The sequence below is a fragment of the Sturnus vulgaris genome, chromosome 1 (genome assembly GCF_052056855.1).
Source record: "Sturnus vulgaris isolate bStuVul1 chromosome 1, bStuVul1.hap1, whole genome shotgun sequence".
NCBI classification, from domain to species: domain Eukaryota; kingdom Metazoa; phylum Chordata; class Aves; order Passeriformes; family Sturnidae; genus Sturnus; species Sturnus vulgaris.
In genome coordinates, this window is record NC_142243.1 from 143,990,403 (window position 1) to 144,131,660 (window position 141,258).

General features: G+C 40.1%; 1 long non-coding RNA gene across 3 annotated transcripts; it reads right to left on the bottom strand.

Moving 5' to 3' along the window:
- Positions 1–5,480: 5,480 nt before the first annotated feature.
- Positions 5,481–71,633, bottom strand: LOC148225569 (uncharacterized). Of its 3 annotated transcripts, none has more exons than XR_015808443.1 (5): positions 71,460–71,633; positions 67,034–67,198; positions 15,661–15,780; positions 15,441–15,559; positions 5,481–9,164 (listed from the first exon to the last, which is right to left on the bottom strand). It is a non-coding gene; the product is annotated as an uncharacterized LOC148225569 (long non-coding RNA). The 3 variants fall into 3 exon arrangements; XR_015808441.1 differs by lacking the exon at positions 5,481–9,164 and adding an exon at positions 14,099–14,355; XR_015808442.1 differs by lacking the exon at positions 5,481–9,164 and adding an exon at positions 14,099–14,355 and having other exon boundaries at positions 15,441–15,562.
- Positions 71,634–141,258: the final 69,625 nt, after the last annotated feature.

Here is a 141,258-nt window from a genome sequence, read left to right on the forward strand (position 1 = left end):
AGGACTTGGGGTTTTTTGACATTTGAGCCTCCCTTCTTCTTTCTCTTGGCATTGCTTCAGTCACAGTCCCTTGTAAATTAGTTCAGTGCTGGATTTACCAAGCTTTTAAGCTGTGCGGGAAACATTCCCTCTAGACTTCTTATTCTTCAGCTACACTCCTTCCCATTATTTTATATCTCTTCTTCCATCAAAACCTCCATGAAAACATTTTTTGTAAAGGGTCTTTGTTTTGTCTGCTAAATCCCATCATATAAATTTAACTCTACAATGCAACTAATTCAAAACTAACAGACATCTTGTGAAAGTACAGAGAAAGAAAAAAATCCAATACTGACTGCACTGAGCATTGCCGAGCCAAGAAGCATATGTTTCTTCTCCAATCAATAATATTTTATGTCTAAACTTTTTTCAAAGGAATTAGAGCAATAAAACCCATGAACTTAAACTCATAAGCAGTCTCCTTTCCTGACTGTATTTTAAGAAAAAGTAGGATGTGTTTCTGTTGTTGTTAAAAAATTCTGATTTAAAAAAATAATAGAAAGGAAAATGTGCACTGAACATCTGGCTTTCAGTGAGGTCTTGCTCTCTCCTATTTTTTCCAGCTGTGTTGGCTCTTTACTTTGATGGGTCCTCACTCAAGCAACCCTGAAGATCATTTTCCTACTGATTGGATGTCCCTTGGCTGTCTTCCCATTTTGAGAAGAGAAAGTAGGAGCGGATACCACACATGAACTTGGCTTAGATGGGACTAAACCGTCCCCTCCACTTTCAGGCACAGCTGGAATGAAGAACTTGAAAGTATAAATAAAACCCACAAAAAGCAAACAAGAAGACCCAGTCAGGCAGCTAAGTCTACTTATTCTGGAGAAGCAGAGCTGTCTGAGTACCCTCACCTATTCTTCAGAGCTCTGCACTCTCAGGGCCAGCCAGGAGGAAATGGAACCAGGTTAAAGATTCATATTCATAAATAAGCAGACTGAGAGAAACGCAGTCTGCTGAGCAAGGGGCTGGAAAGGAAGGTGGCTCTGTTTGGTTTTTTTTAAACTGTTGAGTGCTATCTTACTTCTCTGGTTTATGCTTATACAAATGACATCATGCTGTCCCCAAAATTTCTACTCAGTCCACAGAGTACTTCTTTTTAGTCCCTCACCTATGGCTGACAACACTTTCTGAAGTCTCAGGAAAATTTCTCTTAAAAGGATAGGATTGAATTTAAAATGTCAGTTACCCATGGTGGAAATAGCTGTTATGATAAGTGTTCCCATAACTTTGTCTGGGATTTCCTAGGCAAAAATATACATTCTACAGCACCTGTAGTGATGTGATGTGACACATCTGGGAAGGGCTGTATAAAAAAGGTATTGCTGACCTGGGGCTGTGTAGTCAGACTTCAATAGGGTCTTTTGGGTTTATGTTACATGCTCAAGTTATCAGTCTTCTACATGTGCAGTGGGGTAGAAAAAAGACACAGATCCTTTCATTACAAATATGATTTTACTTAAATTACAGGTGGAAAATGGCACATATTTGGAAAATGTAAACATATGGCGATTGTATTTAGTCTCCTTTAATCTGACTTCTGCAACATAGATAAAAAAAAAAATCAGTTTCCTACATTAGAATTTTGATTTGACCTACAGTGTGTTTTCTAAGAATAGCAGCTTGTCTTGATATGAACAGATGGATGATGCACAACCAGTTTATAAGCTGTTCCAATGATTATTCTTGTTAGAAATATTCCTATACTTCTAAAATTGCATCTGTTGCATTAAATCTCATGGTAGTTGTCTTTTGCTCCTGCTAGCTAAGCTTATGCTGGACACCAAGTGACAGAAAATGATTTCTGACTGTTTTAGAGGATGACAGCAATGTTCTTATCCTGTGCACAGCCCTGGGAAGAGTATGTGCAATACAATATACTCCTGAATTTAGGGCTTCTTGTAGGGATGGCACTAAAGTCTGCCCTTGGCAAAACAGCCTGGATAACAGTGGCTGTCAAGGCAGAAGGGCCTGTAGATGGGACAGGAATGGGACATCCACACCTGTCCAAGCTGATGTGGTGGGTTGACCCTGGCTGGATGCCCAGTGCCCATTGAAGCTGCTCTATCTCCCCTCTCCTCCACTGCACAGGGAAGAGGAAATAGAACAAAGGGTTCATGACACAACGGCAAGGACAGATCACTCAGCAATTACCATCATAGGCAAAACAGACTCGATTTGGGGAATTTAACTGAATTTTTGCCAAGCAATTCAGAGTAGGGTATTGAGAAAATAAAATCAAATCTTAAAAACACCTTCTCCCCACCCTTCCCTTCTTCCCAGGCTCCATTTTGCTCATTATTTTCTCTATCTTCTCTCCAGTGGTGCAGGGGGACAGGCAATGGGGGCAATGGTCAATTTATCACATGTTGTTTCTGCAGCTCCTTGCTCCTCAGTGGAAGGACTTGTCACTTCTTTCCTTGTTCCAGTCTGGAGTCTCCCCCATGGGAAACAGCTCTCCACAAACATCTCCAATGTAAATCCTTCCCATGGGCAGCAGCTCTCCACAAAATGCCCCAGTGTGGGTGACCCCCACAGCAAAGCTGCTCCAGCCTGGGCTCCTCTCTCCACAGCTCCTGCCAGGAGCCTGATCCAGCTCAGATTTCCAGTGCATCAGAGCCTCCTTTGGGCACCCACAGGCAGCGTGGGTTCTCCATGGGATGCAGGTGGATCTCTGCTCCCCTGTGATCCTCCACGGGCTGCAGGGGCACAGCTGCCTCACCATGTTCTGCACCAGGGGCTGCAGGGGAATCTCTGCTACAGCACCTGGAGCACCTCCTGCCTCTCCTTCCTCACTGACCTGGGTGTCTGCAAAATTGCTCCTTTCACATATTCTCCATTCTTTGGCTGCAATTCTGCAGGGATTTTTCCCCTTCTTAAATATCTTACCCCAGAGTTGCTACCACTGCTGCTGATGGACTTGGCCTTGGCCAGTGGCAGATCCTTCTTGGAGCCAGTTGCCAAGTGCTCCATGGGACATGTCAGAAGCTTCTAGCAGCTCCTCATGTAAAGTCTCCTCTGTAGCCTCCTCTTACCAAAACCTTAACTTGCAAACCCAATAGCGCTCAAGAGGAAGCTGATTGTCTGGTGTACAAAATATTAACCAGGAAAATACAGAGGGTTTTTTTGGGTTTTGAGTTTCGTTTTTTTTTTTTTGTTTTTTTTTTTTTTTTTTTTTTTTTTGTTTTTTTTGTTTTTTTTTTTTTGTTTGTTTGTTTGTTTGTTGTTTTTTTTTTTAACAAAGGAGAAGTCAGTACAAAGAGATATAAGGATTTTTTTTTTTTTTTTGTTCACACCTCCTGCTCCTGCATGGCCAGAGGGGTGTGCAGAGCTGGGTGTGTGTCTGTGCCATCAATTACTGCTCCTTACACGAGTGGTTAGCAGAGTGCAGGCTGTTAACAGCCAGGGTTAACCTTGCAGTGCTGCGATTTCTCTCTTGAGTATTCATCCATATTTCTCTCAAATGATTGTTGCTTTCTGCCATTAATATATCAATAGTTTATTTTGATCTTGAGCTGATTTTAAAAGCCATCCTCCAAGTAACAAGTAACAGGACCAGAGGAAATTACCTCAAGTTGCACTGGGGGAAGTTTAGGTTGGATATTAGGAAAGAATTCTTTGCTGAATGGGTGGTCAGGCATTAGAATAGGCTGCCCAGGGAAGTGATGGAGTCACCAGCCCTTAAAGCATTTAAAAGATATACAGATGTGGCACTTAGGGACATGGTTTAGTGGAGCAGTGCTAGGTTTATGGTTGGATTTGGTGATCTTAGAGGACTTTTCCAGTATAAATGATTCTATGGTTATGTGATCTTATGAATTAATAATCAAGATTGAAAAGAGCTGACCTACTTGAACAAAAGGTGGACATCACACAGGTGACAGACATCAGATGTCTCTAAATAAATTTGAAGACTCTGAAGTGGTCAGTGAGATAATGCAATGATAATAAACTTGTCATTCCCCTCTAATATCTGCTATTTGAGTTGAATACATCATGTAGGAAGGAAAGCATTCACCCAGCACTGTTGCCTTATTTTTCTGCAATCTTATATCCTAATAATTTGATTGAATGAAGGTGAAGAAAGAAACAGAATAAAGAAAAAATATAAGGTAAGCAGGACTGTGATTAAGCAAGGACTCTTTCCCTTCTGTGAGAGCCTGTATGAATAAAGTGCATACTCAGTGTGAGCAATACTTTGCTGCTGCTGTCCGCTCAACCCCACCTCCCTTCCCCTGCCAGGCTGTGAATGAATCCTGTGACACAGCTAGAGGGATGTGGACTGTGTTTTTAAGCCTCACAAGTGTTTCCTGGGCTGGATGACAGGCTGGAGTCCCACAGGGGTAGCAGAAGCCAGGGCAGGCTCCTTGGCAGGCAGGGACTCTGAACATTTCTTGCCTTTTTACTGTAGGAAAGGGCAAGATTAGAAAGGACAAATTTGAAACAGAAGTAAAGATATTTCAAAACCCATGTCTAAAGCAGGCCAGTGAATGCTGTTTTCTAGCAGATAGCCTTTGGAGGGCTGGTAAACACTTGTGGTCTGCCTAGGGAGGGTCTATTCAGAAATATGCCATCAGAGAGTCTGTGATGGCTTTTACATACAGCAATGTAGCTGAGAAATGAACTCTAGCATGTCAATGTCCAATTAAAATAATGAATTTAAAAACCCAAATCAGCTGAAAACAGAGTTCAGCCTGGTTATGGACCAAGAACAAAGCAGAATTATTTCAAACCTGATGAAACAAAAATGAGGGGTAATGCTATTTCTTTATTCCACATGAATCAGCTGTATATTTTATTTTCATGTTGTGTGATGCAAATTAGTGATGGCAAAACTTCATCATATTTGTCATTTACTGTGTCATAATCATCACCAAGTTTGGATGCAATTCCACCTCCCATTTTCTTGGCTTTGCACTGGATAACACTTTTCTGGTTTTGCAATTTTGGCTTTAGATGAGCTGGAAAAATTGAAAATGTGGTCAAGGAAATCTGATTTCTTACTTGTTTCTTACATGAAGAAACTGCTTTAAGTCAACATTTCTTCTTCCAAGAGAGCAATTTTTCTTGGCAATTATCCTAACATTATTCTAATTACCTATTTGTCTTAAAAATCTCCCAGTCTATTAAAGATGACTGTTACAAAGTCAATTCTAAAATTCACAATTTAAACTATAGAAGGCAACTCAGTAACTCAACAAGCTTAGCTGTACCACTACCTCCTTTCCATCCTCCCCATAGATCCAAATGAAGTTGTTATGAACTTTGCCTGAAACTAGCATAGATGTTTTTCTACCTCACCTGGCTTCATGAGTTTATAGTATCTCTGGAAGAGGATCTGCCCTCTCAAAGTACGAGTTGCACATCAAAGGATTTGGATAGCAGCCTGGGAAAGTGAAAAAACTTTCATATGGATATGCTGGTATTACGTGGGTGCAAATGTTGAAAGAAGTCACAGGCTCCTTTTGAGGACATCTCCCCTTTGCAGTTAAAAGGTGATGAAATGAAAGAACAAGGTGGCAGGTCCCTGCTTTACAGGGACTGCAAGGTTTATGCACCACCTCATCCTGCTCTTTTGGTTTTGGTTTCCTGTCCATAGGTGACACTGTGCATCAAACTGTGTCCTGTTCTCCTTAACAGATGGTCAGGTCCCACAGAGGGATTTGGGCTTGTGACCAATAATGACAATTCAGAGCAGCAGCAGCAGCAGCAGTGTGTGTGGTGTATTGTTAGATGCAGTGTAATATGGAGGAGTTGTTTATTATAAACTGGGGTCCCTGGTGCCTTTTTTCAGTGCTTGTCCAGGAGGGAAGGTTAAAGATCTCACGTGTCCCCTGTCTTCCCTGTGTGTCCACAGTGCAAGAAAAGATTCATCTAATCAGTGCTTCCTTTCTCAAGAGAGGAGCCTTGTTGGCCAGTGTTCTCTATTGTTCTATGAAATGACCAGTTTGGTTGAAGTATTTTTTGTAAAGTACACAGTGTAAGTTAGTTAGAAAATACAACTCTTGATTTTTCCCTTCTGAAAATCCAAGTGAAAATTACCAGAATCAGCTTTGTGTGATGTGTGTTGAATTGCACTGTTTCTTCACTTGGCTTCCAGACTTTTGGGTGAGACTTGGGTGAGGGAATACGCCTTGAGGAGTCAAACCTGGCCAAAGGGTGGGTGGCAGTTTATTTACTCATATTCACCAGCCAGTGTCCTGGGGCCAGTGGAAAAGCTTTGGACAATGCTCTGGGGTTGTGTATGCATGGACTGGATATGACCTCAAATATTTTGTGCTACCAGCTGGTTAGTGAGCTGTACACACAATATTGCAGTTTGGATGTTTCCTTGCAGAGGGTGCTCCTCTCTCTCTCTAGCTCTGCTGGAACAAAAACTCGGTGAGAACATGGGAAAGTATGATGTACAATGAAAGGAAGGAAAAGAGAAGCAAGTGAAAAGGAAAGTCACTAATTGATATTTTGGCATGTAACGAAGATTTTTATATATTTCACATCTGTACAAAACAATAACCTCATTAATCCCTCTGAACTGTGTCCTCTATTGTTCTCATCCGTAACTAAAACCTTCGCCTTTAGGAATTAGTCCAAAAGATCACAAGATTATTGCTCCATTATGAACTACAGATTGTATGTGTAGATTTATATGTTAAAATTGCCAAATTAATTGATGTGTTATTATTTTTTAAATCTCAAATCGGGTGTTTAGTCTGTGACTTGGGATAACATCATGAGGTCTCTAAACACAAAGGGGAGTGCTTTGGAATGCAAAGTGCCTGAATACTGACGTCAGACCATCATGTTTCAGGTTGCAAATCAATATATCTTTTTGAAGGGACTTGCATTTGAAAAAGATGTGTTATAAAATTTAATTTGCTTTAAATAAGTAACTGTAACTGAAATAAAATGGCAATTTCATGACCGAATTTTCACCAAGTCCATGATGTTGGAACTGAAATGGTATATTTCAGTAAAGATAAACTTTTTAATGTCTACGTAACATTAGAGAGATTAAAGTACTGAAAGCAAACAATGACATTATTATTTCTTATCGTGTCTTTTTAGGGTACTTGAGAGAAAGATCTCAATCATTTTGTTCTTCTCCTTGTAAACATAGTGACTGCTTAGATAACAGTCCTAGTTCTGACATTCCTTAGCAACATAGTGTGAAAACACAAACATGCTGCTTTTTCACCTCAACTGTGCTGCAAGTGCATATGGAGGATAAGTTCTCAGATAATCATGGACATGAAAAAAGGGACGTGTAAAAGTCCACAACTGGCCACGAGGCACATACAGCTGGAATCTGCCCTCTCTGCATCAGAATTGCAAATTTTGACAGAGGTTGGGCAGCATGGGAGCTGCTCACCCAAAAGGGTGGGCTCACTGTGGGGCGTGTAATAAGGAAATAGAAAGGTGGGCAAAATTCAGTTTTAGTTTTATGAATCGCTCCATTTGATTTTTCACAAGAGGGAATCCTGATGGTGATGAAAAGTTGTTTGGTTGTAAGTTGAAGGGGAATGTCTGCCCTGTGAATGTAAGAAGCTAAAATTGAGGGATTAGAGACATGGTACTCAATGTACTTGATTCATTTATGGAGCAGAAGTCAAGGAATGAAAAGTCTGCTGGGCTTCAGATGGAAATCTTTACATTTTCTAATGATGGCTTACTTTCTTCTAATTCTTTTAAGGGAAAAATGACATCCACTCAAGGCAATATGCAACAGGTTTTTTCCTCTAGAAAAGAAGAAATTACATAATTCACACCAAGTAGGCATGCTCAAAATTCTTTTTAGAATACAAGTCTTAAATAATACACAGATGTTTAAAATGCATTAATTTAGACATAGCTTTAATTGCAAAAACAGGGTAGATACTTGGCATGCATTGAGATCTATATTGTTTCAACTATACTGCTGGCACCATTTATACCTGTGGCATATTGGCAAAAACTCCAATCATTAGTCTACTTTTCTAAATCATATTTATTTCTTTTAGCTTCTGACATATAAAGAGTCTATAGCTACAAGAATAAAACTACCAAGATGCATTTCATTGTTTCATTTGTCTTGATTTGACACTTTGTAATAGGGTATTATTTTGACTTTTAATAAGTGAGCTTTTGTTCTTTTTGAAAAATGTTTTCCTCCTATCTCGTGTCAGCATTGATTAGTCTTTGCTGTGTTCAAGAATACTTTTTCTTATTTCCTCCTTCAGGTCTAAATGATGAACATGCAAAATTATGATCTTAAGTAGTGTCTAATGCATGAGGCTGGGAACCAAGACAATATTTCTCTCTCTCTTATTGACTAATTCGCGACTTTGGACTAGGATTATTCTTCATGTAAGGCTGAAAGGCATAATCAGTTTTGCAAAGTAACTCATGATCCTTTGATGAAAGGCACTATATACAATAACTGTGAAGTGTTTTGAACTGAAGGAACATGAGCTGGCAAGTTCAGTAGAGCAGGACAAAACTGTGGAGCACCAAAATGCATCAATGAAGTTATGACAGCCTGACAGGATTTTAAGCTCGTTTTGTTTTAAATCTGAACTTTGCTGTGGGGACATCTCCATGAAGTACCAGTTGTTGTCTTCACTCTCAAGAGGCAAGTCCCCTTATGACTGCCATATGCTGTGGTCCCTTTCCTGGGGCAGGGGCAGCCACCTCTGGGCTCTCTGCCTTGAGAGAACATGAATTCATATTCAGTATTTCATACCCAAGGGCCAATTTCTGTCCACTGAAATGAGTGAAAAATGGATAATGGAGAACATAATTGTGGAAAGTCCTTTTCACTGCTAAGATCAATGGTCTCTGGTCTTTGGCTTCTCTGCCCCAAGAAAATGCTATCATTGTCATAATTGCTGATTTTTCTCTTCAATCAGAACTGTAAACTGCAAAAGATCTACTGCTAAATAAGTATATAAGTATTTATCTTATTTTGTAGTCTCAACCATATTCACACAGTTTCCAGCTCTGTCTCAGTCCTGCGTGCTGACCTTTACCAGCACATCAGTCTGGTGTCACTGTGAATTTCTGCACATGGATACTGGTAGGGAACAGGGAACAGGTAATGGTTGTGCTGCCACATTTTGAGTCGTCCTCTGGATCACTTCCTGAAAGACCTTGAACAGAGAATATGGCCAGTTTTAACAAAGGTTATTGTCCTTTTTTCCCCCCCTTTTTGTGTTCAAGAGATTAAGACTTTATTGTAGGGTTTATAGAAGGAAGTGGATGTATTAAACCCTTGATAAGTTAAAGAGTGTCAGGTAATACCAACTGGATTTCTCAGGAAGACACAGACTGGATTTTCTAGAAGCTATACTTGTCCAAAGTTTTAATTTTACAGTTCTGTTAATGCAAATCTTGCACTACTTTCAGCAGTACAGAATTAATCTCACTTTGTTTTAGTTACCCACAAAGTACCTTTCCACATCTGGCTTGTCTCTGATGGGATCTGTGCCATCCATATCGGAATGACACTCTGTGTCTCTTAGGAAACATTTCTTCTGACCTATTGCAGTGTCTGCTTTAGAATTATAGACTCAAATAAGAGTTTGGATTGAAAAGAACCTTTAAAGTTCATCTAGTCCAAAGCTCTGCAATGAGCAGGGAAATCTTCAACACGATTAGATTGCTCAGATCCCTGTCCTGCCTGACCATGAATGTTTCCAGGGATGGGACATCTACTACCTCTCTGGGAAACCTATTGCAGTGTTTCACCATTCTCACAGTAAAAAACTTCATCCTTATATCTAGCCTTAATTTTAAGTTTAAAACCACTGTCCTTTACTCAGGATTGGATATTATTGGCATTAAATAAAATCAATCCGGCAGAGTAATGCAAATGTAACCATCAATTTTTGATCAAACAAGTCCCACTGTTAATGTTTAACAATTGTTCTTTTACTTGATAGCAATTGTTCATATTGTAGGGAAAGCTGCATAGCATGGAAATGTACTCATCTATCCAGATTCTATAAATGCACACTTTATAGGCATTTCCTGTACACACAAAAGATTGTAAATGTCAGAGAACATGAATACGTTGGAGGACTAATAAGAAAATTAATTGCTGGATACAAATATGCAGATAAAGGACATGATATACATCTAAGCCAAGATCTGCAGAAGTTATTTTATCTGCTTATGTTGCTTGGTAGTGTTTCATTGTTTCCTATAGCATTTTCCTGGAGAAACTGGCTGCTCACAGCTTGGATGAATGCACTGTTTTCTGGGTAAAAACCTGTCTGGATGGCCCAGCCCAGAGAATGGTAGTGAATGGAATTAAATCCAGTTGGCAACTGGTCACAAGTGGTGTTCCCCTGGGTTCAGTATTTGGGACAGTCTTAAATAACATCTTTATCAACAATCTGCATGAGGAGATGAAGGGCACCCTCAGTGCATTTACAGCCAGCACCAAGCTGATCAGCTGGAGGGCAGAAGGGCTCCATGGAGGAATCTGGACAGTCTGGATTAATGGGCTGAGGTCAATTTCATGGGGTTAATTCCAGGTCCTGCAATTGGGTCACAATAACCCCATGGAATCATAGAATGGTTTGGGTTGAAAGGGACCTTAAAGATAATCTATTTCCAATGCTCCTGCCATGGGCAGGGGCACCTTCTGCTATATCAGGTTGTTCAGAGCCTCACCCAACCTGGCCTTGAATACTTCCAGGGATGAGGCATTCATAACCTCCCTGGGGAGCTTGTTCCACTGCTTCATCACCCTTGGAATAAAGAATTTCTTTCTAATACTTAATCTAGACCTGCTCTCTTTCAGTTTAAGACCATTGCCCCTTGTACTGTTGCTATTTGCCTATATAGCATGCAAATGTACTCAACTAGGCAGCATCTACAAATGCACAGTTTCCCAGTGGCTGGAAAGCTCCCTGGCAGAAAAGGACCTGAACACAAGCTGGCTCTGTGCCCAGCTGGCCAAGAAGGTCAATGGCATCCTGGCCTGTACCAGCAATAATGTGTTCAGCAGGACCAGGGCAGGGATTGTCCCCCTGTACTCAGCACTGGTGAGGCCACACCTCAAATCCTGTGTCCAGTTCTGGGCCCCTCACTACAAGGACACTGAGGGGCTGGAGCACATCCAGAGAAGGGCAACAGAGCTGGGGAAGGGTCTGGAGCACAAGTCTGATGAGGAGCAGCAGAGGGAGCTGGGGGTGTTTAGCCTGGAGAAAAGGAGGCTCAGAGGGACCCTCTTACTCTCTTTAACTCCCTGAAAGGAGGCTGGAGCCAGGTGGAATTTGGTCTCTTCTGGTAACAAGTGATGGGGCAAGAAGAAATGGCCTCCAGCTGTGCCAGGGATGGTTCAGTTTCAGTTTTAGGAAAAAGGCTTCTCTGTTGGGGTGGTCAGGCACTGGAGCAGGCCACCCTAGGAAGTGGTGAGCACCATTCCTTCAAATGTTCAAAAGACATGGAGGTGTGGTGCTCAGGGACATGGTTTAGTGGTGGATTTGGCAATGATGGGCTAAGGATTGGACTGGATGATCTTACAGGTATTTTCCAATATAAATGATTTGGTGTACCCAGCATCCTAGCCATGGTGACTGAGTTCACCATTCTTAGTGTAAAACTGTAAAAGCCCTCCCTTTAAAAAGTGATGAACAGTTATTTTTGCAGGGCTACTCCTTGCTTTAATTTTAATACAGATATATTTTTTCTTTTAGCCAAGAATAAGAAAAGCTGGAGGTAACAAAGCTCATAGCCAAAGTTTCTTGATCATGTGTTTTTTTAACCCACTATTTAACTATGAACTTATTTACAAATCAGATATTTATTTCACACTTGTCTCAATTTTAACTATTGTAGACAAGGACAGTGTCTATTTGATAAATTTTTAGTTGGTTTTGGTCTTCTTTTCCCTAAAAATACCTCCAAACTCCTGCGGTTGAACATTACCTATGTAGATATGATTTCAACTTCATGCATGCTAATTGGAAAATGGAAAACAGACTACTTGGAATGTAAAAAATAGTTTTGATCCTTATAAACAAGAAACTGATTTTTCTGTATTCTAGGGAGATTGTATTTTTTCACTTCATTTAGTAGGGCCTCTGAAAGGGAGGAATAGCTTATGCTGATGAATTATCTGCAATGGGTTAAGCAATAAATGTGAAAAACCCAAATTCTAGAAGATGTGCCAAGAAAACCAACCACAGAGAGTAGTTACATTTACGGGTCTAGTTATCAGTCCACATTTTTGAGGTCTCTATGCTTGGTGTCATTGTCACCTCAAATGGGTCTATATCAGACTGTTTTATGTTCTTCTAATATCCTTTTCTCACGTTGCATGGCCCATGAAGTCAGCTTTGGACCCACCTTTATGCTTTCTTTAGACTGCTCTATATCATTTTCTGAAGATGTTTCAGATAATGTGTTACAAATGCCAGCACTTCCATTTTCTGGCCAAGGTGCATGGTTTGGATACTGCCCCACCTGGGTCAAAAAGAGCCACAATGTTTCAGCAAGGGCTACAATCTTCTTCATCTAGTAGTCACAAAACAGAAGCTGGAAGACATTTTTCAGGCTTGTGGCTTACCTGAAAACTTGTTTCTGTAGCCTGACCAAAGTTCCAGGATCTCCATAAACCCACTCACAATAGCCAGGAGCTAGACACTTAAGTGCAGGCAATGAATTATTGTCTACATGGGGAAATTGGCAAATGCAGGGTGCAATGAGCATCATAATGTGCATAATAAATTAATTAATTAAGCCACCCCCTACATTCTCCATGTCTTCTCCTAGGCAACTAAGCTCTTCTCCCAGGGAACTAGCAACAGGTCAAGAGGAAACGGCCTCAAAGCTGTGGCAGGGGATGTTCAGGCTGGACATCAGGAAGAATTTCTTCTCTGAGAGGGTTATGAAACACTCAAACAGCTGCCCAGGGAGGAGTCACCATCCCTGGAAGTGTTCTAGAAGTGACTGGGCATGGCACTTAGGTTTAGTTGGCATGGTGATGTTCAAAGGTTGGACTTGATGACCTTGGAGGTCTTTCTCAAATACAGTGATTCTATGATTCTACGATTAATACATTAGAAGGAAAGTTATGTGCTGTGATTTGTCCCTCCCTTGCCAAAGACTGGAGCTTTGCTTTTTCCCACAACAATGGAAAATTACAGAACAGGTATTTCATCACATACATGCTGCTTTTCCACCTTTATTATCTGATTTTATCCTTCACTTTTCACAAATGGGAAAGAGAAATGAGACTGCCTCAAGAGAAAAGTCTCCAAATAAATCATTGCTTCAGAAACTACAGGAAAAACACTTCTTTCTGGTCACTGATGTGTATCTGTAATTATGGAATGTTGGTTTTGCTTATTTAGTGATCCCACATATTTATAAGATCTCTGAAACAACTTCCATCTAAATTTCAACAACCTCTAAGCATTTTAAATGTTACCTGCAAATATTTTAACAAATCATTCAATAACTGCTCAAACCAGTGACTATATCATGTACACACATTCCTGTGTTTAACTCCATGTTTATGCAAAGAATGATCAAAACAGTTCTTGAAATTCTTATTATCAGCTTCAGTTCTTCATCTGTCATCCCTAACTTATGCTTTAAAAAAGGTTTATAATAAATTTATGATATTTTAATAATTTCTGTCTAATAATTCAATTTTGTAAATAATTCTTTTGACTCTCAGTTTCACAAAAACCTAGGGAAAAGCAGAATTTATTTTTCCTTCTGGATTTGGAATTGGAAATTCTTGCGGAAATAGACTTTAAGCATAAATGTTTGAAAGCCTAAAAAATATGAAATGAATAAAGCAATATTAACCCAACTAAATTATTGTAAATAAAAGATTGTACAGAATTTTTATTTCCCAATCAAAATCAATGTTATATCTAATTTGAGATTTGCGACTATAAATGATAATTTGAAGAATATGTTCTAAGATTCATAAACTGAGCTGATAACCTTCATTTTCAGCAAATAAGTTTAAAAAAAAATAATGTTTTCCTTTTCTTAAAATTTATCCTCCCAAATCTGTATGCTGCAATTCACATTGGGCTTATCTTCAGATTGGGCCCTTTCAGAGTAAGATCTGGGAAAGACTTTAAATACCATGAAGGACATTCATGTGCAGCAGATTTATTTCCTTTTGTATCTTTGTTCCACTGATCAGAGAAACCAATTTAGAAGGGAAAAAGGAGGCAGATACATAACATATGTGGTTTGTGTCAACATAAAATATTCAACAAGGACAGATAGGTCTGAGCTCAAATGTTCAAGTGTGACTCCAGAACGGCTGCATGGTTTGGAGAGTGTTCAGATCCCTTACAGTCTTTCCTGTAAGGAAATGGAAATTTCATGTGAGCTTAATGTTTTGATGACTGTATTTTCTCTCTGTTTGAATGAAAGTCCATGGCTTCTACACAACAGGGTGGTTAAAAGAGATCTCAGATATGTCATGGATTGAAGAGATTGCAGACTGTGGGTGGGTGCAGGCGTTTTCTCAAATGCTTCCCTGACTTTAACACAGTTCTGGGGGAAAGCTGAGATTATGTCCTGGGGCAATAACAGACTTTTTTGCTGCTTTGGCTTGCCAGCTGGTTAAGATGAGACCTGCCTTTCCATATTGAATGCTACACATTTGTTGGGTTTAGTGACAAGTAAAGAGAGCATTGTGCAAGTTCAGCTGCCTCAGCATGTTTGGAAAGGTTTTTTACAGATACTCTTAGCTGTTCAATACCAATACTTCTGTAAAACAAACTAGACTTAACATGTTCTGCTGTATTATTATTATGTCAGTTGCCTACTTTCTGTGGAAAGAAGCTACTTTCTCTGCAATTCTCAAAACTATGATGGTTTTAAGGCATCTGGTTTTGGTTTTTTTGTGTTAATATGGCTCATAAATAAGATTTTCCTGCTTCTATGACTGAGAACCTAGGAGAGGACAAAACACTGAACTGATCCACTGAAGGAAGAATAAAAAGTTTAATGTCTAACGTAGTTCACTAGCTGAACTTGTGGAAAAAGAGGACTGAATAGTGGAAGGGATGATCAAAGTTGGAAAAAAACTGGAGGAGAGAAGTTGTGTCTTGCTTGAAAAATAAAATATGTAGTGGTGACTATTATTGGAGTGATCAAAACCATCACCAAGCAGAGAAAATGGTTTCCCTGAACGGCAGGACGGATCCCACAGCACAGCTGGGGGAAGGCATTTCTTTTCTGAGTGCTTTCAAACATGGAAATATCTTGGGCCTTGTGAGGTCTCCATAAGTTACAGCTACAACCAGCAGGAGCAATAGCCAGTGCCTACAGAGCAGCTTACTAGTATTTAAAGTTAGGCAGTGTCCATTCCTCAAGTCCAGCACGAATTTTGGACAAATTCATGCAGAAGGTTTACTGTGAATCATGAAATTAAGACTTACCTTTACTTTGTCTTGGTTCAAAATCCATCTCCAAGCCTTTTTCTGGCTTTATCTACACGGCACAGTGCAAATTATAACTCTGAAACACCTGAGCTCAAATTGATCTACCTTGGCTATGTCTGCTGGAGGAAATTGTAAAAAAGAAAAAAAAACAACCAAGGTTTTAGTACTTGTATTTGGTATCTCTGAAGGTCCCCTGCACTGCACTTTCTCCACACACCTTGGACTGCCAAGATTTTCTCTTCAGTGACCTGAGGAGCTCCCCATTGCTTTCATTTTGTCATCTCCATCATCTCCACTTCTTTACAGTGGTGTTCCAAGATCTCCTAAGCACCTAAAACTGGTAGGAATAAATCACAGTGGTTAAGGGGGATGAAAACACACTTTAATTACTCTAAACTACGAAGTTATACTAGGCAACTTGGAAGGAGGAGGGAAAAGGTCTATAGTAAGAAATTATTATCTAGTTATTTTAAGGTGATGAAGAGAGTCTACATTATATTAAATCAGAGAAATATCCCTTTCATATGGTCTAACAAAATATGCCATTTTCTTTCCCCATGGCATCAGCTACAGGTTACAACACCACTGCTTGGAAACTGGAATAGCATAGGTATAAAAGGAAAAGTTTCTCTCCAAAAATTTTCAGGGTGTGACCTTCATAATGTGTGGGCAGTCCTCTCTGTGGGTAATTATTTCTGTAAAACCCCAAATCACTGGGTTTTCTACTCATGCAGGAAACTGATGAGGGTTTACAGCATGGTATAAAATTGAAAAAAAATTAGAATTTTAACACAAACAAGTGCAACAGAAGCAGAACAATATGGAAGACTTCCCTCCTGAAAACTCCTACCAGGTGAGACACTTCATTCTCAAAAATATCTATCCAGGTAAACCTCACAGATCAACTAAGAGTGAAAAAAATTTCACATAATTGTTCTGCTGTGGTGCAGTTTATTGCCTTTTTGAGAGCAGGGACAAGGTGAACTCCCTTGACTCTTTTTTCTCTGAACATAAAATCTGGTATTAGCAAGCACAGACTATAAGTGTGTTTCTGTTCATACCACAAAGATTTGAGGGTGATTCATGGTTAATATTAGATGACTGTTTTTCCAAGTGGTTAAATTGACAGTAACCAGGCTAACTATGAGTCTGTTAAAGCGGCTGTTACTGTGGCTGTGGCAGGCAGGTTTTTTATTAAAAGATTTTTAAAACCTATTCTTATTTTGCAAAGTACTGTAGAAGAGGGACTGAAAACCAATAATTTCCTTAGTTTTTCATTGAAATTATCATTCAAATGCAGAGGATGAATAACCCCCTACCTTCAGGCTAAAGAGTCTGGATTTTTGTCTGCCTGCGTGTTCTTTAAATCTGAAAGTAATTCATCTCCTTGAATTTCTATTTGATTTGATTAGTTATAGGGTTGAGGGTTGTGGTTTGCTGCTTGAGTTTGTTTTTTCTGTTTGGTTTTGGTTTTTGTTTTTGATTTTTGTTGATTCTGTTTTAGTAAACTGCTGTACAATTTTTTTAAGTGTGCTTGAGACAATCGTGGGACCAAATTCAGAATCTGTGAGTGCTTTGCTCTGGGTCTGACCCTTGGCTGGGCAGCAGCACCATTCTCTCTGTTAGGCACTGAAATAGGTTCATGTTGTACATAACTGTCTGGGGATATTTCTTCTCAAACTCACTAGGACACTCAAATGCAGAGACCAATGTCCCCAGTGCATTGGCATCATTGACTAGAACTTCAATTTTGATATTAAAGATTTCCTATGAATTCTTAATATTTAAGATGTCGGTAATTTCTCTAGTACTTAAATTCTTAATAATGTTATATTCTTTATATTGAGGATCTCAGAATTCATTGTAAGTGTCCTGGCTGAAGGGAGAAGAAGCCATTCTGGAGGCAGAAGGGTCTGTGTTGGTGAAGGTTGTTTGTAACAGCACTTCCTGAAAACCTGCCTGGTTCCTGCCCATCTTGTTTAGGCATGAGCTTCTTAAGGTATAAATGCTGATGGAAATCTTACTTGTTTTGGCTGGAAATACCATCACCTGGTATCATAAATGTAATGAATAATTTTATAATTTGAAAATATCATGTTGAATCTGTAACTTCATGTAACAGAGAGTTAAGAGATGTTGATACAGCATGGTTTAGACTCACCTCATAATGATAATTTCTAGGGAAAGGGTCAAGAATTAAAGCATATGGTTCCTGGTCCATGTCACACACTCTGTATTCTTGGAAATATTCAGGTTATTGCCCTAAAATTATATACATTTTAAAAGGGAGTATCAGCTTGGTGAATCTTTCAGAAAGTAGCTGCTTGTTCTGCAGTTTCCCACACAGGGAATGAAGATTGCCTTTTTCCACCTCTCTGGATGTAAAACTACTTTAGGAGGTGCTCACATACCATTGTGGTAGAAATTGTGGGATTACAAAAACGGTAATTTCAGAAGACATCCTGGTCTATCAGTCACATATGTGCACGGATTCACCCAGATTATTTTGGTTTCTGATGTGCCTGCAAACACTGTCGTGGTAAACCCTGAATTTCTTTTGCTACTCTGTCTTAAGTTATGGAGAAAAAATATTTTAAATATAAATTGCTTCATGTAGTTTATGCTACTCATTTCATCTTACATTCTGCTTTAAAAAATCCAGAGGAAAACGTTGGTTCAACATCAGTGACAAACCCTACTCTATCAGGAGGACTTTACAGCCCCTGCAGTATGCTCTGTCCTTCTGTGGATAATATAACATGATCAGGCATTAGAATAGGTTGCCCAGGGAAGTGGTTGAAGTACCATCCCTGGGGGTGTTTAAAAGGTGGATCTGGTGCTGGTTCAGGGGTTAGAGAGGTAGTGCTGAGTGAATGGTTGGGTTGGATGGACTTGTAGGTCTCTTCCAACTTTGATGAATTTATGGTTCCATGATGATTAATTTTTACAGGGCAATTGAACATGAATCTTAATTAATGTAAAAAGTTTTACCTGCATTCATTTGTTATTTCCTTTGGTTTTGCTTTTTTAATTTTTTTTAATAACATACTGTGGCCTATAAGGAAATTAAATGTCTATTTAAGCTGATCAAGAATTCAGATCTTAGTCTGGCAAAGACGAAAAATTGCTATATTGAATGTAGAAGTAAAAAAGAGGAAAGCAACCCTTTAAAATGTCTTTGAAAAGTTAGTTTTAGTATTACAGGGCTATGTAGAAGTGGATAAGAAGCATGAGCTGCCTGGGGCTGGTGGCCTGGGTCCTGCCTCCTGTGTTCTGGTAAGGTCTGGTCTTCTGATACAGAGCAGAGAAGCAGCATTTTCTTATTTTGGCAGGAAACACATCAGCAGTGCTTGGATTATTAACATGTGTTACAATCACAGAAATTTTATATCAGCTTGAAACAGAGATAAGCCAGACACTGACACTGCCAGAAACCAGCTCTGTGTTGAAGAGCTTTTATTTCTTCTGTAACCTCACAGTTTATCCACATCAACTCCTGGATTTCCACGAACAACACCCCCAGCATCTTTGTATGGTCCATTGCCATTAACCTTGCTCAGAGTGCAATTGGAAAAAATACAGAGCAGTAATGAAATTATTTGATCTTGTTTGATCAGTAAATACTATTATTTGTTATTCCAATGATACCATCTATATACTGTGAAAAAATGTAGTTGATTTTTTTTACAAGGTTATAATTTTGGATTACCCTAGAAATTATTCAGAGCTCAAAATTTGCTGCAGTTTCTTGTTTATTCATTATTTCTTCTTAATATATGGGAAACAAATATTTTATCAAATAATTAAGCCATGAAATAGAAAATGGATTTTCGTCATGACACATTTTCATAGCTTACCTTAGATAAAATCTTTTTATTCTGATTTGGAAAACATATTTTAGTGAATAAGGTCATTGTTTCATGCTGTGACACTTACCAAGTAATCAGTAGTGGTAATTGTAAATGAAGAAACATTACCTTGTGGTAAAGCTGCTCTACAGCCCAACAATAATTTAGTTTGGGGAGAAAAGTGTTTTCCAGGCTTGGAGTTTAAATAACTCCATCTGAAGCCACTGGAAATATTTTCAATTAATTAAAAGATGGTTTTACTGAGCCACTTAATTTAAGCCCTAAAGCAGAAGGTTTGTTAAGCCTTGTAATAATCATTATGGTTACCAAAACTGCAGGAACTGGTACCAGTACATAAATGCTTTATCTTTGCTTAGATCTCAACAAATAATCTCTCACACAAAAAACATGTCAGAACATTTGTAGATTTTCATTAGCCTGGGGAAAAAAAAAGGTAACCTAGTCAAGGAAGCTCATGTGTGGATGTTCTCTTGGTTCTTCTAAAGCAATTATAAAACCTTAACAAATGGACACATGCCTAGTACTTGCCATGCTCCCAGGGCTTACACATGTAACCCAATTACTTTCTGAAAAGGACTATTTAAAATAATGAAACTCATCAGGAGGACCCTTATGATACTTATAAGTGACTGGGTAAAGAGAACCACTTTTTTAATATTAACTATTTTATGAAAATCCAACCAATCCAGATGGAAATTTTCTTACTGTATTTATGCATATGTAACACTGAATCCTCCTCTGAATCTCTGATAACAGAAATTGTGTCAGCACTTCTCTGATAACAGGCTTTGCATGGAAACTGCATTTGGAAAGAATAAATTGCACAGCATGACTGTTTAGTCAAAGCAAGTAAATGTGTCCAAGAGTAATTCAATTCCTAATGAAAATCTTTCCAGGTACAAAGGCCTGGCTTGGCTCCCCCTTTGGCTGCAGCTCCCAGAGCACAGAGGTGTCTCCAATTCAATTGCTGGCACAGGAATTACTAATGATGGTTGGAGACTTTTGTATTTGGAAGATGAATAGGATCTCAAAAGCTGAGTCTCAGTTCTGACGAGCACCAGGACTTTACAGACAGTGCTTTTAATGCACACCCTTGTAAAGGATTTGAAGTGCTTTGCCTGCTCACTGCACTACATTGCAGATGAGAGTATTCCCACTTTTCCTGGCCAAATCAAGGCCAAGCACTGCCTTGGTTTCAGAAATGCATACTTACTGCTTTTTCTGCTTCTCTGTAGTCTTCACTTGAGAGGGGCTAAAACTGCATGATGGCTGGTTTGGAGGAACCTGATTTTTGGGTGCTTTTCCCTCTGTCTCCCCAAGCCTGGGGATGGCTCTCAGAGAGGGCTCAGAGAGTGAAGTGGTGCAGAGCAGCACAGACCTGATGCTCTCAGGTCAGCCAAAGGCAGCAGCTAACACAGAACCAGCTGGGAAGGGAATTTCTAAACAGTTTGGCTTTTTGCACCTAAAAAATCTACCTGCTTTAGACCCCCCAGTCTTACTTCAGACCTTCTCCTAAATTTCTTTTACGTTTAGAAGCAAAATGCAATGGCTCAGTAAAACCCATGCTGCTGGCTCAGGTATCAATTTTCAATTTCTTTAAACATTAGGTTACATCGTGTCTGCCCCAAAAGAAATCTGATTTGTACTCTGGTATTTTTCAGTCTGCCATGGGCATTAGAAGTAAAAGGCAGCCTAAACCTCAGAATGTAACCTGGAACCTTTTGGAAAATGAAATTTGGATTTATTCCACTGGAATTAGGACAAAACCAGATATTGAGATCAGTTAGACTGCAAAATCAGCCAGAGTCAGGGTGTGTTGAAAACAGTAGTTTGGGTTCCGACAAGTTTCTTACCATGAATTATTCATGGGACTGAACTATTAAGAAGATTCTGATTCTTTTCTGTAAGACATGTAACTTTAGGGATGATATTACAGAGACTTTCAGTGCTTACAATTTCTCACTGTCCCTCAGACAAGTTTTTTTCTTTTCTTTTAAAGCTTAAGTTCATTAAGTTTTTGAGAATCTGGTGGCTTTTAGTGCTGTATAAATGAAAGCTAAAGCATTTGTTAATGGTCTTTTACACAAAGGTAAATACATGGGTCATGAAGCAAAAAATGGATAAATTCTAATTTTAATTGTATCCTAAAATTGTTTGAACTCTTTGGTCTGGGCTAAAATCAAACTAGAATTCTAGGGTGGGATCTGGCCTTAATCTATAGGTTTTGCATATATCCCCCCTCTGGAGACTGGCAGGCCATTCCTCCTCTGCTGGCTATAGGGGCACACAGGCACTAACTGCAGACTTAACTTTCAAACATCTGAGAGAAGAAGATTTCTGGTTAATTTACAGCAATAGACCTTGGAACCTCTCAGGCAGTGTCTTTATGACTTCCCAATTATGTTTTGTTCGCAAACAAAGAAAAGTATACAGAAATATACATGGAAGAAAACATATTCTGTCTTAAGGCACGTTTCCTGTAACAGGCAATTTGCAGATTAATGTGTCAATGGCAAAAACCTTAACTGGGGATTTGTATTCCTGGCCTCACAGGTAGGAAGCCTCATGTGACTGGTAACCAGGCATTGAAAACTTCATGCTGAAGGAAGGGAAGGTGAACAAAATTGTTTTGTTTTCGTTTAGGTTTTCGTTTGGTTGAGTTTGATTTTTATTGGCTTTTTCTAAAAAAGAAAAATGAAAAAAAAAAAGAAGAACTGGACATGCATTAAAGACTTCCATAATGTCTTATATTGACTCTGAATGCTTACAAAATATTGTCCTATGTTTGAGAGACCTGTGCTGAGGGTGGTGCCTGATCTTCATGCATGGAAGCTCTATTTCCAGTCTTTTTCTAACTGAAGAGCCTGCTTTGTGAAAAGCAGTTCATCGGTGGTTAACTTTCTTATTTTCTTTGAAAAAGAGCAGATCTGCCAAATTAAACTGAGACCTGCTGAGATAATCACGTTGAACTGGAAGGGGACTGTACTCTTAAAACTCCTCCTGGAGCTCAAGGAACTGCTCTGGAGTGAGGTGGTGGCTGGCAATCAAAGTAGGGGAACCCTTAGGGGTCCAGGAGGGCCATTAATTTTAGAGCAATTGTGTGATGCTTAGATGGCCTGTAACTCACTCCTGCAGCACAAAACACCCGTGCACAGTGTTCCCTCATTACCTGCTGTGCTCTGGGCTGATCACAGGAGCACAACATCACATCATATTGTGACTATCCACAATCAACGAGCACATCCAATCATTAATTTTGAGACTGCTCATCCACCCTGTTTTATCATCAAGCATTGGTTCTGCATTGCCTCCTGGGGGAAGTTTTCATTTCTTTCTCTTTTAGACCTCCAGCTCTAGTACCTGCATTTAAGGATCATTTCATCAGAGGAAAATGTTTCTTTATAAGGTTTCTTTATAAGCTATTAGGAATTGGCTTTATTTGAAGCTGTGAGAGGAATATGGGAAGTGCAGCTGTGGATGCTGTCTGCAATTGATTCCCTCGTGGTGTTGAAGGGGTGATAAGAACAGATACAGTGGTCCAAAAACAATGAGCAATAAACTGGGAGGTGCCTTCTGAACTGGAGAGTAAACAGCTGCTTATTTGATTCTCTCCACTTGTATTTTTGTATCTTTTTCCTGTGCAGAAGAAAAACAAGCTATCAGTGTAGGTCTCTCAAAACTATGAGAAGGATCTGGAATAGACCTTTCCACAAGTTCCAGGTGAATTTTCTTCTGCATGGAATGATGTGGGGACCAAATGGCCTCCTCTTCTCCTCCTGTAGTTGTGAAGGGTCAAGGAACAATTGTTAGGTGAAATATGCTCCCTCAGTTGGCAGAAATAGGGCATGAGATGTGATAAAAGGAAACATCTAACCAAACTCAAAACCAACCAGAATGTGCGTGCATTTGTGTTCGGTTCTTCAGATGTTCCTCTGGAAAAATCATGCAAGACTCCTGCAAAACCAACAGGATTGACAGATTAAATCCAAGTTCTCTCCAGTCCTGAGGTTTCATGAATGCCCAAGGGGGAGGGGATGTGTCCCGGGCTCCTCTCTGGCACATCAGGCACAGTTCTCCATCCTGGGGGCACTGAAGGACAGTGCCTGTCCCCCCTGCACCCCCTCCCCTCCCCAGGGCTTTTCTCCTGTGCTGCCCCAGGGCATCCCCAGGCCAGCTGCAGCACAGAAGCCACCAGTGCACTCCACTTTCCTCTCCACAATGTGCAAATTCTCTTGGAGGTTTGTGCTTGGCAGGATGTCACTCTCCACCACAGTTTCAGCACTTGGTTCTGCTGCTGTTTCCTTACAGCACAAGGGAGCACATTTGGGTCTTTCTGTCCCTTCCCTTTTGATCATACTGGTCAGTAGTTTGTACTTGTTGAGATTTTCAACTTTTGTCACTAAATGCAGTGGTATAATGATATAATTGTGTGCCAGATCTCTTTTGTTTTAACTCAAGTTTATATTCATTTAACCACAGCTTCTCTCAATTTCTTTTCAGCAAAATCCCTTTGTTTAGACTTGGGCCCAAACTATTTTTTTCTGGAAAGCATTGAAAGAAATGGTCCTGGGTTCCTCCTTTTGACAAAGGATAATTGGAAAATATAAGATTTCTTACTTTACTGAAAGGTATCCAACTTTTTGTAAGAACTCCTTTTGATTTTGATGAACATTGAAGAATTTTTTGTTAACTTCATTCATATCCAGTCATTGCTATTGTTTGTATTAGACACCCACTTGCAGAGCTCCTAAAGTAGTCATTGTGAGGAATAGCATTTTTAAAATATAAATTAACTTTAATATTTTAGTTACAAGAGAATGTTTAAAATATATTGGAGTTTTCAAATTTGTTTTCAACCTTTTTCCTCTCCCAGTTTTTCCTTTCTGGGAGAAAGAAAGGTCCTTTTAATTTTTTCAATTTTCTTAATTTTGCTATACTAGAAGAAAACTTAAGGAGGGTTAGGAATTTTTACTTAATACAGAAAGATTTTTCCTGACAAATCAAATTCTAATTTGACTTCAGCACCTGTAGAAACCTTGACCAAATTCCCATATAAAGTGTTTGGATCAGATTTTAAAGTTTTCCTTGAGAATATATCTTTAATACATCAATACTCAGGTTTCAAGAAACATAACATCACTTTGCCTACCTTGCTTCAAACCAGAAAGTTTGAAAATATTGGAAACATGGAAAATATTATTTCCAAAATGACACAGAACTAGAAAAACTTCTCGTTCCTTACTCAGAGAATTTATTTTTTTGTCTTTAGTGGACAACAAATTTTGTTCCTGTTACCATTAATTTATACCTATATGAGGAAGAAACATGAATATTTCAAAACAGATAAGCAGAATAAAAGGGAGATTTGTACAATAGCTAAAGAGATAGCTGAAATCATATAAAACAAATCTGGTTTTTATCTCCTGTAAATCTCTCATTCCTGCCATACATAATTGGCTGTGATCATCCCTTACCACCCTGTGTCCTTTTTGGATTGTGAGGTTGTAGAATTGGAGCCTCTCTTTAAAATTTTGCAGGCTGACATGGATATCAGTAATTGTGTATAAATATGGCCATATGATTATGGCTGCCTCTACATTCACAGGTGTAATGGGTGGTAGTCTCTGGCTTCTGTGTCTATCATGACTTCAGAAACAGCATCCAACAAACACTAACAGCTGAGGAAAACACTTCTCATTCACCTGTCAGGACTGAGCCTTGCCAGCTGGAAAAATCCAGTTCCACCCAGCAGAGATATTTGTACACCAAGAACAGCTATGAAAATATACAATAAAAAAGCATCCTTATAAACTGTAATGCATATGTATGTATAATAGCAAGTCCTTTGAGTAAAAATGCAAAATGGGCAATTTCAGGTCATGAAGGAGAAAGTCAGTGGTGCTAAATACATGAAACTGGACTGCAAGGCCTGGGAACGTGACCTAATAAAGGAATAATAAACCAGACAGACAGATAAGAAGTGCTTTTTTCTCAGAGCTCTGCAACTCACACAACTTAATCTTTGTAAGGGAGGGAAGAGTTGCAAATGCTGCCTAATACTTTTCTGAAGCTCATGTCCTCTGCAAAAAAACCTAGTAACCATGCTGAAATGATTAGAGTGATTGTACCATGAAATGGCTTGGATTTGCTCATCTGGCTTCAAGTTCAGAGGAATGACCAACAAGCTGACTTATGTTCTTAACAGTGTAGACCCAGAAGGGTTCAAGCAGATGTTGCAGGCTTACTCCAGGCAAATACATGAAGTTTTGTGGTTTGTCTTAAGTGTTTGCTAATATCTACCACATTGCAAAGTCAAATGTCCTTTCTCAACAGAGCTGACTATTCATAATACAATACAGATGATTTAATCTGTGGTTAGGACTTTCCATTTCTACTAGAGCTGTGTAAAGTCTGAACTGCTCAAACATACATTATACTGACATACAAACAAAAACAAAACAAAAAAAAAACAAACCAAAAAACCCCCAAAAAAACTGAAAAAAAAAGAAAGGTCAAAAATCCCTGTCAGTCCCAAACTCTAAACCCATGCCAGTTCACATATCTGCAGTTGGGTTGTGTAGTGGTGCTATGACCCTGTGCATGTCCATCTCCTGCTGTGACATTGCTCCATGAAATGGGAGATTTTTTATGGAAGTTTTTGACACAATTAGAAGTAAGTATATTTTCAGAACTAGAAGGACCAGGATCTCAAATGATTCTGTTGTTTGCATTAAAGGTTCATCCAGTCTCCTCTCTTATTTAAGACTCATATGAAAAATAAATGCTAATTTTTAATATTGAAAATATTATTTGCAATTAATTATCAGGTAAGTTGTTTTAATATGATCATTCTTTCAAAGTTGATTTAAATTCTATTTGCAGTCCTGACCACATTGTAATCCTGAAGAGATTTTTGTTGTTTTGTTTTATTTTGGTTTGTTCCCAAACAAAAAGGGTTGATTCAAAAAACGTGATGTTCCTGAAGAACACAAAGGAATCTCTTTTGATATTAGTGACTGGTTTTGGACAAAAGCATTGGGTGATAAAAGATTTAGAAAATCCTAAACCATTTGTTTTGACATCTTTAAACAAAGACATTTATTTGGTTTTGCTTGAAAAACTGGTTTTGATAATAAATGAAGACAGAAGACAGAGATTTGAGTTGCACAACAATACATTTTGTGTTTGAAGAAATACCTCTACTGACAAAAAATGTATTCTGAGTTTCTGTTGGTTTAGCAAAATAAACAATGGGTTTTGGTTGACTAAAGATTATTTTCTTTTTATTCTTTCAGTTTGGGCAGTGCATCAAAAAAAATCATTAATTTCCTACATAGCACTGCTCCTGAGTAATTCCCAGAACGAGGCAGAACAAAACAAAGTTTATATCTTGGTTGAAACACTGGCCACTTTGAAATCAATGGCAGAATTCCCAATTTCATTGGGGTCAGGCTTTTACCTTCATCTTTAACTAACAGCTCAGTTTTCCTTCATTATAGATTGCAGAAGTGATGGAGATTTCTTTTGGTTCAAGTCACTGCTGTCCCAAGAGAAACATGCAATATACACTTCTCATTTCTGTCCTACAAGAGCACTGGAAAGAACACATTTCACCAATTTTTATAACCTATATGGGCATTTTCCAAAGTATCTTAATGTCCTTGTCTATAGTAAACCCTGTTTAAGATGTTAATAATTTTTGACAAGCACTTCCCTTGTGTCTGGATTTTGAAAGGAAAACCTAGAGCATAAAATGGCCTTGTTCTAGTCATGCAGTGGATTGAAACCAGCAGAAGCTGATAGCAAACAATTTTTCTCAAATGTAATTTTGGTTTGCTTTCCCATGGATTTTTTTGCCTTCTGCTGCAAGCTGGCAGCACTATTTAAAAAGACAGGAAAACAATCAAACTCAGAAATCTCCTTTAAATACTAATTTATTTTTGTAAGCTGTACTTTCTCTCTGAGATTCAAAAGCATGGGGAAAAAGTTGTCTTTAAAAAAACCTTCAGAGAACTTTCTTTAGAGCATGGAACAAAACAGAGGGTCTCCAAAGTGGAGTCTGCAGCCTGCAAGGTCAGAGCAGCTATTCCCTGTTCCAGGGCAGCTCAGCATCCTGCACCTCTAGTTCCTTCTGTTTATGGAGTCAGTAGCGAGTCATAGGAAAAATTTACTTTTTGCCCCTGGATGAGAATGAAGCAGCATTAATTGGATCATGATTTTATTTTTGTGCAGCTCTACGTCTGCGGCCTATCTGAAAGTTTTTGAAAACTTAGCTATTTTCATGACAGAGTTGGGGATGTAATGACTTTTCTAGGTCTAGCAAGTCACCATATACATCAAGCCACAGTAGCTGAGCATGTGCTCTTTGTTATTGAAATTGACTGTGCACTGAGGCCTTGGGTGCCTTAAAGTGTTAGTGTTGTTTGTCTTCCTATCTTGGAAAATAGAGCTTTGTGAGAAGGCAAAAGAGAATGTGGTGAAGGGGATGCAGTGGGACTCATTTCATCCCGACATAAACACCTGCAGATGTCATGGCACGGCATCCCACCCTCGTCTGCAGTGACATTGGTGATGACATTGTCACTGGTGGTCGTGAAGGCTGAGACTCCTTGCACTCATCATTCCCTCTGAACTTGGGGAAGGTTTTTTCACCTTCATTTTGTCTGCTGGCATTCTCAAAGTTAAAATTTAAATTCGGTGTAGATATTTATTTCATTTTCAACATGTTACCTACATAACTGTGATTTTCACCAATTTTCTGCAACAGTTGTAGGTATGTTATTCAGGCCTGTACTGAACTTGGTTTTCATTATGGTAATATGTGTTTATGTTTTTAAGTAAAATCTCTTGCTGCTTGTGATTGAGATTCCCTAGGGAGGCAAAATTGATAACAGCTTTACTTTAATCCAAATTAGGAACATAAGTTTCTAACACGGTGTTAAAAAAAAAACAAGGAAGTAAATAAAAAAAATGTGAAGAGGAAGCGAAATTCTAGCTTCACATTGAGTGACAAAGATCCTGAATTTATGAAAACACAAGGATCATATTCAGGCATCAATCTATAAATGCTAAGGCATAAGACATCCCATAATTAGAGATAAAACAGTTACAGAACTAAGCAGAACATTTCTTTAATGTGGCAAATTAAAATAAGAATTTTAGCTTTGTGAGGAGTCATTTGCAAACATATATGTACATCCTCTTCCACATGTTTCCTCCTCACTTCCTGCTGGACCAGCCTATCCCTTCTTCCCATTTTCTGCTGTAACAGCAGCCAGGCTTTTCCTGTCACTTGCTCTGGCAGCTGCAGTCCCACCCTCCTTCCAGCAGCGAGAGCACAGTGATTACACACATCTACTGCAAATGATCATTTTCCCTTCTGCCTCCCAGCTACAAATTCCCATCATGGTATACCCCTCTTTAAATCTCTTCTTTATTGAGTTTCATCAGCATAAGGCCATTGTTAATACATCTGTTTGAAATAAAAAATAATTTCCCTGTGTCTGCCACCCTCTCTCCACTAGAGTCTCACCCGATCCCAGGTTCCAGCCATGATTAAGCAGCACACATGTGTTTCAAATAAAAGCGATCTTCTCTTCACACACCCTCTCCCTCTCACAGCTGTAGATTTCCCTACTGCATTATCCTCATTTGTAACTTTTCTGCCTTGTTTTCAGCCACACTCTCCCATCAGTGTTTTCCTGTTATTTAGATTTTCTTTTGCATGTGTTTAGCACCTTCCTTTCAAAGAAGAGGCTCAAAAATTTATATCACTGTTGCAGTCTTCATTTTAGACTAGGAAACTCAGGTCTGCAGAGTTGAAGAAATTTGCTGTTTGCTCCAGAGTGGGTACAGAAGGCTTGGAATGGCATCTTGGATTCTCTACTGATGTAAATTAGGGCTGGAAGTCCAGATATTTGGGCATATGACCTTGTGCCGGATTGCTCTCTCTCCCTTTTACACTTCTCAGAGACAGGAGTCTTTGGGAAGCATTACTTACCCCGTGCTTTATATATAAGATTTATTGTGGGTTATGGAAGCAGTGGTTTCAGACCTACAGGCACATCCTTTCATCTGTTATTCAATGACCAGAGATAGTCTTAAATTTGGGGAGGATCAGGGCATGGGCCCATCCTTGCTCCCATCTGCACAGCAGATGGCTTGTGCATGTCCCTAGTTTAACCCAGCAGGGCTCTGGGTTATTACCCTGGCTGCTCGTGCCTCCAACTGCAATTATTCACACCCAAAATATGTCTCAGTCTATGATGCAAAAGCTCTCAACACTGAAATACTTTCCCCTTCCTTTTCCTATGCTGCTATGCACATAACCAGAACACGATGGTGCAGGCAGTCCTTACACTTGCTGTATTTATATATTGTTTCCCAAAACTGGCATTGTCAGCCTCAGCTACGAGTTTATTCTCCAAAGCATTGCCAACACAAAAGAATTAGCAAGCAGTTGTGCTTGTCTGGCTTCTTGCCTTGAGCCAAGATTTTCATCTTTCCTCTGCGACTGTAGTATCTAGATATGTGAATAGATTTTGTAGATGAATGCTGGAATTCCAGTTTAATCTCCTGCTTTGGGAAGGTGATGTTTTTGGAAGGAATCACACCCTTTGTTGTTGGTCTCACTAAATACTCAGAAATGCTGGGGAAAACTTGCAAAACTTGCCTCTAAAGGAAAATTTGTATACATACCAGGTAACATTCCACCAAAGGTAAAAGTTTCTGATTATCTTTGTCAGCTGTTAAACGTCAGTACCTAAATAACAGCAAAAACAGTGAAGGAAACCATTCAGACCATTGTGCAATTTTGTTTCTAAAACATTGTTTTGAATTAAAATGTCTACAAGGATTGACAAGTGGCTCATGTCTTAAATAATTTCTCTATTGTGAAAGAAATCTATTTAATTTTAGAACAACTTTCCACAAAAGTAAAAGGACTGTGGAGAGGACAGTTATCTTGAAGTGGATAACTAGAACCACAGTATCAGAAACAATTTTTCTGACTATATTGGTAGAAATGCCTGTGGTTTTCCTGATTTTGCTTTTATTTTATGACCTTCATGGCTGACAAACTCACTAGAATTGAAATATTTAAATATTAAAGAGTTGAGTCTTGAGATAATTCATCGGATATAATTTAAAAAAATCTCAGAGGAGCTCAGAAAACCTGTCCAAAAAAATAGTATTTCTGAAAAATATTGTCTTAGCCCTTTGCAAAAATAACAATGATGAAGTCATAGAAAAAAACCTGAGGGAATGCTTGAATGAAAATATGTTATTTTCTCGTTAAGACTCCAAAGCAAAAGGGCACCAAAAGAGTTACATTCAATGTTGAAGGCTGTGTGTGTTTTCATAGAAAGCTTCTACATCTATTTAATTTCTGTAAACATGATAGGCCACATAGTGAAAGACTATAGAGGGAAATGTTGGATACAGCAAAATCCCTTACTTGGAGAAGTTAAAATTAGATAATTAGGTCAACTTTCATATAAAGCAGCAATCTCCTGTCTGTAACATCCTGGCCATTTGTTCCCTGTGAGACCACCTTGACATTGCATGTTCACCAAAGGAGTAGAAAAGTCAGAGCAAGGCTGTAGGGGGAGTCAGGTGAGCTGCACCTCAGCCCAGTCCTCTCCAGCCCACTGGACAGAAAGCCTGAGCCAGAGCCAGTCTACCCCAGTGGACTGGGGTCGATTGCTGCCCTAGAGAAACTGGAACAGATGATGTGTTTGTGGCCTTGCCTTGTAAAACAGCAGCAATAAATAAAACCCCAAACAAACTAATCAAGTAACAAGCAATAGAGCAACAGTAGGTTCCATCCCTCTTTAAAAGAAAAAAAAGAAAAAGGGAGAAGGTGCTGTTGGGAAAGTGGAATTTTGCTTCCACACATTATCATTGTCATCACCATCATCATCATCATCATCATCATCATCATCATCATCATTATTTTTTAAAAAAAAGGAGTATCTTAAATGTGGGACCTAACTTAAACATTCTTCTGCTGGATTTGTCTCCAGTCAAACTGGATACTGATAAACTGAATTTGCCTGAAGCAACAGACTTTGATTTACCTCTCTCATTTTTCACACTCTCCTGTTCAATTGACCTAAAATGCTAAAGATGTCTCTGAGGGAACTTTATGTTGTAAGAGAGACCAAGCTAAAACCTGAGATTTTTATTTTATTGTTGTTCTTCTATTAAAAGTTGTTAGACAAAAACAAATTATAGGTGATTTCTACACTGAGGAGTTTACAACAGAAAATCCACTTCTGGATAATTTGTAATTTTCTGAGTGTCGGCCAAGGTGGACAATTAGTCTTAGGCATAAAATAAGAAAGAAGACAAAGTTAATAATAACTTCCCTTTGTTGCTGTAAATTAGGGAAAACTGTAGTTTTCCTGTTCAGCCTTGCTTTCTGCAGATTCTTGAAGTGCTTTGTGGACACAGTGGAGTTAAAAGGAAAATGTGGCTTGAAATGCTATCCTTCAATGTAAAATGTGTATTCCTCTGAATGTGCATTTCCTCAGCTCTGCTTATGAAATCAGTACTCATGAGTGAACTCCTCAGAGCTCTCTTTATAATACTATAGAAAATAAAATTGTGGTTTAGGTCATTTATTGTTCAAAGAATTAATTGTTAAGTGAGTTGTAGATACAAGGCCAAATACTTCTCTGACTTGTCCGTCTGCAAGGACAGAAAGTTTCTTGAGTTGGATCAAAAGAGAAGAAAGCAAAGCAAGACTTATAGAAGTTAAAATTTGTCTCCACCCATCTTCTCTTTTTCACTGCTGGAAGTGATACATCAGCTGGGATAATACAAGTGTGCACTCTGACTTCCAAACCCCAGTGGAATTTTCAGGGCTGGTGGTAGAAGTGCTTTATCTCAAATAACCACTCCTATCACTCCCTTGCTGGTTCTGCAGTAGAGTTGTGAGAAGCCACTGTGTGCAGGCAAGCACGTGTGTGCATCATGTAGGGGATGTGCTGCAGGCTCTGCATGATCAGCAAGCATTTGGCAGCTGTCAACCTTAACATCTTCCTCTTCCCAAATCCAATGAGAGCCTTTTCTTTTGTCCTGCCGTCATAACTGTCAATGTATTATAGAGCTATCTGTGCCTTCAAGCTTCAAGGCGTGCCTATTTTCATACTGAGCCCTATATTCCTATCCAGTTAGTCCACATACATGCAACTTTTTTTTTTTTGTTTTCAGGGCTGGATTATTCCATTCCTCCAGTAAAGCAGAAATATTTTACATATTTTTTCTCACAGTTGTTCATATGTGTCCTACAAAATGTGTGCTCTCTGGATCTGCTGATAACTAACAAGGGCTAAAGTGCTGCTGAAGATTTTCTGCCCCTAGAATTACCCTACCAACCTATTTTCTTTGAACTAGTACTGCTGCCATGTTTTCTTAAAATTGGTCAGTCATTCAAAAATTAGCTGTAGGGACAGACGCACATAGAGTGTGACCTAACAAAACTTGTTCCCCTGGAAGCTGGACTAAAATGACATCTCAGTATGCTGCACACTCATCCTTCTTTTTGTATGGGATCAGCTATCCTACACTCTGAGCCTGGACCAATCAAGATAAGTGCACACAGCCATTAGCAACACAATCATGTGGAGGGAACATTTTATGCAATACAACATGAAATTTCCCAGTACTGTTTGGTCTTCTTGCTGTTTGTCTGTGCAATTGATCCATTCTGCCAGGTTCAAGTCTCTGTGGTCAAAAGCTAGGCAATTCTCACTCAAGCTTGTTACAAGATGTCTCCAGGCCATTTCACACTCAGAAGATTTAACGAGTCTTGGAAATCACATCATCTTTTTCAATCTGTTTAAATGTTAGGCTTCTAATCAAAGGTATCCATTGTTCATTCTATAGTCAGTAAATAAATATTTCGAGGAGAGTCATTCATCCTAAGAGAAAGAAGTGTTAAGAGCAGGAAGTGGTACATTTTCAGACCAGTCAAACTCATCCATGTCTTTCCAGTGGCTGGAGAAAAATAGATAGGCAGATGTGTGTTGAGATGAAATCTGGACCCATTGTCTTCACTGGGAATTGCTCACAGCCTCTGGAGGTGAAGAGCTGTCCTCAGGTAGCAAAGTCCACATGTTGAACTTGTGGTTGTGTAATGCAGATACATGGCCAGTAGGGACCATGTTATGGCCATGAAAAATTCCATTCTGTTTGTGAGACAAATGGGGGTTTAAAAGAGGTATGTTTTTTGAGTATGTTTTTTCACGTGGTCTAGTCATTTTTCTCCTAGTAGGAAAATTAGGGGGCTTATTAGGGGATATTGCCCTGTTGCTGCTTTGCTGCTTCTCCCCAAACCACTGCCAGAGGTAGGGCAATAACATCATCTTAAAAGCAGGAATTAGTGTGTAAAAGCTGATCTTGCCTTAAGTCTCCATATGTTGCTAAGCACCAACAAGTGACAAACTGCACAGAAAACACAGACTCCACGTTCACTGAAAAGGATTGCTGAAATATTTGACAAGCTTCAGTCAAACCAAGCTGTTTTCTTCATCTTAAAGCCAACTTGCCAAACAATCTTTTGACACTTAGTGGTATTTTATGTTGGATTCTTCAGTGTAAGGAAGTGTTAAAAAAGGTCAGTGTTAAGTTACATCAGTCCTCTCTGCTATATTGCTGTAACAGCACCCCGTTTTGAAGTTCTCAGTTTTTCAGCTGCTCATCGCAGCAATTCTTCTGTCATAGCTGTGCAGTGTCTTAAAGATATGCCAGATATTAGATATGTTTGCTACAAAGCAGCACCAGCATAGTGTCTTTTGAATGTATTTACCATGCACATTTTAATCCCTCAGCTCTGGACCAATGGTTCATTTGTTCCAATACTTTCAAATTACTCTAGTGGTTTAGATTATTTTCTTATTTTTCTGAAGAGTCTGTTTCTTTTCCCTCAAGCTTCAACTGGATCTGTTATATACAGTTTTGTGATCTGATATCTGTTGTATTCTGAAACACTGTGAAACTGAAACACTCCCAGAAGCACAAATTAAAGGCCACAGCTCCTGTCAGTATAATGAATTATTACTCTGTTTGGTTTATCAAAATTTGGGTTCATGTCTCTCCCACCTTTTGTTGTGAAATTTGCAAGCTTCCCAGACCTCTTCTAACCCTCTCTGTTCCCCCCACACTCTGTCATTTCCCTTCCCTTCACTATCTACCTTCTTTTGTTCTATGTGGTACCCTGATTTCCTTCTCTGCCACAACCCCAGAGGTCTCCTGGTGCCACTTGCCTGCTTTTTCCAGAGGACATAATCCATAACATTTTATAGGGAACAGCTGTTCCTCAAGAGTAAACTAGCTGTCGATCTAGACAGCTAGAATAAACACAGAATAAAACAATTGTCTAGAATAAACCACTGGTTTTTACCTTTGCAAATCACTTATCAACCACCACAAAAGAGAGTCTGGGCTTTCTAGCACATCACTTCATTGCTTCTCTCACAGGACATTTTTACTTCTATCTATTCATTGCATAAGTGAAAATAAACACCTTTCACTGCCCACCTCTAAGGTTGTAATTTTCTCTCTCTCATACTTCTGTGCTTTTTCTCCAAAATGAGGTGAAAATAATTACCAGCAACGCTGTTGAAGTCTAAGTTTCTAAAATTACTTAATATGGCTTCTGCTTCCAAAAAATCCCGATACTATGTTTGATTAGCTTGAATTTAAAAATTGGAGACAGCTTGGTCTCAATCTCACCTCTTGCAAATCAGGCAGTCAACCCTTCTGCAAACCCAAACCAGCAAACTCCCTAAATCTTGAATGTAGTTGCACAGATAGGAGAAGGTGGTCACGTTGCATACAACAGAGTGATGTGAAGGTCTTGCTGTCATTGCAATTTGCCTGTACCCAGGCGTTCTCTCTTTCCTTTATTCAGTCTTACTTTGGGAAGGGTAATGGTGGCTCTGGTTAGTGATTGTACTTTTCAACCAATTTGTGCAGCATCTGTCATCACTTGGCCCACAGCTGCAACTGAATGGCAGCTCCCTTATGTGGCTCAATAGAAATTGCATTAGAAATGCAAAAATACAAGTCCTTTTTACCTATTTTCTATATAGTAAGTTCTCACCAGATAGTTATTTTTGGTTCTTTTTTTGGCATGAATTCAGGAGGAGTAGGACGAAGAGGTGGGTGATGCTGACACAAAGCCCATAACTGCTTAGCAACAGGAAAAAGAAGGACCTTTTGTCAGTGACCCTGGTTGTTACAGCTACTTTTGGCTTCCTAGAGCTGAATGGAGATGTCTGTTTTTTAAATAAGAAAAGTTGTGTTGACTTTCATTGATATAATAGGAAGTGTCCTCCACAGTGTCTCAGAGATCTCTTTGTTGTAGAAACAGGAACATTGCTTTTATCCAACCTTGGCCCAGCTGCTGCCTCATGGTAAAAACACCTTATCTCTGCTCTGTCAGACTTCCCAATAAATGCAAAGTGAATTTCCACTCCAGGCAGGATTTCCTATTAAGCTGTTGACAAGATCAGCCCACTGTAATTTCTGGGGGAGCTGAAGGGCTTCTCTGAGCTGTCTGTGGCCTGGATGCCAGCTAAATTCAGCACAGCTTGAGGCTTCACATGGTGGTTCTTCATTGAGCTTCTACTCCTGTGTTGTCTCCTTCTGTGTTCTTGGATTCTTACCACAGATTTTGCTCATATTCACTCAGAGCCTGTCTCCTTCCCCTCCTCCTCTAGTGCAGAAGACTAACAGGAGGAAAAACTGGACCGTGTAGATAAAAGTTTATCTAGTGCATGATAGAGTAGCCACACTTCAATGTATTGATTAAATATCCTGTTGGTCCACACAGGACTTAGAGAGAAGCTGCAAATACAGAAGATAATCCTGACTTGCATTACCACTAATGTGAGCACTTTCCCCATCATCGTTCATCACTCTGCTGGTAATTAATAAATGGCCATAAAGTTCAGCTTTGTATGTTATTTCAAGGATATTTGTCATAGGAGTCTGTAACGTGAGGATCAGAATTAGAGCAAGGTCAATTTTAGGAGAATTTAATTCCAAGAGCTTCAAAGATGATTAAACACATTCTCCTACTTGTATGACTGATTTCTGACAGAGTTTCCACAAATATTTGAGGACCTATACAGTGGCATCTTGGGTTCAGCCATGACTTCTTCGAATTAAGGAATAATCTGAGCTCTGTTTTATCTTCCCTTCAACTCTTTTTGTTACATAGACCACCTCCTGAGAACCCAGAACTCTCCTAAACCCTCTGCTTAAGTTTTTTTCGTTGGACATTTGAGAAAGGGATGTGATCAACTCTCCATGAAAATCATGACTGTCCATTGAATCAAGTCCCTCACAACTTCTTCCAAAATTATTCCACCAAAAACTTAGTGTACTTATTCTGCTTCATGACAGAATAAACAGGGTGTGAACAGCGAGATTTTGGAGTAACTTCTGTTAACTCTACTGATATACTTCTGATATTTTGGTCTTCAGTTTTAAAAACATGGCCCTGAATTTGCAGGAATGACCACGAGCTTAAAGAAACAGGAGTTTTACAGAAGTGTGTGTATATATATTTGATACCCAAAGAGAAAAGAACCCCATACGGAATAAAACTGTAGTGAATTTACTGTAATTTCCCTCCAATTTCCTAACCAGCTGTGGACTTTAGTATCATCTTTGGGATTTTTCAAGAAACATCTTGCTTTTTAGCAGGTCATTTGTAAAGAAATACAGTCAGACAAATTTTTCATCTCTCTTCCATTCTACTGTTGTGTCAAAGTTTGAGAAATAAGCAAAAAGGAAGAAATAAAGAAGGAAAAACATGCCAGTGAGTTATTAATCTGTCTATTGTATGTTGCCAGTGAATGGGGAGTGTCATAAATTTTTTTTAAAATTTGATCACCAGCACTTTCTTTTTGCAGAAAGCAGAACTGGAAAGGAAACCCCTGTGAACCGTGTCAACATCCTAGGGCTCCTCCAGACTCTGGATGAGGATCTGAAGGGCTCTGCTGCACTTCTGCCAAGCTGCCGAAGAGCAAAGGTCACTCCACTCTCCCTTGGGACTCATCTGTTTCCATCATATATACAGACAAGGCAGAGGAGTCTTTCAGCCTCAGACAAATGGCAGGAGGCCTAAGGAACAAAAATGTCAAAAAAAGAAAAAACTTGAGGCCCTCTTCAGAAACGGGTGCTCTGGTCTGGAGGCACACAGACAGGCAGGCCACATTATCAAAGTGCATCTGGCTGCATGTCTGGCAGGGTGTTTATATGGGCCACAATGCTGGATGTGCTGTCTGGCTTATTTGTCTTGGTCTCTTTCTGCTTTATTCATTGAGGAAACACCTTTTCTCTGGGGAATTCTACCCTTAAATACTCCTGGCAGCCTGCTCTCACAGTGCCCTGGCCTGTGATTGCCAGCAGTGCCTAAACAGAGGTAGGTTTAGCCCAGTCATGGGCAGTGCAGTCTTGCGTGGATCAGAAATAGCTTGGCTAGATATTTCCTGACTAGAAAAGTGGCAGAAAATGATGAGGTTCTTCTTCCTTCTCCTGAACATGAGGACCAAAAGACTTTTTGGACTACCCTGGTGTGCCTGAGTACATCTGTCTTCTTCTCCCAACATAAATTTTCACAGGGTATATGTGACAATTTTGGGGTTATCCTGTCCCAAAACTAAGACATACTGACCATCTTCGAAATATAGAATCAGAGAATTGTTTAGGGTTCAAAATACTTTTAAAATCATTCATCCCAACTCCTAACCCAGCACTGCCAAGTCCACTACTAAACCATGTCCACTGGTGCCACATCTACATGTCTTTTAAACAGCTCTAGGGACATTGACTCTGCCACTGCCCTGGGCAGCCTGTCCCAGTGCCTGGCCATCATAGCAGTGAAGACATTATTCCCAGTATCTAATCTAAACCTCCCCTGGCACAACCATTTTCTCATCCTTGTTTCCTGTTAGAAGAGACCAACCCCACCTGGCTCCAGCCTCCTTTCAGGGAGCTGTAGGGAGTGAAAAGGTCTCCCCTGAGCCTCCTTTTCTCCAGGACAAACACCCGCAGCTCCCTCAGACACTCCTTGGAGGACTTGTGCTCCAGACCCTTCAGCAGTTTTTTTGCCCTTCTCTGGACTTGTCCCAGCCCCTCAATGTCCTTCTTGTAGTGAGGGGCCCAGAACTGGACACAGCATTCAAGGTGTGGCCTCACCAGTGCCGAGTACAGGGGGACAATCCTTGCCCTGCTCCCGAATTGCTTTCTTTTTTGAAATCGTATTATTTTTTCCATCAATCTAGCTTCGCGTTCAGGGTGCAGACTTGATGTTTAATGAAATTCAGAGTTTTCCCTCATCCCTGCCTAGAAGACCTAAATATTGATCTGTAATGCCCTCACCAGAATAATTTTCCTGGAAGCACATTCACAGCAAGTCAATAAGCTTGATATGAGGTACCAGCACATGCAGATATGACTGCAGAAGCAAAAATGGGATCATGATTTGGCAAAAATTTGTGTGGTCCTCAGGATGTCTACATTCATGTATGACCATATAAATCACAGAGCTATGAATACCATGTGCTTTTTTGTTCTCAATCCTTAGAAAAAGACCCTGGATCAACTAATAAAATTTATTTTTAGCTACAATAAACTTTATTCCCTTCTTTATCATGTCTTGCAGCAAAATTTCTTGCTGTTTGAGAGAAAAAAACTACCCCGGTTTATTCAAAGGAAGGTCAAAAGCTTTCTATGCAATTTGAATCTCTTCTTGTTTAAATATAGACAAAATAAATGAGTGCTGGCACTTCTAAGTTGTGTAAGACTTCTGGCTTATAAAGGGCTCTGGATCTATTCACAGCTATCAAATATACTTCTATTAGATCCCCCACTTGAAAAATAATAGTGAAAATACCCTTTTCCTTATACTTTTACACTGTATCCCTGCACTAAAATAAGTGCTGACAAGATAGTTTGAAATGCATCTGAAACCAGAGAACAACGCTCTTGAAAAGTACATTTATGTTTGCAGCAAAGAATATCTTCTAAAAAAAAAAATTTCTTAAACATGCTCCAAACCTAGATTGCCCTCTACCCACTTCAAACAATGAATTATTTATAATTTCTGTCTCTATAAGCTTTTTCTATTAGATACAAAGCTTGTTTCTTCCCACCAATGTACTTGATTTATTGAATGTTTCATAAATTGGATACTACGAGTTGTGAACTATAAAGATCCCCATATTAGCCTTGAAGAAGACAGCTGTGAAACCAGCTGCACTCTAGCTCTGACAGCACAGAATTAATGCTCCAAGAAACAAGAAAAATTATTTGATGACTACAGATGCATTGTTGTTGTGGTTTAACCTAGCAAGCAGCTAAACACCCCAGAGCTGTTTACTCTCTTCCTCCAACAGGATGGGATAGACAATCAGAAAAAAAGGCAAAATTTATGGGTAGAGATAAAGACTACTTAGTACAACAGAAAAGAAAGGGATGATAATAATAATAATAATCATGATAGAAGGATAGGCAAAACAAGTGATGCACAGTGCAGTTTGCTCTCCACTCTGATGGACTGATGCCCAGCCCATCCCTGAGAGTGTCACTGCCCCCCAGGCAGCTCCCCACAGTTCTATTGTTCAGCATGACACTGTATGCCATGGAGTATCCATGGAATATCAGGTGGGGTCAACTGTGTCCCCTCCCAGCTGCTTGTGCACCCTCAGACTCCCTGCTGTTGAGGTGGGTGAAGAGCAGAAAAGTCCTTGACACTGTCTAAGAACTGCTCAGTGATAATTAAACATCAGTGTGTTAACATTATTCTCACCCCAGATCCAAAATATAGCACTGTACCACTTACTAGGAACAAAAATAACTCTATCCCAGCCAAAATCAGGGCAGTCGTCTATCAATTTTGGTACCCAAACAAACTTTTAAAAGTGAGCAGAGGCTACAATATTGCTGTCCACCATGTGACTATGTCTAAGGCAAAAGAAAATTCTGGGTTGGGAAAGTTTATTTTCTGATTCTTATGCTAAATCCTTTTCATATTTTGAGAAAAGCTGTATTTCCATTCTCTTCTATAAAAGCACTCAACTCCTTTGCAATGACCATTAACATAAAGAGCATTTTTATTTAGGAGAAACCATGATTTCTTGATTATTTTGTATGCTAAAGGTTTTGAAAAGGCAGATCTGAGATACACCTGCAATTGGTTTTTCTCCTTTCCTACATCCATCTAATATCTGGTCTAAAAACATGGACTGAGGGAGTGGGAATATAGCCCATACTTGTTGCTCTTCTGCATGCCAGGAGCTCCTTTTCCCAACATAAAGGGGATTTGCAAAGATGGGACAAGTAAAAGGATGAGGGAGAACAGTCACAAAATGCAAGAGGAAATTTCAAATTGGATGTAATGAGAAAGTTTTTCAACAAGAGCCTGGTTCATCACTGGAGCAGATGCCCTGGGAATCTCATTCTTGGAGTTTGCTGATGCGTCCTGGATATCAGGTCCTGGACAATGTGACAAAGCCTGGAAGTCAGCTCTGCTTTGGAGAGGGTACTGGCCTAGATGATCTTCTGAGGTCTCTTCCAACTAAATTTTGCTAAGAATTTATAATAATGAAGTTGTAAAATTAGCTTAATTAATAATTTGAAAATGACTAATGCTAAAAAGTTCTGAAAATTGCAATTCCTATCTTGAGGGCAGTTTTTTCTTTGTTTCACAGTCCTTTCTCTAACATCTCTATTAAGTTTAACTTCTAAGTCATAGGGACCACATATTACCCCTTATGATGCTAGAATAAAATACTTGTTGGGATGTAGACAGATAATGGGAAAGCTGCCATGCTCTCTTGGTCTTGACTAACTGCAGTGTTTGTCCTTAGACAGGTAGAAATTCCCTGGAGTTCACCAAATATTCACGGCAAAGGCTGATGACAGAACTAACAGTCAGGAAACAGCTTTTCTTTAATTTGGCCCACTAGAATATCTTTGTTTAAGACAATTTAAGAGGTAGACACTATGGAATGAGTTGCCTCCTCTTATAGTTTTAACCAATTCCTTCCACCAAAAAGGAGAAATTAAATAGATGATGTAGATGTAAGTGAAAAAATAACTGTTTACTAACAAGCAAAACAGCCACATATGAAAAATAACAGTAAATAATCACTAGGTACAAAATTGCTAAATCTCACAGAAACCCCCTGGGAAAAAGAAAAACCCTCGAGAGGTGGGAATCCCATGAATTTCAAAAAGGCCAAGTGCAAGGTGCTGCACCTGGGTCAGGGCAAGCCCAAGTACAAATACAGGCTGGGCAGAGAACAGATTGAGAGCAGCCCTGAGGAGAAGGACTTGAGGGTGCTGGTGGATGAAGTTCAACATGACCTGGCAATGTGCTCCTGGAAGCCCAGAAAGCCAACTGTGTCCTGGGCTCCATCAAAAGCATTATGGCCAGCAGGCTGAGAGAGGGCATTTCCACCCCTCTGCTCCTCTCTTGTGAGACCCTGCTGGGGTACCACGTCCAGCTCTGGGGCTCCCAACATAAGGAATACAAGGATCTGTTGGAGTGAGTGCAGAGGAGGGCTACAAAGACGGTCAGAGGGTTGGAACAAGGCTCCAGGGAGATCATATAGCAGTGGTACCAAGTAACAAGGGCATGTGGTAAGAGGACAAAAGTTAATGACTTTAAACTGAAAGAGGATAAGTTTCGATTAGATAATATGAATAAATTCTTGACTCAGAGGGTGATGACACAGTGCAACAGCTTGTCAGAGAAATTGTGGATGTCCTGTCCCTGGAAGTGCTCGTGGCCAGGTGGGACAGAGATATGAGCAGCCTGGTCTAGTGGAAGATGTCTTTGCCTGTGGTAGGGGAGATTGGAACTGGATGACCTTTGAAGGCCCCTTCCAACCCAAACCATTCCATGATCCTGTGACTTGAAGGTGCAACACAAAACCCCTCGCTGTCCGGCGGTACTCGGAGCAAATTCCTTTGACCCCGTTGCTCAAAGCGCATCATCGTCAGTACCCGGTGCACTCAGTTCGGCACGGAGCGGGGCTGAGGGGTGCGGGGTGCGGGGTACAGAAGGGAGGGGTGTACGGGGATGGGGGGAGCAGAGAGAGCGGTGTGCGGGGATGGGGAGCAGAGGGATGCAGGACACGGGGGTGCGGTGTGCGGGGATGCAGGACACGGGGGTGCGGTGTGCGGAGATGCCGGACACAGGGGTGCGGTGTGTGGGGATGCAGGACACGGGGGTGCGGTGTGCGGGGATGCAGGACACGGGGGTGCGGTGTGCGGGGATGCAGGACACGGGGGTGCGGGCTCGGGGCCGCGCTCCGTGCGGAGCCACGGCGGGGCGCGGTTGCCCGCAGAACGGCGGCTCGTCCTTCCCCCGCCCGCCCCCTCCGAGAGGGACACATGTGATCCTTTTTTTTTTTTTCATTGCTATGGAAACAGCGCAAAGCAAAGGGTAAATACACGGACAATGGCTAAAGACAATTTTAATTTTCATCCCCGCTTAAATGTCACAGGTTTTTAACGCGCCGCCGCTGTAACCGGAGCCGGCATCTGCAGCCCGGCGGGCGAGCTGGTCCCCGAAGCCGGAGGAACAAGTCCTTCATTATTGCCAAGTGGGATCACAGCACGTAGGTCTGTTTAGACACTGCGAAGCATTGTAAGAAGGCTCTCTTCAGGGACAGCCATAAAAGCCTCCTTCTTCCTCCCGCTAGAAAAGAGCAGCTGTATTCTTCTTACGTGGACCCCGCCGAAGGTTGCCTGTCTCTACACTGCAAGAGCTCTGGGTCAGCGTGGAAAAGCAAACTTCATTTCCCAGTCTGAGCAGGGTTTCCCAGGGCAGGGCTGGCTTTGGGTGGGAGCTGCGCTCGCCCCTGTGCACGTGGCTCGTGCTCCGAGAGCTGTGGGGAAGGTCTCTGAGCTTCTGGACGGCTTGCCAAATATTTTGGCAGCTCTAAACTAACTTTACAGTATAATCCTGAGCAGTCTCATAGATTAGGGTATTCCAGTGTTAATGGCCACTCCCAACACCTTTGACATTAAATTAAAACCATAGCCGTTGCTTATTAAACAGGAGAGGCAGGCCGCTTTACAGGGCCAGCACTCCCTAATTTTGAATCTGGGGCTAAGCCTAGTTTTCCCTCTTCAAAGCCAGTGACAAAGTTCTCAATCAATGATACAAATAAACAGGATTGAAATGGTTATTTTATAGGTACATGAGTGCCTCATTAATTGCTGAGTGTTACAGATGTGAACAGGGTGCTCTAAACTGTTTACCAGCTGGTTCTTGGAAATGAGACTTCCTGGATGACTTTCCTGTTGAGATATGCTGCCCCTCCTTGTAATTCCCATGGTGGTTCCTGCTTCCCGGCAAGACCAAACTCCCCATTCACACACAGGATCATTGCTGGCATTGCCACCGGAGCTGCTAGAAGGGCTCTGGTCAGGCGCCTGGAAGATATTGATTGCTCTGTGCAATTTCCCAGCATGAGCCTGCTCATGACACACGCAGCATCCAGAAACGTGAGCCACGCTGTCTGTGACAGGGCAAGCCCCAGGAGCACGTGGATTGCTGCATCTGGAGCTGGGGTGACCTTTCCTGAAAGGACAGATTGGCTTCGAGTCAGGCTGGGAGTCAGCATTCTGCTGGATTTTTGTTAATTGTATTAATTGCAGCAGTCTCTGCTTGGCACTGCTTTACTTGGAAACCTGCGGGTGCTCGCAGACAGAAATCTTGGCATGTGAAGGCTGAATCTTTTGGTTGGATTTGAGAAGGGGGAGGAAGAGGACAGGAGGGACTGACCAGCTGGGCTCCTTTCAGTGCAGTCAGGAAATTCAGAGTTGCTTCTGCTGCATTCCAGTACCACAGTGCTGTGTTTCACAGGATTCTTGCTGCTAATTAAATATTTAACATACATGTGAAGTAAGACAAAAGGCGGGAGGGGAAAACCAATGATGCACATGTGACAATATATCAAAAAGCAATTTTGTATTGGCATGGAGAGGAATTAGAATGTTTAAGAAGTCTTTTATCTTCGAAACCTCGTGGTTCTGCATTCATTTGCAAGGGCACATTTTAGATATACAGTAAACCTGATGCTTTGTGTCAGCATCTCTCATACACTGCATTCATATGAACGTGAGGCACATTCTATTACTTATCATAATACATAACAGTCTGGCCAAGTGCTTTCTTCATTTATGGTTTCCTGGTATGAAAAGCATACACTTACTACCAGATGTTCACAGAAGGAAAAATCATATGGAAAATTACTGCAAAAATAGTCTCTGGATGAAACGACCTGATCAGTTCTCCAATGTTGTGTCGTGAGATGGCATTTTTTCCTATTCAGACTCATGAATTACAAGAAAAAATCAAAAGGATACTATGCTATCAAGACATAAAAAATCCTCACTGGGTTTGCAATTAATATTAATATCAATTGATTTAAACCTCAATATAGAACCAGAAATCTTTATTGTAGTCTATTGTATGGGCTTTTGTTTGTGTTGGATTTGTTTTCACAGAAAATTGTATAACAGTATTTACAAGGATTTTTGAAAATAAAACAAAAAAATTAGCACTGCTCTCCTTGTTCTATACAAGGTTGAATGCTTGGTAAAATACCAGATGAGCCCAGCTGTTTCAAAGCACTTTAATTCACTTTTGACCAAGATACTCACGTCTTCATTGCATATACTGAATGAATGCAAAAGTTGAATTTAACAGGGTCAGACTGATGTTCCCTTATCCCTCAGGGAATCTTTGTCTAATTGTGTATGGACTATGACAGCAGGCTCTTTAGGTATTTGTTTAGATCTCTCCTATGAAATGTCTTTCTCTCTCAAGCAAGTAAATCACTGATTTTAGGGCATAAAAATATGTGTCTGTAGATTAAACCCCGGTTTCCTGGTAAAACAAACCATGTATAAACCTCAGAAGGATTTTGGCAAGTAATTGAAATCTTTCAAATAAGCAACTGAATTGAACAAAATCCCTTGGTAACATAAACTGAGCTCTCTGGAGGTCAGTAGAACAGGGGCTTGCTGTAGGAGAGGGATTGAGCAGTGCTCCCAAGACCTCTGCATATTCATTCAGGCAAAGGCAAAAAGGTTTTCCTTGAAAGTGCTCCCCACTCTTCAGCTTCTTACTTTTATCAGGAGCTGTGGCAACATGGAAACTTAAAACTGCTGAAAACAGAGCACATGTGCCTGAATGGAAGAGAAAAAATATAAGAGGGCATATCCCTCCATTTGGCTTGGCTTAGGCTTCTGGGAGACATTTGACTATCATGGGCACATTCACTCTGCAGTATTTCTCTTAGCTCAGTCATTGTCATACCAGCATTGCATTGTGTAATTTGCAAAGTTGTGTTACAGTTCCTAATGGCTTTCATTTATTTCAAGATAATTTTCAACACTCTTAATTCTTCTAGGTTCTTCTAAAGCAGCCATTTGAATGATCACTCAAGACAGGCATATAGAGCTACTAGTTCACCTTAGTTCTACTCCATTCCATGTTTCTAGCTGTTTTCTTCTCATTGAAATAACTACATCCTAATGAATTACCATGCATTTTCAGTATGGAGCTGCTATGTTGATCTGGAGTTTGTCCCCTGCATCTTTAGGAATGCAGGGCTGCAAGGGTGCTGTTAATGGTACATGCCTTTTCCTTGGCTCTTCCCAAGCAATTAGGTTTGTAAAGAGCTTTCTATTTTTTATTTATTCTTTTTGTTTGCATCGGCATTTATTTTGGACTCTGTTGCCATGGCAAGTTAAAATGGATGATTTCTCCAGTAGCCTGTCAGTCTGTTTCCAAAAATTTGTCTCTGTCTCTACAAAGTAATTATTTTTGCTGGCATCCACGTCCCTTCACTAGTTTTCAGATGGACTTGATGTCTCTTTCTCTCAGCATGAGGGCTTTTGAATGCCTGCCATTGCAAGATTGTTGTTGTTGTTGTTGCTACTTTTGTCCTTCTTCTGGTGCAGCATCCTTACAAACCTTCAAAATCTCGCGCTCCCCAAATCCCAGCACTTGTGTTTCCTGCTTTTGCAAATCATGGCTCTATAAATGGCAGTTTCCAAGACGGTTTTTGTCACTTTTGATATTTTCTTGACTACAGGAATATATCAACTACCAATGAATGTCTATGACAAATGGAAATCAGCATTCTCTCAGAAATCGTTGCAGATAATGGCCCTTGGCATTGGTCCCTTCAACTGCCTGCTCCAAAAGGCTTTAGTCTGCATGCACCATAGCAAAGCATCCACCTTTTGAGGACCAAACTGGTATCAGTTGCCATCAGTTCTAGTTTTCAGTTATTAAAACCATGCTCCCAAAAATATATACCTTCATAGATAAAACATGTATGGATAAAAAGGCAGTATTTCCTCTCTCTTGCAGCAGCAACCCATCTTTTCCCACTTAGCAAAGCTCTCCCATATCATTTGCAAACTTTGCTGACTGCAGAAGGGTGACACCCCTCATTTTGGGGTATTTGGAAGGGCGTTTTATGCACAGCCCTCTTAGATTCATTCTTCTGCTCATTGAAATCTTAAAGCTCTCAGTGTCTGTAATTTCAAAGTACCAGCAGGCTCAGCCATGTATGATGACACACAGACTGAATATTAATCAGCATTTTGGTCAGGCTGAAGTGATTTATGGGTGCTTTGCCATGTGCATCTGCCACACTGCACTGGAGGCAGTTTGCTTTTAAGCCCATTGATAAAATGGCTCATGACAATGACAATGGTCTCTTAAGAGCTACATCTATATAAAAAACTCAAGAAATGCCAGTGAAAACTCCCAGGCACTGGAGGCTGACAGTCTCTACAACTAAATTCAACATTTAATTCACCAAGAGGAATACAGTGGCTCTGACAGCCCACCCCTGGTAGTCCTGCCACCTCTGACTTAACCTCCACCGTTCCTCCCTGGCCCCTTTGTCAGCCGTGGCTGCTCCTCATCAGTGCCCAGCTGTCAGCTCAGCACAGCTCCCTGCAGCTACCCCAGCTTTTGTTAATCAGACAAGCAAAAATTTAACACCCATCCTGCTGAAAGTAGCCCGCTGATTTCAGAGGGAGCAGGATGTTGCCAAAGCAGTTTGATTATTCACTTCAAGTAATATTTTTATTTTTTAACAAAGGTGTTTACTTTTCAAACAAAGACCATTGGCTAAGCCATGGCAACGAGAGTGTCTGTGTAGCCAGCAAACACTTATTATGTGGGTGGGTGGTTTGGATGGTCTTGAATACATAATTAAATTTGTTTTTCCTTTCAGCTCCCTGTGGTGTGTTATTTTTTTATATTTAAAAGTTATCCCATCTTGAAGACAACTGTTTTCCATTATTAAAAGGACAGTTTAAATGCACTTAGTAAAACCAAGTCTCTTTCCTTTTATGTCTCAATCTTTTCCAGCTAAAGAAGTCCTTTGGTGCCTATGATTAGCTTCTGCAGTCAAAATGTTCCTCTAATCATTTTCTAAAGGTCTAGAAGCCTTGTACATTTAATGCAATAAAGTCCTCATTTTCTGATCCTTAAAATATTCAGCATCAGCTTGTATGTTTTATACTAGATCAGCAAAGTTGAGGCTATGGAGTTTCCCCTGCTGTACAGGAAAGAAGCTCCTGCATACTCCTGGTACAGGTAAAAGGGAACAGCACATGAATGACCAATACTGCAACAAGCTGAACTTCTGCAGTCCCAGTGGGATGCACCGATGACTTTGAACCATGGTTTGTCAGCATGAGTGGACCCCATCAGTTTTGGCAGTGACAGCCCAGTGGGCTTTGTGGGAATACAAAGTCTGTCAAATTGAGTAGGTGACTCAAAAGAGATGGGTGGAAATTCTCCAAGAAAAAGTGTGATAGGAACAATTTGAAGTGAGGATCAAACCCACAAATGTGGGGCTGGAGTAATTGGCAGTGAAAGCAGTACAGCAAAATGAATTTGGAGATTATGATAGAGCTAAAATAAAATAAGAATATAAAATGTCATTTGCTTGTGAACCAGCATAATTCTTTTCTAACTATTTCTTTCTGTTTGTTGCCTAGTTGTTGTTAGAATCACAGGATGTTTTGAGCTGGAAGAGACCTTCAAAGGTCATCTAGTGTACCCCCATCCTGCCATGGCCAGGGACACCTTGCACTAGACCAGGTTGCTCAGAGCCCCATGCAGCCTGGTCTAGAACACTTCCAATGACAGGGCATCCACAACTGCCCTGAACAATCTCTTCCAGTGCCTCACCAACCTCACAGCAAAGAAATTCTTCGTGTCCAGCCTAAACCTACCACCTTTCAGTTTTAAACGATTACCCTTTGTCCTGTCACGACAGGCCTTGGTAAATGCTTGTCCCTGACTTTCATAGAAGCCCCCTTTATACATTGAAAGTTTGCAATAAGGTCTCCCCAGAGGCCTCTCTTCTCCAGGCTGAGCAATCCACGTCCCTCAGCATTTCTTCATCAAGGAGGTGTTTTGGGAGTGTTAGGAGTGTCACAGTAAGGTTCAGATAATGTAGCTGAGCTGGTGGAGGTCAAGCCTTGTGCCTCAGTGATAAGAGATGAAAAGCACATATATGGAAAGTCTGAAGGGACTGGGTACCTAAAAAAAGAAGATTGAGGAGAACATGGCATGTTTCTTTTACGTTAATATTGCTACAGGGAGGACAGGAAACCATGGTGTTCCTTGTTCAGTAGGAGAGAGAATAAGTCTGTTCATAACCAAAGGCTTTATATTGGAGAAGAAAAACCCTTTACCTGTATAAGGTCTTTGAAACACTGGCTGGCAAGTTATGTGTGAAAAACCTCTCACTGAATGTTTTCCAGAACAGGCAGATGACCCTCTACTGTGAAGGGTTTAGTGTGCCTGATCCTGCCTCAGCGAAGGCTATTGGGCTACAGTTTTTTGTGTGTGTTTCCTCTTAGCTACAAAGTTCTGTAATGTACACTCTCCTTGGAAAATCTGGGAGAAATTAGAGTTGAGTCCAAACAATCAGGCTGGGACTGATACTCATGTCTAGAAACAACCCAAATATGAAGGCGGAAATTCAACTAAGTAGCTACTATTAAAAAAGGACTATAAATAAATTGCCTAGAGTTTGAGACAGTCCCATTACTGTGGGAAACCATGAAAGAAAGAAAGGTTATTTTTAACTTTCCTGTTGGCTTTTCTATGGCAGTTGATCTGGTGATTTATTGAAACACATTTGGAATGATTTCACTAATATACACGGCAGGATGAAAAATGCCATCTTTAATGAGTTTTATGTGATTCATAACAAACTGCAGACAGTAAAAGCCTGATGACATTTTTAAATTCTACAGGACAAGAAAAAATTCAATTTTAAAAGCAGGAAACTAAATTCTGAGAAGTGTTCCCTCTTTAATTTGCCATTAAACCCAGGGAGAAGTGATAATTATAGAAGGTTCCCTAGTTAAATGCTAGTCTATTGAGTCAATACTACAAGGAACTGAAAGTCAGTTGGGATAAAACAAAACCATGCAACTATCTGGAATCTGTTGTTCACTCTTTTGGTCTTTGCCAAGCATGCTTTTGCTTAAAATTACTTCTCACATAACCAAATAATATTATAACAGAAAGGAATAAAGTGAGCAAATGTAATGTTCTTTTTCTGGAATGTCATATTATGCCTTTAGAGGCATTTAATTTGAAGTCTAAGAGCTAGATACATTTATTTTAAAAACAGAATTAATTTTTCCTTTGCACTCAGAGTCTTTCCCCATTTTGGTCCAATCTATAAGTCTACACAACTAACTCTGCTAATTGCCTAGCCATTTGCTCATCTCCATTAAAATGGCTCAATACTCAGATAAAAATAGATAACAAATGGGCAGCCCTTTTAAGGTTTGGAGGTTTTCCTCTTTACATGCTTAAGAGTGGGCTTTTGAACTTTTCCAAGTAAGAAGAAAAGAAGATTGAATCTCTAGTGACTAGCTTACTATGGCTTTAATTCAAATCTGAATCTCCCATTAAGGTCATCTCTGTAGTGGTTTGAAGTTTTCCTTTTCGTTAACCTCTGCATTGAACTGAATATTCCTCAGATTCCCTAATTAGTTACAGTTGGAGCTTTAGAGACTTTCAAGACTTTCCTCTTTGAGCAAGGAAGAAAAAGGTTCAAACAATGGTCAGGAAGCCCTAAAACCTCTTATCTCTCAGCAGTTCGATTAGACAAGAAGAGTTCTGTCTTGATGGATTGAAAGTGCTCTGTACCAGATAAGAACAGGAAAGATAAGAACATTAGGATTTTTTTTTTTTACAGAAGAAAGGACTGCTTTCCTTTTAAGCACTATCTTTTCTTCATTCATTTACACATTGCAGGAAAAAACAGAATGTGTTTGCAATTAATATTTATGCTTACACACTCATTGTGCCTCAATTCTTTAACAGACACAACAGAACGATATAAGAATAAATAATGGTCGAATCTTACTAAGTGCCCTTTTATATGTTGTGCAGCCTTAGTGATGCTGGAAAAGACGGTAGAAAAGGTGATGGTATAGAAATAAGAAAAAAATTGCATTTCTTCGATGTATTCACATTTAGATAGCAATAGAAGTAAATATAGGTGTGAGAAAGATACTGACTGCCCTGGAAGGTGGTTGTGTAAATGTTTTATTTCTTTTTCTGCATTCAGTGGGTTAGTTGTTGCTTTTCTGACAGTTGCTTTCCATTAATGACTTTTATTCTGAAAGGTCTTAGAAGGAAATTGTTTACAGATATTTTCCTTTGCTCTGACAGAAATATGAAGCCATTTTCAATCAGCTTCCTCCTGTTCTGCATTTGTGGCCCAGCCTTTTCCCCATTTAAGTCAATCAGGACCTAGCCATCCACTTAAACTGGAGCAGATGAAGTTCTCTACCTAGCACTGGCTAAAGAGCCAGGGATATGAATGTTTTCTATAAGCAAATGGATATTTTAATAGCTCAGCCTTTTTTCTAGTTGGTTTAGCTATGTCTTCCAGTGCCAGAGAAAGAGACCTTACAGTCCTCCTCTTGAGGAGCCTCAGGACTTCATTTGTTCTCAGGAGAGTTCTTTGGACTCTTTGCATTAAACAGTTCCACTCACAGTTTTCCTAAGACCTCACAGTCATAATCGAATGTAAATAATTTAAAAGGCAAAAACAACCTGATACAGCACAGAAGGATTTTAGCTGTATGGGGTGTATTTTTTTCTGGTCATTGTTTAAGAGCTATTCTCTAGAGACCTCTTGTAGCTTTTATGGGAATCTATTTATCATTACATGATGTTAATTCAAATGCTTTCATTGAACTAACATACTTCTTGCCTCTACATTTATAATTGCACAGATTTATGATGCTGTGAAGTTCAGAAGCTTGGGCAATCTGGTGCAGATTATGTTTGGGCCAAAGCAGCAGATTGCAGCCATCCTTTCTAGTACCTTTCCTATAACTTCACATGGACTAACTGAAACAGCTGAGGTGGTCTGGGATCCATAACATCAAACTATTTACACATGAACAAAGTTAACTTGAGAACTCAGGAAGATTTAGAGGAAATGGAATAAACTGTAAGTTTCATTCTATAATCGCGTCTTAATTACATTTCACTTATCAGCTATTGCTGGCTTTTGATGAATCCTATGGAGGAGCTGGCTTGCATACATGCCTTTCTTGCTTGCAGAAAAGTAAAGAAATCATCAGAACTTTTCAGGTAAATCTGGCTCTACCTGGAGAGTCAGCAGTCAGTGGCAAGACTCCTGCAGGCTTCAGCAGAGTGAAGTCTTTGCTCTGCAATGCTGGCAGTTACAACAACAAAACAGAAAAAAATATTTGGGCTATTGAGACATGGGGAGGAAGGAGCTGGAGAAGATTTCTGTAGGGTGGTGGAAGATAAGTGACAGCAATGAAGATGAGGAGGCAAAAGAGCTAAAGAAAAGGAGGAGGTAGATCATGGAGCAGAGGCAATAGGACAGCTGTGAAAAGAGGTAGGGGTGTGGAAAATTGAGAGTGGGAGAAATAAGTGGAGTTGCTTTTCAGATCAAATAAAGGAATATATTTTAAATAGGTTCCTTCAAGGAAATGACTGTGGTGTGATGGGTGAACTGAGAGGGTTAAAAGCCTTCAGACAGACAACAGGCATAAAAGACCTTCCATTGCTCTTAGGTCCAAATCAGCCCTGCCAGAACAGTTCATCCCACCTCTGTCTTGTTCCCAAGTAACTTCTTCCTTCATAACTCTCACAGATGGACTGGGGTTGTACTATGAGGTAATTGAAAAGTACAATCCATAGGACAGTGTCTGAGGGCCTCTTTCCTTAGGACCCCACAGCCTATGACACATGGTCCATCGTGTCCTGTACCAAAATGTTGGCTTCTCATACAAAGAGGTGAGAGAAGAGTGGGACTGAAGGCCCAAATGTCTGTAAGAAAGAACACCTGCATGCAGCATATGAATTAGATGATCTCTGACCATATGAGAGAAGATGTGCTTCTTTGCATGCTGCTATGAAGCTTCCTGAAGCAGCAACAAATACCATAGCACTGCACTGGTCTTTGAAGTCATATATTTAGATTGTGACTGTCCCATTGAGTGACACATATTTGGGACCATCCTTGGGCATTGAGGCCAGCTGGTGTGCAATGATTTGCACATGTATTTTTACAAAAGACAGGCAAAGAGATTCTCCTGACTCCCAAAGCAAAGACAAATCTGCACCCAGACTTGGTCAGCAGTGTTCCCAGACATGTGCTAGCTCCTCTGACTTTCTCATCATGGAAAAATTAATTAGTCAGGTCAAAACCTTGCCAGAAACTAGTCTACTGGCTGAACAGCACAGATGGGTGAATGACTAGGACTGAGAACACTGTTTAGTGTATTTAACTCAGCATTATAGAAACATTAATGCTGTTTTCCTATGAGTTACTCATACTGATTACTCTGAGAAGGATCATTCACAGGTTATTTAAGTATTTATAACTCCAGCAGCAATAAGAGTCTGGGCATCTTTTTGCACCTCAGGATGTAGTGATCCTACACCACAGTGTGAAAAATAAGCATATTTCCAAAGGACATGGAGGGAATTTGAAGAGTCAAGTTCTCCACACCTGGACCACTTTGCAGGAGCCAAGGCTGTAGAGCTCCCCACAGACACGCTCTTTACTGAAGCACCAAGAGACACATGCTCTTGGATCTGTGTGTGCTAGCCTAGACCTGCAAGGTCACCAAGATGCAGCAATCAGCTTAGAAGGTGGCTTCAGGAACACAGAGATTCCTCATCATTTCCATCTGGTGCCAGAGAAATCCCTGTTTTAGCATGTCCCCATTCTCACAGCTGGAGAATTTGCAATTGCCTTCATTTCTTGGCTGCTATCCAACACTGAGTCAGACGGGGGACTAAAAAATACCACTTCACATGCACTCCTGTTGCTGCCTTTCCATTCACAAATGTAAAAACATCCTTGATTTTTTTCTGACAAAAATGTAAACAAGGAGACTGGCTGGCCCAGGGGATCTGTAATAGGATATAGAGCCTTTCACCTCTGCCTTATGAACAGAACATCATACCCCTCTGATGCACATTTTGTGGCTTGTGAGAAGAGAGCTGGTGGTCTGAGCCTCAGTGTCATGTGTCTGCTTCAGGAAGCCACACGATTTGGGACTGATTAGCCTCTTTGTCAGCAGCCCCCACAGAGGGGCTGGTGATGAGCTGGTACCTCCCGTGCAGAGAAAAAAACACACTGATTGTACAAGGGAAACTGGTCTCAGTGATGCTGATCTTGCTTTTGTCCCCTGACTAGTAGCCAGTCTTCAGCCATCTGTAGGAAAACTAACCATGACCATGAATTTACTTACAAGGCTGTAATGAAAGCACTGTAAATCATACATATGATTTTTGGTGACTCAGATATGCAATGTTGTTTTGATGAGTAAAGAAGGAGTTTTAATGAAATGGGTGCCAAAATCTGACGTTGCATCACCTGGCTCTGAGCAGTCCTTCAGTGCTGCTGACTGTTTCTGCCCCCATGTGAGGGAATCCAACCTGCCTGGTGCTCACCTCTCTGCAACAGGCGGGATGTGTGCCTAGACTTTGCAAACAGCAGGGCCATCCCTTCCACATTGCCCAGAAAGAATATCTCCAGCCTCAGCATTTCAGGTGTAGGGCTCTGAGGCTTAATCCATCAGCTAAGGCTGTATCCATCATCTGTGAAGGGAAATTCCCAAACATAGCAATATTAATAGGTTTCATGGGAGCTCTCTGCTTACAGCTGTTAAGTACATGAATAATATCTGCAAATGCTTCTCTTTGTGTCATTCCATTAAAATACAGTCCTCACATTCCTGTTGATGCACCAGTGTCTGGGAATACTCCTGAGTTCTGCCCTGCCTTCAGAATGCTTCCAACTTGGGGGTAACTGAGCTGAATTTGGTTGGATTCTGGGATGTTGTACAAGTAAATATCTAAATTTAAACTGGATGTGTGACTGGCTATTTATAGCTGGGCTTATCCACACTGGGTTCTTAGTGCATCTTAACATAGGCAAATGCATTAAATTAGGGCCAGGTGAATTTCTGCAGGCAGTTTTCATTAATAATAGGAGTCTCCTTACCTCCAAACAATCAAGTAGAAAAGAACTGTAAGAGAAAGTAGTTGGACACAAATTTTCCATTAGCTTCCACTAGCTGTGGTGTAGGTCAGGCTATTGCAGCTCCTTTGCTGCTCAGCTTTGCTCTCCTGTCAGATGCTGCTGCCTTGAGGAGAGTCCTCAGCTACTTCAGCAGAGGATCTGATGGCTTAGCTCCAAACCACCTCCTGCAGAAGTTCAAACTGAGCTCTCAGGGTTGAACGAGCTCTGGGGGAGAGTGGAATAATATCTTGAGCTATATCATCTGTTCACTAAATGAATTTATCTAGACCCTGAATTCAGAAGAAACCCAAAGAAAAACATTGTGCTAAGGAGGCAGCAGAAATAAACTGACTATTCTAAGTCTAGGACTGCAGCTCTTCTGTGGATCCAATTCCAACATTCTCCCATTATTCCCCTCTCTTTTTCCCTGTTCACAGCACTAATTTGCCCTCATTTATCCAGAAGTCAGATTTACTGTTGTGTTAAATGCAAGAAAACAGCAAAGATGACACAGTATTGGGCACAGTAACATGCAGAAGTAGGTGAGACTTTTCATCAAGCCTGAAAAGAAGTGAGTAATAAAAATATCTGACTCAGGAGTATTCTGATTGAGGGTCTTCAGACACAGCACACAGCTGTTTTCTGATTTTACTAGTGGCAATGAGCACTGGGTTACATGATTACTGGGGTCCAAATGCACTGATAATGTAAAAGTCAGCTAACCACCCCCTCATATAATGATTGAACCAAATTCCTCTGAAACCTTGAAATAGTGCAGCTAAAGGATCTGTGAAAGCATCAACATTCTCTCTGTAGGATCCACAAGTACTGGTTTTCCCAGTCAAATGGAAGAAGACAACCCCAAACACTGTGAGAAAAGCACCCACTGGGCTGCCAGCTGCCTGACTGGGAACATGGGATGTCAAAACTCTCTAAAAATCTCTGTCCTCTAGAGATTTCTAGTTCTTTTCTTTTTTTTTTTTTTTTTTTTTTTTTTGTTTTTTTTAACATAAGTTATTCAAGTCAATACAATTCCTAACAATCTGCTTCGATTAATAACCCTAATTCACCCTTAATAACTCTAAATTCATTGCCCTCACATTTATTTAATCTAAGCTCTTTCTTGCTTATATTCTGCCCACACTGTAGATTTCAGGAACTTGCTTTAAGCAAATAAAAGAAATACTTGCTGATAATATAATTACAGTAAGAAAACATGGGGTTCTTGACAATTTTTGGGAAAGCAAAAAGGCCAGAGGGATTTGATCTGAGAAAGTTCTTAAGAAGCCAAGTCCTAGAATGTACACTTCAGTGGTCACTTTATGCATGGCAATGCTGAAGACTCACCTAGGACTTCCCTATTCAGTTTGAATGTGGAGTATTTAATCCCAAACACTCTGGGAAAGAACTTCCTCTCTTTGTAGGTCCCCAAGTTCTGTAGTTTTGTTTGCATCAGGGCACAGATCCCACTGAAAAGCATAGGGGACCTGACCTAGCCAGATGGTTTGGGTACTTTCTTATTGGCAAAGCCATGAATTTGAGTCCTTTCAATCTAAACTACTTAGTGGCCCATTGACACAACTGTGAAAAAGTAGATGTAATGCCAAGGTTGGAAATTTCCTTGTCACAACCCTTCAAACTTGGTGAGAGAACCACCTGAGCTGGTTCAGAGGCCAGCCTTGATTTCTAGAAAGGCTTGAGGATTCAATCCTGATTTTTGCATCGTGTTTTATACTCAATTCATATAGATGCTAGCTGAACCTCACTCTGCTGAAGGGCACTGAAGATGTGATCAAGGGAAATGGTTAAAGATGCTATGGTTCTCTGTCACTACTGCTCCTCCTCTAAGGCACTGCTTCATGAACAAAGCAAAGCTGGAAAAACAGTGTCTTCTCAGGCTTCAGCCATTTCAGTTAAAATAGTTTTATTTATTTGAACATACCTTTCTGTTGCAGGAATAGATTGTTAATTTTAGGAATGTGGCAGAGGATTTATTCTTAAATTGCAGTAGACAGATTTGTTAACCTGTTCCTTATCTCTTCCATGGTCTCTTCAAGTTTAGTCTCTGACAGCCTTATGCCTAAATTTAATATTGTAGTTTCTACTTTGCTACTGCTTACAGCAAGATCAGATAATCCCAAATGTACTCAATATTTCATCATCAAAATTTTCCACTAACACAGAAAACAAGATAAGCACCATCTCTAAATTACTTGAAATTCTACAAGAGGACATAAAAAATATTTATTCTCCTCCCCAAAAAACTCTGCAAATCTGTCTGATCTTAGCTTTGTTTAGCTCCAGTTAAAAGTTTTCCCTGTGTCTCTGTACTTGCCTCTTCAGTGGATGCTATCAATAACTCCAAGTCAAGACTGAAATCCGTTCACTGCAACCAACAAAGATCAGTGTCTGGCAAATCAGCACGAAATGTCTGAATTTGAGGCCCATAGCCATGAAGGCAGAGTATCCTGGAAAACCCAGAGAGATCGAACACACAAATCTATACCCTGCAATAAAGATTTTCTCTTGTACAGCTTGGTGTGTCACAATAGTCATGATCTCCTTCTGCTCTTACAGAGATGTGAAAGTTCACTTTATTTAAGCATTCGTAAGTTTTGAGGTGCTAATTGATAGCCTGCAGTGCTTTGAGCCCTCTGTGTTTTTGCCACCCATCTGTTTTGCCTCCTGTCTGTTAACACAGCTGGTGAAACTCATATGCAGGAGCCCACTTCATCCCAGGTTCTTTAAAATCCCAACCTCTGAATGTCCAATTAAACCAATCGAAAACAATTAGGGAATGTGCAGCTAAAGCAATCAACGCTGCAAGGCAGCCTTTGGGAAGGCAATGCTAACTGGTGTGTTTTTGTGCACACGCTGATTTATTAGGTTATACAGTGATGATAAGATAAAATTGCAATGAGCCTGGTGGGGAACCCAGAGGTCATGATCTCTACATTATCACTCGATTTATCTGATCTATATCATGAGGGCTTAATGGTAACTGTTGTGTTTTAAAACAATACCTTTTGTTCTCTGGTAATGTACTCCTTGTTGTCTTTGGACAGCAATCTAAACAGTCACAGCCACCTGATGATAAGTGTTGGCAAGGTGATAATCAGTTTGCCTGCCTTATAATCCCTACAGGAACAGATGGATTAAAACATTTTAAAGGGTGTTATAAATTACAGTAGAGTAATAATGACAGTTCAATTGTTTGTGATGAGGGATAAGGTTAGTAAGGAGAAACATTTTTTTACCCGATTAACTGGTACACTTGCAAACAACAGAGAAGTTTTCTGTCTCACATCTTTGTACTATATCTTGTCCCTTTCCCTTCTGTTGGAAGCAAAGAATCTTTTATTGTTCCCTCTAAAATCTCAAATAGGGACATGAAATGATCAGGAAAAAGACTGAAGTCCTTGCAGGACCCTGTGTGCATCCCGGAGCTGGGTGTGTGCTACTCTGCCCTGCGTGTGAGGTTTGGTGGAAAGTGTCTGGGGACGGGGACCCCGTGAGCCACAGAAGGGCAGAAGGAAATCAGCCATGGACAATCTGTGGTCAAGTGCTGGAAACAAAAGGAACTTTTTTCTGACGATGATGAATGTTTTGAGCCTCCTGGAGATCAGTGAATCCCTCCTAGGTTGTAAAATCTGTTGTAGGCATACGTTTGATTTTCTCCAGGGGATTTGTAATTCTGATTATTTCACATGGCCATTTCATAGAAATGAAACCTAAGGAAACTCTGTTTACAGATACAATTCTGTATATGAGTTTCCTGTGACTGCAGTTTGAACACTTGTACCTCACTGGATCGCACCAGCCCCAGCACATGCAGTCAGCATAATCAGGAGATGTAGAAAGTTACTTGACACATCCTAAAAGAATATGCTTCACTGTGGCTATGAAGGCTGACACCCTAAATCATCTCTTTCAGATTTTTACTGTACCTCACCTTTCCTCACACAGAGTCACATCACATCCTGAATCATATTTTTTGCCCTCACTCTATCTTTTCCATTTTTTCCAGATTACTCCTGGATACTGGGTCTCAGTAACATTTATTATTATCTTACTTCAGAAGGAGTTCTATGTCTGCCTATCCCCCCTCTTCTTTTTTTTTTTTTTGGATCAATGCATTGATGCAGGGAAGGTGTATAACAACTCCTATCAGTTGTATTGGAGAGAAGTGTTTGGTATGTAAATTCAGCACTATGAGCTGGAGACCTCTCACATTAAATTTTCTGAAGATCTCTGGTCTCCTAACAGCATAGTGGTGTCACTCATGGTTTAGGATGTTGCTTTGTAAGACCTGCATGTTTTCATAGTCTTGACAGAATATTAGTTGTACAATGGAGTTTGCATAACAAAGAAATCCTTCAATAGAAGGAAGAGCATAATTTTAGTGTTTCTGGACAGAAAAATGGCTTTTTAAGGTAAACTAGACCAAAGCACTGGAATCCTGTAGAAAAAGGAAATTTAGGTGACTCAGGAAGAAAGTAATTCCCTAGGCTGCCTTCCATTATTTCTTATAAATTCTCAGTTCAAATTCAGCCCTGGAGCAGAAGGATGGATTAAATGGCTTCCTGAGATGCCTTTACATTTATTTCCTGTTATGACTTTTCAGAGCTTACGAGAAATGAAAGTAGAATGAAAGGAACGCTCCCCATAGTTGTGGTTCTTCCAGACAGTCCCTGAAATGTGTTTTTCCATCAAACTGTTAGTATCCAGGTGAAGAGCTAGTAGAATTGGTACAGGTGATGATTTAATAATAAGAAAAACCTATTCAATAACAAATAATAATCACAGAGAAAGCCTGAATTGCAAAACCAATTAATTTTTTATCAGAACAATAAAAAATGTCATAGTTAATATAATTTGCTTATCTAGGTATTTTACTATATAATAATATGCAGCAACTTGCACTGTTCATGTGAAATATGAAAAACCATGTTGAGTGATGTTCCTGGTACAGACATAATGGCAGTGTACCTACTAAAGTAATTAACTAAAGAAATTATCCTTTTTCCAGAAACATCTGAACTGACAGGAAGCAATGAAACTAAACATTCAACTTGACAGCAGGAATGGTTTTCTAGCAGTGAGGATAATGAAGAATTGGAAGAGAATTCTTGGGGAAAAAAGAGGTGATCACCACCAGAGAGAATAAATATATGTGAGAAAGTGCATCTTTGAAGTTACATTTGCACAGAAGGGTGGGCTGGATGACTTCTTTGAGCCCAGTTGGAAGCATTTCCTGTGATGGCAGCTCAGCCTCCCACTCTTCTTTCCTCATCTCCAAACTATGATATCTGTGAAGCCTCTTCATCTGAAAAACCTAATTGTAAAAGTTGCAGGAAAATCTGGTTTGATGATGTCTGCTGTTGGATGTTAGGCCATAGAGGACGTGGTCTCAGACTCCCATGGAACCTCCAGTGAGCCTCCAGCAGATCCTCATGTGACATCCTTGTGATTTATTTTCACATGGTGTTCAGTGTTTGTGCTGACTCTGGCAGGCACAAGCAGGGGACCCAGCCACTGGTGATGATGATGATGATGATGATGATGATGATGATGATGATGCCTGCAGAGGAGCCTGTTCCTGCCAATGAGAAGTCACTTCTTCTGGGAGGAGCTTGCTATGACTCCTTATAGAGTTGCTTCCATTTGTAGGTGTCTCTGTCACAAGGCTGAGACTGACATCTGTCTCCTAATCTCAGAAGGCTGGGTCACTTTGAAGGCCAAGAGGAGCAGAAAGATAAACCACTGAGGGCAGCAGAAGTGGCATTTACCTGTATGATATTCCAGGCTGGAAGAAAGGCAAACCATTAGAGATACACACCCTAAGGTGAGGAACAGACTTTTCTATGGAAAAGGGAAGCTGTAGACTCAAACTCTAACTTTGGTGTATGAGAGTATACCAATGCAGATAGCAGATCAGGAACACTGAGAAAGACCCCTAATATTACAGGACAATAGCTAGCAACACAAAATATCCTGTTTTATTTACCTTACTGAAAGAATCTGTCTGGAAAACTCCATAAAAACTTATGTGAAATAATGTAAATGGCACTTGGCCACCATGTCAAGAGCAAATCCAAGGGTCCCATGTGGCTTCACACAGCAGAATTTTCTCCGCACCAACCAAAGAAAAACAATTCATGTGTGAGGTGAAGGGGAAGGAAATAAAATATATACAGGGTTGTGTTTAAAACAGGCAGTACATCTCAGAGGGAGAAATGCACAGCTGAACTCGGCTGAGCTCTGTAGTGCCAGAAACCAGAGACACACCAAGTAAGAGCTGCTGCTGTCTGGAGATATGTATAATCTATTCCAGTTTTGGGCCTCCACCTGAGAACTGGAGAAATCCACAATCTGTGGTTTAAACCTTGACCTGTATTCTCTGAGATGCTCTTTCTTTAGTAGCAGCAGTAATTCTTTTGAAGGTTAGTCTAGTCAAGCTCTGCAGGACAGCTGCAAAGAGTGTCAGTGCAGAAAGGCAGCAGAAATGGAAAACAAGATAGTTCATATGGGACATGCAGCCTTTACATTGTACAGAATCTGGTCTCACAAGAGAGCCAGGAACTGCTCTGCAGGAGGGATCATTGGGATGGAGAGACTCAGACTGATGATCTGATGTCTTTGTGGAACTCCTCAGCAGCACACACAGACCAGTGCCAGGGAAGGTGTAGATGGAGCTTGTTTCTCCTTGCAACCCTATACCAGAAGCATGGCATTAGGTAAGGGAAATAAGATTATTGTACTTCACATGGGAGTGAATCTGCACCCACAACCTGAACATCACAGGAGTTCAGAGCTGAGGGGTTCAGCTTGCCCAGACCCAGAGGTTTAATCGTGGCATGCCAGTTTTGAAGGTATGAGCACAGAAAGTGCAGTGGCCAACATTTCCTAAGCCATTCTTGTTATGTTCCCTCGGGGTCTGCAAAGCACACGTGCTTCCTGTGGCTGTGATGGGGAGGAGGGAGATGCCAGGCTGGGAGAGTCCCCTCTGCACCAAGCTGGATCTCGTTCTGCACTGGACCTGAACCCAATGGTGATGTTTGCCTGGAAGCCCTGAGTGGTTCCAGATGTGGCACTGTGGGGTGGCATGGGGCCAGCACAGGCAGCTGTCTCTGGCATTTGGCAAAACCCAGGAGGGCAAAGCTGCCCCAGCTACATGTAAGTGCTTTCTCATGAGGTAGTAAACCCTGCTAATGAGCAACCTGGCTTTTCTGGCTTTTACCAGGCTAGTTGTCTGATATGAATTCTTGATCATGCTTGATTCTTAATCCAGATATTGTGAATATCAGCGAGTTGTGCCTTATCTCTGTTAGCTCTGAAGATCCTCACTGCTCTCTGCAGAGGACCAGCCATCACAGTGGTCAATAGTGTCAACATTCTGCTGTGTGGCTTGGTCCTAGCCAGCTTTCAGCCATGGCATTGACTTGAGGCCTGGAAAGAGAGCTACCTTTCTGAAGGTGATCTTGCTTTAGTGACGTCTAAGTGGTCAGTTATGAGAGCAGGTGTCAGTGACCCATTTCCAACAGAGGTACTTACAGACATGTGAATAATAAACTCCCTAATTGGTGCCAGAAATGTTTCCAGCTTTACCTGTGAATATTTGAATACAAAAGGCTGCTGCCTTCTTGTACCACATCTCTGTCTCTCACCAGGTGCAGATAAGGTTTTCAGAGAAGCTACTCTGGCAGAAATCACTCCATGCTGTGCACTGGAACCCATTGCAGAGGCTGCACAGTCCCACACTGGGGAATGTGCTGCCTCAGACAGAGATCAATATTCACATCTGACCTGCTCCTCCCTTGCAGCAGTTTTTGCCTGATATTTTAGCTGGTCCAAGTGACTCCAGTGTGTAAAAGAGCTTAACAAGTAGGATCCTGTTTGCACTGGTGCCATTTACTGTGTATGCGTAATGTGGGTTTCTAAGCTTTCCGTGCAATATTTTTCCTGAAACATCAACTGCCTGGAAGATCATTTTAGCTCTGCTCACATCTCCTCAAGATCATGACAAGTATGGCTGTAAGTGGTAGCTGCAGAATTTATAAACAGGGCAAATTCATCACCCTGTGTAATGAGCCAGGCCTTGAAAATGAAGGACACCAGTTTCTTTCTTCAGCATCCTGTCTGGTCCGTGTCTGACATGCTCAAGCCAAATAGGAACCATCAGGAGCATTCACACTCTGGGCAGCAGTGGGAAAAAGCAACAAAGTGGTATTTCACAGCCTGAGCCACTGCTATTGTTCTACGCAAGATCTAGAAATTAAATAAGGTCTCAAAGCTCCTCAGTAAATAAGGGCTTCTAAATAAATGCCATTAAAAAGACAGTCTTGGAAATGAGCAAATATCTTTTTCTGTGAGAGTCTTACTGTATGTGGACCATGAAAAATATCTTTGTCTCAGTCTTTGCTGTTGTAGTTTGATCTCTATGTGGAAACAAGTGACAAAGAGTACTTGAGATGTTCTATTTCAGGAAATCTATAGGGGAGGTTAATTTAGGTAAATCGGGAATCCTCTTGAGATTTCAGAGAGAAAGTGGCCTGTGCTGTTTTCCTGAAACACCTTCAGCTGTGGCTAGATTGAGGAACATTAAATGAGGTCTGTAGTTGGGATGAGTCCAGAAGGATGTTTTGTCTCCTTTGGTTTGGTACAGGGGGAAGAGGTGGGAAAGGTGTTGATAAGCAGAAATAAAAAGGTTGCCACACTTAAAATGGCTGGCATTTAAAAACTGTGAGGCACACGTTTTTTCTTTAACTCTGCACAATGAGAAATCTTAAGGACCAGTTTCTTATATTGCCCATACCAAACTCAATGGGGAGTAACTCCCAGATCTCTCCTTGTTTACAGAGGAGATGTGTGTGAATCTGGATCTAAGAGGAAAGCCAGACAGGCCATCATGCTGGGCAGTGATGCAATATATCAGAGCTGGAAATGAGGCCACAGGCATCACACCAGGGACTAGAGGCACCCTACTCTCACATGTACTCCCTGCACGTCCTTAGGCTCTCCCAGTTTCTCTGGGAAACCTGACCTAAGATGTTTTACATTTAGTCCCTTCAGGCTTTTCCTTGAAAAAATTACTCAGCTCTGCTTCTAGGGGAGCATGTAGCCATGGAAGTTTCATGTTTGGTGGTTAGAGAGAGGGATGCCTACAAGACCTCTGCCATCCAACTCCCACCCACTGGTTTGAGCACCTTGAGTCTGTATAAAGGGAAGGTGAAGCCGCAAGGATCTGGCAAGGGAGTTATTGAACCATAGCTCTGGGAACACTTCCCCTCGGATTTATGAACACTGGCACTAATCTCCTGACTTCTTCAAGGCATAAGTATGGCCTCATGTGGGTTTGTTTCCTTGTCTGTTGAAGAAATCCTCTTCCTTTGCCCCTTTTCCCATTGGCAGAAGGCTGGGCTGTGCATCCACTGCCTCTCGTGTTCTGAGTGTGGGAACAGAGCTGTGGGCTGTTGGTAAATAATCAGGCAAGCTATCCTACCCACACAGCCAATCTGACACTCTGTGCCCATCATTGCATTCCTTTGGGCTGGAAGTCCTCATTTACGCCTTTGTAATTTTATTTCACACATATTTTTTAACTAAAGCAGTCTGTTGCTTCTCCCCATAGAACAATTAGGTATGTGACATTTCCACCAAAACAATAGTGTTTTCAAATGCTGTGCGAGTGAAATGCTGAAGGTTTCATTTAAAGTGAGAAAATAGATGTAAGCAACTAATAGTTTCTTCTCCAGTCCCAGAAAATGAAACCTTTCAAGGCCAAAATCTTGCAAACAAACTTTTGAACTTTTTTCCAGGTAGTCTTTGAAATACTTCTAAATTAATATATGTATATTCTTTGCCATATTTTATGAACTGCTGTGCTCTTCTTCACACTGAAAATAATAAACTGGTGCATTCATGTAAGAGGAATCAACTAACAGACCTTTTTTTCCCACACGTGCAGGAATGTGTAACACAAGTAAAAATACTGTTTCTGTGGATTGTTCATTTTCCTAGGGCTTGTTCTCACAGAAGAGATAAAAAAAGAAACTCTTTTGTATCCTAGTGGCTTTCTTTGTGATATTATAGACTTAAGGGGAAAAGCCCAGACCAAATAACTGCTGTGTGTGAGCTATAGCCAAACAGCCAAAGCAATACAAAATATAACTAACAGTGTAAGTTGCTCCTTTGCCAGAGATAGGGGGTAAAGTCTTAGTGTAGCTTATTTCCTATTTCCTTCTGTGATTATTGTGGCAACAGCCAAAATCTTTAGCAGTGCTGGAGTGATCTCTTCACAACTCCTGTGCTGAGCAGAAATAAGACAATATCCATTGCAAGTGAGGAGCACCACTGATGTTTTCCTGCCTGTCTTTTGAGCCAGGAAGGCATAAGTTATTTCTGAGCACCATTTAGAACCTTGATTTGGTTGACTGTAGATCTCTGGAGTCATATGAAATACTCTGTTTTTCAGAGCTGGAGAGCAGCAGCTACAGCACATTCAGTTGCTCTGGAGCAGCTGATGGTGCCAGCAGTTCACCCTGGGGCATCTCAGGTTCGTGCAGATAAACCCCATGGATTCCCCCATTCCCTTGCAGGTGGTCTGATGAAATCAGCCTTAGCATTTGTATGGACATTTAGCCCATGCTGATGATACCAAGCAGAACATCCTCTAGCCAGCAAAAGTTAAAAAAATAACAATTAAAATCAGATATTTACAATTATCCTTAAGTTCCAGAAGTCTCTCATTCAAAATTCACATACAACCACAGGGCTCCAAAGCAATTGTATGAAGTCTCTAAATTTGTGCTTAGCTATGTCCTCCAGTCAGTCACCAGACATCATCTGAAACCTTGAAGGTTAGAAGAGATACCACTGCCTTTGCCAATTTTCTCCTGTAATTAAACCTGCTTACTGCTGGGGCGGGGGGGGGGGGGAAATAAAGCTCATTTGAATCTCATTTTCTGTTATCTAAGATAAGGTCATGCCTCTGGCTTGTCTGGTGAAGATGCTGAAAATTGCTTCAATTATCCCTGCTTAAATGAGTGTAATCACTAAAATATCAGATAATTGGAGCTGCAAGGTAGTGCTGTTGGCACTAAGCCTGCAAAATGAATGATTATTTTCCCCAGTCCAGTGTAGAATCTTTCCTGCTGAATTTACTGTTAAGTCAGCAGTGTTTAGTTTCATTCCTTCACCTTGATATGGAAGGAGATGTGATGGAAATAGAGAAAATGTGTCATTAGACAAGGGAGGCAGAAGGGACAGGGATGTTGTGTATTCATCAAAATTTATAGGTATATATCTGAGATGGTGTGATTTATTGTCTCTGAAAAATTATGCTGTATAGAAATATTTCATGCAGCTTAGGGGTGTGTGTGATTTCAAAACTATTATGTGTAAATATGTTCTGGATTAATGCCACGTTAAAAAAAAAAAGGCATCTTAATATATTGTTATTGGGATTCAGATGTGGATCCTGGAAAAACTATATTGATGATATTTCTCTCTGGTTTCGAGTTCATCCAGCAGATACACTTCATTAGCAAGGATTTGTTCTGAATGCCCCATTCTAACCAGGAAGGAAACTTCTCATTGCTCTCAGCAATGCCGTGTCGAGCCCCCTCAAGGGCTTTTATCCTCACCACACTTCTTTGAGGTTGGCAAATAATGTTATCTCAAGTCAGCTAATGGCAGACTGGGGGCATGGAAAGGTTGGAGGGTCAGTCCTCCCACCCTCGGGAATCTCGAACAGGAACACGAGCAGGGAGCACACGTGGAATTGATGCATCTGCTGCCCTCTCCTGCCCTTTGCTGCATTTCCTGCAGCCAGCCCCTTCAAGGGACAATGGGCATACTGCAGGATCTACTGTGCTCTTCTTTATTAAAGTATGAGAGATGCTAACAGCTTCACTTACAGTTTGCTGAATTTGGAGTCTCCTGGATTCCTCTTGAACATTATAATTCATAGCTGCCCCACAAAACAAATGCATTTTTATTTGATATTTAGCTATTTATTCAGTCATTTTAGATTGGTAAGCCCATGCTGAAAGCCCAAATCTTCAATCCTAAAGACAAATAAATGAACAAGGAAACAGCTTACCATTTGCCCAGTAACATCTCTTTTGCATTTGTTGTAGAGTTTAATTACTTTCCTTGGATGTTCACATCCACCATGCAGGACTGGACCTACTCCTTAGCACTGGCTGAGAAGGCTGTACTAAACTTTTCTCAGACGGAAGATTTCCTTTCTTCGTCAGCCATCCTGCTAAAAAAAAAAAAAAAAAAAATCAGAGGTGATAGAGAGCAAAGAGAATCCCTGCTGTAGCTAGCACAGTGTCTGCAGAGCTATGCATGGTGAGAGGGTGAGAGGGAGGGCTGACACCTCGGGAGATTTCTCATCAGCATCCTGCTGTGTACCAGCTTCCTACACAGGCAATCTCCACACAAAAGAGTTAATCACAAACTCATCATCCTGGAAAAGATCAACACAAACGACTCTTGCTTATACATAGCTGGGGTTGTGCTAACACACATATCCAGGCTGGGCTTCCCAGGGCTGGATCCAGCTGCGTTAATCTGCTTCCATCCAGTGCAGCCAGAAGCAACTTAATCTTTTCTGTCAGTCTTGCTTTTAAAGGCAATGTGAAAGTAAAGCAAGAAAAGCTCTGAGACAAGAGCTAAAAAGCTTTTAAAAGAGCTAAAAGGAGCCTGTTTTGTCCGACTGATAATTTGAATTGCCCACTTTGAAAGCTCAGCTGGTAGTGCTCAAATAGGGGAAGCAGAAGGCAGCGCTGTCATGCAAGGCTCCAGGTCCTGGGGACAGACAGGGAGAAAGGCAGCAATTGAAAGAAATAGTGTAAATATTTTGCCTGCTACAGTAAAGGCCATTTAATAGAAGCTAAGGGCAACAAAAGGAATGTGGGTGGCTCAGGTGACTGTGAGATGTTTACACAGACTCTTAGAGAAAGCAGGACAGGATGTATTTGTCCCACCGATTGGAAGTAGCCATGCATGTGTGGAAAAATGCGTTTAGATCCTCTATTTTCATGCAGAAAAAGAGCTCTCTTCCCCCTTTTCACAAAAAAAAAAATAAAAAAAGAAGATGGGCGCTGTCAGGCAAGGTGGGAGGGAGAAGAGGATGGAGTGAGATGCCACTGAAGGTTCCCTTCCAGTGGGACCTGGTTCAGGGCTCTTCTGGCTCTGATTTGGTGTCACAATGAATCATAGTTTAAACTGATGATGCGATGTGAACACAGCACATAATCCAAGGAAGGTGAAAAAAGCAATCCTGCAAAGGAAAACATCTCAAAGGCAAGCTGCATTCAAAACCCTTCCAGAGCTGAGAGAGGCTAAGCTTCATGCTCTGCCTGTATGCTCTCTATTCCAATGCACAGTGATAAAACCTTAATTTGCACACCAATGTATGATTATTGCCACAAACCATTCCACAATGGAGCTTGCAAAAAAAAAAAAAAAAAAAGAAAGACAAAGAAAAAGAAAAGAAAAGAAAAGAAAAGAAAAGAAAAGAAAAGAAAAGAAAAGAAAAGAGAAAGAGAAAGAATAATTGTTATCAAAACAACAGTAATGAAGAAAAATAACCTTTTCCTTTTTTTTTTCCCGCATTGAAAATTTCTCTCTGTGTATTCCTCTACAATCTGCTTTACTCTGTTAAGAACAGGGACGGCTGCATCAAGCTGGAATCTATATCTGTGCCATACTCCATAAGTGATCCATGCTTGCATACTGCTTGCATCTGACACAATGGCACAAAATAGAAATCAGCTTCTTCAGAGAATTGCTTAGAAAGATTTTCATCCTTCTTTCTCCCACTAACAGATTGAATAAAGCAAGGATCCCTTAAAGAGTGCAGGAAAGGCCATTTTAAGAAACATCTTCTGTGTTTCTTCCACTCAAGGAAGAGAAGATGTATTTCAAATCCATCCGTGTCAGTCCTGACCCTTTGGTGCTGTTGTGCACCCAGAAAAGCCCTACTGGAAGCATTTTCCCTGGAGGACAGCATTGCTTTCCCTGCCTCAAAAGCACTCTGAGAAGCTGCAGGACCTTGTATAACTGTGCTTGTTCCTAACACACAAACCAGTGTTTGGTGTCTCCCAGGATGATGCTCAGGTAAATACCAGCCTGATGAGACATGAAATGAGACAATCCTTGAATGCCTGAATTCTGCCTGGATGTCTGGAAATGACTCAGGCTAAAGAGGCAGCACACCATGAGGCTGGTCTGTGAGGGACTGCAGAAAGCCAAGCACCAAGAGCTGCTGCTGCTCCCCTGGGCAGTGCTTGGCTGGGGCTGGGGGGATGCAGGGCTCAGCTCAGCCCACACACAGGTGAGCATGGTGCAGGCAGAAATGCTGGCTTTCTCATGGATTTGAGAGTTTGTCAGGTGAAGGACTCAAGAAGATGGAGATGTATTTAAGACAGCAGGTAATGAGTAGCATAATTTTGACTCTGACTCCCTGACATGGGAAAATATGTCTAAGAATGACATTTGGCAAGAGCCTGCAGGCTAAATGCTATTGTAAGCAGGGGCAAAGAGTGACAAAGGGCAGGTTAGATCATAAAGAGTAGCTTTGAGGCTTTTAAGAAATATAAACAAATGGGAAGCAAGAAGTAGGGGAGATCTACGGAAAACAAGACAAAGAAAGGTGAAGGAGATTTTATATTCAGAGCCACAAAAAGCAACACTGAACATTGAATTTTAGTAACCATTTCAACCAGCCACAATAGAATCTTCAAAATATATTTGCATTTTGTATATGAAGGAAGATTAAAGAGAAGGCAATTGAAGACTGAGCAATGGGAGAATGAAAAGAAATGTATTAAATAATTAATTTGAATTCTTTATTTACTTACAAAACTGGAAAGCTGCTGAAGGCATTGGTTGACATTGACAAGCAGTGGTAGAGGAAGCAGAAATTATGTTCACCAGACAAGACCATCTATCCAGACACATATTTCTTATTAATTACAGGCTTATTACATTACCATTTCAGTCTTCAGTTTAAGTTACCAGGATCCCTGGCTGCGCACATCTATACCTACATTACTTTACTGTCTCTGCTGTCTATCGGTAAGAAGCAACATTCTTAAGGGTATTTTAAGACCTCTGGAGGCTGGGAAAGAGCTGAATGAGATAGCTGCAGCAATGATCTATAAAATAAGTAGTGGAACAAGAAAGATGAAGAGAGTATACAGCTGTTCTTTACTTCTTCCAGTATAAAAATCAAAGGGCACAGAATTAAACTACTGGGTACTAGTCCCAGGGCAAACAACAAAAAGCACTTCATTGACTGCATCAAATACAATTCTACTATGTTCCACAGATTATATGGGTTGCAAATATTTCCTTTGATTTAAAAAAACTAAAACTATCAGAAACAGAAATGAAAGAAAAACCCATCAATGAATATTAAAAACATTAACATTCACTCAAGACATCCCGGAGTCACAAGTCACAGGAGGCTGGGAGAGCATTCCTGGATGCTTGCCCTGCCCTCACATCCTTCCTCAGATAACATCTGCTGTGCCTGCTCTGCTGCTGGGGCAGGACACCAGACCAAATGGATCCTCACTCTGATCCAGCACAGATATTCTTGTATGGTTCTGCACTGTGAACTCACTGGGCAAGTGATCTGAGAAAGAAATAAGCCAGCAAGTTTTGTATTTTTTTGGTTTTTAACCCCGATCAGTTCCCTGATCTTGTTTACTGAGTGACCAAATAAATGACTGAATGGGCTCTGCCAAGGGAGTCATGGGAAGAAGGATGAGCAGTCAGGCTTTGGCAATGGGATGAAGGAGCAGGAGGGAACAGAGCTGACTAAGCCATTTTTGTCACTGAAGTAAATACATGTGAAGCAAAAAATAGAGATGGAGAGCTGGAGTGAGTCAGGAACGGAATCTTTTCTGTGTGGATGATACAATGTCAATAAAGACTGCATAAAGCTGCATGTATCCCAGTGTTATTTTAATGGGTGCACAGACAGGACAGGGAAGAGTAGCCCAGGTGAGAGCCCAGCCCTTCCTGCTCCCCTCAGCAGCAGCACCCTGCTGCTGCCCATCACAGGGCATGTGGAGCACATCTGTGCCCTTCCCTGAGCTCTGGTCTGGAGACACAGAGTTTCATTTCTGAGCATGGCATGCCTGACAGTGATGGAGCAAATTGACTATTATCAGTTTCACAGAACTACATTTCTATTTTATTTTCTATGTAAACTATTAAGGATAACTTGACTCTTCAGTTAAATGAAAAATACTTTGGTTCAGCTTTTTGTTTTTTCTTATTTTTAAAAAAAGGAGCAACTTTTGAAAAATGCCATGTACAAGAACTGTAGCATTTCTGTTTCCATCATAACACTTGTGCTTGGGGATGTATCCAGGCCAAAAAATGAAAGGAAAAGACTGAATCAGAGCTGGCCAGAGTTTTGGAAGTCAGTCTTGAGGTATATTTTCCTTTCTCCCTTCAAAGAGATTTCATGGGAACAGTAAAAACAGAAACAGGCACAGTCTTACCTTAACAGCCACTGATTGCAGAAAGGCAGTTACACAAATTTCCCTCTTTTCCAGATTTCTGAAGAAATAAGCCTTACACTGCAGCTATTGAGATCTGGAAGCTATGAAGTCTTTAACAGCCTCTGTACCAAATCTTACAGACAATCTGCAGAATAAGAAAAATCTGTCTCCCACTGACAGTTTTTGTAGCAATGTGAATCATCATCACTCCAGCTAAACTCTCTTTGCTTGTCTTCATGTGACAGCTTAGTTTTATTCCTCACACCACCTTGCACAGCTCTTAGAGGAGCTTCAAAAGTGGGTGCAATGCAATTCTTCCCTCAAGTTTCATTGACAGTATATCACTGTGCTCTTCCTTCTGTTTAGATGATGGTCTTAGATCTGCCTCTGAGCCCTTCAAGCCATCAAATTTGGGTGGCCAGACAGATTTTGTGGGCAGCTGATTGAGCATACCTTCTAAAAGTAGGTAAATAACTGTTCAGTAAAACTATTTTTTTTCCCTAAAGGCAAAGGTTCTTTGAAGTCCAAATTGTGCCAGGCTGTTTGCTCCTTCTTCAAGCCTCTTGTGGAAATTGCTGAAAAATGAAGGCTGACTCTCGATACTTGCAGGTAATATTGCATAGCATATATTTGAATTGTCTTGCAACACCTCAAGCAGCCAAAAATTTCTTAGCAGTACATGTGATCCTTAACTTTGCTTAATAGAAGGTAAATATGGAGGGAGAAATGGGCTGGTGGTGAGAGCACTGGGCAGGGATCCAGTGGGTCTTTAATGGATTCCTCACTCTGCCACAGATTACCTGTGGGACCCTGTTCAAGATGATTAATCTTTCATCATTTCTGTGTAATTAGACATTCAAGTTCTCACGAGAGAACTCTCAGGAATTCTCTCTCCCTGTATGTGTATGCACTGCATCTCACATGACTGTCCCTTCAGGTGAAATAAAATCCGGGCAATGAGTGTTGTTGCTAATTGCTGATGGTTTTAGTCAATAATTGTAGCTGGAAATGAAGCATAGCATTTTTGAAAGAACTGAGCATTTAAAGAAAAAAAAAAACAAAACAGAGAAAATAATTTAGAAAGTGATTTTGTTCTTGAAAAGGTCTTGTCACTTTAAATCCACCCTACATCTGTTCCTTGGTGTGCCACAGATTTGCCTCATGAAATGTGGTTATGACTCTTCCTCTTCCTGTCCTCTAGCCTTCTGTCATTAAAATAGGATTATTGATACTTAAAGGGGAACTAAGAGTGCTCCTGTAGATCCTGGGAGATGAAAGGAAGCCAAATCCCTTACCTGCTCAGAAAGAGCAGACTGAAGAATCAGATGATAGCTTCACTTTTATGAAACTTTGTGCAATTCTATAAATGTCCTAAATTCTGAGCATTTGCCCTAAATGTCTGTACATTTCTTAGAATTACCCTATTTTTTAAAGAGTTTGATGTGAGTTAGCTATAATGTGAACAATACTTACTCCTAAAGTCTGAAACATTATTTTTCCTTAGAGATTACTTTTTTCCTGAGTGGGATCCTAGCACAGTGGATTCTTCTTTTAGACTTTGGCACTCTTGTCACCCTTGTGGGACCTCACTTGCTCCTGTTAGCAGCAATCACCTCAATATTTGCAGCAGAATATCAGGGGAGAACATGGTGATTCCTGTTCCATGCTCTGAACCACAAATTCTTACCAAACAACTTCCAGGGCAGAACAAGTACTTCTGTATCTTTGCACTTCTGATTTCATTTAGAAAACTTATTTTGAAGTGGTATCCTTGGATCAGTCTGCATCATGCCACTGTGTAAGGCAGAGTGCCATAGAAGGTGTCTGCCTACCTGATATATGCAACCAAGTTATCCCAACTAACACACAGAGAATCTGAGCAATTAAAATTATATCATCACAAAAAAAATCAAAAACTATTAAATGTTTGAAGAACACAGTATTCTTTCAGGTGAACTACTTTTTAGGCTGATGGCTAAATATGTCCTTGGCTTGCAAAATGAGATTTTTGTGAGCGCTATTTTTTAATAACCTTAAGCTCTGTCAGGAGCTCACTGTTCAAGGTTTAAGAAACCTGTGTAATTGAAATATTATCAAGAGGGCAAAAAGGTGCCCAATAGCTATTTCAATGATGTCAAAAAGCACAAGGTTTTATCACAAAGTCAATTTCAGTCTCAGGAGAGAGATAAAAGTACTTCTACTAAATTCTGCAGAAACTTCTATCAAGATTGATATGGGATTGAAAGTAGGACTGGATCAGACTTTGGTTGATCTTGTAGTTCATAACCCTCCTCCAGGCAGATGCAGCCAGTCCTGAATCACTCCTGGGGAATGTTTGTGTAATCCCTTCCTACAATCCTCCAGTAAATGAGATTCCATGGCTTCCAGAAGAACCTGCTCCAGGCCTCACCGTTACTACTATTGAAAATATTTTCCCAGCATCTAACATAAACTTCCATTACTTTTAGTCCACAACTTTGAATTTATCCCCACCAGGCACGGAGAAAAATTCCTCCCTTTTCACAGACATCTTCTATATTGCAAAATATCACAGTTACCACAAATTTCTCATTGATGGAAGAGGTCCTGCCTGAGTCACCACAATTTGCTGTATGTTATCATGTGTTTACAAAGCAATGGTGTTTCAGCATGCTGGAGTGCTTAATTTCTCAAAAAGAGAAGTTAAATTTTTTGGCTTCACCCAGACATGAAGCTGCAGCTGATGCACAGAAACTTGTCTAAAGCCAGCAGATTGTGTAGTCGTATCCTCAGCCTCCAACTCAGAAAAAGCCCCACTTTTTTGGCTGAAATTTTCCTAAAATTGCTCAACCTGGGCTTCACTGGATTAGTGTCATAGAAAATTTAAATTAACTAAGGGTTTAAGCTTGACAGTGTAGTAATCAAAACGTAGAATCTTGTAAGGCAATGTTAACAAAGCTACCATTAGTTCTGCTTGATTTATGTTGCTCTTTGACAATGTGTATCCAGGCAAATGCAGGGATACTAGTCTCTGCACTTCAGTAATTCCCTTCACCTTCTGCTTTTTCTTTAAAGAGTCTTGAAATATTCATATCAGATAAACAAAAAAACAGCAAAATGCCCTTTTCTTTTAGAACTTTGGCCTTGAATCTCTGATAGCATGACTATGAGTCACACAACTGTAGAATACATGCTTTTGTGAATAATGAGTCAGTAAAATATTTTCTGTTGGTGTTACAGACATCTTAGGGAGCTTTACTGGCTCCCTAAGGTAACCTCTAAATTCTTTTTAACATATATTAGATTCTGCTATTGTTCTATAACATTTAGGATATAGCAGTTGTATTATGTAAATTATGAAAGCTATAATCTTTATGCTTCTCTATAGCTTTGGAGGAAAAACAAAAAGGCTCAATTGGAACAAAGGTTCCTAAGATATAGGTTTTGTTTTCTCTTGGCTTTAGATCTTTTATCACTTACCTCTCATTCTTGATGATTCTTGCTTGCACAACTACAAAGCTTTTAGCATTCACAGCAAATTTGTGAGGAACACTTAAAACGCACTAGTAAAAGGGAAATTACTTGATTTCTATTTTTATGTGTGTAAGAGGATATAATCACTCAAAGACGAATTTACATACAGTGCTTAAGAAATTTATTTAAGATTATGCAGGACTATTTTCACTTAAGACAGGAGTTTTCTAACTACAGTCTAAGTCCCTGCCTACAGCACTCATTTTCTCAATGTGGAAGTCAGCATCCACCTACACCTCTGAGCTCCAGGAGTCATTGTGGGTTGCAGGTGGATGAACCCAGGTCCTATTTCTCCCATTCTGAGCATGCACACAGATATAATATAATAACAGCTCTGCATGTTTCAAATATAACAACATTTTGTTACATAGGAAGCTCTTTGTAAAGGCAGGGTAAAAATAGTTATACCCTATCCATGTGCAGACTGGGTTATTTGCCTCTTCTTTAAACTCTTTTCCTTCTTTCCAGATTCCATACAGGCTGCTACAGATGAGCATAACCACATCCCTTTCAACCAATCACTCCTTTTTAATTTTCTTTCCTCTCTTTTTAATGGATGCAAGACAACACTTATTCTGACTACAATACAACTGTAAGCCACAGAATATCTGCCATTATAAGCAAACTTACAGGAAAGCAAACTTATTTGCTGTTAAACCACAAAGTATGGGGAACTTTATCACCATGTATTTTTTAGTGATTAAATGAACCAACTTCTAAATCATAATTCTCCAAATAAAATAAAGTGCATTATCAGATAATTCTTTTCTGGTGAAACTGTAGTGGGTTTGACAATGTCTGATGTGCAGTAAACACAGAAACACGTAATGTACCTGCTTTCTAATGGATGGGTTTTTTTGTGGGGGGTTTGTTTGTCTGTTTTGTTTTTCTCAATATGGTATGGTTTAAGAGAGATTTAAGGAGGATTTAGCTGGTTTATCATTGTAGTGGAGAGGCCCAGAGAAGCTAGATTTATTCTCAGGATGGATTTTGGTGGTGTACCCCCTGCCCTCTCCAGGCTGCACTATGATATGAGAACCATTTCAGGCAGGGTAGATCACTGCCTGCATGAACTCAGGTCAGCAAGAAATTCCTCTTATCACCACCAGCCTTCCAAGATCTGGTGGGAAAGCACACACTTACTCACGGTTTGCTGCTTTTTTGTTTTGGTTTTTTTTTTTTTTTTTTGAGTAATGTGTTCATAATACCACTACACATGCAGAGATCTAGAAATCAGTTTAAAATGTTTTGTTGAGTCATTCTACTTTCCAGACTAAGGTTGTAGTATCATGAACATTTTAATTCACTATAACTTAGCCATGCTGCTCTACCAGCCTCAATTGCCTCGTCCTGTTCCTGCCCCAACCCTACAGAAAGCTGACACAGGTTAACATTAAACTGGCAAATAAATAATGAGTTTATAACTGGGATTATTCCTCTGATCTTCCTTATGCAGCTAACTCAGTTTTTGTGCTGGAGGGAGCAGCACAGGAAGCTGCAGGATGGCAGGAGAGAGAATCTGGATGGCAATGTCTGCCTCCATGGGTTTACACTGCCTGTGCTTCTGTGGTGCTCAAGAAGAATTCTAAGAGGACAGTTCCTCAGCTGAGTGTGCTTCCTTTCCTAAAACAGGCTGATATTTCTGCAGAACAACCCTGGGTGTTGCACAGGCTCATGGTTCCTGTAGGTATGAGGACCTTTTCCACAGATCTACTGCAATGACAGAAAGGCATAACTTAATCACCCAACTTAGAAAAAACTTCCCAAATTAACTTTTGCCTAAGGTAACAGGGTTTTCACTCCACTTATTAAAGAAAAATAGGGCCTATAAAAAGCATTCTTAACATAAGAACCTAAATACATTATAAAATTCAGCATCTTATTTTTATAATTTCCATAAAGTCCATGATAGAAAAATGTTTGGCTACTAAATTAATTTTCATCAGGCTTCATTGCACAGTCTGTTCTCCTGATGTTTCCCAGGGACAGCTGCTTGAAGTTTTTGATTTAAATCATTAAATGCTTGATTTATAGTGCATGCTTCCGGAGCCTTAGCACTTTTCATATTGCAGTATATTCTTATCCTAATCATGTTACTGTTTAAATACATTTGGATGGTGGGGGATTAAAGTGAACCAGCCTGTTCATTTTCTTACAAAGGAGCAAGATTATTTATCTGACAGTTGCTAAGGCACAGAACATAACTCAGAACAGCCTTGTTAGCAAGTTGGAGGCAGACTGAGCTGCTTCACTGATGTTTGAATATCATCAGCTGGTGTAGCCTTGTATTCCCTTTGGATAAAATCCATATCTGCACTGGAAATAGTTGATTATTTGGATGTTGTAATACATTTAACTTCTTTTTATCTTTCGTGAAACAAGACAGACGTGTCCAGGCTAGGAAAACATTGCATAGGGTTGAAGGACATGCTTTATCTAAGAATATGCAATAACTTCTAGATCCTGCTCTGAGTAACAGCTCACCTTTGATTTTTGTTTAAATCTGTAGAGAAATTTGTATCTTCTTTTATCGTTGCTAAGAAAGATATCCAAAGCTTTGATATCAAAATCCATACTGGACTCACTTGCCTATTAGAAGGACCTTTACATCATATATAAAATTATAATAAACTTTATATATTAGAAAGCAAGAAACAGGTGAAGATAGTATTTTTAATGTTATTTCTATAATGATAGACTGAATTCAGACCTATTTGAGTCAGCTCCCACTGCAGCTGAGAGCAACTAATGTTTCCTTGAGTAACTTAGATTAAGAAAAGTTTTTTTGACTACTGACCAACTCAAAGCAATAAATCACCTGGTTTTGCCAGATTTATTTGTCAGAGTTTTGTATGTCCAACAATCTTCTTATAAGCAGGAGAACAGTGGGCATAACCACAGATAAAAACCACACATAAAACCCCACTTCTCAGTCCAAGTGTATTTGTTATATTTTGTACTCAGTTCTGTGAATATTTCAACACTGCAGCATTGCAGTGACAAGCAGGCAAAAGAGAATATTGGTGCAAAGTCTATTTAAAACTGGAATGCTTAGAAATTTGCCGAAAGCAAGTATCAAATTGTTCACAGATGGAGGCTAGTGGTGTTCTTGAAAGTCTCTTCTCATTGTTTTCCATTTTCAGAAAACAGAACTTAATACAGCAGTGCAACTTTAAAGAGAACATACGAAGATTAGGATAAATCATGCTGGCTCTCTCCCCCCAGCAAACATCACTTCTTTAGCCAGCTGAAAGACTCCAATATTCTGTTTATGTTTGACATCGATCATTTATTTTGATTTACAAAGAACAAGGGAATTATGGGTGCTGACAAGAAAACTGTGGGAATTATGCTGGAGCGATTTTGGATGTTATGAGTCAGGGTTACTGCCCCATCACTTTGCCAGATGTTCCCAGCCCCTTTGGCGAAAGCAGCAGCAGTTAACTCTGTGCTTCATAGCCTGGTGTGTTAACCTCCCTCTGATTTCGTTATTTTCACTGATTTATATGGTTCAGTTGCACCCCATTTACAGGATGAATAGGATTCAGTTTCATCCAAAAGGGGTTCAGGTCACCCAGACTGCACTACTGTGAACCAAAGCACAGAAAATGGGAACTACTGGGTAATTTGCTTTGAGGGCACCTATAACCCTGACTACAACTGTGATGGAGACACACTCCCAGCAGGTAACAATAAATAATATGCAGCAACACTGAAGAAAAATGGATGAAATACACGAGCTATCAGAGATAACATAACAAAACTGGATACTTTTCCATACAAAACAGAAGGAATAAACGTTTTTTTTTAATTCTCCTTTCAGGCCTTTTCTGCAAGATACTACTTTGATTTGCCAGTGGTTGTTATCACAGAATCAGACAATAGCCAGGTTGGAAGGGACCTTGAAGGACAATCTGGTCCAAGCTGTTGTGACAAAGGGAGCTTTGAGTACATCTCATATCTTGAAAAACTCAAGGGATGAGCACTTCACCATATCCCTGGGGAAGCTGAATGCTCTTTGTCGCCTGTAGTTTTCAGACTGATTTAGGGAGTAAGCATCCAACACTGAAATACATATGAGAAACCAGAAATGCTGGAAAGTGGCAGTGATTAAAATAAAGATGTGCACAGAGAAAACCAGGTCTTGATGCATTAGCCAGGCCATACTGCATACTCATAAAACAAACAAACAAATAAATCAGCTCTTAGCTAGATTAATTTAGAGTTTCCAACTGGAAGTGTCTTTGATTCTCTAAAATCATTCTTGTATTTCTATTTATTAATTTACTATGAGGAAGAAGTGGGAAACAGCTGAGTGATATAATCTGGCTTTCCTTAGAGGTATGGCACTATGAAGGGGAGATGGACTTTACTCTGGATTAGCAAGGAAGCTGGGACTGCTTCTTCTTTTATTCAATGGAAACTAATAGCAATATCTTATATTTTATTTTTGCTTACTGGTCACAGCATCTAAGCTATACATGAGAGACCCTGTCTATTAGCTAAGATATTTCACAGGCACCAACTTCAGTGAGCAAGGTTTGGTCTCTATGATTGAAGGCTAGAAATCTCTCTCTGCTCTCAAAAATGATGAGAGTTTTATAGTACACTTGGATAATGTTGTATTTACTACATACGTCTTTATTTTCTGCTGAAACTCCCAGATAACTCTATTGGGAGGTTTGAATTATTTTTAGGATGCCAAGTAGAAAATTTTAAAATTTCCTTTTTGAGTCCTTTCTTGTCACTCAAAAATTCACACCAATTTTTTCAGCCATTCTCTTCTCTGAAGCCATGGTAACCAAGCTCCTTTTTTTCTTTCCCACTTACTCTTTTTCTTCTTTGAAATAAAGAAAAAATCCCCCAAACCAACCTAAAGAAATCCCCAAAACATTTTCCAGATCTTTTGTGATATCATTTCCATTAACTTCAGAAAGATCTTTCCTGCTGCAAAGATCAGATTCAGTAATCTATGGCTTCCTGACTCCACCTCATTTTCTTTCCTACAATACTTCCAGGAATGCACAGATATCTGGTTTTGCATCAAATCTGGATTTCAGATTGATTTGAAGATTCAATAATGTTCAAATATACCTGCTTATCAAACTTTTTATTGTATAATTTAATTTCCATTCCAAGCCATACAAATTAGATAACCATTTAATATGTGTTCAATCAATTAATTACCCCGACATTAAATTTGAAATGTCCAGATGTCTTCTGCTGATTGCCTGGAGAAGGTGACAGTCCTTGTTGCCATTTTTAATTAACTTTACAGTGGATATCAAGAACAATGGCACCTCTTTTTCTTCTCGTGCTTCAGATTCACAGCTGGGAAAATCAGCTCTGCCTGAGAAACCTCTGTTGGCTGAATCCAGCTATGGGAGCTCTAACTGCATATGGTGAGTTTGGTGTGCAGGATGGAGCTCTCTGATTCTGTCTTTCAAAGGGGTCAGGACTAAGACAAAGTGGTTTCATAACCTTTTTTTACAGGCTACCTGCCTGGAGGCGAATTTAATTCCTACAAATCATAATAGTAGCAGTAGCAACAACAATAAGAAAATTTTTGTATTATGTCAATGTCATATGCTACTGCCGTTCCCAAAATATTTCAGAATAGCTGCTTTTCAACAGTTTCCTCTAGTCCTCTTTAGTCCACATCACCCCTTCTGCTTTTCCTGACAGAACTTGAGAGTTTACCAAAGTTTTGCAAACTGGCTGCATTTGGGGTTTCTGCTCTGGAAATACCCAGCTGCTCATTACTCCTAAGATATTTTCATGCCTTTTTTATGCTCCAGTCACTTGGAGGAGCAGCCAGAATTCCCATGTAATAGGGGAGTTCCAGAGAGAAGCCCCACTGAGGGTGTATTTTAGCTGTAACTGTAGATCCACACCTAAGTGCATTTCCTCATGAGAGTCTCAGACTGGATTAAGGGCTTCACTTCTGCTTCCTTCAGTTTCCTCCAGAGTGAAGTTGCTGCTGATCATTCACTTTTCAGCAGTTTTCTCTAATAGCAGTGTAGCAAACTGGGAACAGAGGAAACAACCCTGGTGTTATTGCTGCCATCTCCATGGCCAGCAGAGGGAAGGGATGTAGCTCAGAATGTTTTCTTGGAGGATGTGTCCATCATGGTAAGTTTGCCTCCTCTTAGCTCTGGTACAGGGAAATACCATACTGATTTGTCTTGCCAGAACCACAATTTTCTCAGCGTTTCAAGCAAAGCTAGTTGCTAAAGTTGATTCTGGCAAAATGATGAAATCTATAAAGCTGTCAAGAGGTGGGGCCGAGTGCCAGCCCTGCTGGCACGGTGCCCTCCTGCCTCTGTCCCTTCCCTCTGGCAGGCTCACTGCACCATCTCCAGCTTCCCCAAATGCCCGCCAGGAAATGTGCTCATTCCAGTGTCTGGATTGCACTGACTCGTCCTGCTGGCATCTCCCTTCTGCACCAAAATGTTGCAACGAGATGGCAAAATAACCCCACATCCTTTTAGAAGTTATATTGCTCTAACTTCCCCCTTTGCAAACTGGGGACACTTTGCAAACAGTTCACAAAGTTCAAGAATTTTACCTCTTTTGGGTCATTCTGCAGGACTTTTCTAGGAGTCTGTTTTGGGGGGATTCTTTTTATGAAGGAACTAGATACATATAAACAGAAAGTTAGCAGATCATAACATAAATATCTCTCTCTCCCTCCTACCAAGCCATTTGCTTTCCTAACTGAAACCGGTGGTTTGTGATTCTTCACATTATTCTTTTAATGTCATGACCTGTGTGTCAAAGTGAGAGGTTGCTTGTGGATTTTTCTTGTCTTTGAAAGCAATACTTTCTCCAGAGACAAAGAAGCCCTTTTACAACACTCTTAGCAATTGCCATGAGGTGGGAGCTACAAATTGGGCAAGCCTGGGCAGTTGCATGCTGACTTTTTTCATTCCTCATGTCCCACAAGTATTTCTCTTTCAACAAGGCTTCTGTGTAACTGAAAAGGAACTTTTTTGTTTCCTTGATTTAGTTATATTATGTTTTAAAATTTCTCCTTTGGCTCCATTTCCCTCTGGAAGCTGCCCTGGCCATAAAAATTATTAAATAACCCTTTTAATTTTTAAAATTGCAAATCTGTATTGTTCCTCTATCCCTATCAAAAAAAAAGAGACAGATTTACTTTATTTCATTTGCATTTTCAAAGCCTTTGCAAGCTGTTTTCCACAATAGACTAGTCATAGCTTTGCACCTCAAAAATGAAAAAGTAGGCAGATCTGGCCCTTGAAAAGAAGCCTTTTCCAGCTTTTTGTAAACATTAATGACCTATTCATAAAGAAAAGGGCAAAGGTTTTGCACAAAGAGATATTACAACATTGAGACACTTGTAAAGTCTGTTGGAGAAATAAACGATGGCTTTGAGCAGACACTTAGGGAAAGAGAAAAGAAGGCTAAACTATGCCAGATATAATCTTTTAGGAAGTTTCCACAATGTTTCTGGTGATTTTCATACACACGTGTTATGAGAAAGAAGAATAGCTGCATCATATTAAACAGCAAAATTGTCCGTGTACCTAAAAGTTCTGCCTCCAACACTGCCAGTAGTGATCATTTTTGGAAGAAGGTCCAAACAGAGCAGGAATGCAGTGACACCTCCCTGGCATGGGGTCCCATTTCCACTGGCTGGCAACAGCAAGGCTGACTGAGCCACCAGCATGTCTTTTCAATTCTTCCAGGCATATGTCCAGCTGTGTTTTGACCTTGTGTATACCACAGTCTCCTGTGGCAGGAGGTTTCACACTTTAGCAGCTAGCTGTGGAAAAAAAACTAGTACCTGCTCGTGTTTGTTTTGAATTTATATTTTGACCTATTATAATCAGGTGATGTCCTCGTTCTCAGTCTTCTATTGGGAGGAACAGGGAAATGTAATTCTCTACTTCCTATTCACCTTTTCCATTCTACTTATAATTGATTTTTCAGTCTTCTGTCATGACACTTTTTAGTAAGTTTTCCAAGATTGAGGATTCCTTATGTCTACAGCTGCTCATTCTATCAAAATTGTTTGGTGTCTTTGATCTTTCTTTTAGAATAGTATCATTTCGGTCCAAAAAGACCCTAAGGATCATAAAATCCAATAGTTTTTGCTGCTCTCTATCGTTCTGAGTCTTCCATATAGTTGCCTTGAAGAAATGGGCTTGCATCCTTTCACCTTAAAAATATACTGGCTACCACCAGTGGAAACCTGATGAAGAGAAATCCCTGACAGTTATTGCTATTTTAGGCCAACATTCAGAAAAATGCTGTGTGCTGTTGCCTTCTGTGGAGGACAGATGTTAATCGAGTTACTTAATGTAATACTGGAAGGTTCTTGGCTCAGATCCAGACAAGCATTCAGGTTTCCAACTCCTGTTTGGGCTTCTAGCACCTGATTTAATGGAAAGCTGAATTCTTGGTTAGATGTGGTTACCACATGAACCTCAACAGAACGAAACCTTTGGTTTGAGCTTGTTGGGTTGAGGCATCAGCTTTTCAGAGGTGTCATGAAAAAGAGGCCCCTGGTAAACTGAGACTATCAGGGACTATGGGAAACACTTTTACCCTGGATGATACACGTGAATGTTCATTCAGGATGGCTTTGCTCTTTCTGTAGTAAATTGTTTAAATTGTCACTTTCCTAGGCACAGAGATGTTAACAGAAGAATGGATTCCATGGGAGTGTTAGGCAATCTGTACAAATAATCCATTGTGTTGCCCAATGTACTCTGAAGTATAGAAAAATGAAATATATCGGATTTATGTCCTTATGCAAACAAAAAGAAAAAAGGCTGGATTCATTATTACATTTTCTTGGAAGCAGCCAGGCTTAGTGACTACATTTTCCTGTAAGAGGAAAGGAGCAGCAGAGGACACCTATCATTCCCAGCACCTGACTTCTGGTTAGCATCCAGTGCTTCACAAACAAACCCCCTGTGGTTACTATGTATCTTAAATCACCTGACAGGTACAGTGCCTTGTGCAACCAAGGCATGATTTTTGTCTGATTCAACATTTCTCTTCAGTGGGAATTCTTGTGTAGACAAAGCCTGTGTGATCCATCCCTCTGGCAATTCACTCTCTAAGATAATCATTGCACATAAAGGTCTTGTGTTTCATTTCTGTTAAAAAAAAGAGAAGAAACGAAACAGAAACAACCAATGCACCACTTCTTTTCCTCTAGATTCCAGCTTTCCATTTGGAGCCCTGCCCTGCTCCATTCATCTGCTTCTCCCAGTACATACTGGACGAGTGTCTCTTTACACAGTGTGTGATTCACATTTATGAATGTAGTTTGTGTAAATTGGACATTGCTGAATTTCCAGATACAATGATTCAGCCCTAGAGAATTTGCTTTCTCTTTTCCATGATTTGAAATGCCATGCCCTATAAGTAGTCTGCTTAAACACTACTGCTGGAAACCATGAAGCCAAGCAAACAGGCACTCACAGTTCAAAGTGCTCTTGTCAGCATGGGGAATTTCATTACCACCTTCCCTTCCTTTAATTAGCTGTATTCCTAGAGTTAAATAGAATAACTAAATGACTAGGGGGCCCTAACTAGACCTGAACTAGAGATGGAATATAGTACCCAAAGGCACATGGGTTACATCTGCTATTGTGCTGTCCAGAAAAATGGGTCAAGTGTTTTGTAACCTGAGGTAAGGTTTATGTGCAAGGTCAGAAGACTTATCAAGGTAGATTATCCACTGATGAGACAAATCTCAAATTCACAGTGAATAGGCCCTTCCTGTGAATGACTCTAGGCAGAGAATTTCTTCATAAACCATGAAAGCCAAAGACTGAAAACTAATTTCACATCTTGCCAAATTACTTACTGCTCTCTGGGAGAGGTAGGGAAGGACTGAAGAGAGAAATTGAGGGCAGAATGAAAAAAGAAAATCCTGATGTGGCATGTTTCATGTATTGCAACACAGCCTGATGCAACCAATTGTTGGAAGTGCAAATAGCTCCATGACCTCAGGTCTAAAGCATACAGCTCTGCTGCAGAGAGGAATGGCAGGCTTTCTGACATGACCACATTATAAGAAATGCTCTAGTAAACAAAGAGGTGCTCTGGCTTTCTTAAAAACTGCAGGCAAAAAAGGTGAGCTGTGAAGTAATGCCAATATGTTGTAAGAATCAAGTAAAGAGAATGTGTGGATGGAGGCCATCATAACATTTATAACCACAAAGTCATGCTTTCAGAAACAGCCGAGGTGGAAAGAGTTTAGGAGTCAGATTTGCCTAAGGCAGGGAGTAATCCTTCTGTCCTCTGAGGGGCCTGAGTTAGCCCAGTAGCTGGTGGCAGCCAGCTGGAAATGTGTGGCAGCCACCTCGTGTCCTGTGCTGCCCTTGGGTGTGGCAGCCCTCCCCCAGCACACCTGGCACTCACCTGAGCCCCCATAAACACCCTATATATACATCTATGCCCCCATATATCCTGTGTATACAGGGAGCTGTGCACACTCCAGAGGGTGACTTTGGTTTGTACTGCAGCCATAGCCAAAGACCTGGTGCTGCAGCAATTGGACTTGAATGCTGCTCAAAAGATAATGACAAACTGCTAGGTGCATGTGCACTTTTCCCCTACCTCAATCTGAATTCCTAATCAAAGTGTAAATTAGTTTCCCTAGATTTCTCAATTAGTTTCTATTAAAGTATAAGAAAGCCATTATAAAGAATAACTCTCCAGCAATTTTGTGCTCTCCACAAAGTTCTATCATCTACCACTTGATTAAAAGTGTTAGTACTGAGCTCACTTTTCATGTTGGTCTGACTGACTCCATTTCTCATGTTCATTTAGAATTGAATCATGAGGTCCTAAACACACTAGAATTTAGCTTTATTTTTTGAGAATGCATAGACATATATTTGTATACTATATTTGTATACTGAATACACTGAGTACAATGAACATGTTAGAAAAGAGAGGGTTAGAAGTTGGAATGGAACTTGTACAACAGTTTTCTTGTTTTTATTATTTTAGGTAATATGTTTAGTTCATTTTATATGAATCTTGAGAGTTACAGATATCTTAAAACCTTCAAAAATACTGACATCTGAGGTTTGGGGAACACATGGCATAAATCAGTATTGCAGTACTTTTTTCTCTTTTAGCTTGCTTGTTTTTAAACTTACTTTTTAAACTTCTACTAACTAAGTAACTAACTAACTAAGTAACTAACTTTTTAACTTTTAACATTTTTTTCGGCTTACTTTTTTTTTTATTTTTAATACAGGCTCTTTGAAGGTGACAGGCCAGTCAAGAAATTTTATGACCCGCTTAAAACAGAATGATAATAAAGATTTGACATTAAGGATAGGCCTTAGATTCCACAAAATGTGTAGACACTGTTATCATGACTAGCTCACAGATTTACATCCTTACTACAAAGAGAACCTATAATATGCATAAATATATTTCTTTCTGTTTGCAAGTGTAAGAGCTGTGCTATGCATACAAAGAGCAGGTACAGTGACATTCTTTCAGGAGACCAACACAGGGTGCCAGTTAAAGATATGGAAACTCGCCATGGGCTCTGCAGCCCAGGGCTTGGATTCTGTTTTCCCATTGTTTGCCCTGCTCGTGTCAAGGCTTATTTCAAGAAAGGCAATGGCAAAACTCCCACTGACTGTAAGGAAAGTGAGGTCCTTGGTGAGCAATAAAAGCTCTGTGAAGGCGGGGGTGGGAGTTCCCTGGGGCTCCTGCAGGGCTGACATGCACCACCAAGGCTCACTCACACCATTGCCATGAAACTGAGAGTCCCTCCTTTGTTTTCCAGCTGGTTCTTTAATGCTCCTAATATTTCACTAGTAGGGTATGTTAATGTTTCAGTCTTGTACCTGATAAGTTCTGGAATACACATGGGAGATATACGTGATTTTACTTACATTAATTTGTAACGTTTGAAATTCAGTTTAAGTCACCAGGAGAAATGAATGTAATGGCACAGACAAATGATATACAAACAGCACCAGGATATGATACATTCCACTGGTGTTGACATCTCCTAGCTTGCAAGGTGAAAAGCAGATAAATCAATCAACACTTAGTTTAAACCTACTGTGGGGACAGTACTGTAGAAAGACTGATGCTTGATGAACAAATTCCATGAAGGCTTTCACTGCTTTCCACATTTGCTTTCGTTATTTCCTTCTGAGGGAAAATATGATGAAACACTGCTCACACAAGAAAAGAGGACCTCTGCCTCTCCAGCTTGTTTGAAAATAACAGTTTGTATTATAAATATTTGGTAAATGTTCAAGTGAGGGAGACAATACTATATAATAATACGGTTTTTTAGCTGTTAAATGTGGAGCAGCTGGTATAAGGGTAGAATAACTTTTTTGCTAGTTGTGTGATTGATCTTGGTCTCTTTGATGTAACTCATCTGCCATTTTGATTGATACATAACAACAAATTATTTAGGTTTTGAGATTTTTATTTTGATTCTTCATGGATCTGGCATTTAAACCTTAGCATTCGTGTCCTATTTGTGTGAAAATCTTCAAGATAGATGCCATTGACATACATAGCTTATGAGTGACAACTTCAGTTTCCAGCCAGGACAGAAGATCTGGTAATGTTGAATGCTCTTTTGGATATAAGTCATTATAGCTCTTAGAGGTCCTGATAGAAAAACTACTAAAAGGCAATGACTGGGAGCCTGCAACAACTAAACACCAAAAGAGTCAATGAGACTGAGAAAGATTTTTGTATATGCTGGCAAAGCTCTCCCAGAAAAAATCCATTGCTTCCATTATCATGGATCTTGCAAGCTTGGGATGAGAACAACAGTTTACTTGATGTTGTGTAAAACCCTGGCTGCTACATTCAGGCAGAAGTCAGATTCCAGACATTTGGAAATGCGACAGCATAAAGGAAAATATCTTCCAATTTTATTGAGGGGCAAGTCTTTTCAGTAATTTAAGAATATGGAAAGAAAACAAATTTCCTGATGACAACTGTCAGATACATTTAAAATGTCACCTTTCAACATTTCTCTAAAGACTACAAGAAAGATCCTGAAAATAATGCTTTCTCTGCTATGAAGCCTCTTGATAATCTCCTTTTTTTACTTAATGAAGTAAGTTGCTTTCAGTCCTACATATCCTGAGGGAGAGTGTGCTTAATAAGTTATTCAGGTGTTTCCTTTCACTCTAAATGGTGGACCTGATCTGACCAATACTTCTGTGCTGATTTGAACACATAAGAAGAACTTCTGATTGAATAGTTTTGGGTGTGGAACAAATTTCCCCAGGAAATTGAATAGAGCATACTGAATTATTTATCCCTGTCTTCTGTCAGGCATATGCAAAGGATGAAAGACATCAAGTGTTTTGGATCAGTAATATTTTCAGGAAATTTGCAGTGCAGCATGCAGTATTGAGACAGAGCTGGCAGAACAGCCACTCCTTCATGGGCATCATTGTACTGCATATTTCTGAGACTTGACTGCTGTCCTTGGGCTTGGGCCTGGCAGTCCTCAGGAAGGTGTGGAAAAGGTTCTTGCTGCTGTCAGGGGTTCCTACTGCCATAGGTTTGAACACACACTATCACAACCCCATCATCATCTCAAAATTAGTGTAGCTTTTTGAGTTAAATGTTGAAGCAACTTCTGCATTTGTGACTAACAAACATCAGACAGCTGTAGCTGCTTGAACATTCAAACATTTGAAGTGCTACAAAAACTGTAACTGCTTTTTAAAAGCTCCTTCTTCAACAACATCAGAACTGACTACAGAACATCAGAATGTAACTCCAACTCTGATGACTCATTTGGGAAAAATTATTTGGGAAAAACTTTAGATTTATAGGTAGTATATAAGTATTAGATACTATTGCAATATTTATCATCATTATTTTTATTGTCATTAAAACTTAAATAATATTAAAAATTGACAAATGCCCAGTTTTAGATGTCCAACATGTGACGTTTTAAAGGATTTGGCTTTAGGGAAGTTGCTTGGTGCTTCAAAATCTTGGCCCCCCGTTTCCTCCCAACTGTAAATTTTAGTCATATCAACAATATATGGTAACTGTTGCAGCAGCTTCAGAGAGAAAGCCTTGGACCAAAGGAATTCGTGACTTTGAATCATAGTAAATAATTTGTGACGTTGAAAGATGCATCCGTATCCTTCATCAGTTATAATCACGGTCTTCATTATTGAGCTTGCTCTGGTGCCAAAAAGGGATGTGTTTCTCTCTAGACAAAGGGAAAGGCAGTGATTTGCCCAGAAAATGTACAGCATACAGAGAGAAAGACAAATGTGAGGTGGAGCAAAAAGACAGCACGCAAAGTGTAGGCAAGTACAGACTCATGACATAACAGCTGTCAACTTTGCTGTGAAAAAAAGTAAATTCCCTTTGTCTGTCCTTATGTTTTATTCGCTCCCATGTCTTCCAAGAAATTCTCTGATATCATGCTCTTGCTTTTTCACCTTTCCTCCCAATACACAGATTGTACCCTCCACCCAAGTTCAAAAGAGAAGGACAGAATAAAGGAAAGAGGACTAAAAGCATGCTTTGTTTTTTTTTTTTCTCGGAGAAGTGCCAGTGCAGTTTATCATCAGGAACTATTCAAGACCCTAATTCAACAAAGTTTTAAAACCTATTGCCTGATACTATGGATTTGGGATGGACTTAGAGGTTACCTGGGAGGATGCTGGTTGAGGTTTGAAATTCCAGTTTCAGAATTTGCTTTTTGTGATCGGTTTTGCTATTCATGCAACACTCACTGTATTTCCTGATGCTTCTCATCCGTAAATCCTTTAGGTTGGCATTATTATGCAAACAGAAAGAAATGTGGTGTTAGCTTTAATGCCACCTAAAACTTTAATGAGTACTTTAGAATATTTTTCAATATATAATTCATGCATTAACATTTGAATTTCAGCTCATGAACAGTCACAATGAAGAAGTAAAAATGCTTAGTTCCCAAGTGCAGGAGTTATAAAATCTTTTCTGTTGTGAATTAATATCAGTTCTATGGGGACACTGGCAGAGCTGTTTATATTCACTGAAGTCAGAGTTTATGGATGTATAGTCAAAGGCTTTGAATTAAATTAGCAATGTTATCTACTTATTTATTCTGTGATGTTAATGAGTCATTCTGAGCAAGCAGTATTTCAATAATTTATACATTCAAGTTTCATTTTACAAGATTCACTGCAACAATAAAGAATGATCTTTATCATTCCAGACATGGGCAATTCAGATAACAAAAAGAATGGAAGAATGGTTTTGCAGACTTGAAAGTCTATGGTCGTTTCTTCTGACTGCTCTTATAATCTTCAGATGGATGAGTTTTATTCCTGACCTGTGGTTTGCTTTGGCTCGTATATTCCCTTTTTTTCTCAAGTATCGCTTTCCACTTTTTTAATCCTTCTCTGAGGAATTTAGTTTACCCTGATTATGAACTTCTCATTTACTTCCCCTCCTTCATGTATGTAACAGCTTCCAATCTTCAAAGTCCAGCTAGTAACTGTTGCTGTTCTCACAGACGTGTCCAAGATCAGGCTCTGCAGTAAAACATTTAGCTCCCTGTATCTGCTGTCTGAATCACCTTCTTTCCTTCATTTACCATGGAGTGGTGTCCATCCGTCTTTCTACCATTCTTCTGGCCTCACTTCTTCCTTTTCACTGTACCAGTGTGTTAGTTTAGTTAATTCTGGATGCTTATTTCCCTTTATTCCCCTCATCTCATCCCCTACACTGCTTTTATAGTGTTCCTTTATGGCTCTGAAGCAAGCCCCATCTCTTTGGGTACTGCCCTCAGCACTGCTTCTTTCCCTTACCTGTCTGTACTCACTCCTTCCCACTCTCCCCTCTGGACCTTCTCTCCTGCTTCCCACCCATCCATACCATCATCCCTTTTCCCTCTGATTCATCTATGGAACCCCCACACAGCTATGACTAGGTCTCTGATCTTGGCAGCATTTATTTTTTGATTCATCTGTATTTTTCACTGGTATATGTCCTCTGGATTTAAATGCCTGGACAGTAAAATCCACAGGCACTAGGTTGTGTGTAGTTCTCCTTCAGCTGGTTTATTCTCCTAATGAATAGGGGAATGCTGACCAAAGGAAAATGTAATTCAACTCCATGTCCTTGACTTCAACTGTTCTTCATTCTTTAACTTCTTTTTCTCAGCATTACACGTGGGATCTAGTGGCAATGAGCCCATTCAATCTGTCTCAGCCTTTTTTTTATGTTTCTCATGGAACCCTCTTTCCTCACTTCTTGATGTTCAGGCATCCCATCAGCTGTTTGTAACCAGATTATCTTTTTCATTACTGTTGCCACTTATGAATACATTGTTTTCTCTACTTTCAACACTTCCTTCCTTTCAGTTTCCTCCTTGATTATCTCCAAGATGTCTTAGCTCTTTCCCAGGGCTAAGGATATGTGACCACTGGATAAAAACTGGCTGAAAATACCATTATTTTGAGGATTTAAATGCTCATGTTGTCTCTGTTTTTCATCCTGTAGATTACTTTTCACTGAGTCTTCAGCTCTATCTTTTTTCTTTACCAATATTTTTTAGTAATCGTAATGCTTTTCCTGTTGCCCTGGTGTCAGAGTTTTAAATCTGTTTTACTGTTTCTTTCCTTTAGCCTCAGTTAGGCTTTCCCATCCAGTCAACCTCACCTGAGAAAAGTTTCTGTAGGTTTCCTGTTTTCTCTTTCAGTTTCCTCCTTAAAAAAGAACAAAAAACAAAAACCAAACCAAGCCAAGCCAAAACAAAACAAAACAAAACAAAACAAAACAAAACAAAACAAAACAAAACAAAACAACAAAAAAACCCCACCAAAACCACCCAAAAAACATGTCATGGCGTCTTTGTCTTCTTTCTTTCTTCCTTTATCCAGTTTGCTCACAATTTCTTTCATCTTGTTATTGCTCAAGACAATATGGCCAAAGCAAGTAATCTTAGGATCACTCAGATTATAAAGTGTAGTCTATACATATGCAATGCTGCATACACTAGATATTTAATTTTGAAATAAGGTGGCATGGAAACAAATACTTGTCAACATATATGAATATGAAGAATAATAGTACATTGGTTCTGAAACATGAATTACTGAAAAGTGTGATATGGCCACTGAGTTGTATAGGACCCAAATTCCTGGAGATTGTGCAAGGCCACAGAGTTCAGTTGGACTAAACAGAACAAATCACTCCTAGTGAAGCAATGTGTCCCAATCACCTTAGTCCTGCTGAGCTGTGTGGCCTTGGGGAAACCAGATGGTTCTGTTATACAAACATCACTTAGAGTTGAACATGACCCTGACTCAAATAATGGCATTTCTGGTAAGTAGGATTGTAGGATTAAGCAGAGAACAGGATGTTCACTATAAAAGCAATCTAAGACACAAACCAAGACAATTTATAATCTGATTTTTTCCTACATTTTTGTTGCAATAAATCCAATGATACAGCTGTTTTAATTACACCTATTGGTCAAATTGCAATAGAATAAACATTTGATTTTTTTTTCTGTAACCATAACTTGAATTTGTTTTCATCCACACATGTGCAGAGGCACAATCATACCACATGAAAGTCTGCACAGTAATTTAGAATTCCATCAATTTTTTTCCTTCGGTAGTATTTCCCACATTCTCTCAACAAGGACTCTAGCCCCAAGAGAAGTCTCAAGGTTTCTTTTGTTCTGTGTTAGTATAGTCTCATGAGTGATAACTTATAAACATTTCCTTCATAGTATTGATTTGTTTGTTTGTTTGTTTGTTTTTTTCATTAAAGGGAAGACTTCATAAAGGATGATTATTTTGATTTCAGTCCAAACATTAATTCTTCATTTCTTCACTGTCCCAGATTTTCAGTGACCTGCAAAAGTCACATCAGACCTTCTTTTCTGAATCTACACAATGAGGAAATGAGTGATGTCCCACCTAGAAGGGGTAGTAAATCCAAAATCAGTGAGACATAGGGAATCCTTTGTGATAGGACTGTGCAAGTATCTCAAATGGCAGTGTATTAAGAGGTCATAAAGAAGTTTCAATTCAATGTACTTAGCTTTCAGTATCAGGAATTTCTCTTTCCCAAGGAGTTTTTATTGCACATATATATATATATATATATATATATATATATATATATATATATATATATAAAATTGATTCATGTAAATGAAGGATCTTTTATGTATAGTCTTCTGTAAGTGCTGTGCTTACTTCTAATGGTTATTATTTGCTTTCTTCTCATTGTTAGCTAAAACTGTGGAAATAAAAGGAAATGGTACCTCTTCAACAATTTGTTCCAGTTGTCTCTTTATATATTTGAACGTCTTTGCTGAGACTCTGTAAAGGTGTGATATTTCTATCTTATTAATAAGAAATGAAAGGGAAAGTCTATTCTTCCTGTTTGTATTCAAGAAGTACACACGAACAACAGACTCGTGCAATTTGGGATATGCTTTCAGGGTCAACATCCAGCAGCATTGCTAGGGGCAATGTCTGGATTTTCTTTCACAAAGAGGAAGAAATTAAATGAAACATCCATTATCTGGTCTACACCTGGAGGGTCACTGCTCTACAGAGCTGAGAGAGCATCATCTTTTCACAGTAAATACAAATAGGGTGAATACTGGGTTTTGGTTTGGTTTAGGTTTTTTCTTACATGAATGCAGCTTAGGAAAAGAAATTATTGTCTAAAGCCCAAGGACAATATAAAACCTTTTCCGGACCAAAAATACTTAATTACTTACTGTCTATCAGACAAGCTGCTGTTCTGCACTTAGCATCATTGTCTGACAGCACAGCTGGCTGGAGGCTGAAATTGAAAATCATTTTCCTTTGCTCAATTTCCTTGTAAACAGCAAAAGAATGGTGTTGATATGCCAGACTTCACTGGGAAAGTGCGTTGCAAACATGCAAGATCTGTCTCCAGAGGTCTTAAAAAGAGGAATGTGATTTGACTCCTACAGAGATAAATCAGGACACCTTCAACTTAGGCTTCATTTAGTCCTTGCTGTGATAGACTTCCATTGTTCTGTGCCACACCAACCATGAATAAGTAAGAACACTAAGGAAAGAGAAAGAAAAAATGTTCTTATGTTGTGAAACCACTTAGCAGAACTAAGTGAGCTATTGTAAATAGGCAATTTGTGAAGCATTCAGTCCAAAAAAGCAATCTTGACCTATTTCCACTTCAATTGATATTAATGTCAATTTTACACAATCTGTAAATGCATGTATGGCTCTGTAGTGTACACGAATATTAAAACTTAGAACTCAGTATGCAGTCTTTGATTTTATTGGGAAGCATGTTGGTGAATTTGGTTTTCATCAATTTGCAACTGAGCAGTCAGGTAGATTCTATTAGCACTTAATGCAAATATATTTCATAGTATCATTTCTGATAGATTGTTTAACTCTCAGTACTCAGGTGTGACCTCGGTGACCAACCATATTTCATTTTCATTAGTACTAAGTTGCACAAACACTATAAAAGAAAGTAAATGTGTACCTTTTGGGATTCACGCTGCTTTAGTAAGTATTATGTTTTACTAATGTTTATTATACTGTTTAAAGTTTTAGAGTACAGCTTTTCTTCCTTTGAAGTCAAATTTGAAACTCCTTTTGCTTTCAGAGTTAGCTGTATCAGACCAATAAATCAGTGCATTTTCTCCATATAGCCTTGAATTTATTAAGATCTTTTACTTAATCAAAAAAAGAGTCATCTATTAACTGGTATAAGTCTGTTCAGCAGCTGATTTAGCACAGGTTTGGTAGCTGTGAACACATCTGCAAAGGTCTTACAAAACCTCCTAGCCTCCTGCCTAGCTGGACTAAAGCACAATTCTCCTGGAGTTTCTTCAGACGTTCCTCAAGCTGCTGCACTGCGGTTGTGCTGATTAAAGGCTTACAGACATTCTATAGGATGTGCTTTACAATGCTGCGCTCAAACTTTCTAGTCCCTCAGTGGCACTTGTGTGGAAGAGCTAACAAAGTTTTCACAAAAGGCAACTATTTCCAGAGAAATTGATGACTTACTCACAGACTCCCTTTAGTACACAAGAAACTGCCTTCATAAATATTCATAAATATTCCAGAAATGTCAAGAACAATACAAGAAGGAAAGGGAATGTCTAGAGAAATGCTTTTAATAATGGTACAGTTCAAATGTACTGCAAGTTCTCTCTATATCAAGCAGCCCAGTTTTGCATGGATCTTTTACTAGGTCAGAGAGCTGTAAATAAAATGTCACATCTTAGCATTTAATAAAAACCACAGCACGGCCACTTTATCACTGCAGCCATGATGTAGCAGGAACTCACAGGTATTTCTGAACTAAAGCTTTGAAGTAGTTAGAGGAAATGGACTTAGGAAAAGGTCCTGTCTATAAGTTTTGCAAGATCAGGTCTTAATCAAAATGACTGGACTGTTAGGATGCACTTTCCTGCATGTATGTTAGAACAGGACTGTGATTTCACTGTAAAGCACATGGATTCCTGTCTTCAGAGACTTTTGTCTTATTCCTTACTTTCAAAGACAGAAAGTCTGCAGAGCTGTGAGGGACAACTGAATTGTGATCCACGTGTTTAAAACCTACTTGATTATCTGTGGTAGGTTGGCACAAAATCTGATTAAACATTTTCAGAACAAGAACCCAAATGTAAGTCCGTGTAAGAGCACATTTTAAAGCAAATGCATGTTCTAAAGAAGCTCTCTGATCTGTAGCCATTTTCAGTGGCATGAGACTGAAACAGAAACATCTGCTTGAATTTACCAACTATGAAGCTGCTATTGAGAAGAGTAAGTGAACAGTGAATAATAATAAAACTATTGATGTTTAGAGTATGGAATTAAAAGCTTATGTGAATTTTACCTAAACAGAGAATTAACTCCTTTCATTGAAGCATTTTCAAATCAAGTTTAAAATTAAATCATTCTTTATATATTAAGAACTTGTCTTTGTTGCAAAAATAACCAATGTATTGCTCTTAATTTGAATTCCATCTACAAACTAAGCCCTTCCATTCAATGTGGTAATATTCTTGCACACAAGTTAACTGGCCCATTGGGAGCTTTAGGCTACAGCTCAAGTAGGGATGCTGCTAATCCATTCACAATTTATGGTGTCTCCTCACAACCATGGCTTCTTTTACTCCAACTAAATTAACTCAAGAAGCATTAAACTCAAAAATAACTCTAGGATTACCAGGAGTAGAGGTGGAGAGAGGAGATGAGGCTTCCTGGGATGATACTTGCTCTGGTCAGAGGAGCTGCTGTCACTGAGGTGTGTCCCATCTTCTCCTTGTGTCATAGCTTTGTCAATAAATCCACTTAATTCTTCCCATCTGCTCTCCAGGCTCTCTGGTGTATTGGCTGGGGTTCACTCAGCCACCCACACCAAGGACCAGGCATCTGAGATGCCAGGAAACCAGAAAAAACCACAGGGTCACAGATACAACTCAGAGATGGCAGATGAAACCCAGGGCTCACAACTCTTGTGCTCTTCGGGGGGCAGCCAGAGGTGAGGTGGGTGCACTTGGGACTCCTCAAATGGCACCTGGTGCTTGTGTCTAAGCAACTGAATGAAGCCCTTCATGTCTGTTGATGAAAATGGGAGCACAGATACTTTGATTTAGATATCCAGATGTTTTGATCCATGGCTGACTCCTACCTGACAGAGGTATTGCTTCCACCTGCCTCAGCAAGATCTGCTGGAGCTCATGTGCTCAAATCTCTCAGATGTCTCAACAGATAATTAGAGGTTTTAAACACAGACTATAGTAAGAATTACAGGAATAATATTATTTACTAATATTAGAGAATTTTTATTATTTCAAGTATTTAATAAGTATTAAATTCCAAGCATTGCTGAGGTTGTCCGGACAGGTCTCATGGATAATGCAGGCAGTGGAATAGCTGCTGCTGCCTCAGCTTATTGCTATGGGATGGTGACCACTGCTGTGATCAGGTCTGAAGGCTCACAAGCCTTCAAAAGAAATGCCAGGTTTTCTTCTACATAGAGTATTTCCCACATTATCCACAAACACAATTAGTTTTTCCTGTTGCCTTCCACTTCCACACAACTTCCCAGTTCATTGCAGGGGCAAGGTGTCTTTTGCAGTGTTGGTGGCCAAGTCCTGCTGGGGTGGTTTCAGACGTTATTGTCTCCAGTCTGGGATGTCTGCTGGGTTGATATCCCTGTACCTGCAGGGGAGAATCTGTGCTTGGACCTCACTCCTTCAGGTCACACTTTGCTATGTCAAGTCGGCTTTAGCATGGTTCCAAAATTGCTTTTGCTTTGAAGTAGCTTTGCAATCATCAGGCACTTGTGTACACAGACCCCAGGAGGCTGGGACTTAACCCACATCTGGACACTGCTTAAGCTACCAGGAAAGGAAACTCCTTAAAGTTTCACAGGGAAGGATTGCATGAGGTTTCTCTTCCAGCACAATGCACAGGTGTCTGAAAACTACGAAAGACTGTGAATGGCCTCTTAAGTGGTACACCACATTTTCCCTGGAAAGGCCCCAGAACAAGACGTGGAAGTCCCCGAGGACAAGAGCCAGCAACACCTGCGCAGTGACAGCAGACACAACCCTGCAGCCAAGCAGCAGACACACGAGTTTAACGATTCGCTGACAATTTGCAAATGTAGGATGAATTCACAGCAAGTCTGCTTACAGGCTTTTGTAGTTCAAATGAAAGATATCACACATTTCTAGGACTTGCCCCCCTGACGGAAAAAGGGTGAGGCATTTGGAAGCCTATATAAAGAATGTGATAAACTTCAATTAAAACAAAATGACAGGAAAGATAAAACCTTTTTTTTTTTTTTTTTTTTTAAATTTTGCCTTGAAAGGAATTTGGAAATCATATTCCACTGGGGTGTAAATAGATTTTCTGAGATTATTTATTTGTGACTGTGTGGACATTCATGATAATTATTTCTGTTGTGGAATGGTTGCAGAATGTGACATATCACAGAAAATGAGACGGAAATTAAATGTTTCAGCTTTTTTTTTTTCAATTTTTTTTTTCCAGAAAGAAGAAAGATACTTAGGTGGTTGTGTGGTAGATCCAATGGAGAAAATGCCTTCCTAGAAAACAATGCACAACATAAAACAAAACTCAAAACTGCATTTGCTCACTCACTTTCATTTTCTGAACTTGCACCAAAAACCCCATCAGTTTCTTTTCCTCAAAGAGAAGCTTAGAAATAAAGGCATGTATTGACATATATAGTTACTATCTCATGTCTGATTATGAACTAAAAAAAGCTTAGAAGCTCTACAGCAGTTCTAACAGTAGAAAATTCTCATTGAGCTCAAGCAGTAGAGATCTCTGAATCTCTAACTGAATATCCTGGGCTCTATTCCCATTTTTAATTTGCTGACAATGTCTCATTTATGGAAAAAACTATTTTAAATTCTTTCAAGAACTGAGTGATACTGAAATACTCAGAAGAATCTTTCTTCAGCATTTCTTGTTTAGAAAGACAATGGTCAGCATTCTATAAGTTCTCAATATGCACTAAAAAGGAAAGAATTTGAGGGATTCTTTTGGGCAAAATAGTGTAGATCTCATACATCAAAAAATTAGTTATCAACTAATTATTTATAAAATATTTAAGTATTAATCATTTTAAGTGATAGACAGCAACAGAACTATGCAGTCTAGAGCTTATTGTGACGTCCCAGAAGATAAATGAGCTACAATATTTAGATTAAACAAAAAAGAACCATTATAATAATATACACAATGAGCAAAGTACCGCATTTTCCAGTTAATGCCAAAACCGAGTATCACAATGAAGTGTTTGTGGAACATTAAAAGTATAATTTAGCATATCTGAATAAATTATTTTCTACTATGTAGTAAAAACAGAGAAACACATGGCATAGATTATAGCCCCAAATGCTTTTAAATTCTTGGAGTGGAGGCTGCCTGGCAACTTTTGTACCAGCTGGAAGAGCGAGAACCCAGCTGGCTTGGCAGTAGCCACCATACTGTGCCTCGCCTGGCAAGCGGCCACCTGCCAGCCTTGGAGGGCCCGAGCCCCTCCTGTGGTGTCTGCAGCAGGGAGAGGGCACAGGAATCCCGGCAGTGTCAGTGAGCACAGAGGGCACAGCATCCCCGGCAGTGTCAGTGAGCACGGACAGAGGGCACAGCATCCCCGGCAGTGTCAGCACGGACAGAGGGCGGCAGTGCCAGCACGGACAGAGGGCACAGCATCCCCGGCAGTGTCAGTGAGCACGGGCAGAGGGCTGTGACAGACCTTCAGCACTACCCGTCCTGAAAAAAGGCTGCATGTGGTGCTGGGGGATGCAGGTTTTTAGGGTTCTTCAGCTTCAAGTCTCTGTCTTGAGATTGTGAAGGGATGATGACAATTCAAGGGCTGGTGCCACCATGAGGGAAGGGGAAAATACAAAAGTCAATGCAATTGTTTCAAAACGTTGCTCAAATGTATATAGGATGCAAACAAAGGAAAAGTAATGATTTGTGTATTTTATTGTATTTAATCTAGGCATTACAGGACTGTTAACACAGTGGAAGTAAGCTCCCTACAGTCACATACCTATGTAAAGTTAAAGGAATAAATGTGGTGACATCTAATCAGAACAAACTCCAGCTAAGGAGGGATGAAGGCTGTACCCAGCTTCAGGTCAAATAGTGAAAGCAGGACACCAATAAACAGCCACATTGTCTCCTTTGATCTCTTCTAGTGGAGGAAGGGAAAGTCCCAAATTAGGGAAATTGGCACCTTCAGGAGTTCCGGGTCCTTCAGAGGCTTAGGTGTAAATAGAAGAGTCACCCTTTGTTATACAGTGAGAGAGAGCTCCAACAATACAGAAATCTTTATGAAATGACGTATTATTTGTTCTATGTCCCAAGAAGTTCCTGCTTTGTTTGTTCTTTGTGTTCCTTTGACAAACACAGTAGTTGTCCATCCTTCCCAGTGCCTCCCTAAGGTTAAACAGTGTCTTTCCAGGAAATTAAAACAAATGCAGTCACAGTGATCTAAGCTTGGGTTTAATCGCTGCCGGCTCATTTCCCAGCACACCTGCTCTGATACCACTGGCAATCAGCTCCCTCCAGCTCTTCCCAGTGCAGCACAGCCAGCAGTGGCTGAGAGGTGGATGGCTTTGCATGGGCCTGGGTGGGAGCTGCCAGAGGAATGAACAAACCTGTAGTCAGTGGGGACTTAATTCCACCCAGTAGGGTGGTGGCAGGAGGTTACTACATGTCCTTTCTCATGCAGGAGGGACAATTGAGGCGTTAGAGCATGGGCTGGACTCGATGATCTTAAAGATCTCTTCCAACTTAGTGATGACTTAGTGATGCTGTGTGATGGTCTCTTCCAAAGAGCCCCATCTGAAGGCTGTGCTGATTCAGGGGAAGCCACAGACACCAGAAGGCAGAGCCCTTCCACACAGCTCTCCCTGAGAAAGTTTTTGTGGTTTGACTGCTTTTGTGGTGTGGGTGCTTTGATCTTCAGGGGGAGTGTCACCAGACCTCCTCCTCCCACAAACCCTGAACTGATGGCAGAGGCATGGACCTTGTACAGGGATAGTGCCCAGCCTCACCCGCTCCGTATTGCAGAGGAACTCTCCCTATTCATACATTCCCTATTCATTCCCTGTGCAATAGCTTCAGGCCAGGATGAAACATTGTGTTATCTGTTCCAAATACCTGCAGTCTGAAACATACCATGTCACCACTAATTCCCACGGGAGGCAGAACTTTCTCTTCTCTGTTTTTTTTAATATGTGAACATGTCCAGACCAAAATCCAGAGGCTGGATTCATTAAATTGACAATAAAATATGTTCTCAAGGTTATGTATGCAAAGCTTTCACACAGACTTAAATACTATTTTTGAATTGGACTCACAAATTTATTTTCATTTGACTTTCAATGATATTTAAGCACCTGTCTCTTTGAAAACAGATCTTTGGCTTTTAAATAATTTAGTCTCTGCTGAAAATTGTGCTGGAGAATCTGACTCACAAAGTCTTGGTTTACACATGTTCAAATTAACCAAATATTTCTAATATTTCTAATATTTCTAAGACTTTTCTTGCTGAATACCTTCAAAATTGTAATGCATAATGAACAAATACAAAATGTCCTTTGAAGAAGATTATAGCCTTGGTTCTTATCAGATTACTAGGAGACCCTGGAAAGTTCCAGGCTAACCATAATGGATAGTTTTGGAACACTGAAACCATGTGCCTTTGCTATTCCAGCACTTGACCTCTGGCAGCAAGGCCACCAAGAGTCAGGACTCACTAGTGCAGGTGCTGATACAAAATGCTTTTGGACTCCAGTTGGTTTGTGCTGTGCCATTAGGCATGGGCGTGTGTGTTTTGCAGCAAATTAGTCTGCTTAGTGGCCTAAAGTTATGATAAGATACAGATTAGTGAGTATAAAATAATGTGATCAACTCCCTTTTTGAAGGAATGTATAGAATTACACTGACACTTTACCAGTGAAGCATCCCTAATTTAACTGGAAACTGCCCTGCTTTACCTCTGTGTGATCAGAGTTAGGTTTTCTCTTTGTGCAAGTGCTTTATCTTGATATCCACCACGCAGGGATCTGTTGCACTTTCCCATGTTATCTGTGGCATATCACACTGTGCTTATAATGAAGTCAATGGTGCTTTGCCTTGGAATTGAAAAAGGAAATAGAAAAAGACTGGGCATCATGTAAAATGAACAGTAATGTTAGTTTCTTTAATACCCACTGCATCATAATTAAAATATTTTATTTTAAAATTGAAAGTAGTAGCAATTAATATCTTACTTTCATCTTAGCTTCAGTTGTAAAATTCTCCTCTCATGTTACTTCTGAATTACAAAGGCATGAAAGAAGAATTAGGCCTTGATATTTGAATTCACTACTAAGTCCAAGATGCAAAAATCTGATATTTTCTGGATGATGTTGAAGCGTAGGGTAACTGCTGTGTTACTTCTCCATTTCTATAGTTAAATCACTCTGTATATATCACTTATATGTGGTATATTAATTTTTTTAAAATTGTGGATTATGAGCCTCACTGAGATCCTGCAAGGGTCCATCAGGAGCTATAGGGAGTAGTCAGGAGCATTCCCATCCTTATGAAGTTGACAGTGAGAAAAGGCTGTAATTACAGGTGGGAGTCTGCAAAGTACAGGGAGTGGTTGTCTCCATTAATTTTTTATTTCACCCATTCTTTCAAGAAAGTCAATGTGAACACTTTCAGCCTGTGACTATTGTCTTTTCTCACTTTTCCACGTAAACAGACCAGTTCTAGTGCTGATCCAGGAGCAGAAAACAATAGGCAGATAAGCCAGAGAGAATTCAAATACACATCTAGAAGATATTTGGAATCATAGGATCAAAAAAATTTTTACGTTTTTGGAAAAGACCTTAAGATCAGCAAATCTCACCATCAACCCAGCGCTGCTAAGTCCACCACTAAACCACGTCCCCAAGTGCCACATCTACATGTCATTGAAACACCTCCTGGAATAGTGACTTCACCTGTTCTGAAGATTGACAACCATTTATATGATGGAACTTTTCTTAGTATCCAGTCTAAACTTGTCCTGGCACGACTTGAGGCTGCTTCCTCTTTTTCCTTGGAAGAAGAGATGAATTCCCACCTGGCTACAGCCTCCTTTCAGGGAGCTGTAGAGACCAATAAGGAGCCCCTGAGACTCCTTTTCTCCAGGATAAACACTCCCAGTTCCCTCAGCTGCTGCTCATCAGACTCGTGCTCCCGACTCTTCACCATCTCCATTCCCCTTCTCTGGACACACTCCAGCCCCTCAGTGTCCTTATTGCTGGGTCCCAGAACTGAACCCAAGGTTTGAGGTGTGGCCTCACCAGTGCTGAATACAGGGGAACAATCACTGGTCCTGCTGGCCACGTTCTTTCTATATAGCAAAACAAACCGGCCCTAAAGCCAAGAGATTTCTGAGAGCTTTTAACCGGTTGTGCCCCAGAGAGAAGTCATTTTCAGTCATCTAAACGCCCTTGAACCGTGCCCAGCTCAAGGGGGTCCTGCTTGAGTAAGAGTTGGCAGAGAGGGGAGACCACACTGCTCTGAACACAGGCTGAGGACACAGCCTGAGTCAGAATTGCTTTAGAAGCAGGGGATGAAGTCTTTCAGCTAAGAACAGGTCTTATCTTTCTGCTGACAGAATTCCATCAGTAAAACAGTAGATTTCTTTATGTGAATTGATTATTTAGAATTTTATACTCCCCCAGCTCCCATTGTATGACAGATTGGATTAATCCTACTACAAGACACTTATCCAGTATTATCTGCCTGACAGATAAATGCCTTGATTAAGGATTAAGGTGATATTAAATCCAATTCTTTTTCCATAGGCAGCTGATCATGGACTGCCCAGGTCCTCTTTTTCTCAGGCACTGAGAAATTTACAGTTTCATTCTGCTATACTGCTCCTAGGCCAAGCTAATTGCTTCTCCAGACAGCAGGCTCTGCTTCCACTTCTTGCAGGCTTCTTGAAACAGCAAAAGAAAGTTAAATACTCAGTGATATTAACTTTTGAGCAAGTTCTTCCTCATGCTAAAACTTATGAAAATTAATCTGATTCATAAACTTGTCTTATGCATGCTTGTGGGATGTCATGCAGGTAAATCTAACGCCTTGTTTATAGCATAACAAAACAGCTAGGATGCCTTTCTCATTGCATGACAATCTGATAATAATTTACATGTCTGCTGAGAGACTGATTTCTCTATATGGATAGGAGCTCCTAACATATCTAATGTGGCCTTAATGCATTAATATACTACAATAACAAAATCTAAAGAATTTGCACCATAATCTGGTCAGCACTGCTTGAAATACAGTCCCCTGATTCAATCATATTTGCTACATAAGCAGTTCCTTGAAAGCGGCATATCTGCACTTGAGACATTCCTGTTACAAAAAACAGTAGCAAATAATCAATTTTTTCAAAGTCTGCAGAGATAAAATTCTTTAGATGTGCTGAGCAAAATTTTATTAACTGCTTGTTTCTCTTCAAACAGTCACAGGAAAACTGGTATTCTGTTAAAAAAGAATACAGTTTTCCTTCTACTTTTTATGCCCCACTCAAATAAACGGTATAAGTACCTATAAATGAGGTAGCAAAGCATCCTTGAGACAGATTTCTTCCTCCACTTAATCTATTTGAGGGTTGTATGAGATTGATGCCAGAACGCTTGTCAAACAGTTCCGTCTTGAAATCATAGAATGTTCAGGGGTTGGAATGGAACTTATAGGTCATCCAGACCCAAGCCCCTGCCATGGGCAGGGACAGCTCCCATTAGACCAGGTTGCTCAGAGCCCCATCCAACCTGGTTTTGAACACTGACGGAGATGGGGCATCCACAGCATCTCTGGGCAACCTGTTCCAGTGCCTCACCACCCTCACAGTAAAAAATTTCTTCCTAATATCTAACCTAAATTTTCTGTCTTTCAGTTTGTACCCCTTACTCCTTGTCTATGGTTCCTAATGAAACAGAAAAGAGACTTCCAGGAGAGTGTAAGCTTTGACTGACGTGGTCTCTGCTCAGGTGCAGTTGGGCAGGCTGGAACTATCTCATTCCAATCTGAGCTATAAAGATGTGTTTCAGATTTGAGTGGAGAACAAGGAACTTTGGTGAGCCATGCAGAGCTAGAGCTGCCCTTTAGCGCTGCTGCTCTAAAATCATTTGATAAAAAAGAAATCACTGAAATTACTGATGCCTTCTGAAATAAATTCAGAGAGCGGGGCACTGATTTAATTCTGGCAACTGAAATGTTACCTTGTGGAAATGTACTGAAATCTTTATTGTGACTTGTCATCTTGACTTGACAGCTTATATAGTCAGCACAAGGAAATATAGGAATATTCGATTTTAAGCAGTCCCTTTTCCTTCATAGCTTAAGCATAAGCATCTTTCTTCTTAGTTCCCCTAGAGATTAAAATAATTTAGAGGACAAGAAGGATGGTGAAACAACTGCCTATCCAAGTCCTCTCACTGTTTGTGTTGGCTGGATGCATGCAGAAGTGGGCATGACACCAGCTTAAGGACAGGTTACTCATATTTTTTCCACTTCCCAAAAAGTTCTGGGAGCAGCTGTGTCTTAGCCACAAAATCATTACTACAAGACTACTGCTGTATAAGCATTAAAATGGTCTTATGCTCTCTCAGAAATGAATAAAGTGAATGGTCTCTGAGATCCTTGAGCTTACCTGTCACCTTTACAGGTGGCTGAGAAGCAATCTACAGAAAGAGGGGCTGGCCCAGGGGTTTGTGGTTCTCCATGGTTCCTTCACAGATATCAACATATCTACATCTACACCTACATATACACTGTGGTTGAACTTGGTGTCTTAAAGGTCTGTTCCAACCTAAACAACTCTATGATTCTATATTCATATATACACATGTACATGTGTATGTGTAAACAAAAACATACGTGTGTGTTTATGTTCTGTCTATTTAAGTTAAAGAGGATAATCAATGCAGGCAGGGAGGGAAAAGAAAAAAAAAAAAAAAAAGGAAGACAAGATTGTCATCAAGACATTTGATAATATGAACAGGAGTTTCATGATAACTAACTTCATGATAGTTGGTATCTGATGAAAACTGTTTAAGAATTACTTTGTTGGAAAGCCACTAAGGGAAACCAGCCAGATATTAGGTAACTTCAGACTGCTCGGGAAATCAAAACAAAGTTACAGGGCCATTAGCTCAGTGTTATGCTTTTGGCGGGAGAACGGACTGTGGAGAAGGAGCCTCCAAGTCTCCCAAGTGGATTTTTTCCTCCCTCATCAGCTCCACTGGGGACATATGGTGTTTGGAGAGAACGCTGTCACACACTCTCTGCCAGAGGAGGGAGTGGAGCCATCTCACCTGCCATGCCCACCTGGCCATCTTTGCTACCCACGGTGAGTCCCGTGGCCTCTTCTGCAGAGGACAGGCACAGCTGTCCTGCTGATGCAGGTGGGGCAGGAGTGGCCTCTTCTGTCTCCACTCCTTTGTTTGCCACCAGAGGGCACAGAAGCTCAGGGCTTGTGCTCACCTCATCCTGTTCAGGAAACCCCCAGAGGAGCCATCCAGGCACAGCCAGGCGTTTCTCTCCAGCTGCACGTCCAGGTTTTGGTTGTCCCAGCTTCTCCTGCCATCTTTGGCTTCCCCCTGAGATGTGCTTGTTCTGCTGTGCCCACATTTCCAAGCTGCTGCACACATGAAGCCAATAAACCACGTTAAGGGCAGACTGGTTGTTGGGAGCAGCACGTTGGCCACTTTGGCTCTCAGTGGGACCGCTTTGCCAGCGGAGCTGAAATTCCAGCTGTGTTGGCTTTCGGCATGCCGAGTCTGTAAACATCCCCACATTCTTTTGAGTTTGAAAGTAGGCTAGAGATACAGCAGGGAGTTTGTCTTCAAACCAGCTCATGGATTACCTCTGCTGTTCCAGAGCTTTGCTACCTGGTGTTTGTGCAATGCCTGTCTGCTTGCAATCCCAGTGCCTCGCACAGTCTGAGTGCCCCCCTGATTGTGACAGACGGAAAAGATCTGAGCAAAGAAACTTGGACATTATTAGAAACAGTCATCATAAAAAGTGCCTTTTTCTTGTTTCAGGGTGGTTACTCAGGATAACTGTTTTTGTTAGTGCTAAGGTAGTGCTGCCAGGCTTCCCTGGTATTCTTAGAGCATTCTGTTGAATTATACTGAATGAAGAGAAATCTTTCCCAGCACAAATCTGAGCACTCAGGAATTTTGCAGAAACTGTAAGTCTAGTTCTATTATGTGGAGGAAACCTATTAAATAGAGCAGTTTCATGCTGCTGAGACTTACAGAAGCAGCAAAATACTGATACACAAGGCTCTGGCTTTTTTTGAGTGACTCCAGTTCCTGCTTTTCTCATTGAAACATTAAAGGCCTGTCTGCATGGGCAGTTTATAATTCTACAAACTGTTGATTTGCTATAACAGTATGACTGGTGAACTGTTGGAGACTTATAATACAGTCATACTTACGTTGTCACATCTTCATTCCCATGTATTTTGGTGGTCCCCTTCCTGCCTTTCTCTCACTTTATGACCTGTCCCAGCCAGTTGCTTTAAATAGCAATGTGTTACTGCCTGTTAAATACAAATGTCCTTCTTTGAGCTTCAAACCTCCCCTAATTCACCCTCCTCATAGCTCCTGTGGTGCCAGCATCCATGCATACAAGGAGCATCAGGGAGATATCCTGGCATGGGTTCCAGGGTGGGGCAGTGGAGATGAGAAAGGACTGGCTGTAGGACTTGTATTGCCTGAGTAAAAGAACAGTATGTTCCTAGTGTTTTATCACAGACACTCTGATTTAACTATTCAAAGTGAAATGCAGGGACTTTCACCTGTTTTCTGCTACAAATCTTTTGGCACAGCACAGGGAGGATGACAGCATGCATGGTGCAGAGGAGAGGACCCCTCCCTTGGGCCTGAAGCTGGTGGAAATGCATACCACATGGAAGCAGGGGCTTGCTCTCAAGGAACAGCCAACTGTGCTTCTGAACACAGGCAAAGCATGCCAGTGTAAAGCAATCACAACTGCAGAAGGTCATTTAGGTATAAATCTTGCACAGCAACCCTGCTGTCTCTGACTCAGAGATTGGAGTTTGCCGACCATTTGTGGAATGTATCTTGTCAGGTGCCAAGGTCTCTCATTTACTCTGCATAACACCTTTTAGTCAATCACTCAGCAGAGGTATCAATCCCAAGAGGTTCATTTTGAGAATAAATGTGAGGAATCACTGGAAAAGGCAATCAGCTGAAAGCTGGTTAAGAATCCTCTAGGCTGGCTCTACCAGTGCTTTAAATTTGTATTATTTTTACCTAATTAAGTTGTGACAGTAACCTAGCTCAGGCAAGGAACCAGATGAGATACTCAGTGACCCTGGCTGGACAGTCTTCTGCTGGTTAGTGACAGCCAGACATACCTGGAAGCCTTTACTCTTTGTCACCTCTCCTGTTTAAATTACACTCTAAGGAAGCAGGACACAACAAGGCAGTGAAGTAGGTATTTTTTTGGAATAGAGACTGACATTTCTGTTCTGAATGAAGGGCTCTGTGGTAGCACAATTTTGCAGCCATTCATCCTCCTGGGGAACAGGCACTTGGAGTTTATGCTGGGGACTGTGGGAGGATCTTCACTAGGCAGCAGGAGGCTCTATCCAGGTACACTGCTATGGTTTGATCAGGACATTTGTACAATGCAGTGCTCTCAGCCATCTCAGGATTTGGTGTGTAAGATTCTTCCAAACCAGCTAACACAACTGGAGGCTCCTGTTTCGAAACACAGCAATTACACTGATTTATAGCTTTGGGAAAACTAAGTGAAATAATTTGAATTGGTTTGGAACTTTGTCTTTAAAAAACTCTTTATTCTTTATGTTTTCCTTTTTTTCCCCTGGCTTTTTGGAAACCACTGATTTGTTGAAATCAAAATGTTTTGTGACATGGGTGGGTTCTGGCAAACAGACAGGACCCATGCAGAGTTCTGAGGAAACCCTTCCTGCCAGGAAATCAGTTGCCATCAGAAAATTACTTGGTTTCTTGACAACTCACTTGGCTCATGGTCAGGGTGCAAGACTCCAGGGCAACTTTATGTACAGACTGGGCTTCCTCAAAATACAGGCTTGGACTAGTACTACTATGTAGTAGCCTTCAGCTTGGGGACTTTGTGGCTTCCAGGCTTCCTGGCCCTGGGTTAGGAACTTGCAAGCTCAGGGAACTTCCCCTCCGATAGTACACAAATTTCAGTGATGGTTCTACAGTTTTTCTTTGAAATATATGAACACAATGACTGTCATTGTAAAAAGCCATGTGGACCAAGCTGCTGCTGACAAATCATCACAGCCTCATGCAGAATATGTCTTTGCAGTCTATTGGCAAAACAAACAAATTAAATTAAATTAAATATATACAAACTGAAGTGTCTTCTGTAAAATCCTGTTCTATGGCTACTGTAGGGCTCTGAAGTGGAAGTGTCATTGCAAGAATGATCTGTTCAGTGTTAGCCACAACAATGAGATCACTATGTCTTTGGCAGAGGTAGCCTTATGAAAAAGTTTTCTAAGGCTTGTAGGTGGAATAAAGAGCCCATTTACAACCCTCCATGGGAAGAAGAACAAGGTTAAACAGCACAGGGTATGAAATTTCTTCTGGGACAAGAGACTACTCTTTTGGGCTTAGATAGGACTGAAATGGTACATTACAATCATGGGTTTTTTGGAGGTTAGCATCACCCCAAGCTCTTCTCAGACGATGCATTATAAAGGGCTTGTCTACACAGCAGAATCATCCTATGATTTTATCAAGGTATCCCTGGCATCCCTGCACTGGCAAACGAAGGTGGCAATAGCAGTAAAAATGACACCATACAAGCTTTAGAAGACGCATTTAAATAAAGTGTATGGCCAGATTTTCTAAAGCATGTGAACCCTATTATTAGCAGATGATAACATTCAGGTGCTGCATTTTCCTGGCCATTGTCCTCCCTGGCAGGCAGATTACAGCAATTCAGGCTCTTTTGTTTTGCTGAGAAGAACTGCTTCTATTGAGAGCTTTACCCAATCTCGGGCACTCATCAAAAAAAGAATGAATTTGGACTCAAGGTAATTGAGGTTATCTTGGGGAAAATATACAGCCACAAAGAGACAAATCTGTGCAAGGGATGCTCACATCTCTTTGTCATGCCTTCACAGTTATCGAAAAAGAATGAGTGCCTTCAGCTATGCTAAATCATTTGTTGCCTAATTATTGCTGAAATTGCTTTATTTTCCTTTGGGGTTGAAGTGGCCACCGATGAGAGATTAAACAAAAAACTGAAAAATATTTTACTAAGTAGATGATCAGCCATCTTTGCTCCAGCTCTTCACACAACATTCTACCATTTATAGTGATAACCTTTTTCCAGCAGAGGTATCTAAAACGTAGCATATTTAGTTTGATGACAGTATTTATGACATAATATAAAAGTTGTGTGTAGGAGCCAAGAATGGGAAAACACTTGGAATGAAGTCAAATACAGTCAAACTAAACATCTGAATGTCCAGCTCAGTCTTGCAGTCCTCATTCAAGTGAATTCTTTGGATGGGAATTGGGGCTGAGTAAACTGTAAAACGAGAAGCCTTAATCAGATTTCTGTAGACTGGAATTGATCCCTAACAGGTTTTCTGTGTAAATGGAAAACCTTCACTACTGTAGGTGTAGCCTTTTTGAAGTCTGACATTTGCAGGCAAATCCTGCTTTGATGTTACCTTAGTATGCAAAATGGTTTGTAGTTTTTCCTCTTTTTTTTTTTTTTTTTTTTTTTGGAATGGCGTAATAATCCAAAATGACATTCTTAAGTACAGCTAGATTGGCCAACCAGAGACACTTTTTCCAGAGGTAACTAACTGAGTCACAAGTAATTGCATTGGCAGGAGTGCTTAAAATCAGAGAAATCAGAGATGCGGAAAAATTCTTTAAATCGTGATGTTTCAACCTGTAAAGAGGGACCTGGAATGAATTCACAGACTTGAACCAAATGTTTTATTGGGAATGCAAGAACTTGTTCCATGATCAATGAAACTAATTAAGCTTCACATCCACTGAATTTGTTTATAATAATAATCTATATATAATAATAACCAAATAATGATTTGTTTATGATAATAATTTGTTTATAATCATAATCTTAGGATTATGTTTTTTACCTGTTTTCTAATGCCTTAAGGTCTGGACTACTCACAAAAATTCATCATGTAAATTTTCTGATATCAAGCAGGAGGACAGCTCCCACTGCAGTATTGATAAGTCTCTCTCCCCTATGCAGAGATCTGGTTTTTTAGTCCACTGGAGCTCAGAAAACTTTAATTCCCTATCCTGTTGAAGATAAGATCAAATTGGTTTATAAGTGGAACACATATTTGGAAGATCACACAGACAATCATCAAGACCCCCCCAAGCCATAAACACACTGCATAATTATCCAGATTGTGTTCCTTTATGACATCCTGCTACAAATAGCTCCAACTACAGACCATTAGTGTGAATACCAAACTGATCAAGGCAGTAGAAACTATGATAAGGATTTGCCAATTGCAATCTGGAAACATACCAGGTAAAACATACCCCTGTTCCATCTTTAAATTTAAATTCAAATTCCTAAAAGTAATTATAGTATAATAAAAATGTTAAATGAAGGATTGTTGTCTGAGACAGCAATACAGTACAGTATAACTAGCACTGAATGAAAAAAACTCAACCAGGATTTGTGTGCAGAGAACACTGCATGCATATATGTTCCATTTGATTAGGAGCTGCTGATTGTAACCTGCCAATGGTTTCTAATCAGTATATGGTATTAACCATGTTATATTAACCTTGGACACACCATCCAGAGTGTTGTTATTAAAAAAACAGCTTGCATACTTTAATAGAGAGTGAGGAATACTGATGGTTAAATGAATGGAGTTAAAAAACGATTTGTAGACTACAGGTGGTTGATAGCAGTATAAATTTTCCCAACAGCATTTGTCGATAAGCAAAACCATAGTAAGCTTGCAAACTAAATAAGAATGTATTTTGGAAAGGTCTGTCACATTAAAGTTCTCCATTTTATAATAAGAAGCATCTAAATTTCTAACTGGTGCATAATTAAGAAATACTCAGGTCTGAATGTCACCATCTTTACAGCAGTTCTTTCAGCCAGTTTTATATGGTAGTTGAATTTGAGATCGTTTAAATTAAATGCCATGCTTTATTAATTAAGTGCAACAATATTTATCTTAATTATGTTGGAATGGGTTGGGAAGCTGAGACATAATTGAGTAGAACACACACAGACTTGAGCCAGAGCAGAAAGTAAATGTTAGTTTAATGAAGAAATTTGCATAATAACACTTCATCTGCTGACATGTAGTTGTCTACAGTGCTACCGTGTCTGCTGTGCACAGGCACAGATCCCATCTCTGTCTTCTGCCATGACCCTCTTGCTCAGGAGAGATTTGGGTAGAGCCTGTGAAGGATGAGCTTATGCCCTCATGTGCCCATATTTGCATGGGAAATGCACATGAGAACATGATATCTGGAACAGATGCATTTTGTGAGAAAAGTTTTCACGTATCAGCCCTGAGAAGGCAAGGAAGATGTTCTTCTATGACGATATGTGAGTACTGAAGGCCCACCTGGTTACTGTAGCATGTTCACAAAAATTCTTGTCAGAGACTCATAGAAGTTATAAAAGGGACAAAAGATATACAGGGGACAAAACTGAATAGCTGACACCAGACTGCTTTTTTGCAAAAAAAGCAAATGAGAATATTAAAAGACATTGGCAAGACAGGAGAAAGCCTACGCCCAACAGAGATCAAAAGAAGTGCAGTTTAAAAAGGGAACTCCTACAAGAGCAGCTGTAAAGTGTTTGTGGGAATAAGGCTCCTTTTGGTCATATAACTGGAGTCTGAGAGGGCTGGGACAGCCACAAAGGGATGTAGAATGCATGCTGGGGGTTTTAACATGTTTTTTTCCTCAACATAATTGAATACTGTGGTTAAGTTAAACCATATTTTGGTCTGCTTAGTCCTTAGTTTTCACACAGATTTTCAAAAAGGAGATACAGCTGGTGTCTGAGCTTGGCCAGAGCTACTGTATTCACAAATCCTGACCTAAAACCAGGAAATATGCTAGATTTCACCTCTACCAGTACCGTACTTACAGAAGAGGGGTAGAAGAAGGCCTTTTGGGACAGCATGGATTTACTAGTACCTTGGTGGCTAATGTCATTGATAATGTATTGTTTTCTCACTGTCCACATTATCAGTTAAAATTTCAATGTTTGTGAGCTTTTCATTATAAGGAAAATTAACTGACATGCACTTGAAATGTAGAAGATGCTATTTTTAAAAGGATGGACCCTTTGTATATAGCTGAATTAATTAACAGATTACCTCTCCTTGTGCTCCTTGTCTATTTTTTCCTTTCATAACAAAACAAACCACAGCAATAGCATCTCTTCAAACAAGGCCTGGGAGATCACTCAGGTCTCTCCACCACTTGACTCTGGGTGCTAACTTTCATCAGATATTTCATGTATTTACTTTCCCTGGGCAAATAACCAGCTGTTTGCACCCCCCGGCAAGGGATGGTAACTACAGCCTAAACCTCCTTAGCCCTTTAGGCAAATGTCTGGCTTCAGAGAAGAGTATGAGGCTGAGTGTTGCTCCCATGGCAGTATGCAAACTGCCTCTGCATTTCTTAAATTTCTCCTGCTTTGCTCAAAGAGGTTTCCACTCAGCTTGCTGGCTTCTACAGACCATCTTTCCCCGTGAGAGGAGTCAAGATCCCTGTCTTGTGGTTGTGAGCCATGGTGCATGCCCTGGCCCATGGCCCATCCCACCTAATTTTACTCCTTTGGCAGTGGCATTTACAGTAAGAAACTAACGACTGTACAGTTCAGAGTGGCCACATGGGTCATCTACATGTAAGGTCTTTGTCATCTCTGAAGGTGTCTGGCCTCTTTCCATTAACTGCAGGGAGAATTTGCAGCAAATGGCCTTGAAATCTACATGGTTCAGTTATATTCCCAAAGTTGTGTAGAATAAATTCTCAAAGGGCTGCCTAAATTTGAGGTGTTGCTATGCTCAGTATTGCAATTCCTAAAATCTCTTTTTTCCTTCAGGAAGTTGGTATTTCAATGCTGAATTTCTGAGTTGCTGTAGAACCTGGGCTAATATCTACGTGCAATTTCCTATGCCTAAACATCTAGTGCAATGTGAGATATTGTAGTGTGTCCAGTCTAAAGGTGACACACCCAGTGCAAGATGTATCTTCCTGGAGCAGCAGCAGCAGGTCATGAAAAATACGCTGTGACACTTTTCTTCTGGCAACTGAATTAATCCCCTATTAATATAAAGTGAACATAAATATGTAAGAAAGTGAGGGAGTTAGTGAGTCCAGCTCTTGAACTTCTGATATCATAGCTCTCCTGTCATCCTTACCACTGGATAACAAATACAGTAGACACATCTCACTGAGGACTCCCAGCCTCTGCTGGTGCACAGTGGCCTGTGTTAGCCCATCTCTATAGACTAAATGATATGTTTGAACAGATGCAGGTCCTGGAAAGCTGCAGTCTATTAAAAAAATGTATTAACAGTTTCCTTGAACTCCCTCTGTGATACCATAGGTCATCAAAATATTTCTTTAGAACAAAAAATACTCATCCTTTTTGCAAAGAACATCTTGACAGAAACACAACCTCATCAAACTATCCTGCTTCTCTTGCTTTGAGCACCTTCACATGTAAAACAGATGTTGTGATCTACCAAGTCTGAAAATAGTCATGCAGTACAAAACAACTGTTCTGTATTTGTAGCTAGAGATAGCTGAGATGGATAGAAAGACCAGCTGAGTAGCAGTAAAAGGGGAAGCCAAAGTGAATTACCAAATATTTAGCATTCCCTCTTCTTCTCAATACCTGTAGTTGAGTAACCTTTTGTTCAGGATAAATTTTTTCAAATTCTTTTATGCATGGACTGGGCAGGACAAGCAGTTTAGACTAGATCAAAGCCTTAACAGATGAAGACAGGATGAATCAAACACTCACAGGTGAATTAGAGGAATGAAACATATCCAGACAAAATAAACAAAGATAGTATTCAGGACTTCAAATTATTTACTGAAGTCTTCACACTGCTCGGCTGCCTCAGCACACCTTCCTTGTGTAGATGCAAGTTGCAACAGCTCCCCAGGTAAATAAACCAACTTCTTGTAAACTAAATTTTTAATTAACTGGTCTGATCCACGTCATGGATGTGAAAGCATGTGAGCAGCCGTGCTCAGGCCCAGCTTGAGTTCAGTGGCACTTCTTGGTGCAACTTGAGCACCACAAGTTCGGGGCTGTGAGGGAGCAGGGAGCAGCTGGCCCTGGTTGCAGGATGGGTACACACGTGCAGTTTGACTCCCAGTAGGCAGCACTTGCCAGAGGCACAACTGCGGGGCCAGGCAATGTATGTGCAGCCAGAGGAGGGTGCAGGGACAGAGATCCCTTGTATGGGGAGCTATTTCCAGCCTCCCATTAGCCTGGATAACAGAGAGCTGACAGTATTGGCAAGGACACATTAATGCTTATACGGTTTGTGCTTGTGTTAGGATTTTTGCTGGTATATGTATATCACAGAAGAAATTGCAATTTTAACTAAATCTGTATACTGGTTCAAGTATAGGCTTGGTCAAATAAAGAGAGAAACATATGAAATAATGCTTAAATCAGTTAAAATAAATGTACAGGTGGAAGTAGCCAATCTCTTCTGTAGTTAATTTCATGCTCGTACTATGAGCTAAAGATTGGCAGAAGTCTTGAAAGTAGACAAAAAAGGATTTTTTTTTCTATTTCTTCCTTTCCCTTGAACATTTGGAAGCTTCAAAGACTTCAGTGAATTAATAATTTAAAAATATATTTATAGTTTATTTGTGTGTACTGAGAGAGGTGAATTCATATCACTAAAAGAGCTAATACATTCCAATTATCCACTTTGGCTTACAGGCTTTGACTGCACAGAAATTACATAAGATTCATTTTCTTTGTTTCTCTTTTGGCTACATGGTGAAAAAGTTAATATGAACTCTGAAGGAGTTAAAAACCATAATCACTGGCCTTACATTATTTGTCATGGCAATAAAAATGTATGAAAATTATTCATATGGTGCAGGTGAGATCACTGCAGTGCTTTTGAAATATGTACCTGTGTGTGTTTTATTCAGCATATGTTGGAGATTGCCTGATACAAATAAATTTTATGGAAAATTAAGCAGATCACCACAGCTGCACTTCACAACTGCCAGAGATTTCTGTAACTGGCAATTTTCCAGCAAGCCTGCTAAGAAAGAACTGAAAAGTTTACCACAAGCAGCTATGCTGAGGCAGACTCCAGGACTGAAAAAAACTGGCTGTCATTTTACCATGTGGTTACTCATAAATGTATTGAATATTGGATTTTGGAGTTGGTTTTGAAGTCAAGTTGTTTATCACTCCAGAGAGACATGTTAGAAATCATTGTATCAAAATTCATTACTAGAATTAATTTTAGGCTATTCCATTGCCTAGAAGATTTGACATCTTTTGACTTTCATAATATTTATTCTAGTTCCCAAAAGGCAGTATCTTATGAATTACCTCATAGGTTTAAGGAAGGAGTAATTTTTGAACTATTACTTTGGCTAAATATTTAAGCCATTTGTGACTATAAGTTAAGCTTTTAATTTAAATGATAAAAAGCTAATTCAGCAAACTACAATAATAGTCTTATTATTTATTGTTCTTATCATATTACTGGCAGGGAAATGAGGTGTGCAAATTTAGAGGATAGACTTGTCAGGGTACCAGAGGGAAGCTCTATAGAGACAGTCTCAGCTGAAGGTCCACCTTGAAAACCACAATTTAAAGGGAAAACTCCCCTGGATTATTGAGACAACAGGTCTTGGCTCTTCTGCCAGGACATTTTTGTGCTGCCTTAAATCAGGATAGCAGAGGTGAAGAGTATGGGAAGTGATGGAGAGTGAAGTTTGCTAAATGTGGTTTTAACAGTTAATTGAACATTTTGGAATGGTTTTGCATGCAGCAACAGAGAGCACAAGCAGATCCTACATTTCCTTCCTGTTCATTTATTGACCTGTTTAAACTGACCTTTGAAAAATGTTTCTCTCTACAGATTTTTTTTTTTTTTAATCCAGACAGCTCTGGAATAAACAAGGAGAATATTTGAGAAAGGAATATGAGTAAATTGTAAATTTTTCTGGTAACAGCTTGAGGTGATGTTTATTTTTTGTTTGATTTTACATTTTGTGGGGAGCATTGCCTACAGTCAGAAGCAAACAGCTTTATGAACAGGCACAAGAAATTAGGCAGAGGAAAAACGTGTGTGTGCTTTGCTGGATTCTAGACTTGCTTGTCCTAATCAGATCATTTTCAACTGCAAAGTACTGTCTCCTGCTTAATTAGTTTCTTATTTTGTAGCTGTTCTACAGTTAATAGTAGTGAACTGAAAAGGCAGGAGGAACATGTCAAATAGAACTTGCCTATCATTTCTTCTAATTTTGCTGCAAAGGAAAAAACCAAAAGCAGGCAAATGTGGTTAGTCCAGAAAACCACTCTGTCATTTCTTAATTTTCAACAGCTTAAATCAGGAATTTGTCATAACTTCATGCTCAACTGGTTTCCAAGTATGGGAGCCAACAAAGCTGGAAGTTGGAAGTGGATGAGCACTGTATTGGCGTGACAAGTTTTTTGTCTCTTGGGTCTGGAGGTATTTGGACAAGTCAGTGATGTGATGCATTGTTATGGGTGCCCTGTGCCCTGCTTGGGGAATATTGACATCCTGTCCTGTCCAACTCATCTCAGTGGCCTAAAGACACCAGAGCCAAACAGATCTGAATCATGCAGCCCACAAACACATGGTGGCCACAAAAATGAGTTGAACGCCTGCTCTTCAAAGCTATAACATTAGCTTTGGACATTCTGCTTTTGTGTACCTCCACTATTGGAGGTTGCAGACCCAATAGGAATGAAATTCAGGTTAGGTAACTTTCTAAGACAGTATTTTGTTTTGAAGATCTGTGAAGAACCTTAGAGGAATGATACTGTACAGCAAAACACTCTGCTCATTGGTGAGAAAATGCCTAGATGGGAGGATTGGCTACATCTCATGCAGAAGATGAGGCTGGTTCATCAGGGACAGTTCTGCTGACACTACTCGTATTCAGCTGGCCATGAATTTGGATCTTGAACTTAAAATAGCACAGTCCTCACTGAGTGAGTCTTGTTTTATCTGAGCAGATCTGAGCAAGTTTGTGTACCACTTCTGTAAGTCAAATACTTGGTTCAAATACAGGGTTCATTCATATAGCCCTGAAGCAGGTCACATAAATGAAAACCTGATCCTGGATAATGGTGGCCAGGATTTGTCTATGGAATATTTCTTATCTGAGAAATAAGAACTTCTGGGAACTGCAGGAAGTGCTGACATTTGTGGGTGACAATGGACAAAAATGGATGAGGCAAGGGAGAACAAGCAGTCAGCTCACAAGCAATTCTGGAGACAAAGGGAGGATAACTCTAAACAGGCCTAAGCTTCAGGGTCTCTCTTTTGAGGTGGGAAACAGCAGATGGGACACAGGAAGATATTTCAACATTCTTTGAAATGCTGTAGGACACTGCTGCTCTAGGTAAGAGTTAGATCACCTACATGAGCTGGCAATATCCTCATGAGGACTCTTCTGACAGAGCTGGGAGCTATTCTGGGGGCCTGTCTAACCTCTTGTGCTTTCCACATCTCAATTCCTTTACAATATGAAATGAAAACAAGTATTTTTATTTTTTTAATCAAATAAGTATTATTTTTTTCATGTAGTCCTTCCACCATCTATAAATACTTTCTGTATCTTCACTGGACACACCCCTCTAATAAAGACAAGGATCAGGAGCTAGCACAGTATCCAAGGCTGGCTCAGGCAGCCCCTGACCATGTCCTGCTCTCCTCTCCCTGGGGCTTGTCAGGGAGGGGAGAGCAGATCAGAACTGCAACTCTCTAGGCCAAGAGATGTTTACTGAGTAGCTGTATTGAAGAGAGGGCAACAGCAAGATAAGAGATCAAATCTTCTGTCTTCTCCTTGCTATAGCAAAGTGGAGCAAAATATTCTTGTATAAAAATTGTAGGGAAGGGGGTTTTCGCAGAGACAATGGCTGCCAAAGGAAAGAGACCACAACTTCTGTAAATAGAATGGCTAACTAAATTGCAACATCCAGTGGTCTCAGGCACCATGACCTTGAGGTAGATGCTAAAGAGCTTATTCCAAAAAAAATGAAGAATTCAGATCATAAGTTACTTGCACCAGGAGAATAGATATTTTACAAACCTTATTGATTTGCAGAGTGTGTGTCAAAGCTGTTAGCATTGCTGTACAGATCTTCATTGCTCATGCAGAGGTGGGAAGGGCAACCTGCAGTAGTATTGAGAAGAGGAATGCCCAGACTGCGATTTTTATTTGAATTATTTCCAATCACAGACCAAGGAGTGGCACTGAATGAAGGAGATAGGTTGTTTTTTTTCCCATAGGGATGAGCTCACAGGCTAGGAGCAGGGCAGAGGAGCAGTGAGAAAATTTGTGAGTAAGAAAGCAGCTTTTTTTCTCCTTCTGTTAACAAGATATCCTGCCCAAACCTGCAGGATTTACAGCTAAAGGTCACAAGGCTGAAGTTCCTTTTGTAATGCTATTTCCAGATTAGGGTATCATCTATTATTTTTTGTCAAATTAAACACTCAATTCTTAGCAGTTATTATCCTAAAGTTAAGGTAAGCATCTCTCTAGGCACTGTTTTCTATGTAAAAAAACCTAGTGATTCAAGTTATCATAGGAAGGCTTATTGTTGAATCCAATTAGACAAAGAATCATGGAAAAAGTAGTCATAAAGAGGGCAAAGTTTACTAGTCCTGGATGTCTTGAGTATGTTTATTTGTCTGGCAGAGCTCTTGGTGATTCCATGATTAACATCTTGATTAATGAAAACATGTACTCTGGCCTCCAGTTCACACTGATGATGGTTTTTGTTTGAAATCTGTGAGTGAGGGAGACATTTCCATGAACAGTTAGAAAATTCTCAATGATGGATCGTGGTGCAGGCAGGGTTTTTAGTGTGACACTGTAGAACAGGCTGTTCCTGGCCAGCAGACCTGGGGCGTTATGCCCTGGCTCTGCTCGTTCTGGAGGCAGCTCTGACAACAGCGGGAAGGGGCACCAGGGCAGCTGCCTCACACTGTGCCTTACTTGTTCCCTTGGATTTTTCATGCGCACATGCAACTCTGGCATCACCCCTCCCCTGGCCTGTCCTACCCTCTACATCTCTCATCTTGTATACAAGATGTTAAATAATTACATTTAGACATCTTTTCCTTTTGCACCCTCCTTTTCTGCAAGGTCACAACAAGAGTATACGTATCTGTACAGGCTGTTATTTCTGGCAATGTGCTTGTTGCTGTTTATCTCCTCCACCTACCCTTGGGTTTAATGACCTTACAGGCCTATATTATAACATGGATCTTTGTGAAAGGGACTGAAGCTGAAGTTGCAAGTTTATGAGTTTATGAGTCAGAACCAGACTTGAACTGAGAAGAGAAGGGAAAAGAGGTTTTCCTATAAAGACCTAATTTTATCTATAGCAGTAATACAATCTGTTAAGGACAGTAAAGGCAAGGGTCAGGAAAGCTGATCTCATGCTTGCTTTCTTGCCCTTTCTCTGCTCTGGGAGAAGCTGTGCTCATATTATCACTATTGTTCCTGGGAACAAATCTCAGCTTGCACACAGGAGCTTTCTACATCCCTCCTTCCACCACTGTCTTTTGCTCTGGCTATAGCACCATGGAATTTCTGCCATGGACTCAGAGTTTGCTGGACTTTCTTTTTGAAACTTGGTATTTTCTATTTTCCTTCTCATTCTTTTGTGAACTCTCTCTTTTTAGAGACTCATCCTCTATTTTCTCTGTGTCTTGCTATCAGACCAAGGTGAATTTTTACTCCCATTGTGTCAAAACAGTTTGTGTAGCCCCTTCTCCAAATTTGTGCACAACCTATGATCTCCTTCCTTTCCTGCCCAGCAATTCGAATCTTCACCCCACCCAGACACTAAATATTATGTTTGGTATCAATGTCCTCTTTGCTTATAAAAAGTATCATCAACCTGATATTCCCAGTCAGTTGAGTTTTAAGATTCCCCTGTGAAATCACACAGAAAATTCCCTCCCATCCTCATCCACTCAGCTGCCTAGCTTCCTTAAGACCCTCAACACAGGCAGTCACACATCAGAGAAGATGGTGACATCTCCTTTCTTTTCTTACATCTTTGTTCTCATGCCACCCTTAGGTGAAAATTGCCATCCATCATCATATCTTAGTGGCCCTGGGGAGAAATGTCAGAGTTGCAGAGCAGGGACCTTGGCTTTTCCTTACTCTGACACTTGAGCCTGATGCTTCCTTGCTGTCAGGACACAATATCTGTTCTTCAGCTTCATAGGTCTACAGTGTGGATGAGAAGATGTCTGGAGCAAGTCCTGCCTCCAGAAACTCCTCCACAACTGGTCCTACCACAGGTCTCTTTTCCTTTTTGGCATGTCTCTGTTCTGCTAAATCATAGGGTTTCTCAGTTTGGAAAAATTATAATGGAGGCAGAATAGAGCACAGCTCCATAAACCCTGGCTGGTGCAGGGAAAACAAACAGGGACTGATCATTCACAGTCACTCAGAATATAAAATCTTTGGGGGCACTCAATAAAATTGCCATGCACAACTAAAAATAGGCAAAAAGGGAAAAATTTTGTGTGGCTTGTAGCTACATTGAGGCAAAATAAATTAAATAAATAAATTAATGCCAAAAGCGATTGACAAATTAATGGAGGATGAGTGCTTTGTTGACTATTAGATACTATGCTCTGGATGTAATTTCAGTCTCAGGAAATCTTGACATGGTTGATTTTTGGGGGCTGGAAAGCAGTAAAGGACTCTATATACCCTAACTCTCATACTTTTGTATCAGTATCTGCTAATAATCACTGTCAGAAACAGGATACTTGGCTAGACAAGCTTTTGATTTGACTGGCTATGATACTTCTTACATTTTTTTAACATACTGGAGCAGCTTTGCCCAGAACTTGGAGTACAGAGTTTATTCTGCTCTGCGTGCTGCACTTCTGTTCTTTTGCTGACAGCCAAGAATGACAAATTTAAAATAAGGCTTATGACAGCAGCAGCATGCATGGCACAGGCTGCATGGTAATGAGTTGGTTTTCCAAGTTAAATGCTGAAACTACTTCAGTTACTGCCCATAAATGGGATCTGAACACCCAATCCCTTGATGGTGGAGAGGGCCTGCAGTTGGGGTGGATCACAGCTTACTGAGCCCAGAAGCTCACAGGCCAGCCTGACTCTGTGATTTCAATCCACAGTTTGAACTCTATCATAGTTTTTACTCTATCATAACCCCAAAGCCTGCCACAGCCTGGGAAAAACAATTTCACATGATTCTCTTGCCAGACTCAGTAGGTAAGAATAAGGATGCTGGCAGCAGGTAATGATCTGTAAGCAATGTTGCACACCATGTTCACAGAGAGAATGGAAACACTCTGTTAAATTCACCTGATCCTTAGGATTTAGGCACTATTATGTTAATGGTTGGAATCAACAATCCTAGAGGATTTTTCCAACCTACATAATTCTGTCTGATAAAAGCTCAAATCTCAGAGTACGTAAAGTGAAATACTCCCAAGGGAAGTCCTTTCCAAACCCTGCTCTGAAATGTAGGATGTGAGGAATGATGACGTGTATAGAGTAAAGCCAAAGAAAATATTCCCTAATACTTGGAGAAATAAAGAACTTTTTTTTTCCTTTTTTTCCCTCTTTCATTTTTGCATTTAAACAGCAGGACATGCAGGAAATTTCAGGGGCACACTAACAGAATCAGTGCAAATGTTGGTCAGCATTTTCAGCAAATGCTGGTCTTTTTTGCTTGCTGGCTTTTGTATTGTTTTGTTTTGTTTATTGGCTCTTTTCAATACCCCAGGGGTCTGCTGGAAAGAACAGAAATATAAAAATCAGTTCTGCAAAATGCTGAGAGCCCTACACTGGCCTGGCTGTTGTGGGAGTTGACGACACTGCACCCATGAGCGAGGTCTCTGCTGCTGGGCAGGATGAGTCCTGTTAAGAGGTGTGTGATTCTCTAAGCTACTGAGGCATGGATTCAACTGTCATAGGTCCCATAAAGTAGTAGCATTTGGCAGATCTTATTATTAATGATACTATGTTTGCCAACAATGTAAAACAATAACACTTGTGAGTTAACAAAATTCAAATCATATGAAGATTTTCCTGTATTTTGTCCAAAAAGTTCTGGTAACAGGCTGATTCATCCAATACCATTTCTATCCCAAGAGCAAGGGAAGATCATTTTCCCACTCTTTCACTGTGGGAAACAGAACCCAAACCAGCCCAGATTTAGTCCTCCTGGTGGTCGCAGACAGATACTACCTTTTTTCTAAGAGAATGTATCTAAGTTTTGCTTGTAGCTGTTTTCTAAAGTAGTGATCTTTTGCTGTAAGGTCATTCATACCGTAGAAATCCACCTAATCAAATAGAGTTGAAAAACAGCAAAGAATTATTTTCCTTGCTGCCTCAGAGCCATCTGTCTGGGTTGCAGGTCTCTGTGGATTAATGTGTGAAATTTAAGACCTGGCACTGTGGTCTTTATTTGGGGAGTTACAAATATACGCAGAGCAAGTGTTCTGAGCTTCCCTCTGTACATTAGGACAAGATCTCAAACCGTTTACAAATTAATCCATTAACTCTTACAGACCCCCTCAGAGTCTTTCCACCCTTTGTGCCATGAACGTGTTACAGGAAATTTCAGGAACTTTCAGGGCTATCCTGGTTTCTTTTCCTCTTCAGGAGGAAACGTTGATACCATGAACAAGGCATCATCTTTGCTGTCATGTAGTTTACTTCCAATGAGAAGGCAGAAGCAAATCTCTCCCTATCCTGTTGGCCAGACTACCTCCTGCAGCTGCTTCTATGGCTCTGTGATCCCTGAAAACCCATACTCCTATTCTGCTGCTTTCCTATAGGGAAGCACAGTTAATACCTGTTCATGATGATTGACCCACTTGCCTTGGGCAGTGACTTTAGTTGTTTCCAAGTTTTGACACTACAGAAGTCGCTTATTACCCCTTTTATGAAAACCAGAAGAGTCCTCAGGCCACCCAAAATCTGATATTATAAATATTACAGTTGCTTAGTGCTGCACAAAGGTGCAGGAAGAAGATGGTGTTCTGCTACAAAAGGTTCTGGTTGTAGATCAACGATAAAGCACCACAGACAGGTAAAGCAAATTCAGGAGAGGGAAGGGCAAAGTCAAAAGCATTATTTCAGATCAGTGTTGTGATCAGTCTCTATGTGTCAAATGCTCCCTCATTTGAAACTAAAGTGAGGAACAGGGAGGTTCTTGAGGTGGCTTGTGCAGTGCTAAGTCCCATGGCTGTGTCCTCCTCTCCATGAATGGGACCAAAGCAGGACTTTCTTTCCAGGCCTCCTCCAGCTCATCTCTGGATGTGCTGACCAGGACTCTCACACTGGGGTGACAAAGTTCAGTCTGTCTACAGCACCCTGTAGACTTCTGATGTTTCTGTGGAACATAATTTAAAGATTGTTTTTTCTTGAGAGATCTAGAGGTGAAGGCAGGGGTGTACACATGCTCCTTGACAAGGTTATTTAAATCCTCCCACAGTTCTTTTTGTCACAGTTTGTGCACCCCTGTAGACAGTTCTGGTGAGTCTGCTCTTTCCCATATCATCACCCATTTCAGTGACAGCATCACTGCCACAACACTGTGTTTTCTGACATTTTTCTTGTTCTTTGAGCAACTTCTGTGAGCTGTCCTGCAAAGCAGATACCTTCTCCTCATGGATACTTCTAAAATCTTTCAGTGAAGGCATCGTTCCTCTGCCCAGACTGGGAATGGGCTCTACCTTTCTACTGGGAAAATGGGGGAAACCTGGGAATAGGAGGCGACCATCACTTAGTTATCACATTAGCACTACAAAGATCACATTTCAAAAGTAGCCAACAGTGCTGTATAAGCTGAGAGCAACTAACAAGGAGTCAGAACACCTGCCCAGTTAAGAACTGTGCCTCTGAGGGCTCATGAAGTGTAAGAAGTTTATTTGCATGCTGTATCCTGTTCATCCATCTTGCCATCTTCCCAGATAGTGTGTACTCCTGCAAGCCCTCCCCTCCTCTTCCCTTTCCTTCCCTTCCCTCTTCCCTTTCCTCTTTCCTTCTCTCATCCTTTTCCTCTTCCTTTTTCTCTTCCTTTTCTTTTCCTTTCCCACAATGTACACAAGCACTCAAAGTGTCAACATGTTAGAAGCAAAAAAAAATATACACTGAAATGACTAATGGGACTTAGACCTATGTGGTAATGGATGTCACACCCAGACTGACCTCCATATGTTTCTTTTCCCTCCATTTCCCTCTCTGGAAAATATGATTTAAGTTTTTATCAAATGCATAGTTAACATCTTCTAGTTTCAAGGAAAAGTTTAATTCGAAATTGGATCTGCTACAACATTACTCAGTTTCTGAATATTGCTATTTTTTCCACAGATCACCTGTGACTTCCATGTAGAAATTATACTTCAGAGATGGAAATCCAGATTATACACTTTCTAAGTATTAAATTTAAAAACAGATTTTCAGGCTGATTGTTTTAGGACTAAGTACTACAGTACTCAATGTAAGTTTTACATACTTGCTAATTAAATCCACATGTATAGATGTATTATAGATGTATAATATGGGAGAATAATTTATTAACTTCCTCCTTCAAAGAATTCCAACATGTAGTAAGATCTTTAGGTATTTTGAAGCAATTTTTTACCTCATAAAGGTTAATAGGACAAACTTATTTCCCTGTGATCTAAAATTATATTTTTTGTAGGAAAAGCACTGCTCTAACTGCTTCTGGATACAGAATGAGATCTCAGAATGAGATCTCAGAATGAGAAAAGGTACTTCTTCTAGGGAAGTTAACTATTTAACTGAAATAAATGGGTAGGAAATTGAAAAAGATTTCTGAAATTGCAAAGGTATCCACAAAGGAGAGCAACAGAGCTGGTGATGGGTCTGGAGCACAAGTCCTGTGAAGAGCAGCTGGGGAAGCTCAGCCTGGAGAAAAGAAAGCTCCACGAGCATCTTAGCACTCTCAAAAACTCCCTGAAAGGAGGTTGTAGCTGAGTGGGGGTCTGGATCTTCTGCCAGGTCACAGTGATAAGACAGGAAGGAACAGCCTCAAGTTGCACCACAGGAGGTTTAGATTGGATCTTAGGAAAAGATTGTTCATGGAAAGGGTTATCAAACTTTGGAACAGGCTGCCCAGGGATGTTGTAGAGTCACCATCCTTGGAGGTATTTAAAAGATGTGTAGTTGTAGCACTTAGGGACATGGTTTAGTGGTGGATTAATCAGTGCTGGGTTAAGGGTTGGACTTGATGATATTAAGGGATTTTTCCAATTTAAAAAAATCTATGATTTTATGAAATTAACTTTAAAAATGAGCTGAACTGACAAAAATGCTTGAGAGTCTTCATGCAAATGTAGTTTGGTTAATTTTAAAAGTCTGATTGACTTTTACATAGTTCTTCCATTGATTAAAAAGATATGTAGATCAGAAACATCAGTTTTTATAGAATCTTCCCTACTGCCTATCACTCTGCCCTTAGCTTCATGACTATACAGATGTTTTAATGTCTTTCTCAGTCTATTAGAGAAATAGGCAGGTTGAAATGCTCTTCCATCTCTACATACAACATCAAAAGCATATTCAATTTACTTTAGAGAGCACCACAGACATAATTTATATAAATATGACAAATTTTAATAACTAATCTCTTTCCACTGTAGTGGGAGGAAATTCATTTGCAAGGACAATTGGTGATTTAGAAGCCATCAATGAAGTCCTTCTGATGAAAAACAATTTGTGTACACATTTTTGCTTTCTCTTGCATATAAAAATAATTAATTTCTGTCCTTCATATGGAAGAATAGAATTAAATCACTGCACTCTTTTAGATGTTCCAGTGTACCCCTTGTTTTAATAAATTTTTAATAAATAAGGAAAGAATCGATACATATTTGAGTTTAACAACAAGAAAATGTAGGTTACATGGTTCTGCTTTAAATATAAGAAAATACTAGTTCACATGGCTCTGTTATTTTGCTTTTTTTTTATTAGAGCTAATGAAAAAATTTATTTCCAATAATTTGTTTTTAATTTTTTAGCTGAAATTCTAGCAAGTGTCCTGCAAACTGAGAAATGCTTACTTGAAGTCTTCTGTCTAAAATGGTGTTGATCAGCAGCTGAGACAGCAGAAGGACAGTAGTTAGGTGTTGGGGGCAACTTCCCTCACCGGGGTTCTAGCCTGAAAATATCAACATTCTTTGAGATCTTTTTGTGCTGTGCAGTCTGAAATCTGTGCTTCCCAGACACAAGGACAACATCACCCGTTTGTGGCTTACTCTATTCCTGCCTCTTTGACTCGTGTTTTTCAGCCACACCAGTTCTGACATACTGAGGAGGATGTTCCCTCCCAGTGCTCCTGAGGGACCTTGCAGATCTGAGCTGGAACTGCCTTTGGCTGAGGGGGAGTAAAGCCTTGAGCTTCAGCTTCCTGGGTAAATGCTTTAAACCTCTAAATTGTTAGATAAAAGCAACAGTTCTGCTTCCCTTCCAGATGCAGCATTCATCCGAGGCTGGCTGTGCTTTGTGCAGAAGTGATGCTGTCAATACACATCCAACTTTTCCAGGAAACACTGGCTGGACTGGACCTCTGGGGATATGAGTGTGGGACTGGCCAGTTTGAGAGTCCCAAAGGACTGCAGTCATAAGAAAGGTACCCAAATGTTCAGCTCTGGAAGGATAGCAGCAAACCAGGCTGTCAAGCACTGGAAGTACCTAGTGAACTTCATAGGGGAAATGATCACTGATTGTGGCTCTTTTTATCTCCTGCAGGGCTAGGTAAGGTTTTGTGGTTTGTAGTTTTAGACTTAGACATTTCAATTCTGCCTTCTCCTCCCTGAAAACATCTGTTGGTGAAGTCCCCTACATCTAAACATGCAGGCACATGCATGCAGGCACTGCCTTTACATGAAACCGCCTGAAACTGAAGCAAAGGAGCCTGGATCTATTGCAAAAATTATTTCAATGCATCAGTTATTCCTTGGGAATTTTCTAAGCAAGCCATTTGTAAATGTAAACATATTATTGGCCAATTAATGGAGCCAAATGTTTCAGCAGCTCTATGAAAACCATCATGTGGCTAATTCAAGTCTTTGGGAATTAGCAAGCTGGCTTCTGCCAGAATCTGCACAGAAAGGGAACTGTGAAACAGGATGAGGCGGGACAGAGATTTATGCAAAAGTGGGGCTATTTCCAAAATTACTTATTAAAAAAATGGTTAGTTTTTTGTTCCAAAACAATACTAACTAAAAAGTCCTCCCTATCTGTATGTCATACTGAAAAGAATTCATTAACACAAAAAATTTAAATGGAGATTTGTATTTTATTTTAAAAGCTCTAAATTTCTTATGGGAGGTGATAAACCCTTCCTTTCTCCTGTAGATCAAATGAGGAAAAATCCATGTTATTTCCACTGTGTTCTGACTTTTTCCTTATAAGTAGCATCAAAATCAGCAGTTCCATTTAAAGCCATGTGTTTGTTTCCTATTTTTTCAAAGCAGTTTCTTTTGCGGGAAGAAAAAGTAATGAGTTACACTACATTTTTCTGAAGCAATACTGGAACTATGCATACATTTACTAGCATCTGTGCACTTTGGCATGCTGCTGCTTCAGTGTGCATTTGGGGTCTTGACTAATGGAATCACCTTTTTTTCATTTGCAAAAGCACACTGACTGCTGATGTGGACTGGATGCCTCAGGGAAGGACTGAAACCAAGAGAATGGCCCAGTGATTATGGAACATGCCTGAGGAAAGGTTAACTCTCTGCACAAGGGTGCAGCAATTCCAAAGCAGAACAAAAGCTCAGGCAGTTGCTCTTTTCCCACATGGTTTTATCCTTCAGGGACATAGAGTATTTTTTTTTACAAAAGCAAATTCAGGTGGCTAAACTTAAACAACAGTATAAACAGAACTACTCTTTAGCTTAGGGTATTAGTATACAGCCTTTTGATCATAAGGACATTGTTCCTTCAAAGCCTGTTGTTCCTTTTAATTATATAGTATTTATTCTTCTAGTTCACTGTAGTTCCACAGAGAGCAGGAGAATATATTTTGGCCCCAAGTTTCTGTTGCCCTCCTTTCTTTGCATTCCTGGGAAAGAGCCCTAATGTAAGAAAGCTAGAGAACTGTGATACATTGCATGTCTCCATTGTGACTTTGACTGATCTTTTTGGCCTATGACTAGCTCAGACCATGCAATTCTAGACACTGAGATAATTTCAGGATACCTTAGCTCTTCGGAACAGAGTAGCAGAAAACAAACTCACATGGATGGTGTTACTCAGATTAAGAAAAGGAGATCAGATGGCTTAGATTCTTGTGGTATTGTAAATTTCCTAAAGCATGGAAAACCTGGATTACTGCCTATAGTTTGAAAAGGTGAACTAAGAAGAATTTGTTGGAAATTGAGCATATCAAGAGAATAAAAGGAAATTAATAACAAGGCTCCCAGCACTTTCCTGGAAATCAAGTACATCTACACCATTAACAATTTTGAGCAGCTCCACTGGTTTAGCTGTAGTAACCTGGGCTTCTCTCATGTAGCTGAGAAGAGAGTATGACTGCTAGTTTTAGATGAAAAGTTCTCCATGCAGATGGAATTCAGCTTGATCTTTCTATGAACTGCCAATCTTATTCTTAGCTAGCTGTGTTTCTTCTGGAAAACTTCATTTGTGTTTGACATGAACAAACAATAAGCCTCAAGAACCTCATAACATTATCAGTTCCCTCATGTCATCAACACCATGAACATGAACTCTAAGGACACTGATTTGACAAAACATTTGCTTGCATCCTGGTTCATGACACGGCTTTTTGAGTTTGATTCCTGGACTCTCCTCAAGAATGGAGATTTTCAGGTTTTACATCCATGGCTTTTTCTACTGTCTTGGAGATAAGGGCAAAAGGAAATGCTATAAAGGGAGTATAGCAGACTATTGAATGGGGGAGTAGAGCAAGGAAAATAGAAATTTATTTTATCATCTGTAAAAATTGTTTATGGAAGGCTAAAGTCACATTGTTTGTGACTAACTCACATCCTTGGCCCTATATTGGCCTAAGAGCTTTGCAGATGAATCAGCCAAACTCTGCAAATCTTTGATGTTTGCTTCTGGAGAAAAGGACATGCACTCTATCTCTGACCATATGTTAAACTTTCCTCTTCTCTCCTTGTTGGATTCATATTGACAGAGAAAAGGAAGGAGGTTTTGGAATAATCCCAGCAAGTACAGAGACAAATGATTAATGTTTCCTCTCCTGGATGCTTGATAATTAATGTAACCTCAGACATCCTGAAGGAAGATATTGCATGTGTGGACCATACTTCTCATAACCCCCTAAATCTGAAACCTTGAAATTAGTTAAATACAGTCAGCTCTGCAGTTAGCAATTCTGGAAGGTAATGTCTTCATAACAGGAATCTGAAGTATTTGGATTAACTGGGTGTCAACTGCATATGGAAAATTAAGAGTAACTGAGAAAAGACAAGATGAAGCAAGAAACAAACAGACTTTATCAATCTCACAAGGAAAACATATAAACATCATAAAGCTGATTTATAGTCTCCTCTTTTGTATATTTAAACTAAACCTTCTCTAGGAATTACCAATGTTAAGACTGATAATGCCAGGGACAAGTAAATGTATCCTGAATGCTCTTCAGTGTATTCATTTCTTGAGACACTCTGTTTCAGTACGAAGCACCACACAAAATGCCTTAGACTGTCCTCAGATGGGAAGGCTGCACATACAAAATAGGGTTCCTACAGCCCATGGCTGGGTATTCCCACCACTTCTTTAAGGCCTGTGGCCATGTTTTGCATGGATGCACTAATTGCATGTGACATTGTGTTGCGTGCTAGGATGGACACCCAAGATTGCTCAAAAAGACCATGCACCTTTCAACAAGAAGAAAACTCTCTCTCCCCACATACTAAGAACCAGCATCCCCTGAAATGACAAAGAATGAAACAACAGCATGAGTTTCCAGAGCAACTGTGCCTGGACAACACTTCAACCTTCTTCACACTTAATGAGAGACTATTGCCATTTCTCTGGTGCTCTGAAACTCATTACAGAATTTGGATTGATAAAGGAATCAACATTTTGTCACGATTTTTTTTTTTTAGGCTAGTATGCAGAGATGCAAGAAAACAGCAGCAGGTTCCTCATACTGTGTGAAACTGCTCGCTGCATGGGCATTTTGTTGGATACTGGGGAAAGTGAATGGCTTGCATCTGACTCACAGCGTTTTGGTGAGTAGCACCATTCATTTATCTTTATTCGTGTTGCCTATGCACTAGGTTGCCACACATTACGACATCAAATTATGCTCTTAAGTGCTAATATGCTCTTTCTAAACGCTCAGAAAACTAATATTCAAAGAACTTGCATCTCTATCCAAAAATTAGTGTTTAATGGCTCTCTGTTTAGAGAGTAATTATATCATCAGAGATGTAGGCCACATCCAGATCATCCACATAAATGCTGTCATCCTTCAAAAGTTAAAAGACCATTTCAGACTGTGGAGTTTTCCAGTCTGTTTGACCCTGGTTCCTTCAGCAGCAAAGTGATTCAGGTGAGCAACAGGTGATTCAGTGCCAGTTGCAGTAATGTGGTCTGGATCTGTAAGTTGAAACATATATTAGTCTAATTCTGTCTAAATGGACAGGAATTAGTTTTCACTTCTTAATCTGTCATTGTCATAAAGTACTACATGGGAAAGGACAACAAAAAAGTCAATTTATGTCTTAAAAATTCATCTTACCATGAATTAATGGTGCAGAAATGTGAAACAAGTAAGTAGCTCTTGTGGTCAAAATGCTTGTCTAAAGTGTTTTCTTCCTGACTGCAAAACTGATATAATCTTAAATTTAACTCTGGTGGAACCAAGACATAAATGTATACTGGGAAACTGAACTAAAGACCACAAACACATCTAAGATTATAAAATCTCCACATTCACCTCTAAAAAGACAACTGAACAGATTTTTCAAAGCATGTTTTCCATATATAGCTAAATTGCAGAGCAATTTGTCACCATTTATCACCCTGATCCATCTGGATGGCTGTAACACTGAAGGAAGTGGGGCTACTCTGCAAGCTCAGAGGAAACCAAAACGGTACAAGGAACAGCTTTTGACACCCTGCCACAAAACACTAGCTCTGATGTAGCCCCCAAAATTATCATGTTCTATCTTAATATTTCATAAATATCATTTTCTAATAAGGTGTCCTTCTCCCTATGGCTGCCCCTCAGTTCTGCAAGTTATTTAAGTACAAAGTCAGGCACATGGTTTCCACAGGAAGGGCTGCATTGCACAGACTGCTGGGAGTCAAAGGAGAAATCAGATTTTAGACTAAGTTGAAGACATTGGCACTACTGAAACAGTAGTTTCTAGACAGACTTCCTGCCTATTTTAGTGACCGTGCTGCCTCCCTTGTCCCAGCTTCCTCTCCCCACATCACCCACAGTTTTTGTGCATTAGTTCTCACTCAGGTCCTTTCCCAGCATGAAGCAACTGGCTTTCCAGCTACAGAGGGTTCCCTCCAGGGTCTGCTTCCCACTGACAGTAGGAGACTACTTTCCTCATTCCCAGATGTCCCCCAGACAGCTTTTGCAGTATCAGACAGCTTTTGGAGTCTAAAATCGCTCCGCACCATCCACAAACACATTCCACTCATCCCAGTGCTGCAACCCCAACCCCTGGGGTTGTGCCGAAGAGCTGCTCCGAGAATTATGATGCAAATGACCGAATTCGTGCTGCAAAATGCACATATGCATAAATGTGTTTTATTGCCTATAGTGAAAGCAATGGCTTACACTATTAGGTCTTGCCCTGGAGCACACCAGGATCCTAGAGGAAAAACCCCCTGCCTCTGTCCATGTGAAAGTAGGCATCTATTTTGAACGGATGAGAAGATCCCAGAAGATACATAACTCTATCTTCTGACAACTGAACAAGGATAGAGTGAAACTTAATTTTAAATAATTTTGGTAAGCCAAGAAAACACCTACACCCCTTATTTGAATTACTTCTTAAGCAAAGACTGAGATAGAAGTAACATTTTTCTACATGAAAGGTGATGTTAAAATAATATTAGCTAACCATGCAGTGATCTAATATTTTATGTGTGTGTAATTGAAAAAAAGTTTAAAATACCTGTAATTTGCAGATGTAGTGGTCTCAGTACAAAAATATCTTGGGACTGAGAGCTTGTTTACTCTTTCATCTCTCAAATGTCTTAGCATAAAATAAGTAGAAGATAAAATACCAGCTAGTGCCACAGTCCCATGCCTAGCTGCTAAACAAATGTAGTGGTGTTACTGACAGGGAAGGAATTAAAAATTGTCTGTGTGGTATTTTTTTTTGAGGTTTGCTTTGGGATATATTTGTAAGCAACATGGCAAGCTTGAATGTCAGCTGGTAGAATGGATCCAATACATTCACCTTCACCTCAGGAGGGGTAGTTTGCTCTCCACAATTTCAACCCTTTACTTTCAGAGGTATTAAAAAAAAAAAAAAGAGTTCAAAAATGCCTTCAGAGATGATGGGCTGCAGGGGGAAATGCAATTCTTAATTTCTCAGCACAGCAGGATAAATAATCTGATGACATCATAAAAACCGTGACAAAATCCATTTACACTGGTGCGCCCACAAATTTTCATTCAGTCTTCCTGTAAGTTCAGGTAGGCAAACATCGACATGTTATTTTAGGATAGAAGGTTTAAAAATACTGACAGGCGGCTGTTAGAAGAGGCTGTTGCTTTCCTGAGCCAGGAGACACACTCATTTGAGCCAAGGGCTTGGACAGCACAAGAGCTTTATTGTATCTGTGCATCATACCACACTACTCATAAACAGTCAGATTATTCATGAGCAAAAACTTTTATTTAATTTTAAGAGTGAAGACTTACATATCTTTAGCTGGAAATGCAGTTGGTAGCAGTTTAAATTTCTTTTTCTTAACTAAGTGTTAAAACTGTTGGTGTTCTGGAGAGGAGCAAGATGACAGAACAGCCTGTTTGCTCTGGTGTTTACTCACTCAGGACAGGGAAGAGTCTAAAGAAACATCTGGTGTCAGCTTTTTTCCACTAAGGAAAAAAAAATAAATCCAGTAAGTTTTTTAGATAGAAAAGTAAGTTCTTGAGTCATGAAACTTCAGTTAGAAATCACAGAAAGTTAGAGACAGTGAAGACCAGCTATATTTGTTTTACATAATCCATAAAGGAGAATGGGACATTCTTATTCATGTTTGTTTGGGTGGGGGTTTTTTTGTGTTTGTTTTTTTGTTGTTGTTTTGGTTTTGTTTGTTTGTTTGTTTTTGTTTTTGTTTTAGTTTTTCGGTTTTTGGGGTTTTTTTTGTTTGTTTGTTTGTTTTGGTTCTTTTTAAATTTCTGAATGTGTCTTGATTTACATTTCCAGCTGGGAAGAAGGTTGTGAGAAATTTGGGTGCAGAGGCCAGAGGGGCAAGAAGGGCGGGAGCTAGGCTGGCCACATCTGGGAGCCTAGAGTGAGTGGAGAGTAATGAGGTAGCAGGAAAATTTCTTCCCCTCTGGCCTTCCTCTCCACCTCATCTCCTTTTTTTTTTTTTCACTCTGAAAAGGGACAACTGTTTCAGAAAGGAAAAAGGGTGCTTTCTTTCTCCTCTTTCTGCCCCCTCTCCTTTCTATTCTCATTCAGTCTTCCCACGGGTCACCCCAGGTTTCCTGTGTTCCAGTGGGAATTGCAAGACAGCACCAGTCCCAGGGTAACTTGCAGTTGGACACGAAAATCAGGGGAGGACTAGCCCAAACCCTATCACTGCACCCTGTGCTTGGGACACCCATGACCATCCATTAAGGCCTCAGGCTGGTGTGGTGTGAAACTCCTTGAAACTATTTCCCTATGCAAATTTTTATGGGGAAAATGAAGGGATTGATATGAAAAAATCACCTTGTGTTAAAATTTTCTCCCTCCCAATAACAAAATGGCCTTGCTAGGAAGTCCTGTAATCTAAGTGCAAGCTTAGCACCATCTATCAAAGAGAGGATGTGAGCAGCGCTTGTAAAAAGTTAATAACCTCCACGATGGGGCAGAACAGCGTGAAAGGAGTGCTGAGCAATGGCCAGGAGGATCCTTTCATCTCCCAATGAGCTCAGTGACTGGAAATGCGAAGTTCACGTCAGTTAATAGCAGTTTTTAAATGTCCTTTAAAATTACTCTGGATAAACAAACAGAAAGACTCAAATCCAGTTTTTCTGGCTTGTAGGTTTTGGGGTTGTTTTGGGCACCTTCATAGGTCTCAAATTCTTATGAAAAAAATGAAGTGCAATTTTTAAGCAAACAGTAACCAAGCAGGGTAAATGTCCATCTTTTCTTGACATGAACAGTTGCCCGAAAATACAATGTTCGTGCACATCTCAGTAACTGAGGAGGAAAAACATAAGCCCTACATATTTTTTTCTGTGTATTTAATCCTCTTCATTGTTGAGAAAACCCCCTAAGTCCTTACATGCAGTTCAGGTCTTCTGAATTCTTGATAACTGCACCCCTTTTAAAAACGAGTACAAATGCCTACGTGCACAATTGCACCTAGACCATACACAAATGGACCCGATTTATTTTGGTGCCAAACAATGCTGTGAAATACTTTGACTTAATTTTAAAGAAAAGCAAACAATGACCAGTACTTGTGATGACACAAGCTGTGCCATAAAATACACCCAACAAACCATTTACATTGCAAAAAGTTGCCCCAACTGTTGTTTATATTGGAAGTAAGATTAGCACATTCATATCCTCTGGCAAGCAGATAACTATCAGCTACAATCACTTGCTACCCATCAGAGGCAGGGAAGAAGAGGACATTCTTGAAGTTGAGACATGCAGAAGTATTTATATTGTTTTAAAAGGACAGCTTAAGCCCATTTCGATTTGCTGGAAAAAGTAAAAATGTAGTAAAATATCCTAATTTATGTGAGTACTGCATAGAATGCAATCTAAAATGCATTACAAGTTAAACTGGTGTAAGTTGGCATTAATCTGCCGAATAAGGCTGATTTATTCCAATTAATGATTGGAATTAATTCCAATCTATTCAAATAGATTTTTATATGTTCTATTTAATGTTTCTTTACGCTTCTTGATGAAAAAATGTCTGAGTTTATTGAATTAGTCCCAGTACACCTGAGAAATAGGCTGTTCCCAAAGGGTCTCCAAAATACTTCTACTCTCAGGTCTTTTGCTCTACTTCATCTGCTACTGAGTCTGGGGCTAGAAGGAGCATGTCCCAGGCAATGCTGGCAAATAAAAAGATACTTTGGTTTTATGTATAGGTGCTCAAATTTTAAAGAACATCTTGTGCTTTTAACCAAACTAATTCAGGACATTGGTGATGTCTTTTTATTCTCCTTTTCTTTCTAGAGGAGCTATTTTATGGCTAGGGTGGATTGATTGATCTGTCTCAAGTCACCTGCACTTCTTCACAGACTTACCTATGATTATGGGCTACAATTAATAATCCAAGTGAGTTTCTTCAGTTGCATGTTTCCCAATATAATACACAAGAACAAAAAAAGAAAAGGCTCTTTACCTTAAAACCCTTATTCATAGAATGGCCCAGCCCTAAATCACATGTTATCCCGTGATCTTTTGAATGTGTTACAGTGTTGTCCCTGTGTAAGCTTGCAGCTGGGGCAGAATGTAAGTGGATTTAGCATGCCATCCGATTTTCATTATGCAGTTTGATTTTGTTTATTCCCCAGGACAAAAATATAGGTATTAAAAAAAGTTATTTTATAAATAACTATGGCCACTGTTTGTTTACACTTTTCACTTCACAAATTTTTTGTGAACAGAGTCTTGTAAAGAAGAAAAATAATTTTGTAAATTCTTATTTCTTTAAAGTGGAAAGCAGAGGATATGTGCATGGGAAGGATGGCACAACAGAGGAAGTAAAGGGAGTCACAAACCAATGACCCATGGAGGCTTCCCGTTGAAGTTATACGTTGAACTGATCTTAATGCCCATTTAGAAACTGGGGAAGTTTGGAAATGTCTCCAGATTTCACAATCGGCTTCTGTTTAGTCAGGAGAGCAGCCGAGCCCTCACATCGGAACACTTTGAACGGTTCAGATGGCGCTCAGGCCCCCAGGCCTGCGGCTGTGCCGGCACAACAGGAACATTGACCAGGCCCAGCGCCGCTCCCAGCCCGGGCTGTCCCCCCGAGTCCGACCGAAACTCTGCCGCTTCCCACAGCACGACAGGCCCCTCGGGAGGTGTCTGCTGTCACCAGCTGCTTGTCAGGATAATTCATGGCCCCGGGCAAATGCGAGCCGAGAAGCAGCAGCCTGCTCCCGTTCTGGCGAGGTCAGCCACATCAAAGCCGGGATGTGCAGCGGCCTCCGAGCTGAGGAGCGGCCGCTGCTCTTGAAGTTGCCAGCTTTCCTTTCTCTGTGAAGGCCAGGGATGTGTTTGAAGATCTGGGGAAAATCTGGGATCATTCAAGCTGGAGCTGAGGAACAAAAGACAAGGGCTCTGATTTAGTGAGGCCCGATGTAGATTTTGCTCAAATGGGTTGGAAATAAGAATATGTGGGGCATTGCTGCTTCACTTTGCTTTTGCACTGGTACAGTGCAAATTCACTTCAACCTCTTCCACAGTGCAGTGGGCAAGGAAGAGTAGATCCATCTTCTCAGTGCAAAAAAAGCTATTTCCAGGCCTTGTCCCTCAGGATGTGTGGTTTTTTTTCTAAGAATATATGTCTTTTCCACTCCTTGAATTCAGAGAATTTGGGAGTGAAAACAACTTCCTGAACTTTTTTTCCCCACTTCTGTGTTTAAAACCTAAGCAAAAGTTTGCCAGGTGTGTGGAAAAACCACAAGTTTTACTAAAGCATCTGTGTGGTAAGAGAGGGAATGGACAGGCCTGGAGCTGTCAGGGGAAAGACCACAGATGAGAAAGGCTGGAAATCATTGGGATGGATGAGATAGGACATGACCAGAAAAAAATGAAATTTGCAGATTTTAGTTCAAGTTTTAAAAGCTGTTGATGTTCTGTTCATTATTGAATGATGTCTGGAAAAGTGATACCATTTTTTCCTCTTACATTCAAATATATATACAAGCTCTATACAAAAAATATATATTTATATCTATCTATATATCTATATATATCACCAGGCAAGGAGATATATGAAAATGTTTCACTGCTACCAAGTGAGTAAACAACCAAAGATGTCCTTGTGTTTAGGAGACTGCTCTGCAAGGTGTGAAAAGAGTAAAAAGTGAAGATGAAATGGGAAAGAATAAAAAAAAAAATAGGGGGAATTCATGTAATGCTGTTCAGAGCATTAACATGGATTTTGCATTTGATTTCCATGGCAGTCACGATTCATTTTAAGCTATGGTGTTGTGCTGTCTTTGGAATATATTTGTCAGCCCGTTATGTCTGCAGGCAGTTTTATAAGACCAGCTATAGCATTGAATAGGCTGTAAGTATAACTTGCTTAATACTCTTTCTACTGCACATCTGAGTGCAGCTCTTTGAGGGGCGAACACTCAGCCTGAGTCACATCACAGGAAAAGACTGCTGGATGTTCCTGCCTGTATTCCTCTCTGCTGGAGTTTCCTAGGATTCCCCATCTCTCCTTTTCTTCCCTTTGCCATGCTTTTTGAGTGCTCCCAAGTCAACCTGAAAAAACTTCCCCTGGGACGGGCAACTTGAGATGGGTTTGCCTGGCTCTGCAGTGGCTAAAATGTGCCCAGGACATAATTGCTCTGTAAGCAGGCAACACAAGAAGGGTACACGTGCTCAGTCCTGATTCTTGATCTGGAACATACTGTAAAAAGGACATAGTGTGATGACATTTATCAGCACTGGCCATCTAGTTAACAACCCTTTGAAACGAACAGGCAAATAACACCTCAAGCCTATTGTTTTAAGTGAAGTTGAAACAAACCTATGAACCTTTCCTACTTGATCTGGGTCTTTGCTTCAAGATAACCCTAGCTGGTAGATTTTTGCTAAAATCTGATTATCTAAGTGACAAGTTAGCCCCCCAGAATACTTGTGGATGGCTAACATGGCACTGTCCAGCTGTGAAAAGTTCTTGCCCATTTTGCCACCTGTGAAAGTACAGATGGGGTTCCACAGTGAATTAAATTGCATAAGGAAGGAAAGTGGTATTTACACCTTCTCCTTAAGTTCTGATGTCAAAGAGCCACCTGTGGATGTCATTGCTGAAAGACAACAAGGAGCACTCCAGCTGAATGTCCATGACATCAACAGGGTCTTCTGAGTAAGCCAAGGAGTAAGGAAAGTGGTGGTATGTTATGCATATGTTATGCAAGTTGAGATTTCTGGCTGTACCTGTTGTTGCTGTTAGTCTATGGGACTGTGTTCCCACAAATTTCACACATATTAAGCCTGATTAAAAACAACCAAAGGAGTATTTAACGCTCAAAGAATCCTTTCATTATGGAGAACACTGAGATGCTTGTTACATTTACACTTAATGAAGTGCATAAAAGACAGTTGCTAAAATATGCTGCACTCTGGCATGTAGCTCAGCTAACAGAATTTGGGGTGGGGGGCGGGGTTTGAAACCTGGTCTCAACACCAAATCTAAAAAAAACCAACATTTCTGAAAGTACCAGTTGTATCTTGACAAAAGTATGGGAAGACCAAGTGGGCAACAAATAGCGAAGTAGATAGAAAAAGCCCATGTAGAAATTCTGTATACCTTGGCAAAAATTCTGTCAGCTGTCTGATCTCTTCCAGTAGAGAAGTGGAAGTTTCCACCCTGAACTCAAATGTTGTTACAAGGAGGTAAAAGAGCAAATGAAGGAATGAATTGCTCATACTAAGCCACTCACTAGAAAATAGTAAACAGATAAGATAGAAATATCACAAAGCAGTACATGCTGCATATACCAACAAGTGGCAGCAGAAGGATAATTAGCACTTCAAAGAATTTTTATTAAGACAAGTAAAATAAAAAGTAATAGTCTTTCCTCGGGCAAAATGCACATTGAATTTAGACCTGTAGATGCAGGCAGAGATCACTGCCTCCTCCACTATGTATGAGCTTAGTACCTCACAAGACTAGACCCGTAGCTATGCAACACTGGACCAGAAACGTGTAGCAGTTTTATATGGAGCTACACTGGGAAAAGCCTGCTTCTGAATGGAATACTAGTAAATTTGAGACTGGATTTTGTGAAGTGTGTGGGTGGTGGTATGTGTCAATTAGGTAATTCCCATTATCCTAGTGTCCCTGCTGACTTAAATATACACATCTTGAATTCATTAAGTCCTGTGTTGGTCTAGGAAAGAAAATGAAGGGAATCCTCTCCTAGCTTACAGATAGAACTGATTCAGGGTTTAAGAACAGTACAGACTCAAATTTTCAACATTGCACAGTGCATTCAGATAGAAGATGTAAAGTGCTCTGAACCACTCCAAAACATTGTGGCAACCACCTGCTTTCAGTTCTGGTAGCTCAAGCAAGTGAAGTAAGATAGACTTGTCAGGGAGAAGAGGTGAAATGAAATATTTGATTGCCACAATAAATGTAGAAGGAAAAATTAAGTTTGGTTAGGGTTTGAGAGAACAGATCAAGAAAGCCTCAAACTCATTATTCACCTCCATATTTTTTGACACAGTTGTGGTGCTCGTGTTTGCCTGAATATTGAAGGTGACTCTGAACTATAGTTTGAGAACTACCTCAGGGCAAGGAGCAGAGGGCATAGTTGATAGGAGTGGAGGTAGTCCAGCCTCACATGCCTTCTGTTGACTCCTACCCAATATCTACTGTCTGGCCTAAAAGGAAAGACTGTGCTGAAAAAGCTATTTGTACAAGTGACCATGGCCTTTAGCATTCACTGAGTTAACACAAAACCTTTTATGGACCAGCAGGAGCTCTCTGGGATATGGGAGCCTCCAGTGGATTGGAGGCTGACATGAAAAGGCAGGAGAAAAGCAAGGAGGATAGAGAACAGTAAGTGATAAAGTTAGTTAACATGTCTTTTCTGGGAGCAAATACAGTCAAACTGCAACAGCAGAGAGAACAGAAGAGAGGGAAGCTGTAGACATCAATTTCTCATTTTGATTAAACTTTCAAGACATTTCACAGGACCATGTCTTGAGCAAGGACCTATGAACTAAAGGAACCACTGTAAGTTACATGGTTGGTGAAAATATATAGATAACAATTATATGACACCTGGTTGAAAAAAGAGGTTGCATTTCAAAGAGGATGTCTCAGCAGGGATACAGTCACAATTCGCCTAGAATCCATTTTATATTTGTGGCATTTGGGGATCAGTCAAATAGTGATTGAAATTTTACTCAAGCTCTAGGATGTGGCAATGGTGCCACAACCTAACCTATCTAACTGGCCATTATTCAGCATTGAAGGATGCTAGTTTACACATCCTTGAAACATTTCACACAGTTTTAT